This window comes from Sceloporus occidentalis, unplaced genomic scaffold (assembly GCF_023333645.1).
Source record: "Sceloporus occidentalis isolate IW3139 unplaced genomic scaffold, rSceOcc1.0.p SCAF_28, whole genome shotgun sequence".
Lineage (NCBI taxonomy): Eukaryota > Metazoa > Chordata > Lepidosauria > Squamata > Phrynosomatidae > Sceloporus > Sceloporus occidentalis.
The window spans coordinates 1,821,414-1,943,309 of NW_028317008.1; the positions used below are offsets into that span (position 1 = coordinate 1,821,414).

General features: G+C 41.2%; 5 protein-coding genes across 5 annotated transcripts; 2 read left to right on the top strand and 3 right to left on the bottom strand.

Moving 5' to 3' along the window:
- Positions 1–25,054: 25,054 nt before the first annotated feature.
- Positions 25,055–29,212, bottom strand: LOC149299407 (THO complex subunit 3-like). The gene is made up of 6 exons (XM_089485977.1): positions 29,042–29,212; positions 28,522–28,678; positions 26,145–26,349; positions 25,695–25,856; positions 25,329–25,429; positions 25,055–25,218 (listed from the first exon to the last, which is right to left on the bottom strand). The coding sequence occupies exons 1-6, from the start codon at positions 29,210–29,212 to the stop codon at positions 25,055–25,057; spliced, it is 960 nt and encodes a 319-aa protein (XP_089342103.1).
- Positions 29,213–76,587: 47,375 nt separating this feature from the next.
- On the bottom strand, positions 76,588–83,022 carry LOC149299408 (putative monooxygenase p33MONOX). Its single transcript, XM_089486197.1, has 7 exons — positions 82,995–83,022; positions 81,197–81,387; positions 80,323–80,440; positions 78,741–78,865; positions 77,308–77,411; positions 76,903–77,030; positions 76,588–76,799 (listed from the first exon to the last, which is right to left on the bottom strand). The coding sequence occupies exons 1-7, from the start codon at positions 83,020–83,022 to the stop codon at positions 76,588–76,590; spliced, it is 906 nt and encodes a 301-aa protein (XP_089342323.1).
- A 2,742-nt stretch (positions 83,023–85,764) lies between these two features.
- On the top strand, positions 85,765–108,364 carry LOC149299409 (cilia- and flagella-associated protein 43-like). The gene is made up of 31 exons (XM_089485978.1): positions 85,765–85,796; positions 87,569–87,822; positions 88,680–88,776; positions 89,151–89,318; positions 90,156–90,303; positions 92,612–92,738; positions 94,468–94,623; positions 94,703–94,863; positions 95,466–95,621; positions 95,847–95,977; positions 96,403–96,559; positions 97,818–97,895; positions 98,342–98,467; positions 98,792–98,896; positions 99,568–99,684; positions 100,302–100,505; positions 100,657–100,863; positions 101,078–101,167; positions 101,677–101,757; positions 102,221–102,346; positions 102,676–102,795; positions 103,283–103,390; positions 104,043–104,129; positions 104,205–104,293; positions 104,490–104,697; positions 105,257–105,369; positions 105,764–105,923; positions 106,306–106,470; positions 106,798–106,878; positions 107,586–107,739; positions 108,192–108,364. Exons 1-31 carry the CDS (start codon positions 85,765–85,767, stop codon positions 108,362–108,364), a joined length of 4,179 nt encoding a protein of 1,392 aa, XP_089342104.1.
- A 2,765-nt stretch (positions 108,365–111,129) lies between these two features.
- LOC149299410 (ADP-ribosylation factor-like protein 9) lies at positions 111,130–114,681 on the top strand. Its single transcript, XM_089485979.1, has 4 exons — positions 111,130–111,270; positions 113,131–113,299; positions 113,929–114,104; positions 114,445–114,681. Exons 1-4 carry the CDS (start codon positions 111,130–111,132, stop codon positions 114,679–114,681), a joined length of 723 nt encoding a protein of 240 aa, XP_089342105.1.
- Positions 114,682–115,311: 630 nt separating this feature from the next.
- LOC149299411 (nucleolar protein 16-like) lies at positions 115,312–119,200 on the bottom strand. The gene is made up of 5 exons (XM_089485980.1): positions 119,094–119,200; positions 118,025–118,133; positions 116,560–116,617; positions 115,931–116,037; positions 115,312–115,440 (listed from the first exon to the last, which is right to left on the bottom strand). Exons 1-5 carry the CDS (start codon positions 119,198–119,200, stop codon positions 115,312–115,314), a joined length of 510 nt encoding a protein of 169 aa, XP_089342106.1.
- Positions 119,201–121,896: the final 2,696 nt, after the last annotated feature.

Sequence of the window (121,896 nt, forward strand, 5' to 3'; positions counted from 1 at the left end):
GAAAACTTAGTGCAGGCAGCATAGCTGGTGGCCGTGGAAAAACCCCAACAGCTTCTTCTTCTGAGCCAATAGCAGCAGCAGCAGCAGCAGCAGCAGCAACTAGTGCTGGCAGCCAGAGACCAAGGCAGGTTGGAGCACTGCATGTCCAGCCCACCCTGGAACAATTTGTGGCATTCCAATCCAAAAGGTCAATGCCCAAACAGCAGGCCAATAAAGTAACGCGACTGATTGGTCAGTTCATTGCTGTTGGAGGGGCATCCTTCTCTATGATCGAAGGGGAGCCTTTCAAACAATTGATGGCGGCTGTGGCTCCACAATATACAGTTCCGTCACGTTCCACTTTCAGCAGGAACATTGTCCCCTCATTGTATCGGTCCTGTGTTACAGCAGTGAAAGAGGAGCTTTCCAAGGCTGCTGGTCAGTCTGTTTATTTCACTACAGATTTGTGGAGTGCACCTAGCGGCCAGCATGCCTTTCTTTCTTTGACAGCACACTGGTGGCAGCCCGGTGTGTCTAAGGAAGCTGCTGCAGCAGGCTACCGATCTTTCCTTCTCCATGCAGAAGTGATGGATGAAAAGCACACTTCCCAAAACATTCTGCATGCGATGAGGAAAATGTTTAGCCTTTGGGTGGGAGCAGAGGCGGGCACCAATGTTGAAGTTGGTTTTGTGGTAACTGACGGAGGTGCCAATATGGTGAAAGCGCTGCGAGATGGTCATATTGTTGGTGTGCGCTGTGCAGCCCACATCATCCATCTTGTAGTGAAGGCAGCAATGTCAGAAGGAACTAATGTGGCAGCAGTAGTTCTGTCCCGCTGCAGAAAGATCGCTGGGCACTTTCACCATAGTGTTAAGGCTAGCCAACTTTTGAGGGAAGAGCAAGAGAGGTCAGGTCTTCCCGTACACTGCCTACGTCAGGATGTCAGTACACGGTGGAACTCCACGTTAGACATGCTCGAGAGGATTTTGGAGCAGCAGAGGGCAATCCATAATCTTGCCTCAGAGCACAATATTGGGATTACCTCTCCATTGAATAGGGAGGATTGGACAGTGATCGCCCAGCTAGTGGCAGTCCTTAAACCATTCAGGGATGCCACAGAAAATTTAAGCTCAAACACTGCCAGTCTGGCCCAGGTAATCCCAGTGTTCTCCCATCTAGGCAGCAAGATGGATGTGTTCCTTGGAAACCGTGAGGCTGTTCAAGGTGGCACTCTACATCCTGACATAGCAGCCATAGTCAGGAAGCTGAAGGATCTGCTAAAAGTACACCTTCGCAAACGAATGGAAGAGAGTCCCGAAATGATGCTAGCGTGCCTTTGCGATCCAAGAATTAAGGGAAAGCTAGCTTTGAAATTTAATGTTCTCAGTAGCTACCAGGAGCAATTGGTCAACAAGGTGCGTGACTGGCAGCCTAAAATGGGAATGCTGTCCGAGGAGGGAGAGGTGCAGGAGGAGGAAGAGATGATGTGGTCTGCTACTCCTAGCAGCAGCATCAGCAGCAGTGCCACAAGCAGCACAACACAGCTGAGTGGAGCAGCTGCGTTTTGGGAAGAGGCACTTGGGAGTATAGTTGGACCATCTGACAGAGCTAGCAGCAGAAAGGAGAGTAGTGCTGCTGAAATGGTCAAACTTTACCTCTGTGAAGTTCCTTCTGCGCCTAATGTTGATCCTCTTAGCTACTGGGATGAAAAGAAGAGTGTGTGGCCTGCACTCTCATGGGTTGCGCAGCAGCTACTATCATGTCCGCCAACCACTGTTCAAAGTGAGCGCGTGTTTTCTATGACTGGAAACATACTGAGTCCACAGCGCTCACGCATGGCACCTCATCTGATGGAGCAGATTGCCTTCCTTAAATTCAATCTGCCCAAGTTGGGTTACCCAGCTCTTAGCTTGGAAAGTTAATTTTTTTTATCTGTAATGTTTAAGGTAGTTTCTCCCCCTGGTTGCACGTGTTTGCGGTGTGGCAACGTCTGCTACCTCCGCCGGTGTAGCCAATTTACGCTAGGGCCTAGTGTCTGAGTTCTGGAAGTCCGCTCCCAAACGCCATGGACTGACAGACTTTCATGCTTTGCCCTGGGGTGAAACAGGTGAGCGGGTCGTCAATTGCCCACTCATTCACCTTTTTCCTTTTCCAACGGTGCTGCTGGTGGTGGTGCCAGCATCTTTTGCCAGTTCGCTTCCTGGCTGAAATCATGCCTCAAATGTCCCTAATGGAGAGGGTAGTTTCTCCCCCTGGTTGCACTTGCTGCGGTGTGGCAATGCCTGCTACCTCTGCCGGTGTAGCCAATTTACGCTAGGGCCTAGTGTCTGAGTTCTGGAAGTCTGCTCCCAAACGCCAAGGACTGACAGTCTTTGGATGCTTTGCCCTGGGGTGAAACAGGTGAGCGGGTCGTCAATTGCCCACTCATTCGCCTTTTCCAATGCTGCTGCTGCTGCTGCTGGTGGTGCCAGCGTCTCTTCTCTGCCAGTTCGCTTCCTGGCTAGTGTCATGCCTTAAATGTCCCTAATGGAGAGGGTAGTTTCTCCCCCCCCTGGTTGCACTTGCTGCGGTGTGGCAACGCCTGCTACCTCCGCCAATGTAGCCAGCTTACGCTAGGGCCTAGTGTCTGAGCTCTGGAAGTCTGCTGCCAAACGTCTAGGACTGACAGTGTTTGGATGCTTTGCTCTGGGGTGGAACAGGTGAGCGGGTCTCCAATTGCCCACTCATTCGCCTTACCCAGTTCTGCTGCTGCTGCTGCTGCTGGTGGTGGTGCCAGCGTCTCTTCTCTGCCAGTTCGCTTCCTGGCTAGTGTCATGCCTTAAATGTCCCTAATGGTAAGGGCAGTTTCTCCCCCCTGGCTGCGTCTGTTTGCGGTGTGGCAACGCCTGCTACCTCCGCCGGAGTAGCCAGCTTATGCTAGGGCCTAGTGTCTGAGCTCTGGAAGTCTGCTGTCAAACGTCTAGGACTGACAGTGTTTGGGTGCTTTGCCCTGGGGTGAAACAGGTGAGTGGGTCGCCAATTGCCCACTCATTCGCCTTTCCCATTTTTCAATGCTGCTGCTGGTGGTGGTGGTGCCAGCATCTCTTCTCTGCCAGTTCGCTTCCTGGCTAGAGTCATGCCCAAAATGTCCCTAGTGGTAAGGGCAGTTTCTCCCCTCTGGCTGCGTCTGTTTGCGGTGTGGCAACGCCTGCTACCTCCGCCGGAGTGGCCAGCTTACGCTAGGGCCTTGTGTCTGAGCTCTGGAAGTCCGCTGCCAAACGTCTAGGACTGACAGTGTTTGGGTGCTTTGCCCTGGGGTGAAACAGGTGAGTGGGTCGCCAATTGCCCACTCATTCGCCTTTCCCATTTTTCAATGCTGCTGCTGGTGGTGGTGGTGCCAGCATCTCTTCTCTGCCAGTTCGCTTCCTGGCTAGAGTCATGCCCAAAATGTCCCTAGTGGTAAGGGCAGTTTCTCCCCTCTGGCTGCGTCTGTTTGCGGTGTGGCAACGCCTGCTACCTCCGCCGGAGTGGCCAGCTTACGCTAGGGCCTTGTGTCTGAGCTCTGGAAGTCCGCTGCCAAACGTCTAGGACTGACAGTGTTTGGGTGCTTTGCCCTGGGGTGAAACAGGTGAGTGGGTCGCCAATTGCCCACTCATTCGCCTTTCCCAATTCTGCTGCTGCTGCTGGTGGTGATGCCAGCGTCTCTTCGATGCCAGTTCGCTTCCTGGCTAGTGTCATGCCTCAAATGTCCCTAATGGTAAGGGCAGTTTCTCCCCCCTGGCTGCGTCTGTTTGCGGTGTGGCAACGCCTGCTACCTCCGCCGGAGTGGCCAGCTTACGCTAGGGCCTTGTGTCTGAGCTCTGGAAGTCCGCTGCCAAACGTCTAGGACTGACAGTGTTTGGATGCTTTGCTCTGGGGTGAAACAGGTGAGTGGGTCGCCAATTGCCCACTCATTCGCCTTTCCCATTTCCTTTTCCATTTCCATTTCATTATTTTCCTTCTGATACACAACCAACCAAACATAACACACACAATAACACAAATAACACAGTGACATAACACATAACACACATAACACATATAACACAGTGACAAGTGACAACACACATAACACACATAACACATACACGTACAATGCAAAAATCACAAGGACCTTTCCTCTTGTTATTTGTCCTGGCCTTCATTTCTACACTCACTAGCATTAACGCTATAACTCACACTTCATACTATAACATTTTTCCATCCACATACCTGCCAACCGACCCAACTTTTTCAGGGACAGTCCTGCTTTTTTCCAGTCCTGTCCCATCTAATTTAGCTAAACTAGGTATGCAAATACACGTTGGTAGTTATAGCTCGGTAGGTAGCACTAGTATAAACATTAAATAAATATAATAAAGTACTAAATAATAAATCTAACTTTAAAATACATTTAAATAAACCCCTAATTTTTTTTTAAAACCCATTAAAATTAAATTATTATTTAGACATAATACATCTTTAACCAAAGCAGTGCACTGCTACTAATCTTAAACATAACCGTACATTAACCCTAAGCTATTTTTTAGTTCTTGTCCAACATTTTTCCATCCGCATACCTGCCAACACACCCAAGATTTTGGTGGACAGTCCTGCTTTTTTCCAGTCCTGTCCAGTAAAAGTTGGGTTGTTGCAAAGTATGCCATTGTAAATAGGTAGCAAATGTTAGGCATGTATTACAAGTGGTCCAAAATCAATTTAAAAATGTAAAATAATCCCTATTCTTTTATTAAACATCTATGGATGTGTGATTGTGTATGATAAACGGAGGCCAAGTTCCTTGGAGCATTTGTCTCTAGGTCATTTTGTGTACAGTACACCTCAGTACGTGTGTGCAACTCTATTGGTCGTTTCGGCAGGGGGCTGGCCTGCCATCAACGAATGAAGTGCGTTCTGCAATTCACTAGTTGATGCCAGACCAGCCCCCTGCCGAAACGACCAATAGAGTTGCACACACGTTCCTTCACGGCAGCTGCTGCTGCTCCGATGTGTTGTTAACCCCGTATTAACCCCTGCAAGGCAACCGGGAAGGAAACGAAGATTAAACGAGCACGAAGAATGTCCGCGAATATTCGCCCGAAGAAAAGACAGGAACGGGCGAATATTCGCGGAATACGAAGGTTTTTTCCCCCCCGAAGACGAGCACGAAGACAAACACGAAGAGCCCCCTGGTGCCCAAGTCTACTAATAGAGCAGAATTTAGTAATCAACCTTTGCTGTTCCAGTAGGGAGATTGGTGTGCCTCCAGGATTAGGTTTGGAACCTCTGATCTAGTTCATTGACAATTCAAAAGAGCTATTGGGCATTTGCCATAGCACTTTGAAATATTTTGTAATTTAAACTAAAATAATGCTACCCCTCTCAATTCAAGTGTGTCTACACCCTCTTTGAATTATATAGGTTTACATATCGGGACATAATAACAATCATATGTTCCTTAGCAGGTCTAAAAAATCAGGTAAATACAACCCCAGATGAACAACAACAACACATGACATATTATACCGTCATTATTTATTCAACAAAATAAAGCCAAAATGGAGAGGCCATGTGTGAAAAAGTAAGTAAACCTTTGATTCAATAACTTGTAGAACCACCTTTAGCAGCAATAACTAGTCATCGCTTTCTGTATGATTTTATCAGTCTTTCACATCGTTGTGGAGGAATTTCATCTCACTCTTCTTTACACGTTGCTTAAGTTCATTGAGGTTTGCAGGCATTTGTTTATGCACAGCTCTCTTAACTTCCCATCACAGCATTTTACTGGACTTTTACTGGGCCATTGCAACACCTTTATTTTTTTTCTTTCTCAGCCAGTAGCGTACCTAGCAGCATGGCATAGGGAGGCTGTATGTACTGGCTGCCTGGAATGAATACATGGAAATTAAATTACCGTATTTGCTCGATTATAAGACAGGGTTTTTTCTGAACAAATGCTCTGAAAAATACCCCTTTTCTTATAATCGGGGTCGTCTTATAATCAGACCTCAACTAGGTCTGACTATGAGACCAAGATCCAGATCCCCCGCAGCGATGCAGGGGACCTGGATCCTCCTGTCTCCCCCCCCAACTTACCGGTACTTCTGAGTCCCCGGTGCTTAGTCCGGGCAGCGTGTAGAGCTCTACTCGATTCGCGTACACAACATCCGCTGCTGCCGGGAGGAGGTGTGGTTAGCAGCGGGGGTTGTTTGCATTCATTGCACAGACCTTCCCCCGCAGCTAACCGCACCTCCTCCCGGCTGCAGCAGAAGTTGTCTACGCGAATCGTGTAGAGCTCTACACGCTGCCCGGACTACGCACCGGGGACTCAGAAGCACCGGTAAGTTTGGAGGAGGGAGGGGGAGGGAGTGTTAAATGCGGGGCATAAGGCATTTCTGGAGGCAGAGTGCTCTGTGAAATGACTTTTAACCCCCTTAATGCCACTCTGCCTCCTTAAATGCCTTATACCTCCCTATATGCCACTCTGCCCCATAATATGCCTTTTGTCACTTTAGAAAATAAATGCAGTATGCACTACACTAGGCTCTATGCACTCAACTTGCTTGATTTAATATAGGGCTGTTTTTTAGATACTCACATGGCTGTTTTTTCTTATCAGAATCTTGAGTCATGTAAAGGCAGCACCCTAAACTGTACATTTTCTATACCAGAGTTTATTCTCTGGCTTATCTTGGTGATTTGGAGCGTGGCATTCACAAGTGCTGCCAATCAGTTACGATCTGCTTCTAATGGTTTGCAATCAGCTTTTTGGTAATTACAATCACATATAAATAGAAAATATTTTACAAAGTTTGTACTCGTTAGCAAACTGGTTAACCCTAGAAGTGCACAGTAGAACCTCATCATTTCTGAATACCAGATACAGGATAGAAAAAGAAATGCCCATAAATCAGTGTTGCAGAGTGTTGTATCTTTGATACATAGTAGAGTCATGACATGAAGGACTGTACAGATTCTGATATCCAGCTCTGTGAGAGAAAGGGCTATTGTCAGCGACCATGCGGACGACCGACCCGCAGCCACTCACCGGAATACCCACGGGTCGGTCCTCCGCAGCACCCACGCCGCGTCCAGCCGGCAGAGACGCGGCTCGGTCCTCGCCGCATCCAGCCAGCACAAACACGGGTCCATCCTCGCTCGCGTTCACGCCGCATCTAGCCGGCGCGCGCGAAACCCCGCCTCCTTTTTCTCTGCTTCAGGAGGGTGGGGGCCTCGCGCGCTCCCGATGACGTCACCAGCCCGGGAACATTTAAAACCCAGCAGCTCCTGCTGCTGGGCACTTGGTATATTTCGCTCTCTGTGTGTTCCTATTGCTAAGCTGTTGTTTTGTTGTGACCCTGCTTGTTTAACAGACTTTGCTGATCTTCTGGATACCCTGACCCTGCTTGTTTAACGGACTTTGCTGATCTTCTGGATACCCTGACCCTGCTTGTTTAACGGACTTTGCTCATGTTCTGATACCCCGATCCCAGCTTGTTTATCGGATTTTTGCTGATCTTCTGGATACCCTGACCCTGGCTTGCATACCGGACTCCGCCATATTTTTACCTTACATTATACCAAGTCACACATGGAGCCCGCAAGCCAATTTTTGGACGCCATGTCCAGTCTCACCCAGCAGGTGTCTTCATTAACACAGTCTGTCCAAGACCTTCAGTCGAGCCATATCCAGCTTCATCAACAGCTCCAACAGCTTCAGACTACGCCTGCAGCTTCAGGGAGTCCACCTATTGTGGTCCCCCCGCCTCTTCCATTATCTCAGGAAGGGGCCATGGCGTTAGAACCTCAAGTGGCCCTCCCGGACAAGTTTGCAGGAGACAGGAAAAAATACCGTACCTTTATTACATCCTGCCAGATACTGTTCAATCTGAAACCACGTACCTACGTCTCTGATTACGTCAAGATTCATACGGTTATTTCTCTCCTCCAGGAAGAACCCCAACTATGGGCTCACCATTTACTGCATACCCAGAGTCCAGTCCTGGATTCTTGGGCCATGTTTCGTCATGCACTAGATTCTATGTACGAGGATCCGTTTAGAGTCTCCGCCGCTACCACTAATCTACGGGCCCTCAAACAGGGGCGCCGACCGGTAGAAGAATATATCACGGAATTCCGCCGCATATCTCTAGAGACCACGTGGAACGAATCGGCATTACTCGATCAATTTCGTCTGGGCTTATCGGATGCCCTTAAAGATGAGCTGGCACGAGTCGGTATTCCCAACTCCTTGGACGAGCTTACCCACTTGGCGACCCAAATTGACCGCCTCCTGAAGGAAAGAAAAGCAGAACGGGGTCCCACGTCCTTTACTTCGGGTTTCAACCGTTTCCCAGTACCGTATTCGCCTTCACGAGCACCCACTCCTGCCGAAGAACCCATGCAGATTGGGCTTGTGAAAGGCCATTTGACACCTGAAGAGAGATCCAGACGCAGATCACTAAATTTGTGCCTGTATTGCGGTAAACCGGGACATACAGTTAACAACTGCCGTAACCACCACCATCACTATGATGGTAAGAATATTGTCACCCAGAAAAGACTTATTTCACCCCACGTTTGCACACCGCATTTATCAATCTCTCTTTCCTTGCAGTGGACTAAAAAGCCTATCCTCCTCTCTGCAATGATTGATTCCGGAGCAAGTGGATGCTTCTTGGACGTGGAGCTAGCCAAGACCTGGGCAATTCCTACACAACGGAGATCAAGCCCTATTCATATCCAGCTGGTTGACGGCAGCCCCCTTAAGTCGGGACCGATTACCCAAGAGACTATTCCATTAATCGTTTCCATCGGCGACAAGCATCACGAATTGCTCCAATTTGACATCGTTCCAGCCCCCACTTTCCCTATCATCCTGGGCCTCCCATGGCTCCGAAGTCACAATCCTGTTATTAATTGGGAGACCGGGACATTAACCTTTTCATCATTATTTTGCACCAATAAATGTTTATTACCTTCAGCACTATGTTTGACCACTGATTATTCCTTGGCCGCCGCCATTCCTCCAGCGTATCATCAATTTCTGGATGTATTTGAAAAGAAAAAAGCTGAAAAGTTGCCCCCACATCGCTCATATGATTGCCCCATTGAGCTCCTCCCTGGTGCGTCCATCCCTTTTGGAAGAATATTTCCTCTCTCAGAACCAGAACTTGCCACCCTCAAAGAATATATTGACGAGAATTTGGCCAAAGGCTTTATCCGGCCTTCTACCTCCCCTGCTGGTGCTGGCATCTTTTTTGTCAAAAAGAAGGATGGAGAATTACGCCCGTGCATCGACTACAGAGGGTTAAATAACATAACTGTTAAAAATCGCTACCCTCTTCCATTAATCTCTAAGCTCATGAATCATGCCCGCACGGCCCAGGTATTCACAAAACTTGACTTACGGGGCGCCTATAATCTCGTACGAATACGCAACGGGGATGAATGGAAAATGGCCTTCCGATCCAGATACGGTCATTTTGAATATTTGGTCATGCCATTCGGACTATGTAATGCCCCTGCTACATTTCAATATTTTATAAATGATATTTTTCAGGACGTCTTGGATAAATTCATCATTATCTACCTAGACGACATTCTCATTTATTCCTCCTCGCTTACCGCTCACCGTGAACACGTCAAAATGGTACTTAATCGTCTCAGACAACACCAGTTATACGCCAAAGCAGAGAAATGCGTCTTTGAAACCTCTACTGTGGAATTCTTGGGGTTTATACTATCCCCTAATTGTATCAAGATGGATCCTAAAAAGGTGACAGCTGTTTTACGATGGCCTCCGCCCTCTGACCGCAAAGGGGTCCAACGCTTTGTAGGATTTGCAAACTTTTACCGAAGATTCATTAGGGACTTTTCTAAGGTTATCCAGCCTATTACCGCACTTACCTCGAAACACTCTACTTTTCAATGGACGGCAGCAGCGCAAATTTGAGACATTAAAGAAAAAATTTACCACAGCTCCTATCCTATCGCTTCCGGAACCTTCCAAACCCTACACGTTGGAGGTTGATGCTTCTGATACAGCGGTTGGAGCTATTTTGTCTCAGCGCCAAGAGAGTGATGGTCAACTACACCCGGTGGCATTCTTCTCCCGGACACTGACGCCACCGGAACGAAATTATGATGTGGGAGAGCGAGAATTACTGGCCATTAAGTTGGCCCTGGAGGAGTGGAGACATCTCCTTGAAGGGGCACCTCACCCCATCATTGTATTTACAGATCATAAAAATCTGGAATATCTGCGTTCTGCAAGACGTCTGCAACCCCGGCAGGCCAGATGGGCACTCTTCTTTTCATGTTTCCAGCTCCACATCACCTATCGCCCAGGGTCCCGCAATGGCAAGGCCGACGCATTAGGCCTAACTACTACCAGTGATGTTGACACCATTCTCCAACCTTATCACTTCTTGGCTTCCACACAATCCATCTGGGACGTGCTACATAGCTACTCCTCCCCCTCCAACATACCCACACGACCAATTCTATCCCGGCACAACGGTCTTTACTATCACCATCAAAAGATATATGTTCCACCCGAAACCCGTCTACAGATCCTTCAACTTCATCATGATATCCCGGCTGCCGGCCATGGAGGTATTCGGGTCACCCAAGACCTTATAAAACGTTCCTTCTGGTGGCCTGACCTAGAGCAGGACGTCCAATCATATGTATCCTCCTGCGTTACATGTGCTAGGGCAAAAGACATGCATTCTAAACCTTCGGGTCTTCTCCACCCACTTCCAGTTCCAGAGAGACCTTGGGGAAATATTTCTATGGACTTTGTTACAGACCTACCTCCCTCTCAAAAATTTACCACCCTGATGGTTGTAGTGGACCGTTTCTCCAAAATGGCACACTTTATTCCTTATACCGGGCTTCCTTCTGCTGTCGAGACTGCCACCCTATTCACTCGGGAGATATTCAGACTTCACGGATTACCAGAGAATATTGTATCTGACAGAGGTACTCAATTTACCTCAAAATTCTGGAAAGCATTTTGCCAGGAACTCCACATTCAACGCTGTCTCTCTACAGCCTTTCACCCACAGAGCAATGGTCAAACCGAACGCACCAATCAAACCTTGGAACAATATCTACGATGCTTTTCCACTTACCTACAGGATGATTGGGCCCAATTCCTCCCTCTCGCAGAGTTTGCCTATAACAATCATATTCACAGTTCCATTAAGATGTCTCCATTTTTTGCCAGTTATGGTTATAATCCCTCTATGCTCCCAGGGGCTCCCATCCTCAACACTGTTCCATCTGTCACGGAACATGTGCGAAACCTTACGCAAACCTACATGGTGATTCGCAACACGCTAACAAGCTCAGCAACGCTATAAACAATATGCGGACACCCATCGATCTCCAGCCCCTACTTACCAAGTGGGGGACAAGGTATGGCTGTCCACCAGACATCTCAAGGTTTCCGGGCCTACACGGAAACTAGGACCAAGATTTGTGGGCCCTTATCTCATATGCGAAATTATCTCTCCATTAGCCATCAAGTTACGTCTCCCACACACCATGAAAATCCACCCAGTATTCCACGTATCTTTATTAAAACCATGGGTTGAAAATCGATTTTCAGGACGACAAATTTCCACCCCGGAACCTGTTATTTTAGACGGCGCAGAAGAATATGAAGTGGAGGAGGTATTGGATTCCAGAATTCATAAGGGGCAATTACAATATCTTATTCACTGGAAAGGCTATGAAGCAGTGGATAGGTCATGGGAACCGGCGAGAGATGTGCATGCTCCTGCATTGGTTCGTGCTTTTCATTTCAGACATCCTGATCGTCCTAAACTTTTGCGTGTCCGGAGGCCCCGCCTTAGGGGGGGGAACTGTCAGCGACCATGCGGACGACCGACCCGCAGCCACTCACCGGAATATATATATATATATATATATATATATATATATATATATATATACTCAAATGTATGTCCTGATGAAAGTCAGTAATGACTGAAACGTCGACTTGACTTTGAATAAAATGAAATTGTCAATTTAAAGACCTGGAGTGCTGACCATCTTTTTGAAAGTGTTTTGTATGGAAACTGCTGGTTACTAGCACCGGGCTTGGAATATTTGGAATGGTGTGCAATGGACTCTGTGAGTAAAAAAAAAAAATATATATATATATATATATATATATATATATACATAACACACAACAACTCCATTTTCCTTTTGCCACTGCATACACAATTATTTTGTCACACCAGCATAAGAAGTATTGCAGCAAAAAATAAAAACATTTTGGTTATAAACATTAAAATGGAGGGCAGAGCAGCAATATTTTTCTTCTACGATCACCTGAAATGTATACAAAATAAGCGTTTAAACAACATAGGGTTCTGCCCTTTACAACTTTTAATTATTTTGTTGGAAGGAAAGTTGGTGTTTGATTCCCGCTGGACTGTTACCTGTTCCCAGTTATGTTCTTCTCTTTAATGGCTACATTAGCCAGCACCTTACTGTGCTTTTATATTCACACACGCGCGTGAGTGTGTGTATATAAGTACAACCTGTCATTTACTTAGCAGCAGTAGTTTTCTAAGAGGCAGACGGCTGTTTGTAACTCATGAAAGTACGACTGCTGCCACGGAGTGAGAGATTTTGGAGGATAATTGAGGCCTGGCAGCATTTGGACCTTTGACTTTCCCACGCGAACTCGGCAGGCTTATTATTCTGCCTACAAAAGAAAATTACCTTTAGCTGTGTTGTGTAAATGAAAGAGAAAGGAAAGAGAATGACAAGTGCGAGCAAACCAGTAGGCATTGGCATTCAAGCAATTAACCCTTTGCGCTAGTTGAGAGTATTGATGAAAATTACAGCATATGATTGTTAAAGTACCCATAAAGGTACAGGTCAAGAAGATAATAGTTGCCCAAAGAAACTATTATTACAGTCGGGATAGGACGTGGTCGTTGAATGTATCACACAATGTGCCAACATGCCGTACTACATTAGTTGTCTGTATTGTCAACCTTCATTTGTAATTACACAATCATTGTGGCTAGAATGACACCCAGACAATCAGATCATAGAAGAAAAAAAGGCTTTGATGTTTTTTTTCTGCAAATTCTTATGCTGGTGTGACAAAAACTGCTTGTTTTGTTAATATTTTTTTAATCTAAACATTTATTTAATTAACAACAACAACAAATAAATTAGGTTATATGCAATGAAGATTACTTTCAAACTAGGAGACACTTTCCAAAAAAAAAATAATTAATTTGTACAATCGAAGAACAGACCTATGGCTATTCATGCAATGTTGCAATGAAGTCATTGCTCATATAGTCTACAGGAAACAAGTTGTGATTCACTAGACTATCTGTGTACCAAGCTCATCTCTTCTGAAAAAAGATGCTGTTGCAGAAACATTCTGAAATAATATAGTATCCAACTTTAGTAGCAACTATATATAATCACTTGGTTATCTTTTCTAACACATGAGGAATTTATACAGACCATTTTTGAGTAATGTTTATTATGTTACATGTGCAATTTACATGGTATTTTATACATTGATTAAGGCAACACCAAGTGGTATATGATAGGATCCTACATGCTAGCTACAGCAGTCTAGTGCAACAATGACATGTCTCTCATCTGTTCTATTCTCTTCTGCCAATATATTCTATCATTAATTTGCTTAAGTAAGACTCTATTTTCCTTTTTTCTCTCTCTCTCCTTCCTGGCGCCACATTGCATGAGCCTCCACTTACCCAAAGTTAACATTGAAGAGCAGTTCCTTAGAAAGATAGATCATGACTGGAGGGCACTACATGCTGAATATTTAATATGCAGCCTTAGGGAGAAATATTCCATAGACCGCTACATAGTCTTGTACGGACTTGATTCTGCTTCATCTCTCTGGAGTACTGCTTGAGGACATCAATGATCAGTGTCACCCTTCTTGCCTATTGGGCGCCAGGAAACTTTCAGCAAGGATGCAACTGTTCTATTCTAGAAGTAAAGTAAAAGTAAGATCTAAGTTGAATGAAATGTATTTTCTTGCCCTCTTTATTGTCCCTTTGTAGGTTAGCAGTGGACTATGAATGCATATTAAACAGGTTAACTTCAGCTCATCTTTTTCATAAATTGCTTTATGAAACTCATCTGAGCTTCATTGCACATATGGTATTACACCTTGCAGCCAGGCTTTTCAGTACATGGCTGACCTCCTCTGCACACCCTTAGGTTGAGCTTCCCTACCCACCCTGTAGATGAGCTCCCCTGCTCATGATGGGCTAAGCTCTTCATTTCATTCCATGAATAAACTGGCTGAATCCCTGGATTTTTTTTAGCAAATATCTAGGAAAACTCAAGGTATTATGCACAAAAATGTATTATGATGCAAAGTTCTCTTTACCATAGCTACTGAACTGTTGAGTCAGCAGGGACATCTCCATGGTTGTTATGGTGATAACACAATTCAGACTTTGGACCAGAATAATGTTATATATATCTAATCACCAGTATTTTTCAAACAAATTACTGGTGGTCAATATATGACATGGCAGGAGATGTGTTCAGTCTGCCATTCAAATAAAGGGGAAGGGACAATTAAAGTAATGCCACTAAAATTTAAAGGACCCACTCACCTATCATATGCATTAGATTCAACATCTTGATATATTTTGTACAGACACTCAGAGACTTTTATTGTGTGGCAGGTGCATGCGCCTCATCTTCTGCACGACTTGCTGAGCCAAGCCTAAGGTCAGGCTGGCCTGGGCTTGCTTCATGCAGAGAAATAGCCAGCTCGTCCAACTCTATTAGCATGTTAAGGTAATTTGCTTGAAATGTCACAGTATATAAATTATACATTGAGAAGGGACCATTCCTTTGCTTTTCAGGGATTGGGTCCAGCTACCGTTTAAGTTCATTTTAAGCACCAACTGAAATATTGTAAAACATTTAAGCAAAATAAATGATCTTCACAAAAAAAGCTGTAGTCTCCATTGGCATGCCTTTTGAATTGAACACTCTACTACGCTGCCACCTTCTGGTGCAAACAGTCCCATAGTGGCTTGGAGAGAGCTAAACCGCCTGCCATCTCTGTATTAAGCAGTATCTCCTCTGCCAGGGTTCTCTTAATGGATACAGAGTGCAGCACTTTCACTTGTCTCACATGACAAATAAAGGGTGAGAATGAAAATTAACTACAGAATTAGAATGAAAGGGTGAGAGTGTAAATTAACCACATCAATCAAAATCCTCTTTTAATGGAAAAACCATCACAATATATACACAGAATAATCTACAACCCAGATAATGTGTAATTCAACAGTATCCGCAGTACTACCTCATTCAAACTCAAGGGTCCCAGTTTACAATACCAATCCTTACTTTAAACAATCTTTTGTAGGTAGCCTAAAAGCTCATACTAGTTTAGCCTAAAATAACCATAGTCAGTAACCATGTACAGGCTTCCCTGATCAGGGCCGGACTGCCCATCTGCCCCCAGGCTTGCCACTCTGCCCCCAGAAATGCCTTATACCCCCCTATTTGCCACTCTGCCTCCCTGAAATGCCTTATACCCTCTGTGATAGTGTTAACCCCAGGGAGATGCTTATTTTGGCATTTGGGTACAGGTGCTATCCAGAACGTAAATATGGGTCCCTGGGGTGGAGCAATTGGAGAGCAAGGTGGGCCAATGCTCAGTTTCCCCATTTTGTGGAAATTCCATGCCGGCTTTTCCGGGAGGCTAGAAGTCTGCAGGATCCGGTCCGGGATTCCTATGGGGCCGGCATCAGGCACAGGTGCTGGGCATTAAAAACCCCTGGAGCCTGATACAGGTGTACCTAATAAAGCCGCCAGTGAGTGTATATTTAAAACACTAATGACTAAAAGTCCTGTATTGTCTACAATACTTCGCTTTATACTGACACATATTGGTGTCAATATATTTAGGCCTCAACTATAAACACAACTGGAATGGGTTCATACTTCTGACCAAACTTCAAAATACCATTAGCATAATATGCAGCTTTTCCACATGTCAGTCGAACCTTTGTGGCCAGGGTCACCTTGACGGCTAATGGAGTTTTTAGTGGGCACATACTGTCAATGTTTATATTCGACGAAACTCACTATTTCCTTCCTCACTGTAATAATTTCCCACCCTCCCAGGATGTCACAAGCTTAATGGCCAACGTGGCCTTTTAACCTACTAGTGGATAAATGTTGACTGGACCCAAAACAGCTGCCTTGTCGAAAAGACTGTTGTTGCCACAAAGCTATTAAACATACTTTAGATTCAGTTAAAGCGGTACAAATTATACAAACTGACATGAACGGTCAAGCCCTCTCATTTTACTGCTGCAAAAGTAATATATAATAGTAACTGTTTGTAGCTGGTGCTATTGTCAGCTCTCATGTTCCAGCATGAACAAAGAAACAGAAAAATCTGAATGTCCTGAAAGCACGTTAAATGCTTCTCTATTTAAAAAGCACTAAACCATTGAGACATTTTAGTCCAGTGTGCAATTGCTTAAAAAAGAGAACAGTTCTATGTGTTCAAATATTGCATTGCTGGCCTTTCAAAAATGTATCATTTAGGCCTTTCAAACATGTATACCTTTTTCACTATAAGATGTCTTAATTGGGACAAGAAATACTATTACATAAGTTATGGGGGGAAAAGTTAAGGAAAACCCTTCCATAAAACACTCATCTACAGACACCAGGCAAGACAGAAGGCTTGTTTTTCCCTCAGAAATCTCATAGTGCTGCCACCACCACAAGGGATTCTGGGTAGGCGCATGCAAATAAGGTGAACAATAATGCACTTTACTGGAATAACAAGACCAAGAATAGTGTGCAAATATAAGGTGAGGCACCTAATATGAATGGACAAGGAGGTAAAAAGAAGTGACAATAGAAAATTGAGGTTGGTGCTATATGCCCATGGCTTTTGGTAGGAAATATCACTCCGCTAGGCATAGCAGCGTCAGCAGTTTGTGACCTTTAGCAAACAGAGTGTTAACTCAACACCTGGTGTTTGCTTGCATGTCAGCAGTAGAATTTTTCCTGCCACCAGAAGGATTCTGCAATACATCAATCTATCCTTAATGAGACTATTGGCATATAGCCACGTGAAGCCAAAATACTCACAAAGGAAGCTCTCATGGTGCAGAATACATATTTCAGGCTCACTACAGACAGCAGACAGGTTTCAATACTACCTGCCAAATCTATTCTCTTCTGGCAATATATCATTTAGTTGCTTAGGTGAGAGTCTTGTTTTATTTATTGTTTCATTTTTTTTATACGAGCACAGGAAGAGATGGAAAAAGAAATAAACATAGCTTATTTAAATAAAGAAAGTTTGCAGAACACTGGAAAATCCCACCATATATTTTTTAATACTATTAGCATTTAAAAAGGCTTTAAAATTTAGTGTTCATTTCTGATTCAACTAAGCTTCCGTGAAATACAATGTTTGTAACAGCATTTCAGTTTTCAGCATTTTAAGTTTGGAAAGTAACTAAAGTACCACCTGACATCCAGATTTGCAGATAAACAAAGTTTACTGAAACAGTTTGATAAAATGATTTTCATTTGTACACTATATTAAATATTGCTCCCACTTATAATTAAAAGTATTCAGCACTATATAGATAAATATGATATAAATATATGTTCGTGTGTATATACACTGCTCAAAATAATAAAGGGAACACTTAAACAACACAATGTAACTCGAAGTCAATCACACATCTGTGAAATCACGCTGTTCACTCAGGAAGCAACACTGATGGACAATCAATTTCACATGCTGTTGTGCAAATGGAACAGACAACAGGTGGAAATTATAGGCAATTAGCAAGACACCCCCAATCAGGCCCGGACTGGCCATCGGGCACACCGGGCATTTTCCCGGTGGGCCGGGCGGCCCAGGGCCGGATTGACGTAGGGGCTGATGGAGCTTCAGCTCCAGGCCCCTACCTTAAAATAGGCCCAGTCAGGACCGGACTGACTGGGCCTATGCGGCCGCATTAACACAGGGCATAAAGCGCACCTGCCCCTTAAGCACGCAGCAACTGCGACCGGGTCTGCCACTCTAGGGGGCCGGGCAGCCCCCACCAGGGCCGGCCTTAGGGGTGCGCGGCCGCACAGGGCTTAAATTAAAACATCGGGGTTTTTTTTGTTTACTTTATTTAACATGGAGGATGTTAAATAAAGTAAAAAAAAAAACAACAAAAAAAACCTGATGTTTTAATTTAAGCCCTGTGTGGCCGCGCACCCCTAAGGCCGGCCCTGGTGGGGGCTGCCCGGCCCCCTTGAGTGGCGGACCCGGTCGCAGTTGCTGCTTACTCCGGCAACAAGGTAAGTAGGGTAAGGCAGAGGGGTGCATTGAGAAGGGGCAGATGGGGGAGAGGGGATAGATAGTGAGAGGGGGTACATATTGAGAAATGGGGAAGGGGGTACATAGTGATAAGGGGGAACATAGTTAGAAGGGGCAGATAAGAAGGGGATGGGGAGAGGGGGTAGTGTGAATGCGTACAAGAATGAATGAATAAATGTGTGGATGAATTGTGTGAATGCGTATGAGAATTAATGAATTCATGTGTGGATGAATTGCTTGACTGATTTGTGAGACTGCATTAATGAGTATGTGTTAATGATTTGTGTGAATGAGTGAGTAAGTGTTTGTGTCTATCATGAATGTTTAAGTGATTTGGGGAAATGCAAAGATGGTACATGAAGGGTGGGCTTTAACAATAAATAAATAAATAAAAATGGGCTGCTCAGTCTTAAATGCCCGGGCCTATTTTTTGTCCCAGTCCGGGCCTGCCCCCAATAAAGGAGTGGTTCTGCAGGTGGTGACCACAGACCACTTCCCAGTTTCTATGCTTCCTGGCTGATGTTTTGGTCACTTTTGAATGCTGGCGGTGCTTTCACTCTAGTGGTAGCATGAAACGGAGTCTACAATCCACACAAGTGGCTCAGGTAGTGCAGCTCATCCAGGATGGCACATCAATGCGAGCTGTGGCAAGAAGGTTTGCTGTGTCTGTCAGCATAGTGTCCAGAGCATGGAGGCGCTACCAGGAGACAGCCCAGTACATCAAGAGACGTGGAGGGCAACAACCCAGCAGCAGGACCGCTACCTCCGCCTTTGTGCAAGGAGGAGCAGGAGGAGCACTGCCAGAGCCCTGCAAAATGACCTCCAGCAGGCCACAAATGTGCATGTGTCTACTCAAACGGTCAGAAACAGACTCCATGAGGGTGGTATGAGAGCCCGACGCCCACATGTGGGGGTTTTGCTTACAGCCAAACACTGTGCAGGACGTTTGGCATTTGCCAGAGAACACCAGGATTGGCATATTCGCCACTGGCGCCCTGTGCTCTTCACAGATGAAAGCAGGTTCACACTGAGCACATGTGACAGACGTGACTGAGTCTGGAGACGCCGTGTAAAACGTTCTGCTGCCTGCAACATTCTCCAGCATGACCGGTTTGGCGGTGGGTCAGTAATGGTGTGGGGTGGCATTTCTTTGGGGGACCGCACAGCCCTCCATGTGCTTGCCAGAGGTAGCCTGACTGCCATTAGGTACCGAGATGTGATCCTCAGACCCCTTGTGAGACCATATGCTGGTGCGGTTGGCCCTGGGTTCCTCCTAATGCAAGACAATGCTAGACCTCATGTGGCTAGAGTGTGTCAGCAGTTCCTGCAAGAGGAAGGCATTGATGCTATGGACTGGCCCGCCCGTTCCCCAGACCTGAATCCGATTGAGCACATCTGGGACATCATGTCTCGCTCCATCCACCAACGCCACAGACTGTCCAGGAGTTGGCGGATGCTTTAGTCCAGGTCTGCTTTAGTCCAGGTTCACTGTGACGTTATATACTGTTATCACAATGACTTCACATGCCAAAAGTATCTCATATACTAGAGCCAAGCTTCCTTGATGCTGGAAAGCTCCTCAGGGCCTTCTATCTTTAAGTTGAAGATCTAATAGAGATTGGAAGACTAGCAGCAGTGCGATTCTCAGCAACTAGCTTTTAGGAGAACACAATATTTAACCTTTTTGATGTTGTTTTGCATAACCTATGGCAATTATGACCCATATGACCTATGGCACTAATACTTAACGATTTATATGTTTTGATGTAATTTAAAATATACATTTAGTACTGTGTTTCCATATACACGCTACAGAACTTCATTATTTTATGCCTATTGGGCACATGCCTCATATTTATCTCCTGTTTTTCTGCACCACTTGAAGACATAATGAGAAAGATTTAGAAATAAATAATTTAATTTACTGGGAAGATAAAAATAGCTTATATTAGTTGCAATGCTCTCTTTTATTTGGAGATCTGCAGGATTTTTATTTTATTGCTGGGTACAATTATATATATTATACAATATATACCTCTGGACATGTCTGCCATGCTTTTGTTTCAAACAGTATTTAACAATGAATAATTGTTGATAGTCAATAGCTATGAGGGTGTCAAAGCTATTGGAAACCTCTAAAACCTCACATAAGAAATATCTTCTGTCGGAAGACCATGTAAACATCCAATTATACATTGCATGGTGGACTGCAAACATTTTTGATGCAAAATGCTCCTAAAACATATGGGATTATGGCTAAGGAGACACTGCCATCTGGTGGGACTCCCATACAGTGGATATAAAAAATCTTCATACCTTTTCTTTGATTTTAAAGAATTAGACAAAGATAAATCATGTCTGAACTTTTTCCACCTTTAATGTGACCTATATCGTGAACAATTCATCTGCAAAACAAGCTGAAATCTTTGAGGGGGAAAAAAACTCACAATAACCTGGTTGCGTAAGTATGCACACCCTTAAACTAACACTGAAGCACCTTTTAATTTTATTACAGCAATCAGTCTTTTTGGGTCTATTAGCATGGCAGATCTTGACGTGGCAGTATATGCCCACTCTTCTTTGCAAAAGCGCTCCAAATCTGTCAGATTGCGAGGACATCTCCTCTGCACAGCCCTCTTCAGATCACCAAACAGATGTTCAATTGGATTCAGGTCTGGGCTCTGGCAGGGCCATTCCAAAATGTTAATCTTCTAGTGAAGCCATGATTTTGTGGATTTGGATGTGTGCTTTGGGTCGTTGTCGTTCTGAAAGGTGAACTTTATCTTCAGCTTCCTAACGGACGCCTGAAGGTTTTGTGCCAAAATTGCCTGGTATTTGGAACTGTTCATAATTCCCTCCACCCTGACTAAGTCCCCGGTTCCAGCTGAAGAAAAACAGTCCCAAAGCATGATGCTGCCACCACGCTTCACTGTGGGTTTGGTGTTCTTTGGGTTATGTGCAGTGTTGTTTTTGCGCCAAACATACTTTTTAGAATTATGGCACAAAAGTTCAACCTTGGTTTCATCAGACCATAACACATTTTCCCACGAGCTTTTGGGGGACTTGGATGTTTGGTCTTGGATGTTTTTCTTTGTAAGAAAAGGCTTACATCTTGCAACCCTACACCATAGCCCATTCATATGAGGAATACAGGAGATTGTCACATGTAGCACACAGCCAGTACTTGCCAGGAATTCCTGTAGTTCATTTAATGTTGCACTAGGCCTCTTGTAAGCCTCCCTGACCAGTTTTCTTCTCATCTTCTCATCAATTTTGGAGGGACGTTCTTGGTAATGTCTCTGTTGTGCCATATTGTCTCCACTTGATGATGCCTGTCTTCACTGTGTTCCATGGTATATGTAATGCTTTGGAAATTATTTTGTACCCTTCTCCTGACTGATATATTTCAACAATGAGATCTGATGTGTTGGAAGCTCTCTGCGGACCATGACTTTTGCTCTGAGATGCAACTAAGCAAAAGTCAGGTAAATCCTACTAGAACAGCTGAACTTCATTTGTGATTAATCAGTCACTTTAAATGATGGCAAGTGTGTAATGACTTCTATTTAACATGAGTTTGAATGTGATTGGTTAATTCTGAAGAGGGTGTGCACCCAGGTTATAGTGAGGTTTTTTTCCCCCTCAAAGATTTCAGCTTGTTTTGCAATTGATTTGTTCATGTTATAGGTCACATTAAAGGTGGAAAAAGTTCTGACATGATTTATCTTTGTCTTTCTTTAAAATCACAAGAACCTGGCATTAGACTTCTTATATCTGCTGTGAGCAGACAATCTTCTAAAACCTAGAAAACAATACATATACTGTATGTAAAGTGGTAACTGAATCAGCAATGCTTTCTATGTATCTGAAAGAACATTGACAAACTTTTTAGGAGACTGTCATGCCCTCCCACCCATTTTTCGACCCATTTTTCTTTCATTATTTGTTTTTGCGTCTGACGGCTAGAAAATCAAACTACTGCCTATTAAAAAAAGAAAATGTTTACGGTGTTCCAAGTATCTAAGTGTCAAAACAAAAATCTTATTGGTTTAAAAAGAATGTTTTCTGATGTACTATCATTTAAAGGAAGAGTCAACCCATAACAGATTAAGAGAACACTCATGTCAACCAAGTCCCTCAACCTACCTCTTCTCTGCGGGGTGTATTCATGTGAAACACTATGTTCCTTTCACAATCTGGAACACTAGCTGTACAAGAAACTAGTGTGACGGTTCAACCGTGACTACACCAGAACTCAGTCTCCTAAAAATCTTGTACCTGCAGCTCCCTTGCCATGTGTACATGCACCGAAATGTATGCAACATATGTATGCAATAATGCTGCCTTTTATATAAGGACTCCCTCTCGTTAGACTTTGCTGTCTCTTTGAAATGTTTTCACTGTATCTATTATTGCAGCATTTTTCATCCAGCCTAGGGTTATTTTCCTTTTATCTGCACAGCCGCTATAAGGACATTAAATTGGTTTTCTGGTAAATACGTAATAACAGAGGTGCTTAAAAACAGTTTGCCATTCAGTAGTCCTTAGGCAGATCCCTTGAGAATTAAAGACAGAGGCTAGTAAATTATTGTGGTCTTCAACAGCTTTTTTTTATCCAATCTTTCTGATAATTAATGGCAGGCTAATCACCTTTCCCATCCTAAAATGGCTGTTTTGACAAATATTTGTTTAAAGATTATGCCCTTGGATTGTCCGTATAATTCTTTATGATCAAATTGTCACATGATATGTTTTATAGGCATGTTTTTCTCATAACCTACGTAACCTGAACTTTCCCCTGCCCACTTGTAAGTTAGAAAGTGTAGGCCGTGTCACAGTTCGCCTGTGGCATAATGCAAAAGGACCATTATTGAACAGTATTCCCTATAAATATTTAACTACCAGCATGTTCGTGAGCACAGTATATACCCACACACAATACATACAACAGTAACCTGGACCATGCATCATTAGTTTGTGTTAACTTATTTTTCATCTTTATTATGATACTTTAGTAGAAAGCTTTTATGATTAACAGACTCTTATGGATCTCGTATGGATCTTATTTACATTTCCACACTTTTGTATGTATCTCCAGTCTTCCGACATTCGCTAAGAATGGTTTTCCTAAATCCCCATGTAGCTTAATCACACAAGTCCATGTAAACCTTGCATTTCAGCAATATAAGATCTGCCTCGATATATTCACCCTCATATGCGTCAAATTATGCAAACATAGCAAGTGATGTAAAGTTAAAAGCTATCTGGGAAAAACAGGAGGAATATATTATTAAAATATGGTTTTAAGGAATTTACAGAACATATTTAAGCTGTAATTCATCTAGAAAATGATCTGAAGAGCAACAACAGTTTGCTTTGTGATCTCCCACTCAAAATATTAAAGATTTAAAAATAAAATACTGTGCCTCCCAAAAATCTGCAGACGCCTCATCAATTACCTCATTTAACAGTTATACCTAACAGGCCCCTGGCACTACTTTGGCGCATGATATGAGCTGCAATGGTAGCACTGCACTAAGCACTCAACACCTTTTCTTAGATAACTGTGCTAGAGCTGGATTATCCATTGAGTTTGGGAGCCCCTAGGCACACACCTAGCATAACAACAGTTAATGCAGCATTGTAGCCGTTGTTCAAAGATCACATCTGGAGCTTGCCAGAAAATTTGAATGCTCCAACAACATGGGAGGCTTTATGGCCAGATGGGACCAACAGAGGTTTTTGGTTATAATGCAAAGTTCTATGTGTGGTACCAGGGATTATTCTCCTCTGCAGGGCCCTGGCATTTTGTTGTGATCAAGGGAAGCACAGATGGACGAAAATACAGGATAAAAAACTGAAGTCTGAGTCAAACATTCAGTAGACACAAGGCCTACGCAACATTGAAATGACTGAAATGCAAAATGGTGAGAGGGCCAGCAATGTTTTTGTTCATTTTTTTTTACAAAATTACCTTACAATAATTGTGAGTTCTAGTGTTTTCACATTGCAAATTTTCAGTGTATTATTTGTGATTTAGTCATACGGGAGAATTAGTTAGGGGTTTGAATGCTTTTCCAAGGCAATGTATCTTCTCCTGCATCAACCTAATCACTTATAAGTTTCTCTCTAGTCGGCACATCCACACGTTTAGTATACTACCTAAAACACTTACATAAACCCAAAGAAAGTAATCTATATACAAAGACAGTGTTCTCTCTACAACCCTAAAACTAACTTTTATAAGTCAAATTTTAGTTATCTTTCTACCACTTACGTTTGTCATCTTTGTTCATGTACATATATACATCCTTCTGACATTGAAAAACAGTATGCCCAATCTGATGGGTGAAATGGGAAAATATTACTATTCTCACTTTCTGTTAAAGAAAAAAGTGTATTACTGGCCTAGGAATATAACTCATTTAATTTAAAACCAGTTTTATTAAAAAAAAAGTTTTCTCCATAGAAAATATTTTGCTACCAAAGCCAAAAACCATGACAACTTAAACATAATGTTCCAGACTGTACTTTTGCCACAAATGTACTAGTCCTTTCCATTCAGCAAGTACTGGGTGTCAGCTTCAAGCAACCATCGTTTGTTTTCTTATATATTGCCCAAATTCACAAGGTCCATTATTGCAATGAGGCTTTCATTTTAGGTACCAATCTTGACAGTGTCCTTCAAGACTCATTTGGAAGACCAAACAGTTTCACAGTGCCTGCTTCCCGACTGTTATCATATTTGCCATCCTTGTCATCGCAGGCAAAAGCGAGGAGGTATCTCTTTGGGTGCCAAGCCACGGTAAAGGTAGGAGATTCACACTGAACTTCACACAGTTTCTCACCTGAAAAAGAAAAACAATAAGATCCTCTGTACATTAACAGTCACCCTTGATCTACTTTGTCTTACACATTTTTCCCATTTACAAATAGTTGCATTCATCTATTCACTTACCTGTTTCTACATGTGCAACGTCAATGAAATGATCCTCTGATGCAGACGCCAGCATTTTGCCATCATAGCTAAAGCTCAGTGTCCTCACGGGCCAATCCAACCTACAGGCCATATAAAACTCAAATTAACTATAGCCAAATGGAACACTAGATCTTCAGATGCTCTCACAAAAGAAAGTTAGGGTGAATTCTGCCAGTGTTACACTAACTTCACAGCAAATAAACTACTAACATTACATAAATGTGAGTGATAGCTTCAACAGCATAGCTTCCAAAAAAAAAACCGATGCTATTGCGATGGGATCTTAATCTCACCAATAGAGCTGGAAAGCGTATGTAACATTTACTATAGCAAAGAGTTCCTTACCTGGAGAAGCAGCGGACACACGCAAGCTCGTCTACATCCCAAAGGCTGACAAGGGCATCCGCACTACCTGTTGCAAAATATTTCCCTGTGGGATCAAACTTTATGCAAATGCAGTTGGAGGGATGTGCGTTGATAGACTGCACTGGCTTGAGCTCCGGGTAACTGGATGGGAAAGAGATATTAAAATAGAACAATAAAACAAATTGCATGCTTGCATGAAATTCTTTCCAAGCATTGAACAAATATATATAAAAATAATGGCAGGTGAACAATGTATTTTCTTGCTTTACAGCGATTTTATTTATTTTATGGCATGTAACGTGTGTACCGGATATATAGAATATTCAGCTTCTTAAGCATCCAAACTTGCATCCCTAATCAATAAAGTATCATTTTACTGGCGTGATTAAGTGGAAGAGGGAATAATTAGTCACGGTCGGGCCATTGTACCTCAGAATGTTGATGCATCCGTTTCCATTTGTCAGAAAGAACATATTGTTGTCATTGTTCCAGGAGATTTCATTTACTTCAAACTTGAATTGCTCTTCTGCCTTGAAACGATAGTCTTTTGCATTTATGAAGGTGATTACATCGTCTTTGTTTCCCACTGCAATTGTTTGACCATCTGGGCTCCAGCAGATGTTTATATTTTCTCCTGGAAACAAAAGTTGTTTTTCTAATGCAATGAAATGGAAGGCTAAATCAAATAACAAGAGTACATACTTCTCCTCTGTTTATGCATTTTATATTTACAAGAAATGTTTGCTTTTAAAAAATAATGATTATTTGTACATTGGGTTGATAAAACGCTTACTACTAGGGTAACAGATGCTTCATAATTACCACTGAATGTTCTTTCCCACCCCATTAAATTTATAAAAAAATTAAAAAAAAACAAGCATGCAACCAAAACTTCATGGAGACTTCAATGGATGTAAAATATTATAAGGCAGCCACTGGGTGAGTTTGCTCTCAAACAAGGACAATAGACGGTTAGTCTATTGTTGACACGGAATACCAAAGTTACATCAAAGTCACAGAAAACTTGGTAACTCCTCACTGCAGTTTTTTTTTGTATACAGTATCTGACAAAAGTGAGTGCACCCCTGACATTTTTGTAAATATTTTATTATATCTTTTCATGTAATAACACTTTGAAATGATACTCTGTTACAATGTGAAGTAGTGAGTGTACAGCCTGTATAACAGTGTAAATTTGCTGTCCCCTCAAAATAACTCCACACAGCCATTAATGTCTAAACCTTGGCAACAAAAGTGAGTACACATCTATGTGGAAATGTCCAAATTGGGCCCAAAGTGTCAATATTTTGTGTGGCCACCATTATTTTCCAGAACTGGCATAACCCTCTTGGGCATGGAGTTCACCAAATCTTCACAGGTTGCCACTGGTGTCCTCTTCCACTCCTCCATGACCACATCACGGAGCTGGTGGATGTTAGAGACCTTGCGCTCCCCCACCTTCTGTTTGAGGATGACCCACAGATGCTTAATAGGGTTTAGGTCTGGAGACCTGCTTGGCCAGTACATCACCTTTACCCGCAGCTTCTTTAGCAAGGCAGTGGTAGTCTTGGGGTTGTGTTTGGGGTCATTATCATGTTGGAATACTGCATTAATGGCTGTGTTGAGTTATTTTGAAGGGACAGCAAATTTACACTGCTATACAGGCTGTACACTCACTACTTTACATTGTAGCAGAGTGTCATTTCTTCAGTGTTGTCTAAAGAAAAGATATAATAAAATATTTACAAACATGTGAGGGGAGATGTGAGATATGTGGATATACATTGGAAAACCCCAAAAAAATTCACACACACATTTTATAAGCAGATTTTTCAGCTGAATTTCACTGCAAGAAGGTATAGTAAAGAATTAAGCAAAACTATTTTCTAATTGTCACAACCCTTGTAAGTGGAAGACTAAAAAATCCCTCAAAATATCCAAATGACTACTTCGACAAGCAATTATTTCTATTTCATCAGGGAAGCAAATTGTTTGCAATGCCTGTCGCTCAGTAAAACAAGCTTTTCTTTTAGAAACTGCATTTTCATTTTTCCAGCAGCTGTTCCTTACATGAAATGTGATGTCCCCTAGAGGCTGGGTTCAGAAATGAACTCAACCACAAATTGTCTATACCACTGGCATACTAGAGCCTGCTGTTCAAGATGCAGTAGGTGGGGGCATGCGTACCTTAAGAACTATATATTTTTTGTATTTCAACTAATTATATTTATATCATCCACCATAGCGTATTAGGAACAGCGGTTACATTTCTACTTGAAAACTGATATTTGTCGCACAAAACAAGTCCGAATGATAAACTAGATGTACCGTATTTCCATCACAAACATTTCTTGTTTACTTAAGAGTCAGTTGCTTCCTGGCATCAGGGCCCCATGGGTCTGTGCATGGAGAATGGGTAAATGTGCTCCAAAATGCTTTTACTACTTGGGGGAGGGGGGGGGGCACATGACAGGGGGAGCCCCATCTGTACCACTGGCATGAAAACCTGTGAAACAGGACTGTGTCCTGTGTGGGAAAAGGGGATAGCTGAGCCATAGGGTTTCTAGCATGGATTGGCACGCGGTAGAAGCTTTTTCATTTTGTTAAAATTATTAAAAACAGTTTGCCAAAACAAGATTGTGCCTTTACTGTATCATTATACAGATATATACAATTTCCATGGCCGCTAATTGTGAACAGCTGTCTCCATACTTGCACAAATGGATTTATTCCAACTGGGTAGCCAAGAAATCCATTCCATAACAACTAAGTAATAGAGTTCAGAAAGAAAGGGGATGCTACTCACCCTTAGTGCTGACCGTGGATACACACTTTGCAGTCCTCACATCCCATATACGAATTGTCTTGTCTCCAGATGCGGTCACAAAGAGATCTGGGTTGGTGGGATGCCAGCAGAGTTGGTCCACGCTGTCACTGTGCCCCCGATAGTTATTCTCTTTTACCTACAGGAGAAGAAAACCAAACGTGTGCATGTTATAATATAACATATGATATCATTACATCTAATACGTACTTGGGAGCATGCGTGTTCAGATGACCATATTATTAGGGCTTTATTACAGACATGTAAATGCAAGTGTTTTTGATGTTTCAGTAAGATTCTGGAAGGGGTTTTTTTGTTAATTTATTCCCATATGCACATTTTAAAGCTCTGATTTTGTTTTTAGCTATACTAGGGATAGATGAAAATGTGTCTGTGTTTTTTCCTGCTGATCCTATTATAAACCCTCTCTAAATGAGGTTTCTTGCACAGATTAGTGAGATCTTTACCCACTCCCCATTAACAAGCTGTCCCCATTACTAACCAGCCGGTCTTTCTCCAGCACGAACACGCTGGCTGTCTTATCGAAAGAGCCCGAGGCCAGTCGCCGTCCATCGCAGCTCCACGCCACCGAGTGGACTTTAGCGCTGTGTGCCGGGAACTCTCGGGTTTTACTATTCCCACGAAAATGCTCCTGCAGCTCCTGTACCGACATGACAACCACCAAGCTCAGGGAGAGCGGAAATGCGTCACAACCGTGCGACGCCCACCGGCGTGAGAAGACGGGTAAACTTCCGGATCAAAGGCTATTTAGGATACCGGCGTTCTCTGGAACGGGGGCGATGCTAGAAGTTTTGGGGAATGTAATAGATTTATTATATAATTATTATTTGAATCCAGAAGTCTGAGTTGTCAGTTATTCCCGTACTAGCTCCTTTGATGCGCGGTTTTACTAGAAAATGGTTGTGTTTATGAGTCGTTAATGTCTTCTGGTATACGGATGTTCTGTTTGCGCGCGTTTGTAAAATGACCCCCCTTGACGTCTACTAGCTAAAGGGAGAGTTGGCAGCAAAGTTCCTTTTTTAATTTATTGACTTCACTCTACATTATGAAGGGTTAACCCCAATGAGCTTCCGCTGTAGGGACGTACCAAACAACATATTGGGTTGATTGGCTGCAATGCTCATCACTGTCACTAGATGTCAGTACACCTTTTACACTCATGGTAAATCAAAGTATGTTCTTTTCTGTAGTTCTTGATACAAGCTGCAAATAACTAACTATTCACTTGCTGAAATGTGTACAGTTTTATAACGGAATCATAATAAATTCTATAGAAATAATACAAAATTTAGTCAAAACATTTGTAGGGTTGGGTTATTGATTTAATATGGTATATGCATGTGTAAACACCACATTTTACCTGTTTTATCATCATCATCTTGGAATATATTTTTTTACATGGGGATTATGGGTGGAATATTATGGTTACACATGACAAGGAAAACATTTGACCTGTTTCTGATAAGAATATGGGTATAATATTTTTTTTACATAGGGATTATGGGTGGAATATTATAGTTACACATCCTAAATGACACATTTGACCTGTTTCTGATAGGAATATGGGTATAATAATTTTTTTACATGGGGATTATGGGTGGAATATTATGGTTACAGATGCCAAGAAACATATTTGACCTGTTTCTGATAAGAATATGGGTATAATAATTTTTATATATGGGGATTGTGGGAGGAATATCATGGTTACAGATGCCAAGGAACACATTTGACCCATTTCTAATAAGAATATGGGTATAATAATTTTTACCAGGGATGCACAGATACCATTTTTTGAGACCGAGTACAAGTATCGATACTTTTTGTCAATTACCGATACTTTTTTTAATGCCATGTGATATATTTTCACATGTCTGGCAGCTGTGATGACCTCCCATGCTATGTCAATCATAGCATGGGAACAGCACCAGGAGGCGGCACCAGGAGACGGGCAAAACGGAGCGACACTGACACTCTGGGATCAGTCAGTGAATCAGCATAGGAGCTGGGTGGCGAGCGAGCGGGACTTGACTGACACTGACTACGGCAGCGTACGCTCGCTCAGTGATCAGGGCCGGGCTGGGAATGAAAAGCAACCCTGGAAACATTTGGAGACCAGTCCCATATAGTTTATCTCGCGGTTGAGCTCTTATACCCACACGCACCCCTAATACATACTCGAGTCACACTATTTGCCATACAAATAACTATAAAACATAATAAATGAAATACATTAGACATAATGGAATAAAAAAATTTGCTTCTGCCAACATTTTTTGATGAAAAAGTGCGTCTAGCAAGTGCGTTGTCTGACCTATGGTGAATTGCACTTCTAATAAGAGAAACGAGAATGTATTATTGTATGACTATTCCATACATTTAAAATACAAGGAATATACATGCACAAAATTTAAGATAAATTCAGATGAAACTGCGGTTAAACAAATCTCTATGTACTCGGGCCTACTATCCCCTATTTTCACTTCTAATTGCATTTAGCAAAAACTCTTCTACACTAAAAACACCAGAACCTGGGGGATTCTTATGTATATAGTTATTAGCAAGAACAATCATGGAAAATAAAGTAATTTTGATTTTTCTCATGTAGAACATGAAATATTTTAATCGTGATGGGCATCATTTATGTGAAGAAGCATTCACATTGAATTAATCAAATTATAAATTTCACCTACAAATTTACTAAGAGGAACATAAGCGGAAGACGCGTATGAAGTCTGCACACATAACATTATACACAATATTTAGTAATTAACACAAATTGTTCTTGTGTTGCCTCCTGAGTGCCATTAGGGGAGCCAATACATATTGCTGATCGACTTTTGGTTAAAATATACCCAATCTGGCACTTAACTCGCATGTGATACTGTTGATGAATAATTTCATATATCATGTAAATGAAATCTTATTCTCATGGTATATAGCTAAGTATACAATGCTGTATTAACCCCTTAACATCCATTGATGGGTCAGGCACGTCACGAAAAAACAGTCACTTAACGTCATTTCATTAAGCAAGCTTAGAAAGTGTTATGTCACAAGCGAGGATGACTGTGGATCTGGGGAGAAAAAAAAATGGCTGGCGGCAGGCTAAAACAGCTTAGAAGCGATCATAATCGCTTCCTAAGCATAAACGGTGTTGCTGACATGCCTCGATATTGAGGCATGTAGCAACACAACCCTCCTACCCCGATAGCCTTGTGATTGCTCAGAAGAGCGCACAGGCATCCACCGGCTGCCAGAGAGAAGGATCCAGGTCCCCTGCAGCGCTGCGGGGGATCTGGATCTTAGTCTTGTAGTCAGACCTCTATTTGAGGTCGGATTATAAGACAACCTCGAATATAAGACTATGGTTATTTGCTCTGAATCGAGCAAATACGGTATATATCTTTCGAGATGGAGGCGTTAAACAGATATGTCCAATTTAATTTCTCTTTATAGCAAGATCATTATTATAATTCAGGTGTTTTGATACGTTTGTGTTGTTTCCAGGATGATAACTCTTTCATTGAGATATCCCTGAAGTTGGCCTGTATCTATGCAGGACAACAAGTAAGTAATAGTAGCCAGCCATCTGTATACTAAGAGGCCATAATAGAATTGTATTCCAGACTTTTATGGTGAAAACTAACTTGGATTTCCTTTTCATGTCTCAGAAATAAACTGTCTGTGGCCGGATATCAATTCTGTATCCTGAGTCTTAAGGAGAAGATAGAGAGGGAGGACGGAATGCTGGATCTACCAGGTCAGACCTCTGTCTATCACATACCGTTCAATGTACATGTCTCTGTTTGTAAGACTTGACCTGTTTCCACTAACAGCAGAGGAAAAGTCCAACACACGTCTACTCCTGGGTCTATGTCTAGATTCGTATGGACATTACCTAATGAGCATTGTACAATAAGATAAAATGGACATAGGGGCGCATGTACATGTGGGAAAAAATAAAAAAACAATAGTGCAATGACGTAAAATAAATGATATAATATAAATGTGTTGTGGGTGCACTCAAAAAACACAGATGATATAGAGGTTCTTCAGAATAAAATGTTCTTTATTTCTTCTATCTAAAAGTGAATAAAAAGAGAAAATGGCGCAGTATCTTCCTGTGATGTTATAGGAAAGTCAGGATGCACTTACAGAATAGTAGATATGGCCAGGCACTTCAACTTAAAAAGTCCAGGGATAAAGGCAGAAAATCCCAAAAGCACTGCTTCTATCATTGTACAATATGCAGAAGCACAAGGAATGTATGAAAAAGCTCTGCAGATCTGTGAGGAGGAACAGGGGGAGCTGCACCCAAAGGTGAACAAGGAAAGCAACCAGTGCAATGTAGAGCCTTCACTGTATGTTAAATGATAATACATAGAACAAAATGTACATTTCGTTGTAACTATTAACCATATTTTTCCTCTGGTTTTACCTTTCATGACCATTTTTCTGTTGTGTGTTTTTTGTAGACTGTGACCTTGATGAATGATTTGGCCACTGTGTAGGCTGCACAGGGCTTCCACAATGAGGCATGTGACTATGTGAGCCAAGCTTTTGAGCTGGCAAAAAAAGATCATCCTGATCAACATGTGGTGCTCAGTAACCTGGCCATGATTCTTATGGAGAAAGGTAAAGTTTCTGTACTTCCCTTGAACAAGCAAGTGGGGAAAGAAGGAGTATTTAAATTAAAATGCATTTAATACAGATTAAGTCCCCCCAACCTAAATGAGTAGTGAAAATGTGAAGGGCATGTATTATGCCAACTGCCTTTGTTTTTAAATACTTTTGCTTCTTACTTTCACTTCCACAGAGAATTTTGCTTACTGAACAGCCACCACAATCTACATAATTATCACCACTTTGTAATACTGTTTCTTGTTTTCTATGTTCTCATGGCCACCCTTCCGGAATTGATACCCGAGTCTTCTTCTGAATGTGCCATGATTTTGAATAAATAAACATTACAAAAAATTAGGTGTTTACTAAACTCTAGGTTTGTAGTCAAAACACTTACCTCACAAATTCACTTATACATTGAAAGCAGGTTGGTTGCACACTATAAAAACCTCTGCACATGTGCGCCATACACCTGCAAAAGAAGAACTTTTTTCAAAAGTTTTGAGGTTTCTTCCTGTGCTGGAAGTAGTTACCATCTGTGATCTGTAACCTTTTCCATGAAAAGCCCAAACTTTTGAACAGTACGCATACTGCCAAAAATGTTTTGAGAAGCTCTATTGATATTGACAACAACTGACATGCCTGGTATGTCACAGAAAAACATCCTGTTGGCGACTATTGACGTGAGATCTACAATCGCTTTCTTCTCCCAAATGCTGTTTCTGTAATACCTCGATGTTTAGGCATTCAGCAACACCAAAGTCTGAAGCACGAGCCCAGTTTGATCACTTCACTGAGCATCAACATACATCAATATTAAATATGGAGCCGGCTGCCTGTTTAAAACAACATTTCACCATTTCACATTTGCACCCACCATCCATGTGTTTAATGCTGCTTCAGGCAACATATCCAAAGAAATAAATCCATGAGACAATGTGTATAAATTTAGTATTACTTTATTTTATTACAACATTAGAGTTAATTTGCCAGTAAAATGATTATGCACCAACTCTTTGGACATGGTTAATTATTCTATAGACAAGACCAAAACAAAGGCTACCTGTGGACTCACAAACAGTCGTCCTTAAGCACGCAGGAGAGGAAAACCCCCTGTGGGGGAAACCTCTGGGGAACCATGGCTTAAAGGACTGCCCTCCCTCCGGGCTCCACTCCTCCATTCTATCTTCTTTTATTTCACTAGTTTCCTTCTTTCAATTCCCATTTTTCTCTTCCTCCATTCTCCTCTTTCACTCCCAGTTTGTCTCTTCTTCCACCCCCCCAATTTTTTATACTTCTATTCATCCATATCCTTCTTCTTATATCCCACAATTCCCACTTCTCCCATCTTCCCATTCTTGCTTCTTCTATCCCCTTCTTTCATTCCCCATTTCCCTATCCTCCCATGCCCATTTTCCTTGTCTTCTATTCCCCAATTTTATCTTCTTCATTCTTCTTCCATCCCCTCAATTTCCCTCATCTTCCATACCCCCACTTCCACACCCCCTCTTTTTAAATTCTGCCCCATTTTCCTATTTTTTCATTCCCTCTCTCGCTGTTCTTCCGGGCCTCATTTCTCTGTTATGTCATTGCCCCCACTAACCTCTTCCTCTGCTCCTCCATTTCCTATTTTTCTATTCCACCCCTATTTCTCTCTTCTTCTGTTACTCCCAATTCCCTCTTCTTATATTCATCCCCTATTTCCTTCTTCTTATATTAACAGCATTTTCCTCTGCTTCTACCCCTCACTTCCATCTTTTTCTATTCCCCTCTTCTTTCATCCCCTTTCCTTTATCTTACATTCCCTGTTTCTCTCTCTCTCTTCTTCCACCCTTATTTTCTTCTTCTTTCACCAGCCCCAATTTTCATCTTCTTTCATCTTCTCTATTTCCCTCTTCTTCCAAACCCCACATCCGTCCATTTACCTCCATTCCATCCCATTTTACTCTTTTTCCAGCCCCCCATTTCTGTTATTTCATTGCCATTACCCTTTCCTCCATTCCATTTCCATCTTTTAATTTCGCATTTCTCCTTCCATTCTCCAAATTTCTTTCTTTCATTCCCTATTTTTCTATTCTTCCATTAACCCCATTTCCATCTTCTGCCACCTCCCCATTTCCATTACTCAAATTCTCTCTTTTTTTCATCCCTCAATTTCCCTCTTCAATTTCCCTCTTCTTCCAATTTCCTTTAAGTAATCAATGCCTAATGTGATCACTTCCTATTTAAACCTCATTAGGGAGTGGTTCTGGGCACTTCAATTGTCTTAACAAAATTGCTGCACGCGTACCTTGTTTCTACAGGTGATCCAAGGAAGGGCCCCACCGCTCAGACCGGAGCTGTATTTTCTAAAGACTTAACCATCTCCTTGTCCTGAACGAAGCTCCCTGCATCATCTTCTCTGTTACTTACCTGGACTGCTATAAGGATTTCCCTTTTGCCCACAGCTCATTGTACAACACTGACTGAATCCCGTTTACAGACCTCTGGACTTCATCCTCGTTTACATTCTTGTTCTGCTGGTTGTGCACCGTGCAAAGTTTTCTCCTTTATCAGACCGCTTAGCTTCTACTCAAGTTTATCTGATTGCCTGCTGATTTGGTCCCTCGTAACGCTGTTCACCCCTTTATCTTAAAGAGACTGTTTAAATATTGCTACTTACCTGCTCCGTTGGATTTCCAGCTGACTGCTCTGTTTGTTCCGCCTCCTAGATACTATCCAGCTCATTTGCAATACTGCACTACAGCCCTTCTGAGAGACAGGTACCAGGACTCCCCCTCTCATTATCCTCAGGTACTATAATATTACTCTGGGCTCACTACCTGGACTTTCCTTCAGTATCATAAGCCCTATTAACTCTGTATGTAACAGAGTCTGTTACTGAACCTGCTTGCTGATCAAGTATCATTAAATTGCATAACTGTTACAATACACATCGTTGAATACTCACTCCTCCTTGATTCTGTTGCTACCAATGTAGAATACTAAAATGATATCGCAGATTACTCCAACTTCTTCTATGCCTCATTTTCCCTCTTAGTCCATCCCGTCTTCTCTTTTCTTCCTCTTCTTTCATCAGCCCCATTTCCCTGTCCTTCCATTCCCCCTATTTCTCTCTTGTTCCATCCCTCTTATTTCTTTCTTCATTATTTCCCTATTTATTCGACCTCCCATTTCCCTCTTCTTTAACTCCAATTTGCCTCTTCTTTTTCCATTTCCTCAGTTCCCTCTTCTTTCATCGCCAATTTGCCTCTTTTTTCCACGCTATTTTCCTCTTTTTCCACCCCATTTATTTCTTGTTCCATTCTCCCCATTTATGTCTTCTTCCATGCCCCATTTGCCTCTCCCATCCTCATTTTCCTCTTCCTCCACTTCTCCCCCATTAGCCCATCTTCCATCTCATTTATCTCTTTTTCTATTCACCTGTCCCATTCCTCTCTCATCTTTTATCCCAATCTATCCTCTCATATGTCTTTTATTATGCCTAATTTATCTCTTTTTCTATTCAATTGCATTTTCGTCTTCTTCCATTTCCATTTCTCTCTTCCTCTATCCCCTATATCCCACTTCTTCGATCCCCGATTTCTCTTTTCTTCCATCCCCCTATTCATTTCTTCTTCAATTTTTTTCAGTTTACTTTTCGTCAGTTCCACACCATGTTATTTCATTCACCCCACTCATCTGTTCCTCTATTTCCCCGCTTTCCTGTTCTTCTATTGCAGCCCTATTTCTCTCTTCCCAAAATCATAATCTTCTTCCATTTCCCCCATTTACTTCTTCTTCCATCACCCCACTTCTCTTTCTTCCATTACCAAATTGCCATCTTCTTTCATCATTACCCAATTCCATGTCCTTCTATTACTCCACTTCTGTCTTCTTCCATTCCATTTCACTCTCTTCATCCATCCCCTATTTCTTCCACCCCCCCATTTTCCTCTTCTTCCACCACATTTATCTCTTCTTCCATTCTCCCCTTTCCCTCTTTATCCATCACTCCCTTTCTCTCTTCTTCCACCCACCCCCATTTCTCTCTTCTTTTATCACCATATCCCTCTTCTTCCACTCCCCCATTTGGCCTATTCTACCAGATCATTTGTCTTATTTTCTATTCCATAGCATTTTGCTCTTCTTCCATTCCCATTTCTCTCTTCCTTCATCCCCCCATTTCTCTTTCTTCCATCGCCTCAAGTTTTCCTCTTCTTTTACCCCGATTTCTTTCTTTTTTTCCATACCCCCATTTGCCTTTTCTACTATCCCCCATATATTATCCCACCGCCATTTCCCATTTCTACTACCCCATTTCATCTTCTATCCCATTTATCTCTTTTTTTATTCAACTGCATTTCTTACTTCTTACATTACCCCATTTCCTTCTTCCTCCATCCCCCATTTTCCTCTTCCATTTTCATTTCTCTCTTCCTCCATTACATCTCCCAGTTTCTTCTCCCAAACCCCATTTTCCTCTTCATTCATTATTCCATATTCTTTATCTTTTACCCCTATTTCCCTTTAGTTCCATCCCCATTTCTCTCTTCTTCCACCCCAATATCAATAGCCTTCCATTATCTCAATTTTCATCTCCTATTATCTCTTTCATTTCATTCTTCTTCCATCTCCCACTTCCACCTGCCCCCCATTTGTTCCACCCCTCCCATTTCCCTCTCCCCCATTTCCCTCTTCTTCTTCTTCTTCTTCCTACATCCCTCATTTTCCCTCGTCTTCTATTCACCCCTATTTCTCTTTTCATCTGTTCCTTCTCCATTTATCTCTATTAATCTATTTGTCAGGCTCCCAGGCCCACTTCACGTACGCTCCGGTGACTCCAACCTTTTGTTGTTCCCCCTGCTGCCCACGCCACACGCCGTGCTACCGCTCCATCACGAGTTGGGCCTCATCCCTGGCCTCCATTAAAAGGAGTGCAGCGGACGTGTCCTGACATCCGTAGACGCTAGTGGAAAGGTGATGCGGGAGAGGCATCTTTTTCCACCCCATCATTTCCCACTGCTACTATCATCCACCTTGTTTCTCCTTCTTCTATTCCTACATTTGTTTCTTCTTTCACAGCCTATATTTCACTATTCTTCCATACCCCGCATTTCTTTGTTCTTCCATTCCCCTATTTCTTACTTCCATTTCCTCGATTTCCGACTTGTTTCATTTCGGCGAATTTCGTCTTTTTTCCATCTCTCTCATTTCATCCTTCTTCCATCTCTTTCATTTCATTTTTCTTCCATCCCCCAGTTTCACCTCTCCCTTATTTTCCTCGTCTTCTATTCCACCCTATTTTTCTTTTCTTCCTTTCCCTGCCATAACTCTGTTCTTCTGGCCCCCACTTCTCGGTTATTTAATCGTCCTTTTCCCCTCCTCCTCCATTCCCCAAATTTTCTTCTTCTATTACCCCGCTTTTCTGTTTTCTTCCATTGCTCCAAATTCTTCCATTTCCTCCATTTCTCTCTTGTTCCATCCACCCTTAATTTTTCCATGCATCCCAATTCACTCTTCTTTCACCCCATATCTCTTCTTATCTTTCCATTCCCACCATTTCCCTCTTGTTCCATCCGAAGGTGTCCACTTTTTTTCACTACCCATTTCCCTCTTTCTTTCTTTATCCATCCCCCATTTCTTCCACCGCCTCCTATTTCTCTTTTCTTATAACCCATCTCCCTCTTCTTCTACATTCTCCCATTTTTCTCCCATCCCCTATTTGCCTCTTATTCCTCCTGTATTAACCCTTTCTTCCAACCTCATCTCCATCTTCTTCCTTCATTGCCCTATTCTTCCATTCTTTCCCATTTCTTTTTTCCCATTGTGCATTTCTTTTTCTTCTATCTCTCCCATTTTCCTGTTCTTCCACTTCCACTCCAATTTGCTTCTTCTCCCATCCCCCTTCAACCCCCCTTATTTTCCATATGTTCAATTGCAACCCATTTTGCTTTTCTTACATTTTCTTCCATTTCTCTCTTCTTCTTGTCCCCATTTCTATGTTATTTTACTACTTACCCTTTTTCTGTCTTCTTCCATTTCCCTGACTTCTCTCTTCTTCCACCCCATTTCCAAATGCTTCTATCATCCACCTAGTTCCTCCTTCTTCTGTTCCTACATTTGCTTCTTTTTCCACCACCCTTATTTCCCTTTTCGTCTATGCCGCATCTGTCTGTTCTTCCATCCCCCTATTTCTTCATTCTTCCATTTCCTCCAATACTGCCTTCTTTCATTTCTTCAATTTTCATCTTCCATCTCTTTTATGTCATTCTTCTTCCCTCCCCTAGTTCAAATTCCCTGTATTTTCCTCTTCTATTCCACCCTATTTTTTTGTATTCCTTTCCCCGCCATCTCTCTGTTCTTCCAACTCTAACTTCTCTGTTATTTCATACTCCCCTTCCCCTCTTCATCCATTCCCCTATTTTCCTTTTCTTCAATTGCAGCCCTATTTCTCTCTTCCCCAAATTGTTATCTTCTTCTATTTCCCCCATTTCAGTTTTCTCCCATTACTCTAACTGTAACGTCCGCTCGGAGTGAAGGCTCAGCCAGGCTCTTCAGGCAGTATGCGGTTTCTCCAGAATTTCCTTCTTGCTGTGTTTCTGATCTTGCTTTGCTCCTTTGCTCCTCCTTTGTTTGTATAATTATATGTGCTATACCCGTGTGCTCTGAGTTTCAGTTTAGTTTTCTGTTTGTCCAGCTTAAGGTATGTCCATTCAGGTGTCCTGTCCTGAGCCCAAGTAGAGGGGTGTCCTGTCCTGAGCCCTGGTAGAGGGGTGTTCTGTCCTGAGCTTTGGTAGAGGGGTGTCCTTTCCTGAGCCTCGGTAAAGGGGTGTCCTGTCCTGAGCCCCATTAGAGGGGTGTCATGTCCTGAGGGATGGGTGTACTGTCCTATTTCTGTCTGATCTTGTGTTTAGCTTGTCCCTGTAACCTGTATTCTTAATTCTGTAACCTGCTTCTACTTCTCTGGCTCTGGTCTGCCTTTTCTGTCATTGCCTGCAGTATATATCAAAATCCTGTTAACTGTACTGGATACCTCCCACTGCTATTTCAGGGTCCTGGGATGTGGCTGCACAATCCTGATGGCTCAACACTCAGGGGAATTTGGTTACCCTGCACCAGGCCCTGTGTCTCCGCTCCTGCACTGTGACTCCTGAATTCCATCATTGAGCGCTCTGGGTCATTACAGTCGTCTGCATGGACCTCAGTTGTGAGACCAACTTCTTTCATTCCCTCCATTTCTCTCACCTTCATCCACTCTCATTTTGTCCACCCCTCCTAATTCCCTCTTTTTCTACCACCCATTTTCCTCTTCTTTCAACCTATTTCTCTCTTCTTGCATTCCACACTTTCTTCACCATTCCCACCTTATGATCCACACCTTCCATTTCCCTCTCCCCCATTCCCTCTTCTTCTTCCATTCCCCTAATTTCTTTCTTCTTCCATCCGCAGTTGTCCTCTTTTTTCCACCACCCATTTCCCTCATTACCCTATTTCTCTCTTCTTACATCCCTTCTTATCTCTCTTCTTGTATTCCGCCCCTGTGCCTTCTCCATTTCCCTATATTAATCTATTCTTCTATCCCCATTTCCCTCTACTTCAATACTCCGCTTCTTCTATCTCCCCCACTTCTTTCTTTTTCCTATTTCCCAATTGTCTTGTTCCACTCCCCTCTTTCAATCTTCCTCTGTTCCACCCTTATTTCTCTTTTTTTTCCGTTCCTCTGTTTGCCTGTACTTCTATTCCTCCTCCATTGCCCCTTTCTTCCAACCTCATCTCCCTCTTCTTCCATCCAATTTCCTTCATTACACTCTTCTTCCTTTCTTTCCCATTTCTCTTTTCTTCTGTTCCCCATTTATTTTTCTTCTATCACTCTTATGTCCCTCTTCTTCCATTCCCACTTCAATTTCCTTTTTCTTCCATTCCCCCATTAGCCTCTTCTTCCAATTCCCTCTTCTTTTACCCCCCATTTCCCCATCTTCCATTCCCCCCATTTCTCTCTTCCCTTGTTGTCCTCTATTTCTACCCCCTTCATTTTCCTCTACTACAATCCCCTTTCTTCCATCTCCACCATTTCTTTCTTTTCCATTTTCCCAATCCTCTTGTTCCATTCCCCCTCTTTCAATCTTTTTCTATTCCACCCTTATTTCTCTCTTAATCCATTCCCCTATTTCTTCTTCTGTTCGTCTATTACCCTTTTCTTCCACCCCATATTCCTTCATCACATTTCCTTCATTACACTCTTCTGTCATGTCCCACGGCGCAGTTCGTCACCCTCAGCACTTACCTCATTCACCACCATCTTCTGCATACTGGGTTCCTTCTCCGTTGCCAACGTTACACTTCTTACATTCTTCCTTTCCATCTTCTTCCATTTACCATTTACCTTTTTTTCACTTCCACCATATTTCCCTCTTCTTTCATTTACCCCTCATTTCCCTCTTACATTCGCACATTTGCCTTTTTCTGTCCTCATTTCTCTCTTCTATGCATTATTTCCCTTTGGTTCCAACCCTTACAAGTTTCTCATCTTTCGTTTCCCATTTTCCTCTTCTTCCATTCTTCCACCATTTCTCTGTTCTTTTAGCCCCCACTTCTCTGTAATTTCATTCGATCCATTTCCCCATTTTCCTGATCTTCTGTTAAAGCCCTATTTCTCTGTTCCCGAAACTTTCATCTTCCATTTCCCCATTTACTTCTTCCATCTCCCTATTTCACTTTTCTTCCATAACTCCAACTTCATCTATTCCCAAATTTCCTTCTTCTTTCATCAGCCCCATTTCCCTCTCCATTCCCTCTATTTTTCTTTTGTTCCATCCCTCTCGTTTCTCTCTTCATCATTCCCCTATTTCTTCTACCACCTCCCATTTCCCTCTTATTTTGCCATTCCCCCAGTTCCCTCTTCTTTTATTGCCAATTTGCCTTTTTTCCACCCCCTCATTTCCCTTGTCTTCCACTCCATTTAATTCTTCTTTCATTCCCCCCCCATTTGCCTCTCCCATCCCCATTTTCCTCTTCTTCCACTTCCCCCCATCTCATTTATCTCTTTTTCTTTTCAACTACATTTCCCTATTCTTACCGTTCCTTCTTCCTCCATCCCCCATTACTCTCTTCCTCCATCCCATTCCCTCTTCTTCTCTTCCCTCATTTGTCACTTCTTGCACCTAATTTATTTATTTTTTTATTCAACTGCATTTCCCTCTTCTTCCATTCCTAATTTCTCTCTTCTTACATACCCTTATTCATTTTATCTTCCATTTCCTCGATTTATGTCTTTTTTCATTTGCCTTTTCTTCAGTTCTGCACCATTTCTCTGTTCTTCTAGCCCCACTTCTCCGTTATTTCATTCACCCTACTCCTCTGTTCCTCTATTCTCCCATTTTCCTTTTCTTCTATTGCAGCCCTATTTCTCTCTTCCCCAAATCATATTCTCCTATTTCACCCATTTACTTATCCTTCCATCTTCCTATTTCAGTTTTCTTCCATTACTCCAACTTCTTCCATTACTGAATTTCCATCTTCTTTCATCATTCCCCAATTCCCTGTCCTTCCATTCCTCCATTTCTGTCTTCTTCCATCCCACTCATTTCTCTCTCTTTATCCCTCCCCTATTTCTTCCACCCCTTCCATTATCTCGATTTTCATCTCCTATTATCGCTTTCATTTCATTCTTCTTCCATCCCCCACTTCCACCTGCCCCCTTATTTTCCTCATCTTCTGTTCCACCCTATTTGTTTTTTCTTCCTTTCCCCGCCATGTCTCTGTTCTTCCCACCCCCTTGCAGCCTTATTTCTCTCATCCCAAAATTTTCAGCTTCTTCTATTTTCCCTATTTCGGTTTTCTTCCATTACTCCATCTTTTTAAATTCCCTCAATTTCTCTCATCTTCATCCACCCTAGTTTTTTCCACCCCTCCCAACTCCCTCTTTTTCTACCACCCATTTCCCTCTTCTTTCAACCTATTTCTCTCTTCTTGGATTCCACCTTTTCTTCATCATCCCCCCCATTTGTTCCACCCCTCCTATTTCCCTCTCCCCCATTTCCCTCTTCTTCTTCTTCTTCTTCTTCTTCTTCTTCCTACATCCCTCATTTTCCCTCTTCTTCTATTCACCCCTATTTATCTTTTCATCTGTTCCTTCTCCGTTAATCTCTATTAATCTATTTGTCAGGCTCCCAGGCCCACTTCACGTACGCTCCGGTGACTCCAACCTTTTATTGTTCCCCCTGCTGCCTACGCCACAGGCCGTGCTACCACTCCATCACGGGTTGGGCCTCATCCCTGGCCTCCAGTAAAAGGAGTGCAGCAGGCGTGTCCTGACATCCGTAGACGCTAGTGGAAAGGTGATGCGGGAGAGGCATCTTTTTCTACCCCATCATTTCCCACTGCTACCATCATCCACCTTGTTTCTCCTTCTTCTATTCCTACATTTGTTTCTTCTTTCACAGCCCATATTTCACTATTCTTCCATACCCCGCATTTCTTTGTTCTTCCATTCCCTTATTTCTTACTTCCATTTCCTCGATTTCCGACTTCTTTCATTTTGGGAATTTCGTCTTTTTTCCATCCCTCTCATTTCATCCTTCTTCCATCTCTTTCATTTCATTTTTCTTCCATCCCCCAGTTTCACCTCCCCCTTATTTTCCTTGTCTTCTATTCCACCCTATTTTTCTTTTCTTCCTTTCCCTGCCATCTCTCTGTTTTTCTGGCCCCCACTTCTCGGTTATTTAATCCTCCTTTTCCCCTCTTCCTCCATTCCCAAATTTTCTTCTTCTATTACCCCGCTTTTCCGTTTTCTTCCATTGCTCCAAATTCTTCCATTTCCTCCATTTCTCTCTTCTTCCATCCACCCTTAATTTTTCCATGCATCCCAATTCACCCTTCTTTTACCCCATATCTCTTCTTATCTTTCCATTCTCACCATTTCCCTCTTGTTCCATCCGAAGGTGTCCACTTTTTTCACTACCCATTTCCCTCCCTCTTTCTTTCTTTATCCATCCCCCATTTCTTCCACCGCCTCCTATTTCTCTTTTCTTATAACCCATCTCCCTCTTCTTCTACATTCTCCCATTTTTCTCCCATCCCCTATTTGCCTCTTTTTCCACTCCTTTCCCTCTTTTTATACCCAATTTCTCTCTTTCTACATCCCTTTTTTCCCCTCTTCCTCTGTTACACCCCTATTTCTCTCTTCATTAATCCCTTCTCCTTTCCCTCTATTATTCTACTCCCGTTTCCCTCTACTTAAATACCCAATTTCTTCCATCTCCCTTGTTTTTTTTCTTTTTCCAAGTGACTCTTTCCATTCCCCTATTTCAGTCTTCTTCTGTTCCACCCTTTTCTCTCTCTTCTTCTGTTCTTCTGTTTCCATTTACTTCTATTCCTCCTCCATTACCCCTTTCTTTCAACCTCATCTCCATTTTCTTCCATCCCATTTCCTCATTACACTCTTCCATTCTTTCCCATTTCCCTCTTTTTTCATTCCCCCCTCAATTTCCCTTTTCTTCGATTGCCCCCATTAGCCTCTTCTTCCATCCCCTCTTCAACCCACCTTTTTTTTATTTGTTAAATTCCACCCCATTTAACTTTTTTTTTACATTCTCCAACATTTCTTTCTTCTTCTGGCTCCATTTCTCTGGTTTTTTTTAACCTACCCAATTCCCTCTTCCTATACCCAATTTATCTCTTCCTACATCCCTCCTTTACCCTCTTCTTCTATTAAACCCCTATTTCTCTCATCTGTTCCTTCTCAATTTCCCTTTAATAATCTATTATTCTACCCCATTTCCCTCTACTTCAATACCGAGCTTTGTCCATCTCTTTCTTTTTCCAATTTCCCAATCCTCTTGTTCCATTCCACTATTTAAATTTTCTTCTGTTTCACCCTTATTTCTCTCTTCTCACTTATGTTTCCCTTTACTTCTATTCCTCCTGTATTAACCCTTTCTTCCAACCTCATCTCCATCTTCTTCCTTCATTGCACTATTCTTCCATTCTTTCCCATTTCTTTTTTCCCATTGTGCATTTCTTTTTCTTCTATCCCTCCCATTTTCCTGTTCTTCCACTCCCACTCCAATTTGCTTCTTCTCCCATCCCCTTCAACCCCCCCTTATTTTCCATATGTTCAATTGCAACCCATTTTGCTTTTCTTACATTTTCTTCCATTTCTCTCTTCTTCTTGTCCCCATTCTATGTTATTTTACTACTTACCCTTTTTCTGTCTTCTTCCATTCCCCTGACTTCTCTCTTCTTCCACCCCATTTCCAAATGCTTCTATCATCCACCTAGTTCCTCCTTCTTCTGTTCCTACATTTGCTTCTTTTTCCACCACCCTTATTTCCCTTTTCGTCTATGCCGCATCTGTCTGTTCTTCCATCCCCCTATTTCTTCATTCTTCCATTTCCTCTATTTCTGCCTTCTTTCATTTCTTCAATTTTCATCTTCCATCTCTTTTATGTCATTCTTCTTCCCTCCCCTAGTTCAAATTCCCTGTATTTTCCTCTTCTATTCCACCCTATTTTTTTGTATTCCTTTCCCCGCCATCTCTCTGTTCTTCCAACTCTAACTTCTCTGTTATTTCATACTCCCCTTCCCCTCTTCATCCATTCCCCTATTTTCCTTTTCTTCAATTGCAGCCCTATTTCTCTCTTCCCCAAATTGTTATCTTCTTCTATTTCCCCCATTTCAGTTTTCTCCCATTACTCTAACTGTAACGTCCACTCGGAGTGAAGGCTCAGCCAGGCTCTTCAGGCAGTATGCGGTTTCTCCAGAATTTCCTTCTTGCTGTGTTTCTGAACTTGCTTTGCTCCTTTGCTCCTCCTTTGTTTGTATAATTATATGTGCTATACCCGTGTGCTCTGAGTTTCAGTTTAGTTTTCTGTTTGTCCAGCTTAAGGTATGTCCATTCAGGTGTCCTGTCCTGAGCCCAAGTAGAGGGGTGTCCTGTCCTGAGCCCTGGTAGAGGGGTGTCCTGTCCTGAGCCCTGGTAGAGGGGTGTCCTGTCCTGGAGCTTTGGTAGAGGGGTGTCCTTTCCTGAGCCTCGGTAAAGGGGTGTCCTGTCCTGAGCCCCATTAGAGGGGTGTCATGTCCTGAGGGATGGGTGTACTGTCCTATTTCTGTCTGATCTTGTGTTTAGCTTGTCCCTGTAACCTGTATTCTTAATTCTGTAACCTGCTTCTACTTCTCTGGCTCTGGTCTGCCTTTTCTGTCATTGCCTGTAGTATATATCGAAATCCTGTTACCTGTACTGGATACCTCCCACTGCTATTTCAGGGTCCTGGGATGTGGCTGCACAATCCTGATGGCTCAAAACTCAGGGGGAATTTGGTTACCCTGCACCAGGCCCTGTGTCTCCGCTCCTGCACTGTGACTCCTGAATTCCATCATTGAGCGCTCTGGGTCATTACAGTCGTCTGCATGGACCTCAGTCGTGAGACCAACTTCTTTCATTCCCTCCATTTCTCTCACCTTCATCCACTCTCATTTTGTCCACCCCTCCTAATTCCCTCTTTTTCTACCACCCATTTTCCTCTTCTTTCAACCTATTTCTCTCTTCTTGCATTCCACACTTTCTTCACCATTCCCACCTTATGATCCACACCTTCCATTTCCCTCTCCCCCATTCCCTCTTCTTCTTCCATTCCCCTAATTTCTTTCTTCTTCATCCGCAGTTGTCCTCTTTTTTCCACCACCCATTTCCCTCATTACCCTATTTCTCTCTTCTTACATCCTTTCTTATCTCTCTTCTTGTATTCCGCCCCTGTGCCTTCTCCATTTCCCTATATTAATCTATTCTTCTATCCCCATTTCCCTCTACTTCAATACTCCGCTTCTTCTATCTCCCCCACTTCTTTCTTTTTCCTATTTCCCAATTGTCTTGTTCCATTCCCCTCTTTCAACCTTCTTCTGTTCCACCCTTATTTCTCTTTTTTTCCGTTCCTCTGTTTGCCTGTACTTCTATTCCTCCTCCGTTGCCCCTTTCTTCCAACCTCATCTCCCTTTTCTTCCATCCAATTTCCTTCATTACACTCTTCTTCCTTTCTTTCCCATTTCTCTTTTCTTCTGTTCCCCATTTATTTTTCTTCTATCACTCTTATTTCCCTCTTCTTCCATTCCCACTTCAATTTCCTTTTTCTTACATTCCCCCATTAGCCTCTTCTTCCAATTCCCTCTTCTTTTAACCCCCATTTCCCCATCTTCCATTCCCCCCATTTCTCTCTTCCCTTGTTGTCCTCTATTTCTTCCCCCTTCATTTTCCTCTACTACAATCCCCTTTCTTCCATCTCCCCCATTTCTTTCTTTTCCATTTTCCCAATCCTCTTGTTCCATTCCCCTATTTCAATCTTTTTCTATTCCACCCTTATTTCTCTCTTAATCCATTCCCCTATTTCTTCTATTACCCTTTTCTTCCACCCCATATCCCTTCATCACATTTCCTTCATTACACTCTTCTGTCATGTCCCACGGCGCAGTTCGTCACCCTCAGCTTTTACCTCATTCACCACCATCTTCTGCATACTGGGTTCCTTCTCCGTTGCCAACGTTACACTTCTTACATTCTTCCTTTCCATCTTCTTCCATTTACCATTTACCTTTTTTCACTTCCACCATATTTCCCTCTTCTTTCATTTACCCCTCATTTCCCTCTTACATTCGCACATTTGCCTTTTTCTGTCCTCATTTCTCTCTTCTATGCATTATTTCCCTTTGGTTCCAACCCTTACAAGTTTCTCATCTTTCGTTTCCCATTTTCCTCTTCTTCCATTCTTCCACCATTTCTCTGTTCTTTTAGCCCCCACTTCTCTGTAATTTCATTCGATCCATTTCCCCATTTTCCTGATCTTCTGTTGAAGCCCTATTTCTCTGTTCCCGAAACTTTCATCTTCCATTTCCCCATTTACTTCTTCCATCTCCCTATTTCACTTTTCTTCCATTACTCCAACTTCATCTATTCCCAAATTTCCTTCTTCTTTCATCAGCCCCATTTCCCTCTCCATTCCCTCTATTTTTCTTTTGTTCCATTCCTCTCATTTCTCTCTTCATCATTCCCCTATTTCTTCTACCACCTTCAATTTCCCTCTTATTTTGCCATTCCCCCAGTTCCCTGTTCTTTTATTGCCAATTTGCCTTTTTTCCACCCCCTCATTTCCCTTTTCTTCCACTCCATTTAATTCTTCTTTCATTCCCCCCCCCATTTGCCTCTCCCATCCCCATTTTCCTCTTCTTCCACTTCCCCCCATCTCATTTATCTCTTTTTCTTTTCAACTACATTTCCCTATTCTTACCGTTCCTTCTTCCTCCATCCCCCATTACTCTCTTTCTCCACCCCATCGCATTTTATTTTATCCCCATTTATTTTATACCCATTTCCCTCTTCTTCTCTTCCCTCATTTGTCACTTCTTGCACCTAATTTATTTATTTTTTTATTCAACTGCATTTCCCTCTTCTTCCATTCCTAATTTCTCTCTTCTTACATACCCTTATTCATTTTATCTTCCATTTCCTCGATTTATGTCTTTTTTCATTTGCCTTTTCTTCAGTTCTGCACCATTTCTCTGTTCTTCTAGCCCCACTTCTCTGTTATTTCATTCACCCTACTCCTCTGTTCCTCTATTCTCCCATTTTCCTTTTCTTCTATTGCAGCCCTATTTCTCTCTTCCCCAAATCATATTCTCCTATTTCACCCATTTACTTATCCTTCCATCTTCCTATTTCAGTTTTCTTCCATTACTCCAACTTCTTCCATTACTGAATTTCCATCTTCTTTCGTCATTCCCCAATTCCCTGTCCTTCCATTCCTCCAGTTCTGTCTTCTTGCATCCCACTCATTTCTCTCTCTCTCTCTTTATCCATCCCCTATTTCTTCCACCCTGGGGGGGTGTCCTGTCCTGAGCCCCGGTAGAGGGGTATCCTGTTCTATTTCTGTCTGATCTTGTGTTTATCTTGTCCCTGTAACCTGTATTCTTAATTCTGTAGCCTGCTTCTACTTCTCTGGTTCAGGTCTGCCTTTTCAGTTGTTGCCTGCAGGATATATCTAGATCCTATTCCCTGTACTGGATACCTCCCACTGCTATTTCAGGGTCCAGGTATGTTGGTGTATAGTCCTGATGGCTCAACACTCGGGGGAGTTTGGTTACCCTGCACTGTGACTCCTTAGTTCCGTCATTGAGCGCTCTAGGTCATCACAGTCGTCTGTATGGATCCCGTTCGTGACACCAACTTCTTTCATTCCCTCCATTTCCCTGATATTCATCCACCCTCAATTTTTCCATCCCTCCCAATTCCCTCTTTTTCTACCACCCATTTCCCTATTCTTTCAACCCATTTCTGTCTTCTTAGATTCCACCCTTTCTTCATCATTCCCCCCATTTGTTTTACCCCTTCCATTTCCCTCTCCCCCATTTTTGTCTTCTTCTTCCATTTCTCTTGTCTTTCATCCACAGTTTCTTCCTCCCTTTATCCAACCCCCATTTCTTCCAACCCCTACCATTTCCCTTTTATTTTACCCCATCTGCCTTGTCTTCTTACATTCCCCCCATTTTCTCTTCTTCACTTTCACCCCATTCCCCACTGCTTCTATCATCCACTTGGTTCCTCCTTCTTCTATTCCTACATTTGTTTCTTTTTACACCACCCTGTATTTCCCTTTACTTCTATTCCCCCGTTTGTCTGTTCTTTCATTTCCTTGACTTCTACCTTCTTTCATTTCTTTGATTTTCATCTTCGTTCATCTTTTTTATTTCATTCTGCTTCCACCCCCCCAGTTCCACTGCCCCCCCTTATTTTCCTCTTCAATGCCCCCATATTTTTTTCTTCCTTTCTCCTCCCTGTGGGGCCCTGTGTCTCCGCTCCTGCACTGTGACACCTGAATTCCATCATTCAGCGCTCTGGGTCATTACAGTCGTCTGTATGGACCTCGGTCATGACACCAACTTCTTTTACTCCCTCCATTTCTCTCATCATCATCCACCCTAATTTTTTTCCACCCCTCTTAATTCCCTCTTTTCTACCACCCATTTTCCTCTTCTTTCAACCTATTTCTCTCTTCTTTCATTCCACACTTTCTTCATCATTCCCACCTTTTGTTCAACTCCTTCCATTTTCCTCCCCCCATTTCCGTCTTCTTCTTCTTCTTACATTTGCCTAATTTCTCTCTTCTTCCATGCCTTCTCCATTTCCCTATATTACTCTATTCTTCTACCTCCTGTTCCCTCTACTTCAATATCCCCACTTCTTCAATCTCCCTTCTTTCTTCTTCCAATTTCCCAATCCTCTTGTTCAATTCCCCTATTTTAATCGTCTTCTGTTCCACCCTTATTTCTATCTGTTGTTTCCATTTCTTCTGTTTCCCTTTACTTCTATTCGATTACCTCGATTACCCCTTTCTTCCAACCTCATCTCCATCTTCTTCCATCCCATTTCCTTCATCACACTCTTCTTCCATTCTGTCCCATTTCCCTGTTCTTCCATTCTCAATTCAATTTGCCTCTTCTTCCATCCCCTCCTTCAAACCCCCCTCATTTTCCATATCTTCAATTGCACCCCATTTTGCTTTTCTTACATTTTCCGGCATTTCTCTCTTCTCCTGGTCCCCAATTCTCTGTTATTTCACTCTTTACCCTTTTTCTCTCTTCTTCCATTCCCCCATGCTTCTATTATCCACCTAGTTCCTCCTTCTTCTATTCCTATTTGTTTCTTTTTCCACATTGCTTATTTCCCTTTTCGTCTATGGCGCATTTGTCTGTTCTTCCTTTCTGTTCTTCATTCTTCCATTTACTTTAATTTCTGCCTTCTTTCATTTCTTTGATTTCCATCTTCTTCCATATCTTTCGTTTCATTCTTCTTCCATCCCTTAGTTCCAATTCCCCCCCCCTTATTTTCCTTGTCTTTTATGACTCCCTATTTTTCTTTTCTTCCTTTCCCCACCATCTTTCTGTTCTTCTGACCCCCACCTCTGTGTTATTTCTTCCTCCATTCCCATATGTTCCTCTTCGTGAATTGCTGCCCTATTTCTCTCTTCCTCAAATATTCATCTTCTTCTATTTCCCCATTTCAGTATTCTTCCATTACTCCAATTTTTTACTTTCCCTGCATTTCTCTCATCTTCATCTGCCCTCTTTTTTCCAGCCATTCCAATTCCCTCTTTTTTTACCCCATTTCTCTCTTCTTCCATTACCCCCATTTCTCTCTTCTTCTGTCCCGCTGTCTTCTTTTTCTACCACCTATTTCCCTCTTCTTACACCCTCTCTCTCTCCTTCGATTCCCCCCTTTCTGTCTTCATCAATCCTGTCTTTTCTCCACCTTCTCCCATTCCCCCTATTTTTCTCTTCTTCTTCTCCCATTCCCCCTATTTCACTTTTCTTCCATGTCCAGTTGTCCTCTTTTCCCACCACCCATTTCCCTCTTCTTTCACCCTTTTTCTTTCTTATTACTCTCTTTATCCATTCCCCATTTCTTCCACCCGTCCCATTTCCCTTTTATTTTACCACAGTTTCCCTTCTATCCCCTATTTACCTCTTTTTCCATCCAATTCTTATACCCAATTTCTCTCTTCCTACATCCATCCTTTCCCTCTTCTTGTATTACACTCCTATGTCTCTCTTCATCTGTTCCTTCTCAATTTCCCTATATCACTTTATTCTTCTACTTCCATTTCCATCTACTTCAATACCCTGCTTCTTCTATCTCCCCCTTTAGCCTCTTCTTTTACCCCCTCTTCCAATTCCCTCTTCTTTTACCCCCATTTCCCCATCTTCCATTCCCTCCCCATTTCTCTTTCATCCCCTGTTGTCCTCTTTCGCTAAAACCTATTTTCCTCTTCTTTCACCCTATTTCTCCCTTTCATAGATCCCCCCTTCTTTCTTCATCAATTCTTCCACCCCTCCCATTTCCCTCTCTCCCCCATTTACCTCCTCTTTTTCCAACCCTTATTTCCCTCTTATTTCACCATATTTATCCTTCCCTCCTTTCTCTCTTCATCCATCCTCCCATTTCTTCCACCCTCTCAAATATCCCTCTTCTTCACCCCATCTCACTCTTCTTACATACCCCCATATGTCTCTTCCACCACCCCCATTTCCCTTATATTCCATTCCACCTGTTTCCTTCTTCATCTATACCATTACCCTCTTCTTGATTCCCCCTTCTACTTTTTTTCTACCTCTGCTTTTATGTTCTCCTCCATTATTCCAATTCCCTCTTCTTTTACCCCCCATTTCTCTTTACATCCATTATCCAATTCTTGCATACTTCTCATTTCTTTACTTCTTCTTTTCCCATTCCCACATGTCCCTCTTCTTCCACTCCATTTCTCTCTTGTTCCATCGCCATTTTTCTCTCCTTCCATTATCTCCATTTCTCTCTTCTTTCTATCCCCTCAATTTTTCTCTTCATCCATTTCCCCATTTTCCTCCTCTTTTATTTTTTCCTTCATATTTCTCACTTCTTCTAGTCCTCCATTTCTCTCTTCTTCCACTACCCTATTTTCCTTATCTTCAACCCCCCATTTTCATCTTCTTCCACTTATTCCCTTATTTCCCTCTTCTACCATCCCATTTTGTTCTCTTCCATCTCCCCAATAATCTCTTTTTCCTTTACACTCCATTTGTTCTTCCTCTTTTCCCCCCATTTCTCTCTTCTTCCATTTGCCTCTTTTTCAACCCCTATTTCTCTCTTCATGCATTCTCCCATTGCCTCTTCCGCCATCACATTTCTCGTCTTCCTTTTCTTCTATTTATCTCTTCATCCATTCTTGCATTTCCTTATTCTTTTTTTTCACTTATTTATCTCTTTTTCCATTCCCCCTACTTCTTCTTGTCCTCGTTTCACTATTCTTCCATTTATCCCCATTGCCTTCTTCTTCCATTGCCCTGTTTTCTTCCATCCCCCAGTTTTCTCTTCGATTCCTCCTAATTTCCTTCTTCCATTTGTTTCCTATATGCCATTTCCACCCATTTGCCATTCCATGTATCATCCTCATATATCTTATCCCCTATATTTCCCTTTTCTGCTCTTTTATCTCCCCTTTTTCATTTACTTCCCCACCCACATATTTCCCATTTCCCCCAATCTCCCATTTATTCCTGATATCCTATTTCCCCTCCCATTTTCCTCAATATTTCATTCCGTTTCCCCTGCTATTTTTGTTATCCATCACCTCATTTCCCTTTTTCATCCCCTTGTTTCAACTTTCCTCCCCATTTCATCCCTTTCCCCAGTCCTTTCCCATATGTTTCACATTACCCCACGTATCCCACCCCCCATATGGCCCACCTTTCCCCATTGTCCCCATTATGTCATTCCCTTTCCCATCCCCTCATTTAACATTTTCCCTATTTCCCATTCCCTCATATCTCATTTCCACCCCTCCTTTCCATTTCTTTTTTTCCTTCCTCCCTTTAAAAATAAGAGTTAATCTGCCAGAACACTCATTGGTGTTTTGGATAAAGTTAGACATGCTATAAATATAACCAAAATAAAGGCTACCTCTGGACTCACGAAACCTCTGGGTCTATGCCTTGAAGGATTGCCTTGCCTCTTGGGCGATTGTAAGGCTGGATCTGCATTCAAGCTCCAAGTCTGTAGACAAACTCTTCATGCAGGTGAAGCACCGTCACAGCCTCAGATGTGTCTGGGGGTAGATGGAATTTATGCAGCAGTTATCAGTGCTTCCCATTGGGATATCACAGTATTTTCTCTTTATGGACTACTGATGCTAAGTGCCCTAGATGATGTTAAAGGGATAGTCCCATATTTTCTGTTAGTATTTAATTTGTTGTTTATTTCAATATCTAAAAGATACACTTATAATTTACGGTCTACATTACTATTATATTAATATAAAAAGTGTGTTTGTTTCAACCAACCAACTTAAACAGTTAAGGACCTGGACATTTTTACACTACAGGACTAGAGCAATTTTAACATTTTTACTATGTCCCTGTAATCTGCCCGGTATTTATACAGGTAGCTTATTTTATACTAATTTTATTTGGGTGATACATGGGGGATGCAGGAGGGATGTGCTGTATTTGACAGACAGCCCCCACCTTATTTCCTACCTTATGTTGGTAGATGACCTGTTTAAGAGCCTCATTAATAGCTAAGTGGTCTGTTCACCAAGCTAGTGTCTAATGGGCTTGTGTTTTTTTCATTGTTATTATTATTAGACTTACAGGATGCCTTACCAGCACCAGATCTATCCTTTAGGCACGTCTTCAGACCAAACATCCATACCAAGTTACGCCATTTGAGAGATGCGCCCGCTACACGCGTACTGGTTGCGGCCGAACAGAGGGTCTCGGACTTCCTGATCACTCATTTAGGAGCCCCTCTGTTTGTCCGGAGGGGTGCGCTGAAACAGGCACCGCGGATGAACTGCGCCCAGGTATCCGGTTACTAAAGTGTCCAGCAGCGTCACGTAATGTGCATTATAAGACGGGACTGGTGAAGTGAGGTGCGGTGGGTACTAGTAGTGTTTGTATTTGTACTTGCGTACGTGTAACACACTGAATGTAACATTATATATTTATATAAGTATATGTATGTATCGTATTAGTGCCATTAATAATTTTTAATATCATGTGACATTCCGAATCACAGTGTCATTTTGTTCAAAAATAACTTGATTTTGATTAAAACTTTTTTTTTTGCTTTTCTGTGCTCGTATATTGCTTCATACAGTATGAACTATTAACATACTTCATGTCAGGTGTGAACTTACATTTTCATTTATATACTTCTGACCATAATGTTTAAATATAGAAAGAAAATACTGTATGAATTGATTAAAAACCAGGTTGTTTAGGCCAATATAGCAATATGAACTGTGACTGTGCGTGTTTGCAGCTAAAACTTGTTATGTATACAGGTTTGTGTTCAGTTGACAACCTATAAACATACTTGGGAACTTTCTACATTAACTTTCTATCTTGAGACTAAAATATTAACCCTTAAATAGCCCATCATGCTGCCTCCATGTAGTGACCAAATGGCTCTAATTCCAGTCCTCGTGGAAACCTTGGCTTGTTATTATTTAAAGATTTACTTACTTGGGTCACCTGCATGGAAGCAGGAATATCCCTCATAACATTCTGGTAGCAAGAGCACTAGTTGGGAGTCTTCTATTTGATAACAGCAGCGTAGAATAGGAATGAGACCCAAACTGTGTGACCCTGATTGCCAGACTTCAGACTGGAAACAAAATAAGCAGGTAATGGACTGACAAATGAGAAAAATATCCCTCTTTTAAAAAAAGTTACAAATACAAAGCAATTTTGTAATATTTATGTGTACCAGAATTGGTTGATTTTATTGTGGTTCTACAGTTAAAGGGAGTTCCCTGTCCTGTGCAGACAAGTACTTTAAAGGTGCTGTTCCACATAGATGTGGATCTTTGCATACCCCATTTCTACCCCTCCTTTCCATTTCCTTTTACACTAATCCTTTTATAAAATTAGAGTTAATCTCCCAGACAAATCCTTATACAGCAACTCATTGTTAATAATGCCATAAATAAACCCAAAATAAAGGCTACCTCTGGACTCACGAAACCTCTGGGTCTATGCCTTGAAGGATTGTCCTGCCTCTTGGGAGATTGTAAGGCTGGAACTGTATTCAAGATCCACGTGTGCAGACAAACCATTCATGCAGGTGAAGCACCGTCACAGCCTCAGATGTGTCTGTGGTAGGTGAAATGTTGCAGCAGTTATCGGTGCTTGTCATTGTGATGTCAGGGTATTTTCTCTTTATGATATCACTACTGATGCTAAGTGGCCTAGATGATTTTAAAGGGATAGTCCCATATTTTGTGTGCAGGCAGGGACCAGATTTTGTAAAATTATAAAGGAGTTGTTATCAATCACTGATTAGCAGCGGTTTCCCTTCATTAGCAGAGTCAGTTTCGGTGTGTAACTGAAGTTTCACTCGCACATTCAAACACGGTTAGAACTGGAATGCAGCAGGAGGGATGAACTGTAACTGACAGGCAGCCCCTCAGCTTATTGCCTACCCTATGTTACAAGATTACCTGTTTGAGAGCCTCATTGACGGCCAAGTGGTCTGTTCAGCAGGCTAGTCTGTAAAGGGCTTGTGTTGCACAGATGCTACAGTATTATTTTTTATTACTATTACACCCTAACAAAATCTGTCACCAGCTTACTGTAGTGGTGATAGCAGGATGCTGTGCCAGTACCGGATCTATGCTACATCTTTGGACCAAATATCCATACCATTAGCGGGCTGCGCCTGCTACAAAAGTGTACTGGTCACTGCTGAACTGTGTGACCCTGATAACCTGCGTCAGTGGTGGAACACAGAGCTGCTTTTGAAGCTATTTTTAATAGTGTTTGTAAACTATCCTTGTTTTATTGTAAGTTACAACCTCATGTGTGGACTGTGTGGATCCCTCTCAACATGTCAAATAGCAGTAGAGCCACATGTGTAAGCCGTGCGATCAGAGGTGTGGGTAGAGGACACATTTTTTATGCGGCTTTGTGAACTATTGAAAGCTATTTATAGAATTGTGTAAAACTTTTAGAAAAACACTGTTTTCTTTACGTATTATAACATGTAAATGTGCAACTTTTACGGCTTTTACAGAAATATTGTGAAAAGGACTCCAGGCCTGAAAGAGAGAGAGACACTTGGGAGGTATTCATTATTATTGAAACATTTGATAAATATTTTAGAACTGTATATTTGTAATGTTGCATTAATATACTAAGTATTGCCTTTTTTATTTTCATTTACAATTAGGCTGTTTGAGTAACCTGATTTACTAATATACTTTCATTATAGAACCAGGTTTAAGGGTAATAAATACGTCTGTGTGTGAATGTGATGCAAACACTTCAATTCGTTTAACTTTGGCCCGGTTCCGGAAGTATACGGAAGTGTTCATATATCAATGGCAGGGTTAAAGCTTAAGCTTGCGGCTACCCTTCGTTACGGAAGACTATAACGTGCGATAGCCGAAAAATTAACCGGGGGACCCCGTTCCCAATGCAGAATGGGAAGGTTCTGTATAGAAACCTAAATCACCGACCCAATGCCATTGCGAATGCACGAGAAGTGATCGGCTATCGGCTAGCAGTGCCTGGAGCCGTCGGCTCGGCAGTCGAGTGATCGTTTTCAGTGTGTATGAGTTATGCTCTCCTACTCCAGGTAGCTTTGGGAAAGTTTGGCGTTACACCTGGTGTCATGCAGTGGACATCCTTGGGAAACGGAGTATGAATAATTTTATTGTTATCTCGGACGACTCGGATTCGGACAGCACTACAGATTACCGAGAACATCTAGTAGTTCCAGAAAGATGTGAGAGGCAGGAAATAAACCAGTCGGATCTATCACCTGACCCGTGCACCTCAACGTCTAGGCGAAAGTCGGTAAGTTTGAGCGATAAGTAGTACATACCGATAGAAGCACTGGCTGACGTCAGTACATGGTGTAATGATGTTACATATGTGATCCAGGGTTTATATACAGGTGTAGAGCTAATCACAGCTGCTCAGTCTGTGACCTGCAAATTGGTTCACTTGCAGCCGCCACCTTGCGTATGGTTTAGACTAAAGGGAATGGCAATCCTGCAACAGCTGCAGGGTCACTTTACCGCAGTCTACCCAAGTGATCAGCGTGAAATTTGTGAGCGAGTATGGTGGAGTATAAAACTACCGAAATTTGATTTTTAAAATCTTTTTTTTTTTCTTGTTGATAATGATGGTCATGCATCACTGCTATGAAAAGGATGAAACTATAACTGCATATCTTTAACATGTAGGTTCTGTTGTATGGTAACCGGAGTAACTTTTGTAATGCAATTTAAAATTCTCTAATTGCCAATATTCTGCGCTGAACGTTCGGACAGAATGTGAATGTGATGTAAGTCTGTTTCGCACTCCTCCCGCATATTTATGCTCTTAGATCACACTATGTTCTTTTCCTGAAAATCAATATTATCAGTACGTTATATTATAATAGCCTTATCACTGTGGTAACACTTAAAGCAAGGACTAATCAAGAGTACCCATGATGCTCTATGATTGGCCCCTACGTGCTCAGTGTCGCAGTTCCCATGTGTGACACATTCACCTGCCTTGCTAAATCAAGAAGTCGGAGTGAGGTGTAGTAGGTATGAGGGAGTGAGTTATGTGAAAGCGAAAGGGGGGAGAAAAGAAAAAAGGTTAAGAGAAGAAAGAAAGGGAAAAAAGAGACAGAGAAATGGAAGAAGAGAGAAGAAAAAAAGTGCACATTATATTAATGACGGGCATATACGCTAGTGTGTGTGTATAGAGAGACGGAGCTGAGGTTGCTTAAATCCATAGAAGAACTGTAGTCAACTCTCCAAGATGTTTGGAACAACCTACCTGCCAAGTTCTTTAACTCTGTGCGAGTGTACCTAGAAGAATTGATGCTGTTTTGATAGCAAAGGGTGGTCCCACCAAATATTGATTGATTTAGCTTTTACTTCTGTTCTCCACTTTGCAATTATTAACAGGTCTACTGAAAACGTTCTAAGTTTACAGCATTTTTCCAAACCTGCCTAAAACCTTTGCGCAGTGCTAAAGTGTGAGTCAATAGGAGAGAAGCAGTTTAATCTCTGCATCTTTCAAATGGGGCTCAAAAAAGTGACAGTGAAATGTTCAACGTTCTGAAACCCTTGCAAATCCCTCAATTCTAATAGCTTTTTGTATTTGTGTGCGCAAGGGGTAACCAATACTACTACTAAAATCAAAACCCATGCTTAGATTGTACTACACACTAATAGAACATGAATGCTGTCCCTGACCACAGGTGCTGAGTAGTTGTGCCTATACCTGACAATGTTAAATGGAAATGTCAAAACTGGTTAATATACGTAATATGTACTTAATAGTAAGTATATCATCTACACGAAAATAGCCTGGCGGTGAGCAAATGCATTGTGCAGAATCCCCCATACATTTGCAAGGGAGACCCCCACAGAAATTCTAATGGACATCTCAACTTCTATATGCATTAAACTGCATATGATGGCCAGAGTATCCCTTTAAGCCTTTTTGGTGGCACTACAAAATCCCCTTCCTTCTTTTATTATTACTTTATTATTTTATTTTCCACATACAAAATAGGATGCAAGTTACTTGAGTACATGTGTAGTCTTAGAGTCTTTCCAACGTGGCTTTTAATGTATGTATAAAAATGTAAAATACAAAGAGCAGCACAACTGACATACAATTGCCCAGTAGAATGATAAACAACATACAGGATGTGACGTGAGCAAAACGGCGTAAGTATCATCCGGAAAGTAAAGCAGCAGCAGTCACTGGGATGTGATGTGAGTAAGCAGCAGTACTGTAGCCCAAGGAGTCCACAGTGAAGTATCGGGAACATGAAATAAAAGGTTAAAAACAAATCAACACGTTTCGCCAGTTGAAGGTCCTGGCTTCGTCAGGAGAAACTGGCACCATGCTGCCCAACCGGAAAGGCTTAGCTGCCAATGTTAATAACCAAACCAGAAAATGTCAAAATCCACGTAACATATAGCTGCTTACCCATCGTACAGTGCTGCGGAATATGATGGCGCTGTATAAAATATAAAAAAAAATATTGACATCGGCTTCAAGAGACTACAATTGTACTTAAGTCTCTGCCTGCCCTTTTTGTGATCGTGGCAAATCTTGTGTTGAATCAACGGGCCAAATGTTCTTTATAACTCCTTTTTACACCTATAATGACTGTATTATCTCCTTTTAGTATTAGGATTTTTATCAGGCTCCCCAAGGTGCCAGACATTGTCTACATGCTACATCCACAAGGGTGTCCGTGGGATCAGCGTCCGACCGTCACGGTAGGGTAACACGGACAGGATGGGTATTCTCCTTATTGGTTGCCGCTAACCAAAGAGTATCAGAGAGAGAGTAGGGTACCCTTTGATTGGTCTTCGTTGAAAAAGAGTCTTACCTCATTGGGTGCCTTTTTTTTTTTTTTTTTTTTTTTTTCTCACCTGCCGCTATCTATTGGTTGTTTTATGTAATCTTCATTGTTTATTGGCTGTTTAATACATAAACCTAATACCAAATTTTAACCATTTACTGTTTGTCTCGTTTGATCTGCGCTGGATAAATGGCTGGTTTTTTTTTTCTCTACTAAACCTCTTTAACCACGTGTCAGCTGGTTTTTGGTTGACACAAATAGCTATATTACTATTCGCATACAGCAGCGGAGCTCCGCTTGGACCTTTGAAAGAGGAATAACCAGCAACGACATGCAGGATTTAACCTTTGCAGCCCTGGTTCCCTTCACACTCGGCTTTTATGATTTATGGATCTTATACTACATGCTCAGGAAGTAGTATGTGGTATTATTTATCGCAAGTAGCTTAATGCAACTTTAATTGAGGTGTCTGCACTCAGGGTGGGCTATCCGAACGTTGTGGCCTGTTTGAGTTGTGCACCCCTGTGTTATATTATGTGAGGTGGAACTGGAATGACTGTGATCTAGTAGGGTGTAATGTAATACAAGGGGAAAATACTGTATCAATGTGTTAATAGAAGTATTGGAAGAGCACATTTTCATTTGAATCATAAACTATGCAGAGGGGGGGCGTTGAGGATATATTGTCTGGATTATGATACACTGGAATTGTATTTTGCTTCTTATAATGGCAATTTGATTGTCGTGTGCAAGCATTGCATTGCAAGATTGTTTTTAATAAATCTGGCTCATAAAATCCATAAAATGTGTCCAATACTGTTAATATGAACCAATAATTTCAATGTAACATCAAGCCCTCTCTATAAACTGCGGATCACCACTTTAATTAAGGGCCCTTCCAACCAATGCCCAATGTGACAGTTGTTCAGCCTGCACATTGGGCTGTTAACAGTTTCTCCAAGAGATACTGACTGACCTGTGACTCTATGTGCCACCTACAACCCCTCTCGTATGATAATTTGAAATTGCCATTCGTCATTCAGCCAATGAACGCTTCATTTTTTTTAAATTACTCCGTGCTAAAGTTCCATACCCTGACGTTACTAAAATAACGTACCCCCTTCATCTGATCTCTGCAGCAGAGGCTCCCAGATACCGGATATATTGAGGTAAAAGTACAACAGTTGCCTTGTCCGTTTGCAGTTGGTGTATCTTGGAGCCTCAAATGTTTTTCCTTGAACTCCATCATCGGACTAAAAGGTGCTTATTCAATTGTCCTCTAGTATGCCAGGCAAATAGACCTTACCAGTTGTGTCGATCATTTCCTCTGAGAATAAATCACATATAAAAACCGTGTTGCCATGGTTGGTGAGAAGCAGATACATCCGTGAGTCCCAAAACATTGTTTCAGGTTAAGGGGAAAGGGATTTAATGGTGATCAGAAAATCCCTTCTTTTCTGTGTAACACGACCATTGCTTGTTTATGTAAATGTTATACTAAGTATTGAAACACTTCAGTCAACACTTCCAAAGATACAGCAGAAATATATAATGAATCGTTTTAGTGATGAGTACTTCAAATTATTTTTTTCAATTATCTTATCTTTCTATAAACTGTATATTGTAGCTCCCCTTTACACTGGCTTTGCCTCAACTTTCTATCTACTAAAACATATATAAATACTAATGTGGCATGCTCTGGCATTACTGCTATTAAGCTAGCAGACCTTTCTAGACATCTCTGTAATAATATACTGAGAAGCCCTGACTCTACTTAGCAGTCAGGGCGGCATGTGGTTGTGGGGATAGAGGGGTCAAGTATAGGTCAGGGTTATATAACAGGTTAGGGTTGAGGTTACATAATAAAAAAAAAAAAAAAGTGTAGAAGCTGCTAGATGCGCTCGCGCCGCTTAGTTGGCCGCGCCTTTTTGCGCTCGAGGGTGTCTCGAGCCACTTAGTTTAACCGCGCTTTTCTGATATGAGGTAAAGTGGTATCTCGCGCTGGGCTCGCGCTGCGCTAAGGGCGGGATTTTGCCCTATAAATAGACCTGCTGAGGTGCGTTTGTTTCACACCTGCGGCGAACCGCTAGCTGACTGCACTGACCTCTCTGTAGCGTCTGGTGAGCGGCAGCTTAGCGGGAGAGCCAAGGGTACGAAGATGGAAGAACTTCTTCTGAGGCTTCGAGAAAAAGCTGCAAGCAGAGGAGAAGCATGGCTGCGGCGCTGTTTGGAGTCGGCTGCTGATGAAGAAGACGTCCAACGCGGTTGGCTGGGAAGTGAATTGGAGGTATTCGCCGAGGCGGAGCCTGGGGATGAAGTGTCTGCGGTGGAAGTAACGCGTGAAGAGATTTTAGACCCAAGGGAAGGAACGTCGCGAGATTTCCTGGTAGCATCGCGGGATTTCATCAAAAACTCGCGAGAATTGAGTAAGGAAGTATTATCAGCACCCGGTCAGAGCAGAAGGAGCAACAGGCTGGCGTCCAGGCAGAAGAGGGCACGGTCCAGCTCCCCGAGGAAGAGAGAAGGCAAGAAGAGGCATCTCCCGCAGCAAGAAGAGGACGGTTCAAGCGGCAGTCAGCTGAATAGGCGGCAAGTGCTGGCATCTCCTGAGGCTGAACGGCTGCAGGAATCAACTGAGGTACCACAGAATGAGGGCAGGGCTGGTACTGGTGAGTGCACAAAATTTTCTAGTGATAAACTTGGCGATTTGATTGGTTCTCTTGTTGGGTTTTTGAAGGAAATGCAGTCTCCCAGTCCAGCTCAGGCTTGGTGTGAAAAGGTTAAAAAAAGTGTGGTTAGTGAAGCATATATGAAGGAGTCATTATCTTGTGATATGTCACCGCTTGGTTTTCATTTGAATCTGGGAGTTAAAGAAAAAATTTGGAACGGTGATTACGTGGATATTCTCTCATTATTACCTGCGTCTAAGGAGTTTTTGTTGAAGCATGACAAGGATGAGGACAGGAGGCGTCCGATCCCTAGATCATTTAATAACTGGCTTCAAGCTTTCTGCATTTTTGCTAGTGTTCTATGTGAGAAGCATAGTGAGAAAAGTACAGGGTTGTTTCAGCACTTGGAAGCTGTTTTAGAGGCGTATAAGAACTTTGGTGGGTTGTCCTGGTTCAATTACGACGAGATTTTCAGGCAAAAGTTAGCGGTACATAAGAACCTACAGTGGGGCATGAAGGATGTAGGAACATGGGTGAGTGTCATGCTTCCTCAGAAAAATGTTTCTAATTTTAGGTCACAAGGGGTTAATGCGCAGCAGATGCGTCAGAAAGGCATCTGTTGGTCATTTAACGATTCACAGTGTAAGTGGCCTAATTCGTGTAGGTTTAGGCATGAGTGTACAATTTGCGCGGGCAGCCACCCGGCTATCAAGTGTTTTCGTAGGGGACAAGGAAAGGATGTGTTTTCAAAAAGCGGAGACACCGGTGAGACTGTTAAATCTGCTCCCCTTTTTAAGCCATTATCCAAACAAACGGATGGCTAAGCTGCTTCATGATGGTTTTAAATTTGGCTTTAATATTCCGATTTTTAAAGGTAGCAGTTTATGCTGGGTTAATAACTTGAAATCGGTTGAGGATAATTTGTCAATTGTTGGGGAAAAGATTAAAAAAGAAATGTTGCTAGGGAGAGTTGCGGGCCCCTTTGCATTCCCGCCGTTTGACAATTTTAGGTTGTCACCTTTGGGTTTGGTTCCGAAGAAGGAAAGAGGGTCATTCCGACTGATCCATCACCTTTCTTTTCCAAAAGGTGGTTCCCTTAATGATGAAATTTGCACAGCGGATTTTCCTGTTCATTATGCAGGTTTTGATGACGCGTTGAAATGGGTGAGAAGGTTTGGGAAAAATGCTTTGCTTGCTAAAGTGGACATCGAAGCCGCTTTTTTTCGGCTTTTGCCTATTAACCCGGTTTGTTTCCCTTCTTTAGGTTTTCATTTTAATGGACAATTTTACTTTGATAAATGCTTGCCGATGGGGTGTTCCGTTTCGTGTTTTTATTTTGAAGCTTTTGCTTGTTTCTTAGAATGGGTAGTTAAGAGAGTTTCGGGTTTAGAATCTGTGGTTCATTATTTAGATGACTTCTTGTTTATAGGTAAGGCGGATAGTTCTGACTGTTTAAATTTGTTGAATTCGTTTTTTGCTTTGTCAGAGTTCTTTGGTATTCCGTTAGCGCAGGATAAGACAGTTTTTCCAGCTACTTCGTTATTATTTTTAGGAATTGAGATAGACACAGTTAAGATGTTGTTTAGGTTGCCTAATGACAAAGTGGTTAAATTGCGTGTAATGATTAATGTGGTTTTGTCAGCTAAAAAGGTAACAGTTAAGTGTTTCCAATCTTTACTTGGTTTATTAAATTTTGCAGCTAGGATAATCCCTATGGGAAGAGTTTTTTCCAGACAAATGGCTAAAGCTATTGCTGGGAAAAAGATAGGTTTTCATAGAATTAGGGTTACTAGGCAGGTTAAGGAGGATTTGTTAATTTGGAAGTTATTTCTTAAAAAATTCAATGGTGCAGCTATATGGCAGCAGGATTTTATCAATAATGAGGATTTAGAGTTTTTCACAGATGCAGCGGGTGCATCGGGGTTTGGAATTTTTTGGCAAGGTAAGTGGGCTGTTGCAAAATGGCCTTTAGTTTGGTTTGAAGCAGGTTGGACAAAGAATTTAGTATTGTTAGAATTGTTTCCAGTTGTTGTGGCGTTAGAGTGCTGGGGTCCAGCTTGGAGTAACAGGAGGATTTTATTAAATTGTGATAATATGGGGGTAGTCTGGGTTGTTAACACTTTGAGGGCCAAGTCTCTACCAGTAATTAATTTATTAAGGCGTTTGGTTTATTTGTGTCTTGTTAATAATATTTGGCTGAAAGCCAAACATATTCCGGGTAAGAAAAACAGCATAGCTGATGCTCTGTCGCGCTTTGATTTCAAGCTGTTCAGGGAGCTGGCACCTCAGGCAGAGAAGGAAGGGCTGCAAGTTCCACCGAGCATATGGGAATTGACTTCTCCCAGATAAGTAAATTAATTGACAGATCGTTATCAAAGGGCACATGGGCCAGTTATAGGAGGTCATGGGGTTTATGGTCGGTTTTTGTTCAATCAAAGAAAATAGATTTGCTAGATGTTAGTTTAGAAACGGCTTTGGGTTTTGTTTTGGAGCTAATTAAAAAAGAATTTTCACGTTCTTTTATCGATAGGTGTTTATTGGGTGTATCGTTTTTCTTTAATTTAGCAGCTAAGAAGCATGTTTTTAAAGATTTTTTAGTAAAACAGATTTTGAAGGGCTATGGTGGCAGGACTTGTATACAAGATTCGAGAAGACCTATTTCTTATGATTTACTGCAGGATTTAGTGAGAGTAGTGGATGATATTGGTTGGAACAAATCGGAGTCTTGTTTATTCAAAACAGCTTTTACCATTGCCTTTTTTGGGGCTTTTAGGTTGGGTGAATTAGTGGCCATTAATAAGAAAGGTGGGTCGGGTTTACAAATGATAGATGTGATTTGTGGCGAAAGTTTAAAGCTTTTTCTGAGGTCATCCAAAACTGACAGAAGGGGGATAGGTTGTTGGATAGTCCTACAACGGGTTAATGGTAATGGTATTTGCCCAGTGAGGATGTCTGAGGCTTTTATGGCTCAGCGCCCTAAGGTCCCTGGTAATTGGCTCGTACACGGTTCTGGACAACCGCTTACAAGATTTCAATTTAACAGTGTTCTGAAGAAATGTTTATTTGCTCTGGGTCTGGGTCATGAAAATTATTCTTCCCACTCTTTTAGAATCGGAGCAGCAACAGAGGCTGCTAGGTTAGGGTTAGATAATTCAATAATTAAGAGAATTGGGAGATGGGAAACAGACCGCTTTAAAATATACGTGAGACCGGATTTGTTATAAGTTGACTAACATTTTCTTTTTTCAGGACGTTCTCCGAAGGTAGTGTGGATCATTGGACACTCCTTTGTTTTCTGGGCTCAAAGAAGAGCAGAAATAAGAAAAGGAGGAGAGAATCTTGGTTTCGATGCTAGTTATGTTAAAGTTTTTTGGTTAGGTATTAGGGGTTTAGGTATATGCCAGCTTCAGAGTATATTGTGCGAATATAGGTCTATATTTCCATTCCCTGATATTATTATCATTCACTGCGGAGGGAATGATTTGGGCAAAGTGAAATCTATGGAGTTATTACTGTTCTTTAAAGAGTTGATTATTAATTTAAATAATATGTTCATTAATGTGTGTTTCGTTTGGTCTGAGATTATACCTAGATTGGTGTGGTCTGGCAGACCGGAATTTAAAGCCCTAGAAAGGGTCAGGCGCAAGCTTAATAGAGCAATGCAGAAGTTTATGGTTTTGGAGGGGGGTTTTAGCTTTAGGCACAGTGATTTGGAGGGGGGTTGTAAGGGTATGTATAGGAAGGATGGGATTCACTTGTCGGATGTTGGTAATGATATATTTAATTTGAATTTGCAGTTGATGGTTGAGCAGGCCGTGGTTCTTATGGGGTGGGCCGCGAATGGCTGAGGGTCTATTCGCGGCTGGTGGGTGAACCAGTGGTTTTGGGCTATCCTGGCTTTAGGGCGGATGGTCTTTGAGTATTTAAGTATGGTTGCACTCTGGGGCTTGTGCCAAGAGTGCTTTATGGTTTACAATGTTTATGTTGATATTAAGTAATTGGTTGTTGTTACAATGTAAAACCAAATAAAAGACCACGGCCTGTTTCTCCAATTCAGTTGTTAGTGTCTTTATTTATTAGGATAAGTCGGTATGGGTTAAGCTGTTTATTTGTTTGTGCATATCCCTTACAATCACATGAGAAGCCCTGACTCTACTTAGCAGTCAGGGCGGCATGTGGTTGTGGGGATAGAGGGGTCAAGTATAGGTCAGGGTTATATAACAGGTTAGGGTTGAGGTTACATAATAAAAAAAAAAAAAAAAGTGTAGAAGCTGCTAGATGCGCTCGCGCCGCTTAGTTGGCCGCGCCTTTTTGCGCTCGAGGGTGTCTCGAGCCACTTAGTTTAACCGCGCTTTTCTGATATGAGGTAAAGTGGTATCTCGCGCTGGGCTCGCGCTGCGCTAAGGGCGGGATTTTGCCCTATAAATAGACCTGCTGAGGTGCGTTTGTTTCACACCTGCGGCGAACCGCTAGCTGACTGCACTGACCTCTCTGTAGCGTCTGGTGAGCGGCAGCTTAGCGGGAGAGCCAAGGGTACGAAGATGGAAGAACTTCTTCTGAGGCGCCCACCCTCCCACCCAAAAAGTTTAAAAAAAAAATAAAAAATCTGTCGTGGCTTTTATTGGGGTTAAGGTTGCCCTTTTTTTTTTTTTTTTTCTTCTGAAGGGTGAACCAGTGGTTTTGGGCTATCCTGGCTTTAGGGCGGATGGTCTTTGAGTATTTAAGTATGGTTGCACTCTGGGGCTTGTGCCAAGAGTGCTTTATGGTTTACAATGTTTATGTTGATATTAAGTAATTGGTTGTTGTTACAATGTAAAACCAAATAAAAGACCACGGCCTGTTTCTCCAATTCAGTTGTTAGTGTCTTTATTTATTAGGATAAGTCGGTATGGGTTAAGCTGTTTATTTGTTTGTGCATATCCCTTACAATCACATGTACCTGCCATCACAATCTGTATAGCGGTCATACCGAACTGAGCCAAGATAGGCGCTAGTAAAGTGGAGTTTACCAATTAGGTTACTATTTACTAATGTCTGATAATTTTATTGTATCTGCCTAATAATTTTGGTGCATTGTATAATAACAAGAATATATAACTGATATGAGCTGATCCTTTAAGATTATATAGTTAAATCAATGAGGTGACTTTCAAGTAATTTCGCTGATTTAAATATTATTGGCCTTTATACAGGGCCAAGGCTGGGTGGCCTCTTTATAATATAAAGTAAAATCCGTGACCTGAAACTACAACCGTCCTGCAGACTCTCTTGGCTCTTTAGCAAATACACCCCAAGGTTTAACTAACAGTTTGTATTTTCTTCATAATTGAATTCATCTTGCTTTGCCTGTGCAGGACCTCATCGATTTGACTGAAAAAGACTTTGCAGTGGAAATTTCTCCATGCCAGACCAGCAGTGTCATCGATTTGACTGGAAACGAGGACATGTTCGAGATGTTCCCCAAAGACCATCAAAAAAGCCCTCCTCCTTTCATTGCTAAGTGGATAAAACCCGAGTCCCATTTTAATAACCCTGGTTTAACCAAGGAAAGCTCATTCATTGCAGATAGAGATTCAAAAATGATCATGGATGAAAGCTGTTCTTCTGAAGAAGGTACAGGAGGAAGCAGCAGCAGCAGCACCACCACCACTATTAACAGTGATATGGAATCCCTACAGAGTGCATCCGAAGCTCTTGGCAAGCTAGACAGTTCTACTGAAAGCGGAGATGATTGTCTTAATTATGAAGTAAATATAGACTCCTCCACAGAAAAACCTCAGGTCCTCCAAAAGTCTCAGTCTCAAGCTATTTCCATATCTGCTGTAAGAATGCTAGACTCTGACACAATGGATTCTGGGTCCATTCCTGTACCAAGCTCTTCTAAAGTATTACCACCAGAGAACTCTTATGATACTCCGCGTTCCAGTGAAGAAACTCATTCAACTTTCAACAAAGCTTGGCTGTACAAACTTCGATATTTTAAGAAACCCCCTGTGCATCACCTCTTTTTCCAGCAGCTAAGGCAAGAACAAGAAGGCAGGAAGGTAAACAAAAAACGAAAAATGAAAAATGTATGTGGTTACTCCAGTGTCCAGACTGTATTTCCATGTGCTTGTTTTAGTAATTGTTACATGGGGGGTGGGGGGCTGTTTAAATAGGGCAGATGAAAGCTGAAAGATATGACTGTGAGGTTATGTACAGAACCAACACAATTTAATTTTAGGAACCCCTAAGAGTATTTTAAAGTTACAGCAGACAGGATCAGTCTGTCTTGTAAGCTTGGAGTTTGTGGCTACTGGGTAAGAAGTGCTATCTCCCAAAATTGCAGTAGTCCAGAAGATTACTGGAAGTTGTGTTCCACTGGGATAAGGGCAATATGTTCTATTAGAAAGAAATACGAAACGGGTAGTTATGGATTATACTGGGTTGTTAGTTACTGATTAGTTGGGTTTTTTATTTATTTTTTTTAAATACATTTTATGTAACTGTGAATTTGCAGCATGGTGAGATCCTCCTCACAATTCTATCTATTACAGCCTATCCCCTTAAGGAGGATGAATATTGTCTACAGTACAAAAGAAGAGAACTTCCCACAGGGTACTTTACATCTCCTGACACAGTTTGTATCCAGTTATTACTACCCACCCAAAGATATCCTCTGCCATGTCATTAGATCTGTCCTGCTGGGCAAGGAAGAACTGAGCATCAAGAATGAGGCATACAAACTTCTTATGAAAGTACAAGAGTAGGTGAAGACTGGCATTCTTATTTTTCCTTAACGTGAATTCTAGAGGAAACCAAACCATTAAAAATGGAATACATGCATTTATATCTTCTAGAGCCCATTTTACCAGTACAATGCTCAATTATACAGTATTGTCCATATGGTTCTATGAACATGACGGAAACGGCTTACAAAGCATACTTTACATTTTGAGATCCAGAATGCAGTGGTCATGTTGTTGCCCTACAACAAATAAAAAGCCAAATCATGAACTGTCTTCAAAAAGTAAAATTAATATTTCATGCACTGTTTACTCTTAATTAGATATATACAAATAGCTTGAGTTGTCCAGAAAAAACCCCCAATAGATTTGGCAAGTTCAAGTGTAAGCTTTGTGTAGGATATTTCCTAAATAGGGCAGTCCCAACATCTTGGTTTTTCATGGAGGATTCTTCTTGCCCTTTTGTTGAAACTTCTAGGCTTCATCCTGCTGATCTAAAGATGGTAGCCTGGGACTGGAGCCTGCTCACAGAGGCAGTGGAGAAAAAGGTATGATGTATCAGTTAAAAAAACATTTACAATGACTGTCTGTCCTAAACATGCTTGAAATGAGGGATTGAGATGTTTGATACACTATATGGACATAACTATTGGCACTACAAGGGAACACAAGCACATGACACACAAAAAGGTCATATATAATGTAGTACATTTATCAAATGAGATATCCCCTCTACTAAATATGGGTTTCTAAATGTAAAATGGCACATCAGCAATAATGAAAATAGTTTGTGGCGTACAATATGTGTCACAACATTCGGGTCCTCAACGCATTGGTGGATCAGTGCTGGGTGTCCGTAGGGCCCAAAAGTTCTTCTCTCGTTGGTGGTATAGTGTTGAGTATTGTTCGGGCTGCAGTGTCCAATGTGGAACACATACACGAAGACCGGAAGTTATAGCTGCAAAGGCGGGACCAACAACATATTTATATATGCGTATTTGGAATGCATGTCATCATTGTCCCTGTTTGTGTAATGGTCAGGTGTACCGATATTCTTGTCCATATAGTGTTAACCTAACACCACGTGCTCACCACATTAGCATGTTAAAAAATATCATATCTTAGTCTGTCTGCCAAGTGAAACCCACGTCCTGTAAATATTCTAGTTGAGATAATCTCCCGAAAAGCTATTTTGTTTAAAGCTCTGTGATTCTTATCATTCCAGGAGCACCCAGCCTACCTGCTCTTCCTACAGTATGTTGTTCAGACATTACATGATGACTTTCACATTGGTTTACGCCACCGATCTTTACAGAAATGTTTGGCCAAATCCATGTTATCGTGTGACAAAAGTTTAAATAACATCAAGTAAGTGTTCATTCATACAGATCCTGGAGACCGTATGCATTATTATTATTACGCCTGAAGTGCCATGCTTGGATTATTCAAGTATTCCGAAAAGGAGACAATAATGAGCAACACCCAAAAGTTTCTTCTTCTATGGAAAGAATTCTACAGTGTAGTAGAATGCAGTAAATTTAGCCTCCGTAGAACCAGTTAGAAGCACCTTGCTGAACCTGTCGTTATTGTGACAAATATGAAGCTTCATATAATTATAGTTTCTTCTACATGGTATTACAGAGATGTCATTAATTGGCTTATGGAAGTTGTGATGAATTCTGACGGTTGTTCAAAGGCAGAGTATGATTCTGCATTGGATTGTGAGAGCCAAAGGTAAGCAAGCCACAACTGCTGCCTATTTACACTATTTCAGTTAGCTTGGCGAGGTTACCAATATGCACGCTTTTCTCTTTACAGGGTCATTTCCCTCTTTCAGCACATGCTCTACATCGCAGTGGAAGTGGACAACTCGCCTGCTTGCAGTTCAATCAAGATTGCAGGATATGTTTTTCCCTCTGTGATCAGTATGAATACACGACACCAGAGGTAAACCAGAGAAAGCGATATGTTCTTTGAGAAGACATTAAGTGCTTCACAATGTAAAGTATCTTCCTATCTGAAAGAGGCTGGAATTGCTTGTGTGGTTCCAAACCGATTAAATGGTAAGCTGGCTGTTGCCTGGCATTGGGCCAAGCCTGACCTCAGGAGGATTTTGAGTCTGCTCAGGTTGTACTCTCTTGGTAAAGCCGGGCCAAGCCTGGCTTTGGGCTTAAAACTTGGCTCAAGCCTGCACAGGCATGCATATATTACGAAGGTGCTTTTAACATGGAAACCAGCTGCTAATATAATTTTTTTTCCTAGATTCATATTGTAACTCTTCCCCTTGCTATAACCGACCTAACTTTATTAGGTTCTGCGTGGAGAGCCAGGCGTGTACTGGAACCAGAGTGCACACTCTCTGCTGTTATATTTGCTTGTAGGTGATCGGGCCTTTTTTTTTTTTTTTTTTTTTTTTTTTTTTTATATCACTGTGCTACATCAGTCCATATATTGGCCTACTAGATTGGCCTCTTTTGATCTGTAATTACCGTATTTGCTCGATTATAAGACGAGGTTTTTTCCAGAGCAAATGCTCTGAAAAATACCCCTCGTCTTATAATCAGGGTCGTCTTATAATCAGACCTCAAATAGGTCTGATTATGAGACTAAGATCCAGATCCCCCGCAGCGATGCAGAGGACCTGGATCCTCCTGTGTTAATCCCCCCCCCCCCAATTTACCGGTGCTTCTGAGTCCCCGGTGCTTAGTCCGGGCTGCGTGTAGAGCTCTACGCGATACAATCGCGTAGAGCTCTACACGCTTCCCGGACTAAGCACTGGGGACCCAGATGCAGGGGACCTGGATCCTCCTGTGTTAACCCCCGACCCAACTTACCGGTGCATCTGAGTCCCCGGTGCTTAGTCCGGGCTGCGTGTAGAGCTCTACGCGATTGTATCGTGTAGAGCTCTACGCTCTACACGATACAATCGCGTAGAGCTCTAAACGCTGCCCGGACTAAGCACCGGGGACTCAGAAGCACCGGTAAGTTGGAGGGGGGGGGCATAACACAGGAGGATGCAGGGGACCTGCATCCTCCTGTGTTATGCCCCCTCCAACGTACCGGTGCTTCTGAGTCCCCGGTGCTTAGAGCTCTACGCGATTCGCGTGGAGCTCTACATGCTGCCCGGACTAAGCACCTGGGGCTCAGATGCAGGGGACCTGGACCCTCCTGTGTTATGCGCCCCCCCCAACTCAGAAGCACCGGTAAGTTTGGAGGAGGGAGGGGGAGTGTTAAATGTGGGTTTGAGGCATTTCTGGAGGCAGAGTGCTCTGTGAAATGCCTTTTAACCCCTTTAATGCCACTCTGCCTCCTGAAATGCCTTAAACCTCCCTATATGCCACTCTTCCCCATAATATGCCTTTTAACCCTCTAAGTGCCAGAGTGGCATATAGGGTTAAAAGGCATATCATGGGGCACAGTGGCATATAGGGTTAAAAGGCATATTATGGGGCACTGTGGCATTTAGAGGGTTAAAAGGCATATCATGGGGCACAGTGGCATATAGGGGGTATAAGGCACTTCTGGGGCAGATGTGCATAACTGGGGGACAGGTTGGAAAATAGAAGGAAATAAAACCAAAATATTTTTCTCAAGCATAGCTTTTATTAAAAAAAAGTGTTTAAATGAATTAACATTTACTGGTAAAACTTTTTTCCTATAGGGTCGTCTTATATTCAGGCTTTTTCTTTTTTTCCTAAATTAATATTAAGATTTGGGGGGTCGTCTTATAATCAGGGTCGTCTTATAATCGAGCAAATACGGTAACTCTCTTGCTTTTATCCATAGGGAGATGTTTTTCAGCAGCATTGAAAGCCCTATGCTGAAGGCCAAGATCCTTGAGGAACTTTTCCTTCATAGCTGTCAGAAAAATGTAACGCTTCCACTGTCACTGGCCAAGATCCTTTTCTTCATAGAGCACTCCACCCTCCTCCTGGAACAGGTGAATGAGTATTTAATGCTTACTCAACTAAAGCTAGGAGGGTTACGTCAGATGATCAAAACTAGAAACCCCCAAAACTGTAAAATACTACTTTCTCACAGTAGGGTAGGGTAGGGAGAGGAAAGATAGTTGCAATGCATTTATTACAATGGCCAAGTGGCCTGTTGGTTCAAACAGGCTGCGTAGGCTGGAAGGAAGCCCCTGCACCAGGAATCCCGAAGATATCTGGGCTTCCATGATGGGTTATAATGTACCCTGAAAATCATGATGGCATGGAATGTCATAATAAATCCACCAAAGGGGTTAGATGGACCCATGTGATTACAGCATGCATTTGTTAATAGGTAGGACTGAATAAAACCAAAATAAAATCCAATTTATGCATTTATTTTAGATTTCATTCAAACTGATTACACATTGTACATAAGCATGGTTTCAAAAGAAAGCCCTACTAAAAATAGTTTGGGTGGGTCCTTAAGAAAAATCAGTCTCTAACACCTTATAAGACATGGTCCAAATATTACTGTTGGAAATGTATAAATTACATGATACTGTGCCATACTGAATTTTTTTTAGAATATATGAAGCTATGTACAAATACAAATATTTTTATTAAAAAAAACTATTAAAAATGTACTTTAATATACACATTTGATCAGAGCCGACCATTGCATTTGGAAACTGGTATATATTCAGATGTGGCTTCCCAAGGCCTTTTTTATTCCACCGACTGGACTTTGTGGTTGTTTTCTGCAGGGCCCAGGAACAGAGTGGGACAGATGGGATGAGATGATACATCACATCTGCTTGCTATTCCTCAGTTACCAAAGAATTTTATTAGGTATGAATTACCTTTTTATTTATTTAAACATGGAAGACAAAAATGGTACCAGGAGCAGGAGAAAAGTAGAAGAAAAGGCATGCAGTTAACCCTGTATACCTTTTCATATGGAACTGAATGAATGAACTTAAAAATGAGTTTTTGGGGAGAATGGTATCCTTACGGTGATGTAACAAAGAGAGGGCTTGGGTTGCGGGCCCTGTTTCCCTGTTTTGGATCTAAGTTTTTTTGAAGACGAGCTCATTTGTTACGTGTGAAACCAGCGCTTACTGCTGTGAAGTAGGATAAAATAAAACAAATCTTGCCAGCTAATAAATATATTAGTTCCCATCTCTGTACCAAGAAGACACAATGTTTTGCCCCTTGCAGCCTTGTATGTTCGTTTCCCCAATATAAAAATGAAATGTGACCATCTGCAGCAGCATGTGGATTTGTCCTTTATCCATATTAATATTGGTCCGTAGCCTTTTGGTCCCTAAAAATACCTTTCATAAATAATTGTTTCCTCCCCTCACCAGATCATTTACTTACACCAGTGACAGACCGCATAGATCAGATGCAGAAGACCAAGCAGCATTTTCAGCTCGATGATATAACAGAAGATGATGTGGAGACTCATCTCGATCACTTAAAGATGCGTATTAGTCACGGTGCAGCGATTCCATCTGCCATCCACGCCAGGCTGCACATGCTGAAAGTCTTACTGACCAGCCCTTTCAGACACCAAGCATAACCGCGGCTGCTTGACTTACATAGAGCCAATTACTTACGGTATATGTATATATATATATATATATATCGTAAGTAATTAGCTCTGTATATGTGTATATATATATATATTTTTTTCTTACCATGCCCAGATTTAATGTATAAATTAAACATTATATATATATATTAAAAAAAGCGCCAAATATATATTTCTTACCATGCCCAGATTTAATGTATAAATTTCCGGTATACACAGCCAGACAATGCCCTTTGGCTCTCACCATTGAAAGAACTGTTTGCACAGGCTTAGGAATATTTTCTTATATTAAAACTAGGGTAATGTACACTAATTTTTCCCTATGCACTTTACCAATACTTTGCAATTTCTGTATTATAATTGTTCGTTTTAACCATTTGTTTCTGAAAGACAGTTCCCATAGGATGGATGCTCTGCTCCTTAGCAGATGGTATATTTTCAAGGGTAGCTTGAAATAGATTAGATGAGGTAGATGAAGCTTCACAGTCAAGCGGCGGCCTTGGATAAGCTACGTCTACCAAGAGGTTGAAGCGGTGAGGCGTTAACACAGACGAGTCGCGTATCTACCACCAGACTAACAGAAAAAGATGAACAAGATGTGATGTTTTGTTGCCTTCATTTTAATATACATGAAAAAAATCAGACTACTCCTTTTGTTAAATGTTTATTTGCAACCAAAAAAACATGACACATGCACAAGGATGGAGAAAATTAACTGTATACAAATAAATTAAATGCTACAACAATATCACTGTGAACTTTACTTTCATGGAATGCCAAAGATATTGCGGTTTGGGATACCCCAAAATGTGAGTTAAATGAAGTAGAAGGGTTGGGTCCTTGTGAAATCCTACCCCTAAGACAATGGTATCGCAATAGAAATTAATATTTAAACCGTGTAAGGCAACTCCCTTTTTTCTGGAATAGAAAATGCACCAAGTGTTCAGATACAAACGCGTAGCTTATACAGCTATCCTAACACTCAAGAGCATGCAAACCTTGGCGCACACCAAGGATAGAGCCCCAGCTTTTGTTAGTACATCTCCTGTGATCCTCCCTGTGGGGAGATGAAATGAAAGCGCTGGTTATCTCTCCACAGGGAGGATATCCCTATGCAATAATCCATCATGTTAAATAAAAAGCCAGCCTTGTGCAGTTAAATAAAACTACTTACAAAAAATCCCTGTTTACCCTACAGCAATTATTCATCCATGAACACATGTGCTAGATTATTACTCACAGAAAGTCCACAGACCTGAACATACTTTTATACATGGAGCTGATAGTGTAGAAGGCATCACATATAATAAGCTTCCCCCATTCACTTCATTTGCCAGAACAGCAGCAGACAGATTGTACAGCGATGGCTACTGGAGTGCGGAGCAACCTCGATGCATAGTCACAGGTATTTGGTATCTATAGAATAGCCATATTTAAGGATCATAGTTTAAATTTTGAACACTGATGCAAGGTTCTAGGGGTGACTGGAATGTCCACATTATGAAAAACCGGGCCAAAGCAATAACTCTTTCCAGCCCAAACGTAAGACAATTATTTTTACCATTATAGTCTTTTCGTAAGACTTCAAGTGAACTGTCTTTCAGAAGCCTGTGGGGGTGAGTATGTTCATGTCACGTGGTTTCAGGTTGTGGCCACGGGAATTTTTATTGTTTTCTGTAACAAAAGATGATGCTTCTATCTTGGGTGGTTTGAACGATGCAGGGTCATCTGCTATTCGGGTAGCCTGGGCCCGCATCAGCTCCATAGGGGTTGGTTTTTGGGCACCTTTATAAGACTGGATAGTGAATCCACCTGCAGAGAAAAATACATTTGGAAGCCATACACAAGTTGCAGTCATCCGTGAAGGTTATTAAGCATGCTGCCCAGTTGGCGCAGACAGCTGGCATAACTTTACCTGGATCTGTAGTTGATTTCTGAACAGCGCGAGGGCCAAAAACACTCCATTTCTCTGCTCCCCCTGATTCAGAGCCGCTGATCTCACCAGCTGGGAGGGAAGTGGTGGAGCCTTGGCTAAACCAGGATCTGAAAAAGGAGAACGTATACGTCATTAGGCAGAATAGCAATCGTAAAAAGTGGACATTACACAGACAATCCCTTCTGAGCCAGTCAAATCCATTGAACAACCTCATTGTGTGCACTAGCCAGAGTAAAACCTTCATGCGACTGACACGACAAAGCTGAAGTCATTAGGGCAGTAGTAATGATGTGCTTTACTTACAAAGCCAATATCTATCTGGCTTAGAATGAGATTGATGTACATGTCCACTGAATTTGTGCTCTACAAAGCAGCATATGTTACCTGCGCATCGGCTTGGGAGATGAACTTGGAGTGCTGCAAGGGGTGGACTGAGCAGATGAGCTTTGCTTGTCTTCAGTGGTCTCTCCTGTCTGCATCTTTAGCTTCTGGAAGAGGGCAACAGAAAAAAACTTAAGTTACGTTCCTATATTTATAAAGTCTCCCAACACTTACAACAGTGAGAAAAAGAAAAAAAAAAAAAAAAACAATGACAACAAGCTATGCTTTAGTAACGGCAAAAAGGCAGTGCCGATAAACCAGGATCAACAAGCCCGATAGAACCTGGAAACTAGTTTTCAGGTTTTAACAGCATGGGTTCTCGAAAGTGAAAGCAAACATAATTCAGTGACGCATCAGAACCCACCCCCCCCCAAACAAAACCAGCATCCACTGGATCACCAGCTAGACTCTGCAGATAGCGATGCTGAGAATGGTGTAACGTGAATAAAACAAGAATACGACAGTCGGATAAGCAGATGTGCTTTTCGGCATGAACCTCACTTGTGAACATACGCGTTACGGAAATAGTAATGCCCTTGGAAAAGCCTCCTTGGCCAATTTAGACGCTTAAGGGGTCACGGCTCCTAAGATCTGTGCATATTTCTGCCTCCTCAGATTTCTTGCAGACCGGATTGAATAAGATGTAAATTGTAAGGTTTCCTTTAATTAATTTCCAGAAGAGGGTCACACACAAGCCACCTTTAAAAAGCACTGCAGGCATAATAGAGGTGTTCCTCCATCCTGCAGCTCAGCTTCTTCCACCAGAGAACCAAACACAGAGCACATCAATAACGTTTAATTATATATCCGGGCTTGCCATTTACAGCATAGCTTTAAAAACCGCCGGCCTTAGGTTCATAGCACTACCGATAACAAAAAGACCATATTACTTTGTTACACTTCTTCAATGTAGAATAATTACCAATAACGGAATAATGAAGAGGACCCAATTCTAAGTTCTTCACATCTACGTGCACTAGAGTTCTAAGGCATACATACAATGTGTTTGGATCACTGCATAGCAAAAACAGCAATGTCACCACTATAAAATCAAGTTTACAGCAATCATGACCTGATTAACCAGCAATGGATAACCGGTATGTCCGGAATGCATTTAACCGAAAGCCAACGTTTCCCATACGATCCTACAAGAAAAGCAGCAGGTTCCCTCCGGCCGACACAAATGCATTTCCACCTCCTTTTGGGTTTACCATTTTCCAGGCTGAGCTCAAATCTACTGCATTACCAGCCAAAAAGATGATTTGATGAAGAAGAATGTAAAAACTAAATCGGAAGCCAAAAACACACCAATACATACACAACGCAATTTGGGTGAAAGCGACACTGACACACACGATACGGCAGGTGAAGATAAATGAAGATACAGGGCGGATATTCAGCATGAGAGTAAAGCACAGGGGAGAGGAAGGTCTTACATGCAGGGCTTCCGCCACACGGTGGTATTTGGTCTCTTCAGCAGTGAGGCCCTTGTGTGGAGTATAACCGGCGTCCCTGAGGCCGGCCTGCTGCTCGAAGCGCTGAATGCTCTCCTGCGTATGCTCTGGAAAGGGAGACATTTCCACTCACAGCACTCAAGCACGGGTCATAGCTTTACTCCTTCAAAGCACGTAATACTTGTATGTTGCATGGACAGTGTATGTCGCACAGAGAACTATATGCTATTACCTGAACCATCACATCATGTGTTATAGGCACCAATAATGTCTACAAAGCGATGTCAAATGTGAGGAACCCGACGTATTATTAGGGCCAGCACACCCAGCCCGCATTGTTAAGGAGGATGTGTCTCGATAGGGTTTATGTGGTCACCATTGGGTGAACGATACCCCGTGCTACTTAGTATGGAGAGAGCTAAAGAACCCACAACTTGATAATTTAATGGATTTTTTGGCAATTTTTATTTCCACATTTCCTTACAGTAATTATTACATTATTTTGATTGAGTTCTAGTCCATGGCACCCATACAGTCTTATTGTGGATCACAAATCTGAAGTTGAAGATACCAGGCATATAAATAAATCCCACCTTGTAGACAAGCACTGCAGCAAATCCATAAAAAGAATTAACTAATAACTCTCTTATGGTGTTTATGTAAGTGTCTTAAGTGCATAAGTGTTGAAAAAGCACACACTTTGCTTTGGCTGTTAACTAATCATTTGGGCCACCGGAACTTCTTAGAAGGCTACAAGGGGAACTAGGCATAATGAATCCAAGCGTTCTAGTCACACTAATGTAGCCAAATAGGATTGATTTTGGTTTTCAGAAAATGTAAAAAAAAAAAAGACCCCAGAGGTTACAGTTTTTAGGAAATATGGCATCTATACTGATCTGAAAGAAATACAGTAATAAGAAAACTGATTGTCGTCCCTTAAGCATACCCTCAAAACAAGCTTTTAGTATGCAATGGGGGGGGGGGGGGGCAAAAAAAAAATCTGCGCAAAAGACCATTGTGTCCTGACTGTCAAATGTAAATATACAACAGGTGGCAATACGCTGACTATGCAAGACACAATAAACAATGCATCCTCAGCAAAGAAAAGAAACATGTCATAGTCCAGCTAGGCGAGGACAAACCGACCATGAATAATCAGAGCATACGGTCTAGAAGGTTCTCGCTCCAATAAAGCAAAGATCAAGCCACTCCCCGATACATACATTTATCAAAAAGAAAAATAAATGGAAAATGAAAAGAAAAATTTTTTAAAGATTAAAGGTGTGAAAATGGGGCCAGAGGATTAGCCAGGTATTAGGTGATTTCAGGAAGATGGAGGTTCATTGGTTTAAGAGGAGGCTTGGATGATAAAAGTCTGAGAAGAGACTAAAAAAAATTAAGGTATGACATGGAAAAGAAATAAACCATAGAGGAGTTCTAACATTCACACTGTTACGGTACATTTTATGGATCGATACATTATATGGTATAATCAAGTCCCAGTCCTGCTTTCATCTTTGCATTTTTAGCCACTTTATAGAACCAGTAAAAGCAACATCCTTACTTGTCAACAGAGAATTCATGATGACAGAGGTGGCTTTGGCTTTCACCACAGGGGCCTTCTCAGTGGAAGAGGAATGGGGCAGAGCAGGTGGGGGCACGTTATTATCCCCTTCCTCAACCTGCTCAAGACAATAAGGTATCGGGAAGGAAGGAGGAGAAAAGAAAGGTCAGTATTGGAATTAGGAAAGAGGGGGGGCAAAAAAAAAAAAAAAGTTACATAGATTTCAAACATGCCCCATGGAGAGCGACCCAACACATCACCATTGGAGTGACTTCTCTTACAAGGCCACTAAAAAAATGGTTGTTTCAAATCATCTGATTCTACCATCGGCCCACTTTATGGCACCATAATAGACAATGCAGAGATTGATATAATCAGCAGCTCTGGTGCAAAGTCTGGCTTCTCACCACAAAAAACAGCAGAAATGTTCCATTGACTGGATGATTTCAGTGGTTGCTGCAGTGATAAGGACCGCGCTAAAAACACTTGCAATACAATCAAGTTTTGCCGACTTCTTTTATGACTTAAACACATGTATTTATTTTTCCTATCGTGGTATTACCAGTGTTTTTAAACACTCAATGTATAGCTCTCTTGTTCATCATACCCCTGTCTCCACATCTGCAGTAGGTGACCAAATTATATTTTATCCTCACCCCATTCCCTCAAGATTGTAAGCAGGGCCCTCTCTACCCAATGTCCATGTAGATCCTTTTCCAACAGCTAATTTTGCTTCAGAGCACCAAGACAACCATGATGCCCTCTCATAGTTTTGGACTTAAGTGTAAGCATAGCTATCAAGAATAGAAAAAATATATATATAGTGCTAGGCGGTGCAAAACTAATACGTACTGAAGAATTGTCTGCAGCATACCTTTGATAGCTTGTGATATTTACGCTCCGGTATAATTGGCTTTCTCCACAGTGTGTTAGCGCACATGTCCGATGGTGGTGGTGTCATAGGAGCGGTATCCTCCAAAGCATCGTCATAGCTGAAAGCTCGACGGTGCATCCCAATAGGCAGGGACATCTTTCCCAGTAACCCACCTGTGCTGTGCTCAATAGCTGAAGACAAAGAGCCAGCCACTTAATACAGGATTCAACTGCACACAAGATACTACACCATCTCTTACAATAAACATCTCACTAAGTAAGATGCATATTAACCCCTTCAATCCCAGGGGTTTTTGGTACCTCAAAGCCCAGAGCAATTTTGCCATTTTTGGGGTATGTCGGTTTAGCGATGATTCTCTTTTCCTGTGAATAGTGTACCCATGTAAACTATATATTGTTTTTTCAAGGAGAGAAAGAGCTTTCGTTTGATACCATAGTTGGATGATTAGCTGAAAATTTACAATGAGAAATTTAGTAAAAACTAGCGAAGATTAGAAAAATAAACTAATTTTTTTTTACATTTTCCCTCTGAATCCTCACAAAATTAGGTAAAGTGATGGAAAATCCCCTCCAAGTTTATTAATTCAGGTGTCCTGAGTTCAGAAATACCTAATTTATATAGATTTTCCAGACTTTCCCAGCACCAGGGAACATACTATAAGGTGTACAATTTTGTATAAGTTTTATGCCTATGGCTTAACGGGTTTGGGGGTTGTGAACGGGGGCAGGAGGGTTATATTGGCTAGATGTTATGCCAGGGCAATGGGAAGTAAGGTTTTTTTAATAATTTTTTATATTTTTTTTTAATTTAAATTTTTTTATATATTATTTTTACACAGAAATGGTTAGAGGTCCTCCTAGGGACCTCCTGAACATGCCAGTGATGTCACAATGACATCACAGCTCACATTATAATTTTTTTTTGAATTATTTTAATGATTTATTTAATATTTTTTTTTAAACGAATTCATTTTTTTTTTCCAGCTTTTCTCTTTCAGGACGGGAGGGGGAGTGAGAGAGATGGTTTCTCACTCCCCTCCCCGCGATCCCCCTGCACCGATCACACTGTGATCTCTACGCAGGTCCTCACAGACCTGCATAAGAGATCGCAGCGTCTCTGTGCCTCATCGGAGGGCAGGATATCCCCGCAGCAGTGACGCAACCCGGAAGGGAATGCCCGATCGCGCGTTTGCAACTGGGCGATCGGGCACTTTCAACCGTAACAGCTTACCGGCTTTCATGCCGGAAGCTGTTACAGGAGATCGGGCAGCAGAAAGCCGGCAATGCCGGCTTCTGCTGCCAGTCCAGGCTGTCAAACGAGGCACATCATTTACGATCTAGAGGAGAGAAAAAAAGAATCTCACAAAAGGTACAAACAGAGCTGACCATTTTGACAACAAAGCAAAAATGTATCTCTAAACACCAAACCTATTCATTTGCTTCCAGATAAAACATGCACCATAACACTAAGAAGAATTAAGTTAATAAATAAAAATAAGTTTGTTCTGGCATGTACAACAGTCTGCATTTAAACTCTCTAGAAACTGCTTTTACGACAAAGGGTGCATAAAAAATTATACATAAAGATGGGTAGCATCCGCTTAACCTGCTCTCAATTCATTGGCATTAAAATTTGTATGATCAATAGAAGCAGATGATCTTTACAGAGATATTTCCTTGATTCACAGATAACTCAAACTCTCTGCTTCATAACAAGCCGTATAAATACGCATCTGTTTCCTTTCACTGAGGAGAGCCATGATTAAAAAGGTTGTTACCAGGTACATCAGGCTGTCTCGATGCCATTATAGCGGTTAGATTTGATGCTTTTTTTCGCTATGGAAATCCAGAATAAATGTGTTACCTAGTAAAAACAATAATCTATTTATTGCTCAAACAAACAGAAACACAGCAGGACATGCAATGACAGGCTCTCGCAAAGCAGGCCTATTCAAACTGAATGCACGGGTCACTAAAGCAAAGGCACGTTGTCTTACCAGGCCACTGGGTTATGACGATTAACTGGAAGCAGAAAAGCCAAGCTTAAGCATAGTGCAAATGAAGCTGACTGCGGGAAGAGATTCCAAGAGGTCCATGCAGGGTACCTAAGGGCAGAAACAAATAGGACAAGGTGGGTTATAACCATATAGCCCCACATTGGACCGTATAGTCCCAAGTCAAGAGAGAAAACTTATTAGACTTTGTTTGACAGTTTGTTTAACGCCTTCATGATCGAGGGTTTCTCATAACATCTCATGATAACAGTAATACCCTTCATACACAGTTTTGTTCTGGAATGGACATATAGTTCCTATCATTTCTATTTTTAAACACTTCTTTTGATGTTAGCAATTTTTTTTGTAGTTTTCTACTTCTAGGGGCACATTTTCATAGTTTTAACCTATTTTTGATTCTGCGCTGCTTCATGTGGACCCCATTTATAGCATGGTGACATCACTAGTGATTGCTTTAACCCCTTAATGACACGTATGGGCTCAAAATGCATTGTCTTCAATGGGTTTAGGAACCACCCATTGTCCTTAAGGGGTTAATATTTATTTCACTTTTTAGTATCATTGCTATTACCATTTATGTTTTGATCTCATCACACAGTCATCAGGAGGTGGGGCTGCAGAGACCTACATTTCTGATCGCAATAGGAGTCATAAACTAGTTGCGGGTTGATCAGAGATCCACGCAGGGTCTGGAGATATACTCATGCATGTCTGGAGATATACTCATGCATGTATGGAAACACCCAATCCGGCATTCAAACAGTAACGGTATGCCAGCACTCGCGGTGAGCACCACTACACCAGAGCTGTCACCACAGAACAAGCCATCGTAGCTTCTGATGACACGAGAGAGTCCAGGCTGTATTCAGATAACCAGATGTCTCCTGCAGCACAAAAAAGGCTGGTCACGCAATATTGTCATCTGGAGGGTGACTTGAGTTGTATATCCATAGCGGCTGATATACAAAACGTCTCGAACTGTTATTTTACTGATCTGAAATCTCAGATTTAAGGGTATAATGCTTCCTCTGGACCAATCGTCTTTCTCTGCCCCAGAGATCTTCTCCTCCACTGAGACAGGACATTAAACTAAACGCTATTCTAGCTTTGTCCTGGGTCTCAGCTTCCATGGGGTAACACAGTCACTTTAAACCAAAGATCACCAAGTTACAGAAACAAAAACACAACGTGAAGGCCGTTTCATAAATATACCACCAGTTAACCCCAATTTATGTAAAGCGTCATAGAAAAGGTATGAGAGGACATAAATACTGCGAGCATGGAAACATTTCAAAGGCAGGCAGTGGGACGTTACCGTAAGGATGTGCCTAGTTAGGGTTATTACAGGGATTTAAGGCGGCCTGGCATGCCCACCAGAGACCCTGACCTGATATGGCCACCAGAATTCACCAGAGACCCCAACCTGGCATGCCCACCAGTGTGCAGAACACCAGAGACTCTGACCTGGCATGCCCACCTGTGTGCAGAACACCAGAGACCCTGACCTGGCATTCCCACCCGTGTGCAGAACACCAGAGACCCTGACCTGGCATGCCCACCCGTGTGCAGAACACCAGAGACCCTGACCTGGCATGCCCCCCCGTGTGCAGTACACCAGAGACCCTGACCCGGCATGCCCACCCGTGTGCAGTACACCAGAGACCCTGACCTGGCATGCCCACCCGTGTGCAGACCCCCTTACATATCTGCCTTGCGCGCTGTCCGCTGGAAAAAAAACCTCTGAGTTTGACGTCACCGCATTGCCTGACTAAAAGACGTTTGAGGGAAAATGAGGCATGGCGGCCGGACTGGACAATAATAAAAGTGACATATGCCACCGCCCCTTCTAGACAAAGTAAATGCACTTTGACAAGATACAGAAATAACCCGCCCGGCCGGTCTAATAAATGCAAGTCCTGGTAGCCCAACTGCTATGCACAGTATTAACTTCCACATTCCCAGGAAATAATCGTTTGCTACAGGAGGCAGGCCTTCCTTGGTAATCTAAAATAGGATTGCAAATAATACAGAGATTTCTGGCGCGGGGTACTCACCTATAGACCTGTGGTACCCAACCACTTCTGTACTAGAAGCAACTCCTAGTACTTCTTTCTGAAATCACAAATCGATTACCGCCGCTGATAAGCCGTAGAACGACAGAAGCACCCATTATCCGTAGCAGAATGGCGACCAATAATGAAGGAGGGTACGCATGCGCAGACCAGGGCAACAAACCATCAAAAAGGACTGCGCATGCGTTGCGTTGAAACTTTCGGGCGTTTCTAAACCAACTTGGTTATTGTATACCGCTGAAGCTGTAACTACCATTTTTCGTACGGGAAAAACACAACTGCGCATGCGTACTACTTACTAACTTAATAACCACGCCTTTTCAGAAAATTTACCAATGAAAATCCTCCTCGCATAGTCAATGGTATAATAGTGTTTTATGTGTCCTAGCAACTGCAGTAAACTACTGCTTGGAGTTTCCTGACAGCATCGCTCCGGAGCCTAGGGGTACCCCTTTGTAGTCATGGATGACCCGGACTGCTCTTTGGAAGTCAGGTAATTAGTGTCCCTTAAGCGTCTGAAATGAGTTAAATAAAAGTTCGTCTTTTGCTGTTCAGTTTCGGTACTTTTTGCAATAGAGCAGTATGAACTTGTGAAAGGCACTACACACATAGATTATGCTTGCACGTCTACTTCAATGGAGCTGTTTATACGTTATAAACAGATTATATAGATTATATACCCTATATGTTTTCCAGATGCCTTCGAAACAAATATCACTCAAACAGCAAAGGTAGAGGGGTATTTCCTCTATGCAGAGCTCAAGTAGCTTCACAGTCCGGTGAAAAACACCGTAAAGCTGCCGTTTTTAAATACCACTGGACTGAAGAGTTCCAAACTAGATTCCGTGTCCATCACCTCCGGCCAGTCATAGCCAACCCTAACCATGGGTCTGGACACTACTTGGCCAGTTTGACTGTGCTTTCAAACCAGCGCCTTTCACTGCTTCAATCCGTCCTCAACACTGCAGCTAGATTTATCTTTCTCTGTCACCGTTCATCATCTGCTGCTCCACTGTGCCAATCACTCCATTGTCTTCCCATACCCTCCAGAATCAGATTCAAATTCCTGACATTGACCTACAGAGCCCCTAACAACTCTGCACCCGTATTTATCTCCACCAGCCTATCCAAATATACCACTAAGCGTCCTCTTGGTTTCTCTAACGACCTGCGTCTGGCTTCTACCATCATTACCTCTTCCCACTCGCGTATTCGGGATTTCACCCTTGCTCTACAACCTTCTACAACATTCCCTACCCCGTCCCATCAGACTTTAATACATTTCAAAAGCTTCCTGGAAACCCACGTTTTCTTCAAGAAGCATACAACCTTTCCTCCTAACGCTCTCAGCCATCATCCTAATCAAACCATCAAAACAACCAACAATCAAATCAACTCATCCCCATCCAAGCAGTCCTCTCTTACTGTTTTACCTACCCTCAACCACCGACTAGATTGTAAGCTCCCAAGAACAGGGCACTCTTCTTGTTTTGTGCCAGTTTGTTACTGTTTTTGATTCTAATTTATTTTAATGAATCTGCTGGCGCTATATCAAGAAGTGTGATGTAATGAAACTAGGGAACAAGTGGCAGTGGCCATGGCATGGAGTCCAGCATTGACAATAGCAAGGATCAAAATAAAAATAAAAAAGCCCTTGAGCTGGAAGGGCACATCTGGTAATTATTTTTTGGGGGAGTGAGACCACTGAGTACAGCTCAGAAATAATTTGATTTAACATATAACAGAAATCGCATCTTTGATCAGTCCAATGCATGGATCCAAGGAGATTTCTGAGAGATTAGGGCATTTTGCATTTTTTGCACGTGTAGAATGCGCAGAAACATTTATGTTTTCACATATATAGACGAAAATAATTAAAGTTGGTATTCCGAGCTACAATAAAACCAGGGCTTTTACATGAAGGTTGGGAGGCAGCTTTCGGGTAAGTCATCAAAGCTTCCCAGTGAAATGCGGCTCAGGATTTACTGAAATCATTTCCTCACTGACCTCTTGAAACATTTTTGTGGTATAAGTACATCTTTAAATAATATCACTGCGTTATGATGGACATTCCTAATAGATTGTAAGCCTGCAAGGCCAGGGCCCTCTTCTCCGGCTGTATCAGTATGTGTTAATGTGCGTTTAATGCTATTGTCTATTTTCTGTAGTGTTTATGTTGTTCGTTTTCACTTCACCTTTGTTACAGTTTTACAGAATCTATTTATCATGTGCTCATAACCAATCTCTTTTTCTATCTCTTTTCAGATGGGTGCAAGGACTTAATAAGAGGAATGTCACGTTTATGAATGACGGCACTATGTGTTACCCGTGTGGAAATTTCATTGTTTTTATTGACGCAGAAACAAAAAAACAGTCGCTGTTTCAGTGCACAACAGGCAGCATTGGAGCCTTCGCCGTAAATATAACCAGCGAGGTGGTGGCTTTCTCCGATCAGAAACTTAAACCAGATATTTATGTGTATACTTATCCGGGATTTGTTAAAAGAGCACAGCTAAAAGGTACTTCATTATTTACGTTAAAAAGTTTTGTGTATGAAAGTTTATACTTCCGTAGTTTGGCACAGTCCTTGGCAGTCTAAATGGACTTGTTGGAAAGATCAGAGATCTCTCTTATAACCAGCCCTTCGAGGAACAGTGAACCAAGGGCCAGGTTTGGTGGCCTCATCCTCCAGACCTGTCGCCCCAGACCTAGGCCAACTGAATACATTGCTGATTACTGTACAAGCGGGTCTGTCACCTTCTTAAACGTCCAGTTTACAAGGATCTTCCATCTTTAGTCAATTTGAATGGTTATTTTTCAATATTCATTTATCTCGACCTTTGTGAAGGACACTGATATAATCTGGAAGCTTTAGAATCTGTAGCGCATACAAAAACCTACATATACAAGTAAGTTATTCTAGGGTCAGACTGTTCTAAAACATATGGAAGTACATCATACACCAATCCCACCGAGCTGTTATGACAACACCGAGGGTGCCACACAAAAATACTGGTGTCTAATTATAAAGCGTCAGCACATTTCAGTATTATTATTTATTGTTTTGTATAGCGCCATCAAATTCCGTAGCGCTGTACAATGGGTAGACAGGACATAACAAGTAGCAATCAATCCACAAGAATTAGCAGTTTTGGAAAATGTCTCAACTGACTGCAAAGAAAAACATTGCTATATACAGAAAGGAAATTCAAAGAGATGTCTAAAGGGCTGGTATATATACAGTATATATATATATATATATATATATATATATATATATATATATACAGTATATTTAGATATTGGGGTGGGTGTTATGTGTGATTTTCATTCATAATCACATTCCTTAAATGGATGATTCTTAATTTTTTCCCAGGGGGAGCTGAATTAGATTATTCTTTAATTGCATTCAGTTATTCCGGGTCCTTTTTGGCAAGCTATTCTTCTGTTCCGGACCACATGCTTACGATCTGGTAAGAGCTCTTCTTTGTTTTACAGTTGAACATATAACAAAACATACATTGGAATTTTTTTTAGCAAATCCCAGCTGGCCCTGCTTGGCCCAAGATGTGATCATTATTTGTTTGTTTTAAAATCATTTTACAATAACGTATGCCACGAGAATCCAAAGAACACAAATTTTAACCACGTAATGGAACATACACATTTACATAGAAAGAACGGATTTGTCCTCTATCAATTACCACTACTAGTCTGTAGGCATGCCCTATAGATCTTATAGCGCAAGAATCTCCATTTCTAGGTTTATCTTGCATCTTGACTAGTTTAATACTGTTTCTGCATGACAGCTTGAATGATAGATATTGCATTGGTTTCACAATTACAGGAACTGGTATGAAGGTATTCCTCTGTGCAGCACATCTGAATCTAGTACCATTTTTACCAGCTTGACATTTAACCCTTTCAACACGTTTCAACTGTGTTTGTCCAATGAAACGTCAATTTTTGTTTGGAACATTGAAGTGTGCGACACCGTGTACCAGCTACAAGCACTGTAAGTAAATTGTACCATATTATGTCATACTAACAGCCACGTAGAAAGAAAAAGGAACATAGCATGAACGATGCAGAACTTTATGTACTGCAAAAATTAAGTTGCCTCCATACCCTACCACTGGTGTGTGTCTTTGGATTCATGGTACTTCTTTGAATTATGTTTTTAAGCTTAGCTGTATAATAAAAGATGAGGTGTAATAATTGTAGATCTAAAATGGGCAACTGGTAACCCCCAGCTCTATATGAACAGCAAATCCCATGCCGTTTGTGCTTTATGCACTTTTTGAATCCCTATTTTAGATGATGATGTCATATAGGAATTGTCGGGCTGGCCATTTTTGCCACTTCCTGCAAGATAATAATGGCAGCACTATGCCTATGGCATATTGGGGGTTCTGGCAATGTGACAGAATTGGACTATTCACCATAGTAACCAAGCAAAAAATAGCAAACACCAAGAATAAATGGCATATATGTCAAGTACAAAGGGTATTGTAAAGGTAACTTTAAGGGATGTTAGAATTGTCTTTATTAGCAGGATTTATGTAGCAGGATTACAGATAGACTCAGTCCCCTCCTGATGGATGCAGTAAATGGTTTCTGTGTATCCATTTATTCAGCGTTTGAATTATCTTGTGTTTATGTGCAAATGCTGGGGCACCTGGCACCTTACATGCAGTGCATCCACACAGATACCTGCTAATCATGCCTTGGATGGGGAATAACCACCATTAATATATCTGATATATTAATATACCCCTCAAACAAATGAATGTGTAGAGTTTGCAATAGCTTGGATAACCTTATTGTTGAAACTTTTGTATTACCACCATAGACCAGTGAGACTTCCCAATGAAGATGGAACAATACCTTTGGAGGAGGAGGAGAGATTTCATACCACTTCCAACCTCTCCTATTATGGACCATTGATGCCCATATCTTCCATTGCTGGCTTAGTGGATGATAGCGCAGGGCCATTTATTGTAAGTGGAGATGGTTCTCTAGTTTTAATATCTTTTAACTGGATTTCATACACCTTATTGAGTCCCAATTAGAGCTACCACTGCATCAACACCCTGATCTTTGATGTATGAGCGGTACATCAAAACCTTGAAGTTCCATATGTGTCCGTAGCACGCACAGTCAAGTAGCAAGTATCTTCTACAGAGAATAATATGTTTAAGTAGATATTTCAGAACAGTTCTTTCTGATGACTTTTTTTGAGCGTCTACATGTTAGGGGCCCCCAATATTTGCTTTGTGGCCATTGTCCTTTTCTGTTTGGGTACATCTGATTATGGGTATCTGATATTAGTAAGTATGTTATGTCTATATCACTTATACTGTATTAAATACTCTGTCTGTTCACACACCCTTGCTATATTACATAGGCGGTCTCCAAAATACACTATATAGACTTGGATTTTTTTTTATGTTTTATTCTAATTAAGCCAAAAGAGCAAAGGAAGCCTGTGGTCAGCCCTAGTTCCCATTGCTGGAGTTCAGCTTCTGATATATATGTGGGATGCAAAGGAGGACACCTTCTAGCTATCAACTCTGAGACACAGACGGTTACTGTATTAAGCCAAAAACAGCAGTCAGGTAAGAGCTAATCTGTCAGTGGGGTTTCCATTGGTAACATCAAAGTGGCTTAGGGGTAGGAAGATAATGAACATACCTGGGAACACTAAGGCTAGGTTTCCACTTGGGTTTTTGTCCTGCGTTATTTTCTTGATGAAAAACACCAGGAAAAACGCCAAGAAAACTGCCACTGCATTTACCTGCGTTTTGGCGTTTTTTTCTGGAGTTTTTTCTGGCGTTTTAGCCTTTCTGTGGAAATTGCTTTTTTGACCTTAGGCAGTTTTTCCAGCCTTTACACGTTTGAAGTTTCACCCAGCTAAAAGGGATTAGGATAAATGGCAAGTATCTGCCCCCGATGTCATTTACTTGGTAGAGTTCTACTTAAACACCCCGGCGGACCCTTCTGTCTCTTTTCTGTGGTTTGTAAGGCATGCTTTATTCCGAATGTCTGCTCCTCTAGGAAGATTGGCCCCAAATGATGGTGCAAATTGTTTGCTGTTGCTTTTGGCACGCAGGATCCAGTTGATGCGTCGCGTATGTTTGTTTGTAATGGCATGTTTGTTCCAAATGGTGTAAAATTCAATATGAACTTTGTTTTGTGTGAAACTGTTTGTTTCCAGCCTATTTCTCGTAGGACACACAGATACTGGGTCCATCCTCTGCATTGTAACTGTGGAAAAAACGCCATAAAAAACGCCAAGGCATAAAACCCACATGGCTTTTTCATGGCGTTTTTTCTCTCCCATAGACTTTTTTTGGAGAAAGATTTCCTTGCAAAAAACGCCAGAGTGTCAACATGCTGTAATTTTGAAAAACTGCCACAGAGCCCATAAGTGGATATGGCATAAAACGGCCCATAAAAACGCCGTGTGGCTGAATTGGCGTTTTTATGGGCGTTTTTAGCAAAAAAAAACCCAAGTGGAAACCTAGCCTAAAGGGTTGATCCTAAATCTCATGGGTTTCATGCCAACCTCATGGTGAAGGGCAGTCTGGAACAGACTCCTTCCTATTCCGCACTGCTGTGATCATACCTAAGGCTCCCAGATGGTGCTTTTGCTACCAGCATGTTATGGTTGATATCCCTGCTTGAGTGCAGGTGGAACAATGAAATGTATCTTTAAATAGTCACAAGCCAAGGTTTCCATGTAGACCACAACTAGAGCCGTTAAGTTAACTTGATTTGGTCACCATCATGGGCTGTTAAATAGTTCATTTGAAATAAAATAAAATGCTTTCTCAGCAATTTATTCACAGAATTCAGAGCTTATTGAAGGTAACTAGTATGTCAGTATCTCTCAAACAATCAAACAATTTCACCTATTCACAAACAAAAAGCACTTTTAATATATGTGGGTTTTTTTTTTTTTGCTAAAGCCCGTGAAGGAGACAATTTCTCTTTATTCCGTTAGGCTCCCTAATTCATTGAACTGCGGCATATTAACTTTGTAAACTACATTTACATGGCCAGTATTTATGTTTTAGAACATTCATTTAGGATCGCTCTGCGTGATGGAAGTATAACGATGATGGCGCTTCATAGAGACGGACTATACATTGCTGGAAGTGTAAGAACCTTTTTATTATATGATGCTACAGATTTGCCTTGACTGACATGACCCTCCTAAGGCTAATTGTTAGCCTTAGGAGCTATACTGTCTTGTAATTAAAATATCTAATATACTAATCCTTGTGATGATGTTTCATAATGTAGGATGGTATTTTGCGACGGTGTTCTATCAAAGGTACCGAGTTCAAAGTGGAAAATTGTTGGGATGCAAAAGAGCCCATCGAGAGTATCAGCGTTTCAGCCAATTACAAAATGCTGTCGGTGGCTACCAGTAAGGTAGGGGCATGACTGTTTCCAATATACTCCTCCTAATTACTTCCTATTAGTATCAACTAGTGTGTATGTGTGTATATATATATATATATATATATATATATATATATATATATATACTAAATCCATCTGGGTGTAGTGTTTTACAGGGTTAGTTACATGGCAAGTTACTTGCAAGTTGTATATTGTTGTAATATTTGGCATATTACATTTGTAATATTTAACATATTATTATAGTTCATCGTATTGAGCCTTACGCATGCCTTTGTTTTAGTCACTGCTTAGTAGGACCATTATTTATTCTTAAAATACTCATTATAGCACATAGTAGTCTTTAGTTTCAGATTTAAAGGGTATACATTTGAGAAAACAACTGCCACTGACATTATTCGGGCTATTGTAGGGCTCGCTGTACCTATATAATACTAGTCGCCCGGAAGATACACTGAAAATGTTAAGTGGATACAGTGAGGATTGGCTTGCTGCTGATTTTGTGACCACAGGAAACAAGTATTGCTTGGTAAGTCACTCAGATAAATATGTTTGTATGTGTGTGTGTTTGCATGGTTAATCAATTGTTATTTACATCCGTGTTTTTAAAGACTTTAGGAATGGCAGGAGACATGCAGGTGTGGTCTGTGGAAGATGGAAGAAGCATTGGGGGTCTGAATCTTAACATACAGGTATTTATTACATGTTCTTATTGAGTCCTCCACACATACTATAGTATCAGTATTGCTACTGGTGGTCTGTGTGTGTATAGTTCAGTAATACAGCTACTGTGTGTAATGATGAAAATTGCTTCTCTTTAAGGCAACGTGTATGGCATGCTGTCCATCATCTCACTACGCAGCAGTCGGAAGTAACACCGGGCATGTCTATTTCATTGATCTTAATAACATAGAAACTCCCAGAATAATCCAAAGAACCAGGCTTTATCATCTGTCCGTGAAACACCTACAGTAAGCGATGACAAAGTTACTTAATAATGTCTCGACAACCATAACCTGAGCTGCTTTGAAACAAAGGGGTCCCAATGGGAAGCTTAATAGGTGCTGGGTGAATAGTGGCTTATCACACGTTCTACTGAGATTTAGCATAAATTAGTCTATGTTGTAATGTAAATGTTGATTATAAATGTTTATTGATCTAATAAAAAAGCAACAACTTTAACAAAGGAATTTTGTCAATAGAGCCACAACTAATAAAGTAGCCATTTTTGTATGTATGGTTTTAGAGCTATTTTCGGAGGCAGAAGAGATTGATTGCCCTTTGCATGCATTTGACTGGTTGTAGCGTTGTCTGAATATATGTTTGTCTGAATATATGTTCAGTGATGCATTTCTTTTCTAGTTTTGACCAACAAGGTCAATTTCTTCTAACCGGGGCTGCTGATGGATACATTTTCATCTTGGACGCAAGACCATCCTGCTCATTTCAGGTTCTTGGATACACAGGTACTTAGGCAACAATACAATCTTATATGATTTTTTTCGAATGGGCTGCTCCATTTATCAGAGGATTCAGGCATAAGAGCAAGAAAATGAGTCTGAAGTTACCCATGAAAAGTTAATGCAATACAGACTCCAGTGTGGATTTTCTGGTATGAAGAGCTGAAGGGGCTCATTTAAAAACAGTGGAGCTATATATTTTTATATATATTACAATCCACCATGGTAATATTTACTGTCACGGAACTTCATGTTGATCTTTGTTATTTCTCACAGTGGCTGGTGGAGACATTTTGTCCTTGTCAACACTGAGCTATGTGGATTCACAGCAGGTTAAAACCTTGGCCCTTGTCTGCCCCACGGGACAGAATAATGAAGAGGAAGGAGGAACTCGGTTGGTGCTGTTTTCTCTGCCATCAGATATCCTATCAAGTAAGACTCACCCAAGTGTTTGCTTTATAAAGCATCAATGACAGAGGTCTGGATCAGTAACTTCTTGTTCTCTTTATAGGCCGCTCTGATGATAGAGGCATGTTTAAGGACAGTGTGATCCTCAAGTGTCTTTATGAAGTAGAACAACCCCTCGTTTCAGCAGTATTGGGGAGCAATGCCAAATCAGCCTTTGGATATAGCAGTTACTCACCATTTATTTATAAATTTCTAATCCCAGAGGTATATATTTATTTTATCAGAAGACTTGTAAGCGTTATAATCTGACACTCAGAATACATAGTCTAGCACAGTCGCATGGCTGTAGCTATGGGCTACAGTCAATATTTATTCAACAATGCTGGGCACTAGTGGCCATCGACATCAACGTTCTATTACACCCTGTCACTGAGCTTTTTATTTGTATAATGATCGCTGGACGCTATTAAAAGTAAAATGGGTTTTTCGTTTAGGTCATGAGTCTGACAGCAAAACACACATATGGTTTGCTTAGCAATAGGGCCGCTAGTTAGATAATGAACAAACAAAGACAATAGATAAATATAATTTAGTATAATGTAATACTGCCCAAATGTACATCAGCAACCCAGCAAGTAAGTATTAACTTTTTTTCACTGACAATGATACAAAATGTCTTTACATATAAACATGCAACTGCTAAAATGTAAAAGATAACGTGTTTCTATGAAAAAGAAAAGTTATTTGTGCTTTTGAGAGTAGAAGATGAATAATGCTGTAGCTTGCCAACTGCTCCTCCTGTTTAGTTTCATAAACATATGGCGGGTTGAAATTTCATAATGATGGTACTCAATACTTTATTGCAGGAAACCTCTGCAGGTCCCGTGGTCTCTCTAAATGTAGAGAAGAAAGTGCGAGGAAGTCGCCTTGGACCTGGGTCTCTTATTTTGTCTCCACACCACAAATGGCTCGCAGTATCTGCAAAAGATGGTATTTTGTATCTTCAAGACTCATATAATCTAGTAAGTGGTGTATTATCAGATGATAACATCAATCTATTCTTGTAATCATTTATGTGAGTTTTGTGTAGGATCTGTTGCAGAGATAGCTAAAGCGAAAATGTTCCTAGAAATATGATATTTTTCACTGGTAAGAGGGCTTCAGACTGCAGTCGCATGTGAGATGAGTGAATTATTTTGGCTATATATATTGTTATATTGAGTAATATTGTCTTCTCTTACTTCTAGGAAGGCTTTGCACAGGCCTGTTGTCATTCTTACCATACAGGAGGGATCCGCTCAATGGCTTTTTCTTTGGATGGACATAGCATTGTCACCACGGGGATAGGAGATGGCACACTTGTGTACCTGATATGGAAGTGAGTTCACGATTGCAAATAACATGGAGGAGTAGTATTAAAAACATGTTGTGGTCAACCAGAAAAGGGCATATCTTGGTCTACTACAGGATAAACACACTCTAAATAGGAGGTCTGCCTATATAAGAACATAGATATATTGGGTCGACTGCACGTTTCAGCAGGTAGTTGTCAATGAACTTAGTATTAAAAAAAGAATACCTTGAAATTACTAAACAGTAACTATCCAATAAGAATCTAAAAAGAAAATGGGCCTCCTTTAAAGAATGCATGTGTGTTTTCACGGCAGTAGAATCTGCCCACCTTCTTCAGAGTTGCTGGATATGGTGTTAGATGTAGAATTAAGGTAATATTAGATTACTGTATTGTTAGAAGGCACTAAACCATTAACATTCAGTCATGTTATGAAATTGGTTGCATTTTAGGTCCAACATAGACAAAATGAAAGCATCATTTGATTATGGATATCTTCTCAAAGGCTTTTTGAGTAATGCTATGGCAAGCGAGGATGAGGCGTTGACAAGAATGTCCTTGTGGTCATTCCAACCAGATAATTCCACTGGACAACGAGAAGAACTAGAGGTTGGTGCATCTTGGTTATTCATATTATTGCAGTTAACAATGTCCATATTTTACCAAATTTCAAGTTATAATACTACTAATAATAATTCAATGTTTTACCTTCAGAATACTGATAATGCTAAATTTTAGGGACTCTTTATACATCTTGGGGAGAAAAAAAATCTAAAAATGCTACCTAGAAATGAAAGTAGTAAGACTGGTAAATGCTGAATGCCAGTGATAACAATACTGGATATAAATCTTCATCACGCATTAGCGTTACTAGCTGCATTATACTAGCAGGGCCAGATTTACCGTAAGCACTTGCCAAAAGCCTCTGTTGCCATCTTTGTTGGGGATCTGATGGCGGAAAGGGAAATAGTCAATATCACATCTTTTTGCGTTAACTACGTTCTAAAAATATTAAAACTACCTATAGCTTGTGCCTTTTGTTTGGCAAACAGTATAACTGTTTTATAGATAGTTTTAAATGTTTATGTCATGGAAGCTGATACTGACAGCAGCCTGTGGCAACGCCAGAATTATCTAATCGATTTCCCGTCCAGACATTTTGTCCCTTTTTCTTTTTTTAAAAAATGTGTAAACATTTAGGAAAAGTAAGAGATCTCCTTTAATGGTAGCACTGCGGACTAACGCCTATGCTAATTTTGTTTAATGCTCTTCAAAATGTAACCACAATCCTGTTTACATATGCTTTGTGTGTTTAAAACCGTGTTACATACAGTCTCTCCCCAAAGCTTAGTCATACATTTGTTTAGTTTTATTTTGCCCATCTTTTTTGGGGGCTGCGAAGCATCAGATCACCTTTGCGCCGATGGTCATATGTGCCATAAATCTGCCGGCGTGTCCTTCCAATATCATCTGCTAGTACTCCACATAGGAAGATAAAAATGAGACAAAATTATAATATTTTAACTAAGAAGTCACCTTCTTTGTGTCACGCAGGGACCCGATCCCTTTGTCTTAATAGCATGTATTTTCTTTAGGATAAACCCATGAATGTGGAGGTAACCACACAAGATGACAGCTACACTAATCCATCTCTCGCAGCTGACCCTACCTGGCTAGACCAAAAAATGATCAAGGTATGAGTCCTTCAATTTTCTTTCATAATATAAGGCTTGATTTGATATAAACCCATGCTCTAATTAAGATCTGTGCCCATTTTAGAATGGAAAGCGCGACTAAATACTGTTTGTATTTCACAGAATGGCTTTTTTTTAATAGCTTATGTCTAATTTGCTTTTCTCACTAAAAGGCAGTAAACGAAGAGACGCAAAAATATGCGAGCGAGAAAAAGAAATTGAAAGAGGGTGTTAAAGAGCTCCGGCAAACTGTGAGCACTCAGATTTTTTTTTCAGAAAATGACATAAGAAAGAGAATATACAAGATGGAGAAAGAGTGACCTCTTCTGGTGTTCTTCATAAAAGCTTTAGCTAACCTGCTTTTGCTCTGTATTTGTTGTTTTTTTCCAAACTCAGTATGTATTTTAATAATGCCCTAAGCCTAAGAATATGTAAGTGGGAAAAGATGCTTCATATGCCATTGTGAAAAATTGTTTTGATGTGGGGAAAAAAGAAGTTGTGTACAAGTTTGGTTCAGATTGCAAATGGCCGCCTCTTCATGCATAGTCAATGAGGGGAGATTTTCAACAACTGATTGTTTAGTAAGGAAACCCCATAGATGTTCATACACTCAGGAGCAGTATGTGTCCATGTGATTTATATCTGACTACAGTATATTTTATTACGTATTCTATTATGCTTCTGTATCTTACTGTAGATACAAGCAATGATGCGAGAGAATGAGTCGCTACCGGACATTGAAAAGCTGGACCAACAGGAGTTTAACTTGGACACAGAGGAGCAGGAGAGGCTGCTTGCAGAGAGCGAACAAGAAGTGGCAAGAGTAAGTCGGAACTGCTCCACGCTAGCAAGCAGATGTGCTAAACCTCACACACAGCCTTTCTCTAGACTATCATGTTTGATATATCCGTGGTCAAGTGACTGCAGCCGCAATGGCAGATCTCTCCCTAGGCAAGGACAGGTTTTGCTATTTCACTCAAAAGGTAAATTATCGGGGCATTTATAGACACTAGGGGTGCAAACCGATCCCCACGACACAGTCACGTTTGTATTCCCATTGTATAGGTTTTGTTATTTGGGTACTGGTGTATCCTACAAGGGTGTATGGTGTACTAATGACTGCCTCTGTGATGATCTCCCTGGAAAGGTGCGCAAAGAGATTGAGTTGGAGAACTTGTCCAAACAATACCTACATGAAATCATCAAACAGGAATGCTGGGACTCCATGGCAGTTAAGGGACGTTCAATTGTGGTAAATACTTTTTTTTCCAATTCTTGCTATTACCTATTTGTATTTACATGAGAAATAGTAGAGGCCAATGCACAGAGATACATACAGGCAAGGATGAATACGTATAAAACAAGGACTATCAAAGGATATGCAACAATGAAAACTTAGTAAGCACACAAGAAATCATGTCATGATGTCATGAACAAACTACAGTTTTAGAAAAGAGTGGAACGCTTGCCATTCCAGTTTTTGAGTGATGACCCAGGTGGCTGCCACAGTCAGCTCTGTAACATAGGTTGAGATCACTCATTTAGCAGCCATTCTCAATTTCAAGATCCCTATTCGATATCTGTGTTTCCAGAATCTTATTGCCCCAGAAAGCATCATTTCAGTTCAGACAAACTAAATGTCTCGCTCTTTATGGAATCTTCAGAGTAAAAGAAAACAAAATGTTCACCATAAAATTGGTACTGACTGTCCCTTTGTTATGTAAAATAATATGTTATGTTGTTTTGCTTGAATGATGAGTCTAAATTGTGTCTATTTTTTCATGCATGCCTACAAGGCAATCACTGAGTTATCAATGTCAATGCTCTGAATATCACAAGATCTAAAACTAAAGTGCATATTATTAGAGTATTCTGTTAAGTTATTAACACCATTGATTAATAATAATTGTTTTATTATTTAAGGCTTTCCATACAGAATATGAAGTTAACAATTATCCTTTGAAAGAACGGTCCACTAGTGAGCTAGAGGATTTTGCAAGAGTGCTAAATACGAAGAAGATTGAAGCTGTTGATCTTAAAGTAAAGTATAACATAAATGCTGTACATTTTTATTCATGTTTCTGATTTACTGTTGTCCGTTTGTGTTGATTTTCTTACTATTTAAGGTACCAAGGGTTATATACAAAAGATATTTTGGAAGATGGACCATGTCTCGTTCCCACTTCCCAAATATCCCATGAACATATTAAGGCTGAAAGAGAGGAATATCATCTTGTCCTAAAATACAGACTAAGGTCATTGACCAAAAATCACTACATTAAAGAAGTCCATGTATAGTATATAGATACCCGACAACTGTCTTGGATTTTCATAGGCAGCCTCTCTCTAATTTTTTGTTTCTTTTGTGCATTATATGTTTAACATTGTTTTTATTATGTACTTATTTTTAGTAACATCGGTTGAAATATGTGCGGCGTGGTTGATAATTTAAATTACTATACAACACTAGCTACATGAGAAGACTCTCCCAATGCCCCATTCGTTCACGCCAATAAAGATTGCATTTTTTTTTGTTGCTTTGATACATTTTTAAAACCTTTCTGTACCTCTCCCTTATTTAATGAGAACATATACTAAAATGTTTAGCATATACATTATTTTATACTAAACGTCGACCGTGTTATTTCCTGATTCAGGCCCGAAAGGAGATTGTTGAATTTCAGACAAAACTTGGACCAGACGAAGAAGATGAAGTAGAGGAGGAGAGTGTGCAGAATGAAGAGAGCACATCGCTAATTGGAAGCCTGAGTGATCAGTATGGAGGAGATACATCAAACTTGTACAGCCAGCTGGAGCTCCATACAAGAGAGGAGAAAATAAACCAGATAATACTGCTTCAAGTAAGACATTAGCCTCACTGTAAACCCCAATTCAAAATGAATTCCATTTATCGCACTTCACGGACTAAGAGTCATTAACTGTTTGCTAAAACATAAACATGTAATTCATATTAAGCTTGCTGTCATTTCAAGCTGTTTTGTGTTCATACAGGACATAATTCACAATGTCAAGAAAGCCTTCAACAAAGAATTTGATTTGATTGGCAAACAAAAAGAACAAGAAGTTACTCGTGTAAAGGAAAGGAACCAGAGAATTCTAGAAATCATGTCAGAACTAAGCGTGCAAGAGAAGACTCTAGATCCAGGATTTACGGATAATGAGAAACCAGAAAGGGCTCTGACTGTGGAGGATAACGAGGTATTTATTACTTATCCTGTGTATTGATGCAATCCAGATAGGAGATTTCATATAAAATACAATACCATCTAAAGTGCATATGTTAATGACAATTTCAATAATGTAATACAATGCACTTGAAACGTCATTTTTTGCAGATTATGAAAAGGGACGGAGTATGAACAGATTATAAGTTTGTTGATTTATACGTAGTATTTATTAAATATTAATACAGGTTAAAGTACAAAAATATCTAACGCCAGAACAGAAAGCAAAAACAGAGCAACTGCAGAAACAAGAAGAAGAGAGGCGTCTTGCTGCACAGGTAAGTACAACTGTATGGTGTGTACAATTTGTTATACTAGTATCAGATAAACATATGTTTATTATTATTTATAGTGTGGTGGGGGGCTAGTTGGTGGGGGATTTGGTAGGTAGATGTTTAAACATATACAAATAAAAACCTAGAAAAAATGAAATGAAAATAATTTTGTTATACAGTGTGGTTTCCAAATCAGGGCATGTTGACCAATATATTTTTGTATTTTTTTCCCCATGTATACTAGCTGCGCAAAATTTATATACCTGTAAAACCTATGTAAAATTTTACATATATATTATATGGTTTTAAAAGATAAAAGTCTTAGTTGTCGAGAGAAAAATATATAATTTTTTTGTGGGTACACTAAATGAGAAGGAGGGGAATAATGGTTGAAGATATAGTAAAGACATGCAAATTGCCCTGGTTCTGTAACGTAAAATATCCCTAGTCCGAAATGGCTTAAGCAATCTCTCTGTGTGTCTTACAGCGTGTGTGGTTTATTATTCTGTTAGGGAGATAATGCCAAAGAGCGCGCCCTCAATGATATGATGGGAGGTGTCCTGGAGGTGAAGAAGGAAGACATATTGAGAATGGTGAGATCAGCTGATTGTTCCATAATATTTCACTCTACCATCTCACCATCTATCGATTCTGTGATAAATATCACTCAGGAGAATATACAACATGTCCTGTCCTTTATTTGCACTTAGATGTTCCAGGCAAGCAGTCTTTTTTGTTCCTCTCATTTGCCCTCACAAGGTTTTAGTAATTTCTACCAACTTTTTAACAATTTGGCGCTGTTTTAAATCTAACATTGGAATTCTATATTGCTGTGTATCAAAACAGCTTATATTCCCCAAAACATTATCTGTAAAGCTGACATACTATAGATTTGTAGAATCTACATCTTGTATGTCTCTTCTCAGAAGTCCTAGCTGACATTTTTTCTTCCAATACACATGACTACCGGTAGGTTTGTTTTTATGGGACTTCGCTTTATCAGGTAAGATGCTGTCTTTCCAAAGGTTCTCACTTATTTCATCTGACTGCTTTCAGGCGGTCCCAGAGCCAGCGTTCCTATCCAGGTCAGAGGCAGAATGGAACGAAGATGAAAGAAAGCAGTTCAAAGAATATGAGAAGAAATGTAAGGAGCTTAATGAGGAAAAGGAGAAATACAGAAAGGTGGGTGTGCTGGAAATGAAATCCTATTTTACACGGTGTGATAGTGATCGGGATGTAACACTTTGATGTTCTGTGCTTTGAGTAATATTGTTCTCTTTGATACCAGTGTGACAGCAGGTACACAACATAGAGTGTATATCAAGTAAATAACAAATGCAAAACAGACAGATGATACAAACACAGATAGATAGAAAGAATCCATTGTAAGCATACGTTTTTATATTGATGTCATATTTATTATGTAAGGATTTGTTGATAATCCCTTTAAAGCTTCTCGGTTCTGCGGTAGCCTCTGCCAATCACATTTTATAATTATTCTTATTTTTAAGGTATTAGAGGCAGAAATGAAAAAGCTGCAGTCATCTATAAGGGAAACCACTCAAAGTTTTGATGACATGTTGACCAAATTGTTTGAAAAGAAGGTGAAATCCGAAATGGTTATCTACCAGGTAAGAAGCAAACGGAAATTGTGTAAACCTTTTTTCACCCATTTATAAAATGTAAAGTTTTTCATTTCATTTTTATTTCCAGTCACGCAACTAGATAAGAGGCACCTATGAGTTCTCCATGGGATCTTTTCCATAGGTGGTCAATGCTGTCCTCCACCAATTGTGATGCGCTTACTTTTTTAGAGGATGCATTAAATAATTTTTAGTGACGGCTATGCTGGCATTACATTTGAAGAACATCGCTATTGTTTTCCGAGCCATAATACATCAAGCAGGCAGCAGAAGTTTCCTCAATTCTTATTCTGACAGCCCAGCCTTAGAAACACAGGATTTGACAGGCCCACCTTGTCTGTTTTCTTTTCTCACTTTTATCACCTGATGTCAAAGTTTTTTAATTCTTGAAGGCTAAACTTTCACACAATATTTAACATTTTTTGTGTATCTTGTAAACTTATTTTTCTAAACTTTTTTTTTTTTTTTGCGACAGGAAGAGCTGAAAATCAGTAATCTCATTTTCTCGATTCTGATTGAAGAGGAAATGAACACGAGGCTGACCCAGCTCAATCACATCCTGGAAAAGAAGCGCAAAGAGAAGGTTTGACAGAAGAGCTCAAACTCTAACAATTTCTAACCTTTTGATTTGGTGACAATATCGGTAGTTTACAAATTACTAAACAATTCTTTAAAAAAAAACTGTGTGCGAGTGTACCTACAAGAATGAATGGTCTTTTGAAGGCAAAGGGTGGTCACGTCAAATATTGATTTGATTTAGATTTTTCTTCTGTACCCTCACTTTGTATTTTGTTAAATGATGAAAATAAACATATATTAATATGTCTTTTTTGGAAAGCGTTCATACATTCCAGCATTTTATTCACACCTGCCTAAAACTTTTGCACAATACTGTATATTTACATATCTGGATATTTTTTTATCCAACTTAAAAGAGCTCAATAATAATGTCACCCTTGCAATTTAATAATGAATATATAAAGGGGTAAACTTTCCCAAATACAAATGACAGCTGCAGTGGGTTATGATTAATGTATAAATGAATAAACAGTTGCAGAAGGTGGTATCTTGTAGGCTTATAAACCGATACCTTGCCACCATGTGAAATTATTAAATTGCAATAATGTTGCAACCCATGACCCTTTGATGAGAGAGAGTTCTGTAAGTTATGGCAAAATTCCTCAGTTTGTCTTCCCGTGTTTGAGAAACGATGCTAGTCATCTTGTGTGTTGCAGAGTGAAACATCCGAGGCGATGAAGACCTTCAAGGCTCAAGTGGATGAATTCAGGGAGGCTTATGATAATCTAGTGGCAGAAGATAAGGTAAAAACATAAGAGTGTGTTTAATCGTTGCCGGTGAAATTAGACAGTTGTAACTATGTCATATTTTGATTTTAGCTTTTAGATCGAGGATTTAAGAAGGAGTTTTCAGACATCCCGACTCATCAAGTTGATCAACTTTATAAACTTTACAAGAGAAGGCCAAGGTATTTCTGTGGCATTCATGGGTGTAATTGTACTTAAAGTGCTGGCACTGCAATCATGAGCAGGTATCGAGACAATGTTTTCTGTAAATGTCTATACACACTAAACCAATGCCTTTTCAACGCGTTTCCTGCCAGGCGCCAGCTCTCTATAGAAACGTACACGTCAACAGTTTAAATACGTTGATCTGTATTACAGAGTACAGCGCCTGAGGACACAGACAGACAATGCATCACCTTTTGGAGATCGCCCAGGATCAGCAAAAGCATATAACGAGTCAATTGTTCAGTTAATGAGGGCGATGGATGAATTTGATGCTTTAGAACACATGCCAGATGGACTGGAGTTGTCAGTGTGGCAACGTTTCTGTTTGTCAAGAAGATCAAAAATGGAGTATGAACAGCAAGTGTGTATGCCTTCCTGTACCAGCGATGTGAAAAAGAATTACCACCTTGGCCACTTGACATCTATGGATTCTAAGGCAACAAGTCAGTGTGACAAATGCAGTTTGCTGAAATCATACACTGCATTCAGTGTGTGCAAATTGTATGAGCTTTACATACAGCTGGGCAGCATTTGTCGGATTGGCGTACAGTGTGGAGAATTCACAGGTGTTTTCAATGGTCAACTCTAATATGAATTAAAAATACCAAGTGCCTACATATACTATATACAGTAATAATTATTCAAGGGTTATGGGTGCAATGAACGTTGCATTAAAGGCCTGCCTTAAGGATGCTCACTTGGTAAAACATTGGAGTTAAATAAGACCGGTACCTAAAGTTTGTTATATTAACTTACCATAATTACATATGTTTTTTAAATATTTTTTTTAAAGTTCAGAGGTCTTTAAGGTGTGTCTAGAAATAAACTTACTCTAGCTGTTTAAGTAAACGTGTTAGTATTTTATAATATATAGGAAGACCACACGTTATACTTTAATTTTGTTTTATGTGCTTGTCTAGGTGAAACGCAAAGCCCTGATTTTAGCCGAGATGCAGTCATTCCTGCAGCAGCGCGTAGCAGAAGATGAAAAGACACGTCAAGATATGGAGAATATCATGCAGGAGCTGAATGTGTAATTATATAAACTATATGGTTATGGAAGGATCAACCTTATCCCTTTTGTCATCATCTCTTACTGCATCACATAATTCTTGTTAATTCAGAGAGTGATGGCATCTGGCATCCAACAACAGAATGTGGTCCACACTTGGTTCTCCACAAACCAAAACCTGTTACATATTTGGCCTTTGAGTTTTTATTTGTGATAGCAATACTTGATGATAAGCATATTTATTTGTCTTTATCAGTGATCAAATAACTGTCAATCAAAAACAATTACAGAGTTTTCAGTTTCATTGATTTCCATGCATACTTGAACTGGCTACTTGGTCTCATGTGCACTAAGAACGTAAATGGTCCTCTCGGTAGTTGGCAGACTAGTTTGTTAACGATTCTCCTTGATTTAGGCTGCGAAATGAGAAGATGAAATTTCAGCTGGATCTCACTGTGCAGTTCCTTCTTAAACAAGGACAGGTGGAAGTGGAGAACAAAGATTTAATTCCTGACTTTGAGGATGCCCTGCTGCTTCACAGGAGTGTCATTGAAGACTTAAACAGCTCAATACGCGTATGTGTCAAGACTTTCTGATATATTCACTAAATAAATCTTTCATGTAAAAATGTTCTTTAAACAGAGCGTATTGTACAGAAATCTAAGCAAGACAAAAAAAAAGGAAGCAGACAGCAAAAGGTGAACTGGAAAAATTATTTTCTTAGCTTTGATGTAGTATCAATGGCCACTAGAAGGAATTCTTTGGTTGGCTGGTAGTCTGATGCCTTGGATGTACTGTGAATTATTTTGTGGCTTGACTGTTCGCCATCAGTAGGTAATCTGAGGCCAATGTACCTTGAAAACTCAGTACAACCTAAACCAGTCAATTAAAAATTGTCGTATTTGTAGCCTTGTAGCCCGTGACTATCAGCCACAACATCCCTTATAATTTGTTTAGGGTCTTGGAGAACAGAAAATCGCAAGCATGGTAGAAAGTAAAGATTTCCGAAAAGGAATTGTTCAGCTTGAATGGGAGCATAAGAAAATACGCATGGAAATGGAAGATCTAAAGCAGAAATCAAGGGACATTACTATGCTTCGTGTCTCAAAAGAACTCCAAATAGTAAGATATTTCGATCATTTCTGCCCATCAGTGAAGCAAATATAATGGTGGTTAATATATCTTCCAGAATACTTAAATCTCTGGCAAGTATGGTGGCAAACAAAGGTACAGTCAGTTTTTGTATGATTAGTATAAGAACACAGAAACATAGTATTTGAGGGAAGATGAGAAATATAAGCCCTTATTTAGTCTGTCAGCCTATTTAGTGTAGTTTATGATGAAGGACAAGCTGGCATGCAGCATATTTTCTAGTTGATATTTCATTTATTGGTAAAAAAAATTGCAATGCTATCATCAGCTCTGTTTAATTCTTATTTTTCCACATAGTTCCTGAATGAGCCAGATTATTCCAAGCGCGTATCTGACCAGCTATCGGTCCTGGAAGAAACTCTTAATGATCAAGAAAAAGTAAGATTAAAAGGAAACACAACTAAGATAAAGTATTAAGTAAATCAGCCAAAATCAAGCTTACATGGCCACGTTTTAAATGCCCTGCTTTCTTTTAGAACTGCTGGGTGGTGTAGATAACAAAGGTTGTCTGGTTATACAGAGAGATCATTTTTATGTTAGAACACTCTGAAGGCGTAACTGAAAACCACAGGGCCTCTGTGCCAAAATTGCCCCGGGGCCCCCATCTTCATCAGTGCCACTTTTTCCCTCCAAGTAGGTTGTGAGTGCCACCTTTGCCCCAAGCAGCTTACCAGTCCCATCCTTACCCCCAAACATCCTGTCTGTGCCATCCTTGCCCCAGCTTGTCAGTGTCCCAAACAGCTTATCTGTACCATCTTTTCCCTATGCAGCTTGTCTGTGCCATCATTGCCCCTCCAAAGATACGCTCTGGCACACATATGTGAGCACACTTACACAAATGTACACATGCTAACACACACATGCACACACTCCCTCTCTCACCACTCATGCTACTGCAAACCATATCTCAACACTACAGGGGCTAGCTATATTAGGACTATATGTGTGTAAGGGTGAACTGTACAAGTGGAGAACTGGATAACTTTCAGGCCTTGTCTAATATTCATAATTAAATATATTCCATTTCAATTGTAAGCTTTTCGCTGAGTTTAATGTAATCACTCCTCTTATTTCACTTTATCCAGCAACATGAAAAAAATGTGAAGAGCTACAAAAGAATTCTAAAGGACATAGAAAAAGACATTAATAAAAAGATGCAGGCAAACGTCCAACTTGACAAGGATCTGCATGACTTGCTGCTTTCTTTCTCAGAAAGAAAACATATTCATGAAGTTGTTGGTGAGTACACACTGTGCTGACAGCATAAAAACAAATTACAACAACCAACAAGCCAGGGCATTGCAGGATCTGTCAACAGCATCAAGACTAAATTATATGGAATAGATGTTAGGGGTGTAAAGTCCTAGGTCTAGAACACACAAGGGTTAGACTCACATACGTGCAATAGAGAATATTCATTGGATGCACCCAGTATTAAAAAACAGCATTGCTTCATAAAGCAGTTATGTAGATTTAATGTAAAAGAATAATAGTGATATCAAACATTTGGGAAATAGTCATCAGAATGTTTTTTTTTTCAAGGAGGACACCTAGAGGGTTAATATGATGGGCCATAATGGGGTAAGAGCCCGAGTCTTTAGTTGATTTCAGGCACCAAAACTCGGATGGTAGCCCTGATGCTTGTATGCTCATTGATCAGTAGAAAGTATTCATATTCACTTGTGTTACAGGAGCAGAGAAAAGTTCTGAGAAGCATTCAGCTGAGCGGTACAAGGACCTTATACGTCGAAGGAAGCTAGTGGACCTTGCAAACACACAAGCCCATGAGATTTCAGTTCTACGGGCCGAAGTAGATAGGCTTAGGATGAAAACCTTCCCTGCCTTAATACAAATGGAATACTAGAAAATACAAGGAATTGTAGCAGTAAATAATATCACAGAAGAATGATGTGACTTATGTTTTATTTAATGTAACCTGCAAAACAAGTGCAGAAATTTTTCTTGTGGTTAATCAAAAGTTGTTAAAAAATAATACGTTGGCTCAAAATGATTTTCCATCTTTAATCTCCAGAAACTAGCGCTTCACAACACTTTAGGCAGGTGCCTGTTGCTCAGAACTACTATGTCGCCGTATCATAGAAACACAGTAATTTAGGTTGAAAAAAGTTAAGCCTTGCTATTCATCCGGAAGAAGGCAAACCCCCCACATTGTAGCGATTTCCAATTGAGTTTGAAAAAAGGGAAAAATTCCTTCTTATTTTTAAGATGGCAACCTGATGTATCACTGGATCAAGAAACATTAACCCTTTTCACTGCTTTAAGTGAAAATTAATTTTTTTGGGAAGTCTAAATGGATGACCTTATGTTCTTTACAGAGTCATGTTAATGAACAGGTCATTAAAGTGCATTTGCTCTTGTCCCCGTATGTATTTGTATAATGCTATCAAATCCCCTCAAAGATGCCTTCTTTTCTAATGTAATCAAATTCAACTATTCAAGACGGGGTCTTAGGGTGACTACATTGTCCCGGAATTATAATTCTGAGCAAAGGAGGTCTCAGCCAATCAGGAGAGACTCCTCAACTTTCCTGATTGGTTGAGAGTTCAGAAGCCTTTCCTGATAGGAGAGTCCCTCCTTCACTCCGAGCCAGCACCAAGTATGGTGTGTGTGTATACTCATCTGTCAATACCTTGTTACCTGCCCTTGCAGCAGCTGCCTGACATTGCACAGATATAAGGGAGTTTGTTTTCTTTTAGTGGCTGTTTCCCATTAACTACTTTAGCCGTTCTGATTGCCCTTTTGCAGTTATTGTTTGCTTCTTTGTATTTTATAAATGATCCTTACCCAAGGGGACACGCTTATCCTCTATAAACAATCCACCGCATTCCATTAGCTCCCTTAACCTATAAAGATAGTCTTCCTAAAAGTCGGTGTTTTGGTGGAGCCTCTAACTAGTTTGCTTTTGTGAATGAATCTCCGGTACCACTATGTTATGGTTACCGTTCTTTAAATGCTCCCTTATGTTAATATTCAACAAAAGCTCTATGTTATCACCAGATGCAGGCGGGTGTCCTTTCACTAATAGTGACATGAAGCAGTGATTTAACAAGTTGAAAAACTTGCTCCCCTTTGCTGAACTATTTGTTCCAGTCAATGTCTGTGTAATTAAAGCATGACCCAAATGTGCAGCTTCTTTAAGTTGCTGTGGTAGAAGCAGATGTCTCCCCTCTTAATACTAATATTTGGCGTTTGTAGCATCGTAAGCAGGGCACGTTTATAAAAACGTTATCACCCATATCAGCATAAACTACTTCTTTAATACTAGACCTTAACTCAGGTCCAACAAAAACATACCCCTCCCCTTTCCTATTTACTACACAGTCATGAGCATTCGCCAAGCACGTTTCCATGAAACCAATTAGGTCATAATGTTCTTCACTTACCAGGAACTCACGTTTCCCCATTTTGTTTGACCATCTTCTGTCACATGTCAGGTTACCACCAGTCTTTATCTTGCTTTGTGTTAAGAAACTTTGAACATGTTGTGGTTTCGTTATTCCCTTATCTATGCTGATTTCACCATTCCCTAAGCCGTACCACCATTAATTCTATCCTCACCTTCCCCCACACCCTAGTTTAAACCGTCCTCCAACCATCTTCTCAGACAGTCTTCTCTTGAATTTTTGTATAATCTCAAAAAAGGATTGTGGCTTTGAATCGATGAAGAATGTAGCACAGGAGCGATGCACGTATTGGGAAAGGATTGTTTATTATTATTATTTATTGCTTTATATAGCTCCATCATATTCCGCAGCGCTTTGGGTTAGTAAATGAAGAATACTTTATATAGAATGGATGCCACACCAACGAGGCGAAAGTCTCTGCTTTTGCTAGAAGGGAGAATAACATTTTTAGAGAAGTATTGGAGAGCTCATTATATGATAACAACATGAGATAAAGAGTTTGCTGGCTTTGCCAACAGCAGATAAAATAGTCGCTGACGTGTTTGATAAATTATTTGTAACGCTGCCAATGTTATAAAATAAAAATGCAGAACGCCGATTAAAAAGCTACAAGAACACGCCATTTTACCCCAACAGCCATGTAAACATGATGTGAACGTCTTTGCGAACGTAAATGGCCTTATGAGTGAAACGTGTACGTGCGGGGTTAGCATATGCATGTGATAACACTTAACATGTGCCTTTTAATAACAATGACATTTAAAGCCAACTTGTGCATCAAGTCAGACGTCATTTCTGTTCTACATCCACAATTCTGATGGTAAATCCAAAAACTCCAGTAAACAGGATCAGGGATATACAATGTTTACTGATCAGCAACTAACTATCAGTTACTAACGATCAGTAACTATGACAATCGCAGCAGGCAGGGAAGTCATTGGTGGCATAACAAGGAGCTGGGAGGCGTTATTGTCACCCGATTGGAACGGATCCAACCAGCGAATGAGGGCGTGACTGCTGGGTATACCTGGGATGGCACCGCTGTGTCAGTGCCAGGCATGCGCAGTGCGTGCACAGGAAGCGCTGGCACTCAGCGTGGTTGGGTGCTGTTCCCTTTAAGGGCCTTTTAACGTGAAGGGGCGGGGGAAAGACCTGTTCGTGACGTCACGGCCCGGCTGTTCCGATCTGCCGGCGCTGCGGACGGATGGCCGCGCTGAGGAATCTATCAATGGCTATCGGGGCTGCGGTTGCGGCGCTCGGCTCGGTTCTGTTCATCGCTTGGAGCCGGTATTTCCCCTGGCAGCGGACGAAGCGGCACCAGCTGGAGTTCAGCCCGCAGACAGAGGTTTGTATGGGGTGAGGATGAGGACAGCGGCAGACTCCGCCCTGGGTACTCAGACAAGCAGGTCGCGATGTAAACATAACATACTATACGAGCAGGTCATGCATGTAGTGCGGGTCCTAAAACACACGATAATGCACGTGATGCATAGGCGACACATGCAGCATCTACTTGCAGCCACACACGAGGGGCAAGTATATATATATATATATATATATATATATACACACACACACACACACTGTGACAATGTAACGTGCCCCGGACAGGCACGACTCAAAACCTAGCCAGGTGCCCCATTAACACAGCAGCTTGGGGTAAAATAGAATAAGGATCCCATGATAGGAACATGGAAAGGATTCAGACATGGTGTAACTGCTCCACGAAATCCCTGTTAATATAGACACTTTTATATTGAAGTAAATGACAGAGAAAGGGCTTCTGCTAATGGCCCAGAATGTACTAAATGAGAACAGCCAAGGGGCATTTGCCCCATGCCAGCCCTCCCTTGTCCCTAGAATAGGGGAAATGGAAGAAAGGATTATTTACCATGAGGAGGGGGGGCAGTTAACAAGTGACTCTAATACACACCATGTCACATGATTTGTAATGGCTGAGCTGTTCTTGTGCACACAGGGCACCCCCCGGTCACATCTGGCAGCTTTATCTTTGGCTTGTCCGCTTCCTTTGTGTAAAGATAAGATGAGGCGATCACATTCCACCCCCAGTGCAGCTTTGCTCTAATGAACCTTTCCCCTGTCATGCAGATGTGACCCGCGGTATCCCCCGTAGGGCAGGCTTTGCTGGTTTCCGAAGCATCGGTTGCTGCGCTTTGGTTTGTATTGAGTTTGAACAACTGAGAACCTCCACGTTCTGATAACTGCATCGCAATCGGCTGCTGCCAGTTACACTTGGTAGGGCTCTATTTCAGAGGAGGAATGTTAGAACAAGACGTCGTAGCCCCAGAGGGTCAGAGGCTTATATGGACTGTAAAGACGTTTCACTTAGAGTGGTGGATAAATGGAACAGCCTTCCAGCGGAAGCAGCTAATACAGTGAGAGCATTTAAGCATGCATGCGACAGGCATAAAGCTATCCAGAATCTAAGACAAGCCCAAGGGCTGATTAAGATCTGAGTCTTTACATCAGGAAACAATGGGATCCAGATGGGCTGAATGGTTCTTATCTGCATCCACGTGATATGATCTGCTGTTCTAGCCATTAATACTAGAGCGGCTGCGGTATGCGTAAAATTAATTACTTTTCTGTTTGTTTTTTTGTTAGCTTTCATGGTAAATGCAACAGAATCTCCCCGTGAACTGGAAGATCTCAGAGGTTCCCACTGAGCTGCTACGCATCCACCTTTACTAACTTGCTTAAAAGAAAAGAGGGGACATAGTTAAGGGTAGCTGAGAGAACACTTAAACTTTTGTTACCTTAAACCCTATTGTGTTTGGGGACAGAGACATTAAACAATTATCTTGCTATCATGGATGATGGGAAATCAGTATGTTCCTTTCAGAGTGAAAACTTTTTGACCTCCATAACTCTTGGTCCATACCATGTGAAGATATATACTTGTCGTCTGTAGGATGCAGGAGAAAACCTTCTCCAATTCAATACTGCTGCAAAGAATGACGGCCAAACCAAATACATGAGGGACTTAGGGTGGCCGTGCCATGGTGCTCTCAACATCATGTTCCTGTGCAGCTGTCCGGGACACGTTACGGGACACTCTAGCACATGCGATATCTCGTCGCTTGAGACGAGCGGAGTGTCCAGTGTGTTCTGGCTGCCTACAAATGAGCACGGTTTTTACTTGTTTTACATAAATCCTGTTTGGTTTTTTTTCCTTCCTCAACAGAACAATTACTTGGACCGGCAGATTTTGGTACTGGGTTTGGACGGAGCCGGTAAAAGCAGCATCATCCACGCGCTTAGCACCAATACCAACAGATCGAGATCGGCACCGACTCATGGCTTCAACTCAGCCCAAATCCTCAGCCAGGGGTTGAGGATTGAATTGTTAGAGGGTGAGTAAAAATCCATAATAGCGTTGAACACTTTTCTTTTTTTTCTTCTTAAACCATTAAAACAGATGTCAATTGAACCCTCCTCGCTCCTGCTGGGTAACAGAGCGAGAGAAGCCTCTGAAATAGCACACGCCTAAGACTTAATATAATTATTAAATCACTGTCTGTATACACAAGATTTATTTTGTACGAAGAGATGACCAAGATAACTAGGCTGTCCAGCTCTTGAGTCACTGCCACAATTCATCGTTGAATAACAGGTTAGAGAAAACTGCAAAGCAAGGTGGAGTTGGAGTCACCTGGTCTAAAACTGTGTGTTTCTATTACGGCACACAGGGGTTATATTCAGAACCGGGAATTGATATGCGTTGTGGTTGTGCCTATACGAGCTGTATGATGGCCAAAAGCTTTACGTTTGTCCTGTTTCCCAGCCTCGGTAATTGTGCTCTGGTGGGTATTTCTGAATTAGCTCCCCTTCCCCAAGCGAGTGGCTTTCAATTTATTTAAAAACAATCTAAACAGAATCTCATCTCTGTGCTATGGAAAAAGTACATATTATAGAGAAAAGATGCCGGATTTCACAGTTGTAACCATGTGCATATAAGCAGAATTCTCATTCTCTTGGCTAGTTGGGGGAAGCCTGAACCTTCGAACCTACTGGAACCAGTACCTGAAGAATGCCCACGTCATGGTCTTTGTAGTGGACTCCACAGATGACAAACGCCTGCCTCTAGCGAGACATGAACTTCACCGCCTTCTGGAAGAAGCACCTGGGCTGCCTCTGGTGGTGCTGGCCAACAAACAGGTGAATGCACAGCGCTAATGGGTTGTCTGTTACTTCATGTCAAAGTATTAAACCAGAAAAAACAGGCAACTCTTATGGTTAGAAGAACTACTCAGTCACCTGCTACAATATGACTTTTTCCTGCAGTAGCCATCAGGTATCTTATTTCTCTTAGATTTATCTTATTGGTCCTACTGGTGATTAAGTTAGATCCTAAGATGTCAGACACCCCCAAGCACGCTAATAATAATAATAATAATATGGTTGATAATCACAGCATTTGTAGACCAGCTTCATAGAAAACAGCCAACAAATATAGAAGGATAATTCTCAACTAAGCGTCAAATGTTTTCTTCCGTAGGACCGTAACATCGCGCTTGGGCTCTCTGACATTCACACGGAGCTGTCGCTTCACCGGATAGCAGGACAGAGGCATGTTACTCTACTGGGGACTAGCGCCGTGTCAGATGGCGCTGGGGGCAGTACCACCATGCAGACTGTGAGATCGCTGCTGGAAGAGACATTACACACAGAAAAAGGACCACTACACTATAATACTAACCATCAACAAACTTCACTCACTAATCACCTGACATGAGTGTGCCACTCAAACAAGTGTAATGAACAATTGTCCTCTCGAGTGACTGATCCTGGCACCTTGTATCTGGGCGCACTCTTCCTCTCTGTGATTTGACGCAGTAAGCGGCGTTCGAACTCATGGATAATCACGATGGAGCATGGTGTGGGCTGGCCCACAATACCTCATCTGCTCTTATGCAAGATGGCCCTTGCTGCTACTGAAATAAGTTATTTTATAAGTGAGAATGAGGGTGAAAAAAAACAAAGAACTCATAATAAAATTTACTTTAAAATATCGTTTTACAGGAACCTAGAAAGTGTTGGTCTGTTTCTGTAAATGCCAGTAATCCACTAAACGTAATCCATATTAAAATGGACTAAGGTAGGTGTTTAGCAGTGGTTGTAGCCGTCTTAAACTTGATGACTGTGAATGAATGAGAATCCAGAGCCCTTATTGGTGTAAATAAAGTCTCTGGTCAACAGCAGAGTCCAACTTATATCTATACAATGTTCACAGGTCTGTAGGGTGACTTCTTTCCATGAGAACACACTGCTTCCACGTGCCACTTCAAGCATGGCTAGTTCATGACCACCAACAAGGAGCACGCACCCATGCGCAGTCTTGGTCAGCTACTAGACGTGGAGTTGTCTATGGCTTTGCAACAGAGGAAAGCAGCGCTTCGTAGTCCTTTAAATGATGCTGCTTGTACAGATTGACTTTGCGTTTGATTTGCTTGGGCGTATCTTGGTAATAATTCTTTTCATCTCGAGCCATGGCCTGCGGGAGTTCAAAAGATCTCTTTAAAAGGCATAACATATGTACATTTTGCTTTGATTATGAAGGTTTTTTACGACCAGGAAATCAGAGCATCATTAGTGCTTTTCTATACAATGATTGTTTTGCAAGGGGAAGCAATAAGGGGTAATAAACTAACGTTTTTAAGGAAAAGGTGTTAATTTTGAGTAAAACATGCTTCTGAGTAAACGTAATTGCATGTTGCGCCACAAAACCTGTTTATACTGAAATTCAGTTAGCGTAAACATTTCGGTTTCATTTTATTTAGTTCCATGCAATTCATACACTGTATGAAGCAGGCTCTGCACTCCTCCCGTGAGACATTAGCTGGCATTTACCCTCTGTAATGCATAGCGTAGTCAATAAGGCTATTTGTCTTAACTCCTATTCTCCAAACACCTGCCCATTCTTTATATGACTGCAGCCCCCCCCCCATCATAATTTACACTGTTGTGCTTATAAATCAGGTTACCTTGTAGTCTTCACGATAGTTTTCCACCATGTAACAGACATACTGGACCATGTCAGAAGATATTCCCATAGTTTTCTTGGATGGCACACTGGCTGCGACTTTGAGCCCTGCGACAAACATTGACATGGCATCTTAACATGCTAGCCAGTGGCTCGGTACAGCACAAGCACACTCCAAGTGCAAATCTACACCAAGTCAAACCAATTGATAGAAACACTACTTCCTTATATTATAGCAAGAGTGCCCATAACATACAAATTGCGATACAAAAAGATACGAGATACAACAATCCTATCTCAATAACCTCACACGCAACGTTACAGCAGATGTCTCAAAGTAGGTCTGCTAGACATGATGGCCGTACTGTGCCTTTATTTTGGCCATTTTATTACATTACAGTAATTAAATAAAATCCCGCTTCAACACAAAGTGCTGCTGAAAAAGCAGGAATACACATTTAAGTAAAATAAAAACCCCAAAAAACTATCATTGTGTCCCTTTATGGTATTTAAAATAACATGCCATTATTGCGTTAAAATTAAAAATTTCCTTTGGCTCTAAGAAAACCACAATCACCCAGCGGAGAACACATGTACAACCTTACAGAACTCCGTGGAAAGACTGCTCACCTTCTATTACATACGGCTTACGAATGATCCGTGTCTTCTCAACATCTGTCTCTTTAACCTAAAGAAAGAAAATAAGATGACAATAAACACGTCAAGCCATATAAAATAGAATACAAGAAAACGGCTACTTTAGAGCAGAAATTAATATTAAAAAAAATGTATACTTTTAGAAAGACTTAACCAAGTATGGCTCTATGCTGCTTTAAGTACTGCCTTGATAGAAAAGTATACAGGCTAAAACAAATTTGTTTATTTTGCTGTCTAAATAAGTTGGTTATTTCGCTCCCGCCTTCCCCGACAGCGTTGCTTCTACACAGCTGAATAAACGATGGTCCGGTTTACACATTGTTCATGGGATGTGTGCCAGAACTTAATTGTCATGCATTGATTTTCTTAATCAATTCGTTGGCCAATTACTTTTTCAATTAATCGGATAAAAAAAAATTATGTAAATTTTTCATTTATGTAAAATAATTTGATGAACAAATTGTATGTTAAGAACAAACAGCAGAATAAAAAAAAAAAAAAAAAAAAAAAAAAAAAGAGAAAAATGCATTTCTTGCTTTTATTTCCCAACCTGCACCCCAGTTATACACATCTGAGCCCAGGCTTGCCACACTGCCTCCCAGATATGCCTTATACCCCACCCCTGATATGCCCCTCTGCCATGCCTTATGCCACCCTATATGCCATAGTGCCCTGATATGCCTTACACCCCAAACATGCCACTCTGCCTCCCCAATATGTCTTATAACCCCCTATATGCCACTGTGCCCCTGATATGCCTTATACCCCCAGATATAGCCCTCTCACCCCCTAGATCTGCCTTATACCCTCTATATGCCAGCGCCCTCTGATATCCCTTATACCCCGAATATGTCTTATAACCCCCTATATGCCACTGTGCCCCTGATATGCATTATACCCCAGATATGCCACTCTGCCCCCCCCTAGACTTACCACCCCTGTGTCTAGTAGGGACAGCCAGCGAATGTCTGCTCGATGTGCGTAGACAAACCTCTGCTGCTGCGGCACTTTCGCTTGAGCTTCTACCACCGAGGACCGGAAAGGCCATGTCACGCTGGTGCTCCGTCATGGAAGCCCCTGCGGAAGGGCCGGCAGCAGCGGAGAATGTCTGCATGCATCGTGCAGACGCCCGCCGGCTGTCAAAAAGAAAGATCCAGGCCCCCTGCAGCGCTGCAGTGTTATTATCCGAATTCTGTTTGAGGTCTGATTATAAGACGAGGGGTATTCTTTCAGAGCATTTGCTTATATTTCATAAAATCGATATAACTAACCGATAATGAAACTCGTTGGCAATGATTGCTGACCTATTTAAGATTTTAGGGGTTTATCGCCACTGCTTAAGTAATTTCTCCCGTTTTTAGGGTTTGTGTGATATTTATCAATAATAATAATAAAAAAAAGTTAGTTTTTATCATAAGCAGGGTTCAATCCAACTCACCGGGTTTGCATGAATTGGGAGGACTTTGTTGGGGTCACCCGCTAGTCCCATGTCTGCCAAATTACTTGCCACAGATTTCGAGTCATCCCAGGCATTTCTGATCTGATCACTAAAAGAAAAGGACATAAAACATAAAATACATCTTAAAATCTTATCTAAGAAGCTTATACTGTGCGGCTTTTTTCATAGCTAGTTTTAAAAATATTTACCAATATACTGTATCCAAAAACTACGATTTCCTGGGGTTTTCAATTTATCCCAAATAAGCTATGTAGCTTCAAATCTAATATTTCCCTAAAAAAATGAATAATAACGCCCTAGCTTAAGAGTCTCAACTACTAACTGTACACAACTTCTGCATGAGCATGGATAACGGTAACTATATCTCTAACATCATAATAATGGCCGACGTATTCATTTTATTATTCTGGGACCCAGGAGCCAAAAAAAAACAAAAAACAGAATTTTAGGGTCCATCAAGTTTTTCCTACTGTAAATCTCGAACTCGATTCAGCCACTGATCTTGTGTTATATTACAGGACGGCCATATGCAGATCCCGGGTACGCTTACATTCCCTCACTGTTATTAGCGTCTGCCGCTTCACACTTATTCACCACGCTTTCTTACATTACATCCAGCCCTCGGTTTCATCCTTGTCACAATGTGACAATTTAACGTTAAATACAGCAATGAACGCTACAAAGCAACTTATAAGACCTGCTAGGATTTTGATGACTGATAAGTCTATTACCTCTGCTGGGAGGCTATTCAATTTATCTACCACCCTCTTCATAAAGTAAAACTCCCTTACATTATATCTAATCCTCTGCCCCTCTAAGTTTTAGATTATGACCCTTTGTGTTAGGATTTCTCCTCTTTTTAAATATAATTTATGTACTAAACTGTTTAAGTAACAGCCTCCTCTCTTATGATCTCCTAACCTAATAATATTTGTAATCCTGCCCTTTTCTCAAAAAAGGGGCCAGTAGCTCTAGTGATCAGCCATTAATATGAGATATCGCCTACGATTAAACGATACGACAGAAATAATTTGCTTTACTCCCTCACCATGAGATCCGTGGAGCGGATTTCTTTTTCGCCTTGCGATTGAGTTTCTTTCGGTTCACGTTATATTGAAAGGTGTTCTTGCGCTTCTTCTGCTTGGCTTTAGGCATGATTTAGACTGAGAGCCGAGAAGACCGAGAAGTAAAGCAGCTTCTCCGCTCAGTAACACGAGGACCGTAGAGCTACAGGAAGAAGGACGCATAAGTGTGACGTCAACGCACAACCGCAGAGGATTCTGGTAAATGTAGTACGGAACGTCCTTCGTAGTTCGCGCTCGCCGGCTTGTTTGTGGTAGTGATGGGAAGTTCGGATCATTAAAGTGAATCGGATCATTTCGATTCGTTCACTGAAATGATCCGATTCATGATCCGGATCTTCGGATCACTCAGTGTGCCTGCACGGAGTTACTGTTTTCCAGTAACTCCATGCAGGCACACTAACGATTGGCCCCGCCCCTTTCATTATGAATCCTCCCCCCTGCCTCCAGTGATGTCAATGAAGGCAGAGAGTCGTTCAAAGATTCGGATCTTACAGGGATCCGAATCTTACAGTGATCCGGATCACTGTAAGATCCGGATCATTGTAAGATCCGGATCTTTGAACGACTCTCTGCCTTCATTGGCATTCTAATCATTCAGAGAATGTCACCATACTGTTATAAATAATACATTAATAATCACTGCCCCCAGGATTTACATTCCCCTTTACCTGCAACTGCACCTTAAGCTAACTTTATTAAATTAATTAAATTAACCCTCACCATTAAATTAACCCTAAACACCCCATCAACCATGACTGCCCCTAAAATTAACCCTTAACACCCCATCAACCATGACTGCCCCTAAAATTAACCCTTAACACCCCATTAACCATAACTGCCCCCAAATTCACCCTAAACACCCCATTAAGCATAACTGCCCCCAAATTAACCCTAAACACCTCATTAAGCATAAATGCCCCTAAATTAACACTAAAGACCCCAATAAGCATAACTGCCCCCAAATTAACCCTAAACACCTCATTAAGCATAACTGCCCCTAAATTAACACTAAAGACCCCATTAAGCATAACTACCCCCAAATTAACCCTAAACACCTCATTAAGCATAACTGCCCCTAAATTAACACTAAAGACCCCATTAAGCATAACTGCCCCCAAATTAACCCTAAACACCTCATTAAGCATAACTGCCCCTAAATTAACACTAAAGACCCCATTAAGCATAGCTGCCCCTAAATTATCCCTAAACACCCAATTAAGCATAACTGCCCCCAAATTAACACTAAAGACCCCATCAACCATACCAATTTATTAGGTAATTTATCTGGAGTACATGCAATTAATTTAGGGGCAGTCATGGTTAATGGAGTATTTAGGGTTAATTTCAGGGGCCGTTATGGTTAATGGGGTCTTTAGGGTTAATTTCAGGGGCCGTTATGGTTAATGGGATCTTTACGGTTAATTTCAGGGGCAGTTATGGTTGATGGGGCATAAGGGTTAATTTTATGCTGATGACTGAGGGTTAATTTAATTAATTTAATAAAGTTAACTGTAGGTGCAGTTATAGGTAAAGGGGGGCAAACTCAGGGGAATCTAAATCCTGGGGCCAGTGTGAACATTATTAATGTATTTATTTAGAAAAGTATGGTATCAGTAATATTCTCTGAATGATTTGAATCTCTGTAAGATTCGGATCCTTGTAAGATCCGGATCCCTGTAAGATTCGAATCATTCGACTCTTCGGATCATTCGACTCTTCGGATCATTCGACTCTTCGGATCATTCGACTCTTCGGATCATTCGACTCTTTGAACGACTCTCTGACTCTATGAGTCATCGTTCCTGTGTGAATTGATGAGCTGTAACCTGACCCCAGAGTCTGTGTCTGAGTGCTCTGCAGATGACTCACAGCTCTAGGATCAGGTTACAGCTGCATGATTCACAGACTGAACCGCTATAAATGAATCGTTCAGTCTAGTGAACCGATTCATCCGGATCACTAAAAAGAACCGGATCAAATGAACGATTCGTTCATGATCCGGACATCACTAGTTTGTGGGTGATGTCTGATAGACTATTAACAAGATCCTTTGTGTAAATTTAAAATGCTCAATCAGTTTTTTTTTTCCAAATGCTTTTTTCTTTCATATCCTATGTAGATCGTTCCTCCCTCTGATGTCCCGCTTTTCTCACAGTGAGATATTTATATCTATCTATCTATATATATATATATATATATATATATAAAGGGGGATATTCAAAATTGAAATATGTAAAGCAATCAATTGGTCACGTTACTGCATAAAAATAAAAAATAATTAAATACCAGCTCCATATCTCATTGTGCTATGGCAGATATCAGAAGGATCCTAGTCACCAGAAAAGAAATACCCCACCACCGCCATGTTGCCGCCACCACCTTAATTATACCCCCAACTTCCTACCACTAAAGAAAAAAATCCAGGTACACTAAAAATACAGATTAAATTTATTCCTCATAAAAAAAACACTTAAATGTCAACCTCTTAACAGGCCAAACGTTGCCACAATTATTCAAACTGGAACACCCATACCCCCTTCAAAAGTACCTCACAGTCCACAATATTTGCCGCCAAATGGCATGCACAACATACCCGACGCACATAGGGGCCAATGCATATAGGGCAATGCTGCAGTTTGAAATGTTTAGGGGGCAGATATGATTCACAGACAGGCGCGTTAGTTGCGCAGGAGTAAAAAACGTGGCATTTTCATTTATAGAATATTTCTGTTTGGTACCAGTTAGAAGAATTGCACTACAATCCAA

Coding starts and splice junctions, on each gene's coding strand:
- LOC149299408 (XM_089486197.1), bottom strand. CDS start 83,022: ATGGCATCGAGACAGCCTGATGTACCTG. Junction 80,441..81,196: donor AATATCACAAGCTATCAAAG/GTATGCTGCAGA, acceptor TGTCTTGAGCAG/GTTGAGGAAGGGGATAATAA. Junction 78,866..80,322: donor CATGAATTCTCTGTTGACAA/GTAAGGATGTTG, acceptor CTCCCTTTCCAG/AGCATACGCAGGAGAGCATT.
- LOC149299410 (XM_089485979.1), top strand. CDS start 111,130: ATGGCCGCGCTGAGGAATCTATCAATGGCTATCGGGGCTGCGGTTGCG. Junction 111,271..113,130: donor AGTTCAGCCCGCAGACAGAG/GTTTGTATGGGG, acceptor CTTCCTCAACAG/AACAATTACTTGGACCGGCA. Junction 113,300..113,928: donor GAGGATTGAATTGTTAGAGG/GTGAGTAAAAAT, acceptor TCTCTTGGCTAG/TTGGGGGAAGCCTGAACCTT.
- LOC149299407 (XM_089485977.1), bottom strand. CDS start 29,212: ATGTCGGTACAGGAGCTGCAGGAGCATTTTCGTGGGAATAGTAAAACC. Junction 25,857..26,144: donor GGATGCATCAACATTCTGAG/GTACAATGGCCC, acceptor TTTCCCATCCAG/TTACCCGGAGCTCAAGCCAG. Junction 25,219..25,328: donor CGTTGCACATGTAGAAACAG/GTAAGTGAATAG, acceptor TTTCTTTTTCAG/GTGAGAAACTGTGTGAAGTT.
- LOC149299411 (XM_089485980.1), bottom strand. CDS start 119,200: ATGCCTAAAGCCAAGCAGAAGAAGCGCAAGAACACCTTTCAATATAAC. Junction 118,134..119,093: donor TCCGCTCCACGGATCTCATG/GTGAGGGAGTAA, acceptor CTTTTCTTTTAG/TGATCAGATCAGAAATGCCT. Junction 116,038..116,559: donor TAAGCCGTATGTAATAGAAG/GTGAGCAGTCTT, acceptor TGTTTGTCGCAG/GGCTCAAAGTCGCAGCCAGT.
- LOC149299409 (XM_089485978.1), top strand. CDS start 85,765: ATGGATGACCCGGACTGCTCTTTGGAAGTCAG. Junction 99,685..100,301: donor TTGAAGCTGTTGATCTTAAA/GTAAAGTATAAC, acceptor TTCCTGATTCAG/GCCCGAAAGGAGATTGTTGA. Junction 104,698..105,256: donor AAATGGAGTATGAACAGCAA/GTGTGTATGCCT, acceptor GTGCTTGTCTAG/GTGAAACGCAAAGCCCTGAT.